The sequence below is a fragment of the Helianthus annuus genome, chromosome 17, assembly GCF_002127325.2.
Source record: "Helianthus annuus cultivar XRQ/B chromosome 17, HanXRQr2.0-SUNRISE, whole genome shotgun sequence".
NCBI lineage: Eukaryota > Viridiplantae > Streptophyta > Magnoliopsida > Asterales > Asteraceae > Helianthus > Helianthus annuus.
Window position 1 is genome coordinate 173,598,736 of NC_035449.2, and position 144,179 is coordinate 173,742,914.

The 144,179-nt window shown below is 37.9% G+C and overlaps 1 protein-coding gene and 1 long non-coding RNA gene across 4 annotated transcripts; one reads left to right on the forward strand and one right to left on the reverse strand.

The window, feature by feature from the left end:
• Window positions 1-20,671: 20,671 nt before the first annotated feature.
• On the reverse strand, window positions 20,672-119,270 carry LOC110925238 (probable LRR receptor-like serine/threonine-protein kinase At1g07650). The gene is made up of 19 exons (XM_022169204.2): window positions 118,960-119,270; window positions 115,326-115,397; window positions 111,223-111,294; window positions 58,972-59,043; window positions 58,817-58,888; window positions 58,653-58,724; window positions 36,878-36,946; window positions 36,738-36,803; window positions 36,443-36,508; window positions 36,299-36,340; window positions 35,658-35,716; window positions 35,189-35,571; window positions 30,785-30,980; window positions 23,821-23,969; window positions 23,299-23,463; window positions 22,991-23,201; window positions 22,187-22,427; window positions 21,701-21,857; window positions 20,672-21,217 (listed from the first exon to the last, which is right to left on the reverse strand). Exons 1-19 carry the CDS (start codon window positions 119,268-119,270, stop codon window positions 20,861-20,863), a joined length of 2,832 nt encoding a protein of 943 aa, XP_022024896.1. The 3' UTR covers window positions 20,672-20,860.
• LOC110922168 lies at window positions 27,885-29,204 on the forward strand. Of its 3 annotated transcripts, none has more exons than XR_002582937.2 (4): window positions 27,885-28,065; window positions 28,338-28,743; window positions 28,853-28,977; window positions 29,108-29,204. It is a non-coding gene; the product is annotated as an uncharacterized LOC110922168 (long non-coding RNA). The 3 variants fall into 3 exon arrangements; XR_002582938.2 differs by having other exon boundaries at window positions 27,888-28,065; window positions 28,408-28,743; XR_002582939.2 differs by having other exon boundaries at window positions 27,888-28,065; window positions 28,428-28,743.
• Window positions 119,271-144,179: the final 24,909 nt, after the last annotated feature.

The following is a 144,179-nucleotide window of genomic DNA, read 5'->3' on the forward strand; positions in this document are numbered from 1 at the left end:
CAACCGAGCCTGAAAAGCAAACTACGGAAGATCCAGCGGTTACCACGGAAGATCCAGCGGTTACCACGGAAGATCCAGCGGTTACCACGGAAGATCCAGCGATTACCACAGAAGAATGAGAAGACAAGCACGCAACGATCTAGGGGGGATATTGTTAGAGCATATGAGATCGTTGGTACTTGTGCTGGATTAGTTTGATAGTAGTTTGTATGCATTTTGAATGTTTAGGGGGTTGTTTTGTAATTATCTAGAAGTTGTAATCCTGACTTAGTGTAGTTAAGATTCCAGCAAATTTATAAATTTGCTGGCTAGTCAGGAAGCTAGTATATATACCCCAAGCATTGTAACACATTTAAGCTTTTGGCTCTTGGTGGAATCAAGTGTTGTTTACATTCATATTGTGCTTTGATCTGATTTCCAAGGTTATTCATTGTTATATCTTTCTGTTTGGATTCAATACAACACTAGTTGTATTCATCAATCCATTAGCTTCACCTTCATCTTCATTCTTGATATTTCTTGACTATTCATAGTTCAAACACTTAATCAATAGGTGTTTTGGACTAAAACAACCAACCACTGTGATCCGGATACGTTTTGGGATCTACACTTTATTTGTAAGTACTGAAGAAAATCTCAATCAACTGGATCTCTAAAGAAGATAACAGTCCTGAAGAACAAAGCAAGAAGAAGAAGATCAGATAGGACAACTGAAATGCAAAGTATCTACTTCAAAGAATCACAAGTTGATCAAGAGTTGATTTGGATTATCATAGAAGGTCATTTCTGATGGATCTGACAATTCTGATCATCAGACTTTCTGATGATTTGTTCACCAGAATTTCTGATGAAGTGGTTTATCAAAAATTCTGATGAAAGCCCCACTTGTCTAAAAATCACAACTCTATCCTGCCACCCATGACTGAAGCATGACATTATTGGTTATCATGATTACAAATGCAACTTGAACGATGGATTCAATGAATATGTCAAATTGCTACTTTACGCAAGACTTATTGCATGAATAAACAATTGTTTATTCATGTACACAGCCGTCTATAAATAGAAGGCTCGAGAGACAGAAGGTACTTGAGTTTGAAGCTTAGCATTCATATACAAACACCCAAACTCCACTGCTCTTCTCACCCACAGAAATCAAGATTCATTTGTATTAGATAATAATCTTACAATCACCTTGTTAAACTAATTTGTTTCAAAGTGATATAAACTTGATAATTCTGTAGGTCTTGTTTCTTGAAAGTCTGATTTACATTTCCGCACATCTTTTTCACATATACTGAAATCACTTGCCATATTACGTAAAAATAAGTTGTTAAGGCCATATTGGGTCCAACATGTGGTAGGCCCTTCTTTTGAAGGTGACGTTACCCTCGGCTAAGTAGTCTAAGTCAGCAGGGATACAGTCCTAAGTAGCCGGGTTAAAGTTTTAATAGTAGCTTACTTATGAGTGGATCAAAGAGTTTGGACCCCCGCCATCCAATACCGGCGGGTATTGAAGGAGGTCCTACGAAATTTGACCCAAGTCCTTTGCAGGATCTATACACTGAACAATAGCAAGACTCTTACCAAACTGTCCCCTTAACACCTGACCAGGTAGCCAACATATCTCCATATAGACCGTGGAGATATGAATGGTGAAAAACTTTTATTTTATATAGACAGTAAAATAATGTCAAGACACCACGGACAAACGATAAGGAAGAATCACCTCCAACATAAGAAACTAGTTATTAAAGTCATTAATACATAACCAAATAAAAAGTGTGAAAAGATTAAAAATAAAAAGTATTACACTAAACACTTGTCTTCACCAAGTGATGTAAGAGACATAGGCAAACAGGGCCTTTGATTATCAAGAACTCTTACGATAAATCTTGGATCCCGAGATGACTCACACACTCTATGATGGATGATGGTGGTGGATGATGGTGTTGTGATGGTGGTGGTGGGTGGGTGAAGTGGGAGAGAGGTGGTGTGCCAAGGGACGGTTTGCAAATGAGCCAAGCACCCCTATTTATAACCTGAATAGCAGCTCGGGCACGGCCCCGTGTCCATCCTCCTTCTCTTTCTTCATTAATTGTAGTTTGTCTGCATTAGTTGACCACGCCCCCGTGTCCGCTGGGCACGACCCCGTGTGCAGAACCGTATCTGTACTATCAAGATTTCCCTAGATTCTGCGAATCTTAGAGTTGACCACGGACCCGTGTCCACTGAGCACGACCCCGTGGTGGGCAATAGAAGCTTCTACAACTTTGTCTTTTCTGCTGAGACTTGGGCACGCCCTCGTGCTCATTGAGCATGGGGCGTGTTCAGCCTTCTGTTCTCTTGTTTTGCTTGGGAAGATGCTGTCGGGGAGGTCGGGCATGCCACGTTTGTTCCTTTTCTTGTATTTATGTTAGATTTAGCTGCCTTTTTGCTTCTTTTGTTCATTTGAGCTCATTTAATCCTGAAAATACAAAAGGAAGACAAAAACACACTTTTTCCAACATTAGTACTAAAAAAGGGTTAGTTTTATGCCATAATTGATGTAATTTATATGTTGCATTTTGTGCACATCAGTAACATCGACAGACATCGTTTGCTTTATATGCGTCCTGATATGTTTCATCTTCAACGCAATGTCTGTACGAATTTGTGGCAGGATGTGTGCAGCGATATCTTTAGATCTAAGGCATCTGTTATTGTTGCGTACCACCGTTGAATAACAATTGTGGGCAGGTGCCCTGTTGGTAATTTTCCACATGTGTTGGTGTTTCTGTTTTGATGCGATTGCACGCCATTGACACAAAGGAGCACCAGGGAAAGGGTTTTTATAATTTTTGTTTCCGGTGTTGCAATTAACTTTGTATAAAGTTGGTTTGCTATCCATCACAAAAATTTCCCTTCCAGGGCGAATGTTCCATTCTCGAGCAGCAAGGTCCACCTCCTGTTTAGATTTGAAATACATACCCAAACGTATGTGTTTTATTTTTGGATTCCATACGTCCGTTGGATTATCTTCGTAATCCAGACACATGTAATCCCTAAGTTACTCACCCTCGTCTGGGTCGTCATGTATACCTGGAATGATAGGCCTAGAAGACGTCGGCTGAGCAAGGGTCAATTCAGTTTATTGGTTGACTGCAGCCTCATCGTCAGAAGTACTGTCGTCGGATGGGGGTGCCTCTTCACTTTCAGAACTTTCTTCGGTGCTGTAAATTTACGAGTCATCAAGCCGTCATTATTGTCGTCACCGACCACAAACTAAGACGACAGACCTACTATATTATCAATAGGAGGCATGAAGTGGTGTTCTTGAGTTGTTTGCCCGTATCCCTCGTCATCATCATCGGATAACTGGGTGTCAACAACATTACGTCGTGTAATGTCATGCAGAAGGTTTGTGAAACTCATATGTTGGATGGGATTGACTGCCTCCCACTAAACATAGATCTTGGCAATGAAGTTGCCTTCCGATACTCCGGCTAAAAAGTGTAGCATTCCAACGCCATCATCGTTGAAAAATTTTGTTGTTTGAGGTATGCCCTGATACGTGTACACTAGTAACAATTAAAGGCACACGGATTCTTTTTGTAGTTGAACATGATTACAGATTGAATCGACCAATTCGTCATACGACAATTTCTGTCGCATAATGAATGAGGTTGTTAGCATGGATTGGTCACACTGAACAACGCCGTTTAGAAAGGAAAACACACCGCCCCAATATAGTCTTACGAGGTATGGCTGAAAAGAATTCATGAACTAAGAAAGGGAAATGTTTAGGATGGGTTGTGTAAGATGAATATGGTTTGTATACTAATCGTTTTAAAGAAAGTTGGTGTGTGTTAACAACCTAATCCTATGAGTATTTATAGTGTTGAGGACCCAAAGATTTGGTGGGGTCCACCATCAAGTGGGTTGAAATAAATATAATTAATAATTTTGAATATTCTAAAAACAATAAATTAAATTTAATATAAATAACACCAAATATAAAACCTGTTTACAACCTGTTTAAGTTAGGTATTAATATAATAGAATATGGTGATATGTATATAAAAACTTGAAACTAAATATATATATATATATATATATATATATATATATATATATATATATAGTCCATCTCATGGCCGCATTCGTTTCAACAAATATATGTTATTCGGTTTTAATTATCATGTTTTCAAGTATCATGTTCACAACCATATAGTTGATTTCTCACCACTCTTTTTTAATTATTCGGTTTTAATTATTAGGTTTATACCGGGTTCTCAACAACACAAGATGTTACAACACCAAATTTAACAAACTTTTTTATTAAGTAATTCAACAATATTACAACATTACAATAGGATCTATCAAACTCGCAACATTACCTACATGCAGTACTATTTTAATTGAATAGAAAATGCATTTAAAATGTTGAGTTGTGTGCAGAATTACACTATTACTAAGCATTTCTAATGGAGATGTGCAAAACAGGAACTAAATGAATTTAAACCTGTCCGGTTTCTTCGTATAGTGAGTTTCCTTCGTATAGCGAGTTTCCTTATAAGGCAAAAGGTTGTCACCGGCTCTTCGACCCGTAAAGTGATATGGAACAGGTTGTTCGCACCTTCGGTGATAATTCTACAGCTCAGTGATATTTGGTGAGTTGCAAAAGCCTGGATACGCGTGATAGGGGGGTGACCAAAAACCAGGCTGATGCAGTAGCAGCGAACAACATTACTATAGGATCAATCAACACATTTTCATCTCCAAGTCACATGCGATAAAATGCGACTTCAAATGTGTTATGATCCTCATCACCTAACGGGGCAGATGATGATTGTTCTACGCCACATACCCTCACCAAAAGCTGTAGAATCCTTTAAAGCTCAGAAAAACGTTAAAAACCGCCCAACCAGTTGGGCAGCTGAATCTTCAAGAAGACTCAATAGCCGCAGTAGAACCATCCACAGTAGCAGTTGAGTAATTATGTCCGTACACCTTACGTGAGAAGGTGGTAGAAGAGAAGGACCGTTCTCCTCCACACAAGGTATTCTCACAAGGTGTACGAAATTTAAAACTAGGAAAAACCTCATGGTGAATGAGGTCCAGAATGATCTTCCAGCATACTTTGATCGGATTTTGATATCGCCTGAAAAATCCAACCCCGAACAGCTTTTGTAACGAACATAACACTTCACCAACACAATTGCAACAACATGATATTATTATTAACAGAATGAATGGTTCATGTACATTAGTTTGTTTATATTTGGTGATATAAGACCAACATGCATGATAGATGACATATAATATACTGAACAACCTATATGCATACTACTTTTAAGTTACCAACATCAAACAGCAAACTTCAATTACATATACTCTTCAAACAGCGACCTATCTTTAAATTTACTCATGAAACAACAACCTTAATAATATTCTGGTTCAATCACTGATCTTCTTTTACATTTCCGGATGAAACAGGGACCTATCTTTACATACAGGTATGAAACAACGACCTTTTTCCACTTTTTCGGATGAAACAGTGAGCTTATATTACATTTTAAACCCAAACAACGATCTTTGTTACATATATAACTGAAAAGGTGATGTTATATTAGTTGTTAACATGAAACAGCGACCTTTTTATAAGACTGTAAACCCAAACAGCGACCTTATAATTTGTTCAGCATTAACAGAATTCTGTCAGAATGTTTGCAGAAGGTCGCTGTTTCATACAGCGACTTACCTATATTTGAAAACAATTTTGCTGAGCACTTATAAGCACTCTTTTACATGTCAAACCACCTATTTATGCAAAAAAATCTTATTTGGACCTTGTTGATACATAAGTGTGGATACGGCTCGCTCGGTTCAAGTACATTACGAAGTGAAGACCGAGACTCGATATCCTCCGTCGTTATCAACTATGTCAGCAAGTTGCTGATCTGCTGTTGCAGACATACTTGTTTGCTGTTGTTCTGCATAACGAAAGACTTGATCCAATACTTGCATGACGAAACTCCTACACTTGGTCAATGACGAAACACCTGTTGAAGAAACACATGTTTCGTCGTGTATAAGGGTGTGATGAAAGACCCCTTCTTTCGTCATCTCTGGTGTTTCGCCAGGTGTCTTTCGTCAGCAATGATGATTCGTCTAGTTGTTTCGTCGAACTCATGATGTTTCGTCGACTACATTCATGTTTCATCGACTACATTCATGTTTCGTCGACCTGTTCCTCTATATAAGCAGCGCTGAAGACAGAAAGAGGACAACACAGAAAGATAAACAGAGAACTTAGAGAGACACGCGAGAGAAAGTTGAGAGATTTATCTTATATAAACAGTGTACTGAAACGTTTATGATCTATAATATACAAGTGAACGTTAAACGTTGAATCTTTGTTCTGTTACGTGTTCTTATCTCGGTTTGCTTTCCCGGTTGGATTCCGCACAACCGGGTTTGTTCATATACAAGGATTAGGCGACTAGATCCTCCGCTAGTTGGACCTACAAGGCGACTAGATCCTCCGCTAGTTGGACCTACAAGGCGACTAGATCCTCCGCCAGTTGGACCTACAGACCTGGATTCCCATTTTACAAATGTTTCATGTATATATTTATTTAGTTATACATTTTTTATCTAATGTATAATAATTAGAAACACGCGTTAAAGTAAGACAAGGCATTTTAAATCCCAAAATAAACCTTATAACATGAAGAATAAACATACATATTTTTTCAATTAATTTTATCAAGCATAATATACAAATGTTAGGACTAATATTCATCCATTTAGTATTGTGTAAGCATTTAAACTACACATTGACAGTAAATACTTTATTTTGTATTTGTTATGTAGAAAGAATATTCCCCCATTTCTAAGGAAAGATTTCCCATGTAGTAAATCAGATGCACGTAGTAAGTAAAGTTCGTGCATCAGTACATACAATTACACATTAACCTCATCCTAAATCTTAATTAAAATGTCATCTTTTGCATTAGAAATCTATTCTCTACAGCAACTGTGGAGGCAATGAAGTAAATATCACCAACACCATATACGAAGCTGATATAGAGAAAAGAGGCTCCTCGTCATATTACAATGATGGAGATTGGGCGTTTAGCAGCACAAGAAATTTCTTAGATGATGACCATGATTCTAATGTTTATATTCTTTCTAACATGTCTAATCTCCACAATATATCCTCACACGAAACCGAGTTAGATATATAAGAGCGGGGATATATAAGAGCACGCACTGTAGGAATCCGTTCGCGTAAAAATACATAAAACTTTATTAACTTGAATAACAGAAAAATTACAGAATGAAAATAGAAGTACAGTACAAATACAACTGAAAATAGAAAAACAAGAACTGAAAACTCGAACAGAAAAAATGTTCTTGGCTGAGGATCGTTTAGACACGGGTCCTTTAAAACAAATTCCGTGTCTCCCATGAGAACACGTTTGTTTCTAGGATACAACAGCCGCAAGCAGTTGCACTGCCGGTCTTAACTCCAACCCGAAGGTGTACCTTGTTGCTTGTAGAAGATGTAGAATTCAGAGGGAGAGATTGAATTTGCTGTGTGAATCGGTGTGTCTAATCTGGTGAAAGAAGCCTCCTATTTATACACCAGGAAGAACTCGAAACTGAAAAATAAATTAAATGGGAGAATTAAACTGCATTAGACGTCTTTAATGCACTTTAATTTGTCACTTAATTCTCAGTCAAACGCATTAACTTTGTCAGTTTCGAATGCTAAAATGTAACTGCACAGCATTAACTGTTGTTGGAAGCTTCTGAGCGCGTGCACGCAGGTCTGCATCCTCATGTGCGGTGCGTCCAGTTGGCTCACTACCATGCGTGCGTGCGTCTCAGTCCCATGTGCACCTGCGCGCGTGCACCACGTCACATGTGAACCTATACTAGCACACCACACAGTCGCGCCGCATTGGCTTACTCTGATGCGCCGCGCATGTCACATCAGTCCCCATGCACCATGCACAACCGCGCGCCTCCATGCCATGTGTACTCGCGCGCGCATGACTACCACATCTCCTACCACTACCACTTGGTCCTTGCAACCGTTGTGCTCCACCACGCGCACGCGGTCAAAAATACAAAGGCGGCTCTCAAGCGGCTCGCGGCGATGCGAGGTGCAAAGTGCGCCATCAAAGCGCCACATTGCGCCTCATCGCCCACGCCACGCGCGCGTGTGTGCTAGTGCGAGTTAGGGTGCTCCGCACCCTTCGCGAGTACACTAGTGAGTGCTTCCATAAAACAATAAGGATGGAGAGTTCCCACTTAAATACCCCTTTAAGTTCCATCTCTCATCCGATGTGGGACAAGGTGCCACTTTCCCACTTTTCCAGCATTCAAGTTTCAAATACCAAACTTTGAGCATCGATATCTCATTCATCTTAACTCCGTTTTGGAAGTGGTTTAGTTCGTTGTGAAGCTCTTTCGTCATAGAACACAAACCCACAAATAAATATATAAAACCCGCTCATTTTATTATATTTATTTCTAATCCAAAATAGGAAAAAATCATTTTCCTATATTTGTGAAAAATTCTATTTTCACAAAATTTCCAACAATCCCCCACATGAATAGAAATCGATCTATCAAGTTTCAACGATACACGTTCAACAGTTGAGCATTGCAAGATAGGTAGGTGTAACCTTTGAACCTTCTTTTGTGAAGCATATTTAGCCTCCTAGGTCTTGTAGAAGCGGGGTCTTTGAACAATCCCCCATTTATGTAAGCGACAATATACATTCACACAATGCTCTCCCTAGTCGAGTCAAGTCCTCATGGTTGTGTCTGTTAATGGTCATGGAACACGTTCCTGGTTCTGCGAGAGCTCTAGGATTTGCGCCTCCCCACAAATCCATTCGAAGCGGCCCCACTTCTCTCTAACATAGGTGATTCTTCTAAATCATTAAAAGCATCATGGTTAATCTGGATTTACTCAAAATCCTTAACCTCAACATGCTTAACCGTTCCTTCATGTCACTGATTGGAATGGACTAGGAAGTACGCAACTCCCTTTATTAGGTTTGGGGCAACCCCCACAGTGACTCCCTTTGGGTTTAAGATTAAGTTTGCCTATTGAACCTAGATCTTGGGATCTCCAGTCAACTAGGTTAGGTTTCCCTCATATTCCCTTCATCTATGGGCTTTAGTCCCATTCCTCTTGACAACCTATACACCTTATCTGTGCTTAAGCCTTTTGTTAACGGGTCCGCAATGTTCTCCTTTGACCTCACATAGTCAACTGAGATAACACCCGTTGAGATAAGTTGTCGTACCGTGTTGTGTCTACGTCGAATGTGCCTTAATCTTCCGTTGTACATCAAGCTTTGTGCTCTAGCAAGAGCAGACTGATTGTCACAATGTATGCAGATCGCCGTCAACGGCTTTGGCCATCTTGGAATATCTTCCACAAATTGAAGTAGCCACTTCGCCTCTTCCCCGCTTTTATCTAAAGCGACGAATTCGGATTCCATCATGGATCTAGCTATAATCGTTTACTTGGAAGACTTCCAAGCTATAGCTGCGCCAGAAAGTGTAAACACGTAACCACTTGTGGATCTGTGATCCTTTATATCCGATATCCAGTTTGCGTCAGTGTATCTTTCGATCACTGCTGGATTACGGGTATAATGCAATCCATAGTCTCTTGTGTATCTTATGTATCTAAGAACCCTCGTGATAGCTTTCCAATGATCCTCGCTCAGATTACTGGTGTATCTACTTAGCCTGCTCACAGCATACGCTAAGTCGGGTCTAGTACATGTCATTAGATACATTAGACTACCAATGATCCTTGAGTACTCTAACTGAGAAACACTCTCCCCTCTATTCTTCCTTACGCGTTGGGTATTATCAATTGGAGTTCGAGCTATACTCGTATCATCCGAATTGAATTTCCCAAGGATCTGGTCCACGTAGTGAGATTGACTCAACACAAGAACATTTTGGGTTCTAGTGATTTTTACTCCAAGAATCACATCCGCGAGACCCATGTCTTTCATGTCAAACCTCGCTTTCAACATGTCTTTCGTTGAGTTGATCAAGTTATCATCACTCCCAATGGCAAGCATATCATCTACATAAAGACATAAAATCACATAATCTCTTGGTGTGTCTTTAAAATAAACACACTTGTCGCACTCATTTATTTTGAAACCATTGTCAATCATGACATGATCAAACTTTTGGTGCCATTGTTTTGGAGCTTGCTTCAAGCCATACAAAGACTTGACCAATTTACATACTTTACCCTTGTTTCCAGGGGCGGAAAAACCCTCAGGTTGTTCCATGTAAATTTCTTCTTCTAAATCGCCATTTAGAAATGCGGTCTTTACATCCATTTTGTGAACTTCCAAATTTCTTAGAGCCGCAATTGCAATAACCAATCGAATAGAGGTTATTCACGTTATAGGCGAGTAAGTATCAAAGTGGTCTAGACCCTCCTTTTGTCTAAATCCTTTGATCACTAACCTTGCCTTGTATTTATCAATACTTCAGTCAGCTTTCATCTTCCTTTTGAATATCCAACGATATCTGAGTGGTTTGCAACCAGGTGGAAGATCTACTAACTCCCAAGTATGATTTTGCAATATAGAATCAATTTCATTCTTAATTGCTTCTTGCCATTGAGGTCCTTCCGCGGAGGTAACTGCTTCGCGGTAGGTATTGGGCTCACCCTCAACCATATAGCTCATGAAGTCTGGACCAAAAGATTTTTTCAAACCATTGCCGTTTACTTCGTCTAAGCTCACCCTCCTCGACCTCGGGTCGTTCATGTCTTTCATCTATCCTCGTAGATGAACTTGGTCCTACTTCATCTAACCATATAGATGAACTTGGACCTTCATCATCAACCGCTCTTGATGAAGTCGCATGTGTTTGTCCTAACATAGGAAACACATTCTCAAAATATGAGACGACGTTAGGATTTGCCTCTATGATAGTGTGTTTATGTACATCAGGATTCTTGGATTCATATACAAGAAAACGATGTGCACTACTTTGATGTGCATATCCAATGAAAATGCAATCAACCATTTTTGGTCCTATCCTAAGAGCCTTAGGAGGTGGTACAATCACCTTAGCTAGGCACCCCCAGACTTTCAAGTATTTGTACGAAGGCTTCCTTTTTCTCCATAACTCATATGGAGTTTCGTCCCTATTTTTCAAAGGTATCTTGTTCAAAAGATAGGTAGCTGAGAGAATGGCGTCCCCCCCACTTTTCTCGGTTCACTCCCGAGCTTATCAACATGGCGTTCATCATTTCTTTCAATGTGCGGTTCTTACGTTCCGCAACACCATTTGATTGTGGAGAATAAGGAGGTGTACACTCATGTACAATGCCACTTTTTGCGCATAAATCCGCAAAAGGTGCAACATATTCACCTCCTCGATCGCTTCTCAAAGCTTTTATCTTCTTTTTAAGTTGATTCTCAACTTCATTTTTGTACAAGATAAACTTTTCTATTGCCTCGTCTTTACTCTTAAGTAAATACACGTAGCAATATTTCGTACAATCATTAATAAATGTGATGAAGTACTTATTTCCTCCACGCGTGGGAACCGCTTTTAAATCACACACATCGGTATGAATTAAATCAAGGGGTTCGGTTATTCGTTCAACCGATTTAAACGATGATCTCATAAGTTTGGATTCAACACATGTCTCGCATTTGTGATTGGACTCGATATGGAATGTTGGTATCAAGTTTAATTTAATTAAACGTCATAATGAATTAAAATTTACATGTCCTAGTCTACCATGCCAAACATTAGAAGACTTAACCATGTAAGTAGAAGTAGAAGTTTCATTCAAATTTTGTTTTGGTTTACAACCATTACATTCATTTTAAACATACCATTAAGGCCATAGCCCTTTCCAACAAACATTCCAAGTCTAGACAAGACAAAATTGTCCGACTCAAACACTAGACTAAATCCAAACTTGTTGAGCATCCATCCCGACACGAGATTCTTCCGTATCTCTGGGACATAAAGCACATTTGTCAAGGTAAGCTCCTTACCCGAAGTCATCTTCAAGACAACCGTGTCCTCCCCCTTGATGCTTGCGGTAGCTTTATTTCCCATATAAAGCTTTTCTTCACCCGAAGCTTCCTTGAATGTAGAGAAAAGAGCCTTGTCTCCACAAACATGGCGGGTTGCACCCGTGTCAACGAACCATCCTTTTGGGTTTTCACCCATTGCGTTGACTTCTTCAATCATAGCCGCTTCCTCGGTTATCATTACGATTAGAGGCATACCATCCTCATCAACCATATGCACACGCTCACGCTTAGGTTTCTTGCATTGGTTAGCACGGTACCCCGTCTCGTTACAATTGTAACAAGTACCTTGGAAAGGCGCAGGCTTCTTTTTCACAGCCCCCTTTTTCGGTCCAAGGTTGTTAACCTTTGCTTTCCCTTTGTTGTCCTTTTTACCCTTGCCTTTCTTGCCCTTTGAGGACTCCCCAACTTCCACCATGTTTGCCTTAGCCGAAGCTTGCAAAATGGTGCCTTTTTGGGCCACCCTGTTGTCCTCTTCTATACGAAGACGGACGACAAGTTCCTCAATCGTCATTTCCCCAAGCAGGAGGTAATTTCTCAATCATGGCTGCCACTTGAAACGTCTCGCTAAGTACCATTCCCTCAGCATGGATGTCATGTAGTATAATTTGCAACTCTTGGACTTGATTCATAACAGTCTTGTTATCAACCATTTTGAAATCCAAGAAACGGGCGACAACAAATTTCTTTGTTCCCGCATCCTCTGTTTTGTACGTTTTATCCAAGGACTCCCATAATTCTTTGGAAGTCTTGATATTATAGCACCCATTATACAGTGCATCCGAGAGACCGTTGAGTACATAGCCTCGACATATGAAATCCGAGTGCTTCCATGCCTCTACCGCGCTCAGAGCGTGAGCCTCGGTCTCCCCTTCCGCAGGTTGGGGAGCGGTTTCAGTCAAGAACCTCGCAAGGTTCATGGTGGTCAAATAGAAGAACATCTTCTCTTGCCACCTCTTGAAGTGGAGACCCGAGAACTTCTCGGGTCATTCAGCTTGATTCGCCACCGTGGACGTACCCACAGTGTTGGCAGGGGTACCGACAACAACGCTGACGTTGGTATTTTCAGTCGACATTCTGAAAAATTCCACAAAACCAAGTTAATAAATCTGTTAGAATAATAAATGTGCTGATTTATTATTTTACTAACAAAATTGATGAGTAACAAAATCAGCCTCATAGCTTCTAAGTCCAACTTTGAAGACTACAAGAGAAGATATTAGAACCCAAAGACGAAGAAGGAGTAGAAGAACAGATTATGTTTTGACAAAGTCGCTACATTGAATCAAAACAGGAAGAAAAATCTGTTTTTTAAAACACAACTGTATGAATTCAAAATAGATTCGAATTCACAGCAGAATATGTTTGTGATTCTACACGAACGGTGTTTTAAAAAATTTGTTTTAAGATTGTAGGAATCCGTTCACGTAAAAACACATAAAACTTTATTAACTTGAATAACAGAAACAATTACAGAATGAAAATAGAAGTACAGTACAAATACAACTGAAAATAGAAAAACAAGAACTGAAAACACAAACAGAAAAAATGTTCTTGGCTGACGATCGTGTTAGACACGAGTCCCTTGAAACAAATTTCGTGTCTCCCAGGAGAACACGTTTGTTTCTAGGATACAACAGCCGCAAGCAGTTGCACTGCCGGTCTTGACTCCAACCCGAAGGCGTACCTTGCTGCTTGTAGAAAATGTAGAATTCAGAGGGAGAGATTGAATTTGCTGTGTGAATCAGTGTGTCTAATCTGGTGAAAGGAGCCTCCCATTTATACACCAGGTTGAACTCGAAACTGAAAAATAAATTAAATGGGAGAATTAAACGGCATTAGACGTCTTTAATGCACTTTAATTCGTCACTTAATTCTCAGTCAAACGCATTAACTTTGTCAGTTTTGAATGCTGAAACGTAACTGCACAGCATTAACTGCTGCTGGAAGCTTCTGCGCGCGCGCGCAAGTCTGCACCCTCATGCGCGGTGTGTCCAGTTGGTTCACTGCCATTCGCGCGTGCGCCACGTCACCTGTGAACCTATACTAGCACGCCACACAGTCGCGCCGTATTGGCTCACTTTGGTGTGCCGCGCACGTCACATCAGGCCCCATGCACCATACGCAACCGCGCGCCTCCATGCCATGTGTACTCGCGCGCATGACTGCCATATCTCCTACCACTACCACTACCACTTGGTCCTTGCAACCCTTGTGCTCCACCACGCGCACGCGGTCAAAAGTACAAAGACGGCTCATGGCGATGCGAGGTGCAAAGTGCGCCATCAAAGCGCCACATTGCGCCTCATCACCCATGCGCGCGCGGGAGCGTGAGCGTGTGCGGGATAGGGTGCTAAGCACCCATCGCGAGTACACTAGTGAGTGCTTCCATGAAACGATAAGGATGAAGAGTTCCGCCTTAAATACCCCTTTAAGTTCCATCTCTCATCCGATGTGGGACAAGGGGCCACTTTCCCACTTTTCCAGCATTCAAGTTTCAAACACCAAACTTTGAGCATCGATATCTCATTCATCTTAGCTTCGTTTTGGACGTGATTTAGTTCGTTGCGAAGCTCTTCCGTCATAGAACACAAACCCACAAATAAATATATAAAACCCGCTCATTTTATTATATTTATTTGTAGTCCAAAATAGGAAAAAATCATTTTCCTATATTTGTGTAAAATGCAATTTTCACAAAATTTCCAACACGCACGACCACTATTTCTCTTACCTATTATGGATTGTGTCTTATTAATGGGAAATACATGGTCAGGCTCCACTTTGCAAAGATGGTATTCACTCAAGATAAGTCGTTTAACAGCCTCGGGAAGCGTGTGTTCGATGTTTACGTGTAGGTGATGCATATTTTTTATATTTGTTATAGGTTAACATAAAAATGCAACCGACTTTGGTCTGGTTTCTGCTTATGATCTGTTAAAGAAGAGATGGTAAACTAAATAGAAATCGAGTCAAAGCTTGTTATTTATTAATTACTTCTGAAATATGAGTTGAATATAACATCTTCTAATAACTCTTACCGTAGGAGGAGTTGAAACTAAAAGATTTTGATATAGTAAAAGAGGCTGAAGGTAGTAGTAGTAGGGCAGTTGTAAAAAGTTATATAGTGGATCTGATAGAATCTGAAATTCAGATTTGATCGAAACAAGAACAAACAAGATAGATAATCCAATTCGAGAAGGATTAGGTCTCCAATTAAAAGGTTTAGAACCCTAATTTTTATAACATAAACATCGACCTCCAGAAAGATGACCTAATCTCCCTATTTAACATAAAAGAAACAGCAGTTAATTAACTGCTAGAAAACCACTTTGAAAACTGTTCCCGCTATTTTGTTTAAATTAATTGCATATGCAGCTGGTCTGGTTCTGGGCTTGGATTTGGGTCGGGTTCTGGGCTGTTTGGTACTGGGTATGTATCAATACTACCCGCCCGGAGACACGACTTGTCCTCAAGTCGAAACACGGGAAACTGTTCTTCCAGGCGATCGTAAATTTTCCAAGTCTTTTCCTCTAAAGGGCGATTTCCCCAGTAACGAAGTAGCTCCAGAATAGGATGGCCTGTGTTTGAGACCGAGCTGTAGGCGCGGACTGAACCGAGGTGGGTATCAAGTTTTGTCAAAATTTTCTGGCGAAACGGGTGAATCCTGATAACGATAACATCACTAGCATCAACGGATACATCACGATCATCCTGTTCTTTTATGCGTTCAATAAACAGATTAACCATAACATCACCATTAATTGTTGACTCTGTGTCCTCCGGTTTCTTCCGTTCGTTAGTTTCCTTGTTGGTGACGAGTGGCTTGTCTTCTCCTTCAGAGGGTTCTAGTAGCTTAATGAACAGATCTTGGTTCTCCGCCTCTGTAATTGAGAGGATTTGGCGATGGGGTGTAGGGTTTGGGGTAGCAGACTGAGCCGCATTTGTATTATCATTTAAAATAGGTTTTGGGCTTGGATTCCATGGAAGACTTCTAGTAGGCTTAAATGAATCGATCTTGGACTCATTATCTAGGGCAATACTAACAGCATTATACGCGATTTGAGATTCCTGGATACACACGTCAGCCTGCCATTCTTCATTGAGACCATTCGTTCCTTCATCCTTCTCCACCGTGTTCTTCAAACTAGGGCTGTCGTCAGGTATTTCCTCTTTAGCCAAATCTGGTCGTGGGTTGTGGGGCTCCTCCCGAGATTCCTTAATGTTCCACCAAGCCTTGATCTCTGCGATATCCTTGCGCATAGAGTCTAATCTGGCTGCAATTGATGCTAATTGAGAAGCAAGCACAGCCTGATCAGTTGATGGTAGAATCGTACTGGTTGGGGTGGCTAATTGAGTAGAAATTCCTTCTTGCAACGACTCCCTCGTATCGAACCTTGCACCCAATTGTGTGGTGATGTGATCGCAGGAACTGTACCGGGCCTGCACCAGCTTCGAATTTCCCGGCAATGGAACCATTTGATAGAATCTGAAATTCAGATTTGATCGAAACAAGAACAAACAAGATAGATAATCCAATTCGAGAAGGATTAGGTCTCCAATTAAAAGGTTTAGAACCCTAATTTTTATAACATAAACATCGACCTCCAGAAAGATGACCTAATCTCCCTATTTAACATAAAAGAAACAGCAGTTAATTAACTGCTAGAAAACCACTTTGAAAACCGTTCCCGCTATTTTGTTTAAATTAATTGCATATGCAGCTGGTCTGGTTCTGGGCTTGGATTTGGGTCGGGTTCTGGGCTGTTTGGTACTGGGTATGTATCAATATCTGAAGAATAGCATACTCAAGATTCAACTTTACTGGGCTGGAAAAGGCACTACTGGAATCCCGGATATGGAAGTTATGATCTGATTATTTCAGCTATATCAGTTGACTCCGTCGTTATGTAGATATACAATCTCGAGGATATTTTAATTGTTAAATCATGAGTAAAATGCACGGATAGTCCCTATGGTTTTACAAAATAACACCTATAGTCCCCAACTTTTGGAAAGTACACAGGTGCTCCCTGTGGTTTGACTATTTGTTACTCGGATAGTCTCTGGAGTGGATGACGGTTAGTTTTCTCCGTTAAGTGGATATGAAATGACAAATTTACCCTTCATCTTTTCCTCTCTATAAAAACAAAACAACCCCACCCCAACCCCAACCCCAAGCCCACTCACCCCCCACCTTTCTCGCGTAAGATGTTAATTCAGATCTAGTTGCAGAACAACAAATAAACCGATTTTGACTCCAAAAAAACCACAATTCAGATTGGGTGCATTAAATGATTCAGTTTTTTCAAAAACATATTTCAGATCTGCACATTCTTTATACAAAAAACTTATCTTCTTCTCAAACCCAGACAACAAAAACACTGCAATTTAGATCTAAATCAGAACTGCAACTCCTCTTCGAAACGAATCATCTCAGACTTTACACAAACAACAAATCACAATACTTTTAGTGATAACCGGCTGCTATCACTTATATCGATCCTAATCACTAGTCTTTTCACTCTTCGACACTTAAATAACCAACAACTCAGATCAGAATTTAAAAAAAATACAGATCTAAAAAAATTTGATCAAACCCAGATTCAGATCGATACGAACAGTGATGCACGCGTATGAAGCTTTGTGATACACTGAAGATTTTCAAGATAAGCTGATGCTTTTTTTATCAAAACTGGTTGACTTGTTCATGAATTTTTTAATGATTTTATCTTGTAGTTTCAACTGATAACAATACATTACCATATTTTGACTTGTGGAGAAGATAAAGGGTAAATTTGTCATTTCACATCCACTTAACGGAGAAAACTAAGCGTCATCCACTCCAGGGACTATCCGAGTAATAAAGTGTCAAACCACAGGGAGCACCGGTGTAATTTCCAAAAGTTGGGGACTATAGGTGTTATTTTGCAAAACCACAGCGACTATTCGTAATGTGTTCGTATGAGTTCGGTTTAATTATTGGGAAAATTAGACTAGAATGTCAAAATAGGAGCTAAAAGTTAAAACTGCAGATCTTTATCTCTCATGCCAAAAGTCTAGATTAGTGGACATGGGTGAATGAAGTTGCTCTTTTGGGAAACTCCAAATGTTAGGAGATATATACTTCGAAGTAATGTTGGTTTCTTCAGTAATGATATATTCCCATTATTCATAATATGTTGATGGGTTCAGTTTAATTATTGTAAAAATTACACTAAAATACCAAGTTCGGAGCTAAATATGTAAATTTTCATTTCTCATACCAAAAGTCTGTCGGATATATTAGTGTAATCGGAATTGACTTGGCGACTAAAGTGAATTGTAAGACACATCAAACAAGTAAGGAGGTGGGAGAGTGCACGCTAGTTTAGATTGTTATACTTCTAAGTGTTCGGGTCGAGCAAACCATTGGTGATCTCTTTTTTTTCCTTATTGCTACATACCAGGGACTTACATATATACAGACACATTTCAAAGGTTTATACATACATACAGACACATTACAAAGGTTTATACAGACACACTTACGCATGAACTCGCTCAACTTTTATTGATTTTTCAAACTACATGTATTTCAGGGAACTAAACGGATCTGGCAGGTGTATGCATGTGTCTACAAGCTGTGTGTTAAATAAAGGATGTCATTCATGGTCATAGAGTTTAAAAGATGTATCCTATTCCTGGACGGGATACATGTTTCTAAGCTCAGGATTATTTAAAGTATTTTGTTGAATCCATGGGAACTCATTTGAACGTATTATGGTTTGTAACTAATTGGCATCTATATTTTCAAGACAATGGTATTGTGGTATTTTCTAAACTTTATTAATGAATGAAAAGCTTTTGGTTTTATCATATAGCATTGTTATGATTATTGCTATGGTATTAAGAAGTCACACCAAATAACCCACGCTTCCGCAAAAGTCAGGGTGTGACAATATCCTCACACGAAACCGAGTTAGATATATAAGAGCACGCACGACCACTATTTCTCTTACCTATTATGGATTGTGTCTTATGAATGGGAAATACATGGTCAGGCTCCACTTTGCAGAGATTGTTTTCACTCAAGATAAGTCGTTTAACAGCCTCGGGAAGCGTGTGTTCGATGTTTACGTGTAGGTGATGCATCTTTTGGATATTTGTGATAGGTTAACATAAAAATGCAACCGACTTTAGTCTGGTTTCTGTTTATGATCGGTTAAAGAAGAGATGGTAAACTAAATAGAAATCGAGTCAAAGCTTTTTATTTATTAATTACTTCTGAAATTATAGGAGTTGAATGTAACAGCTTCTAATAACTCTTACTGTAGGGAGAGTTGAAACTAAAAGCTTTTGATATAGTAAAAGAGGCTGGAGGTAGTAGTAGGGCAAGTGTAAAAAGTTATATAGTGAATGTGAAGAATAGCATACTCAAGATTCAACTTTACTGCGCTGGAAAAGGCACTACTGGAATCCCGGATATGGGAAGTTATGATCTGATTTTTTCAGCTATATCAGTTGACTCCGTCGTTATGTAGATATACAATCTTGAGGATATTTTAATTGTTAAAACAATGATAGGTTATAATTATTCGTAATGTTTTCGTATGAGTTCGGTTTAATTATTGGGAAAATTAGACTAGAATGTCAAAATAGGAGCTAAAAGTCTAAACTGCAGATTTTTATCTCTCATGCCAAAAGTCTAGATTAGTGGACATGGGTGAATGAAGTTGCTCTTTAGGGAAACTCCAAATGTCAGTAGATATATACTTGGCAGTAATGTTGGTTTCTTCAGTAATGATATATTCCCATTATTCATAATATGTTGATGGGTTCAGTTTAATTATTGTAAAAATTACACTAGAATACCAAGTTCGGAGCTAAATATGTAAATTTTCATTTCTCATACCAAAAGTCTGTCGGATATATTAGTGTAATCGGAATTGACATGGTGACTAAAGTGAATTGTAACACACATCAAACAAGTTAGGAGGTGCGAGAGTGCATGTTTGTTGAGATTGTTATACTTCTAAGTGTTCGGGCGGAGCCCTAATGGGGTTCCAAGGGGGCAATGCCCTTCGGAGCAAGGTCCAAGGGGCATTGCCCCTGGCTTAGGTCGAAGTGCAATTTTGGTGGCAAGTTTATTATTTTAAATAATAACTGCCAAGAGGAAGTTACCAGGCTCCCATCCCTAATTTCAAAATACCTCTTTAGTCTCAATCTCTGTTTCATACAAATTACACAACACACGCATACTAGTAGGTTCTTGTTCTCAAATTCTTAGTTGTATCCGATTGGATTTTTCGGATGAGCCACGGATATAATTCGATCTGCAAGTGATTATACTACTCTCAGATCATCTGTTGCAATAATTGTCGCCATCATCAATAAACCTTACATAACATTTTGTTTAACCGAGTTTAGAGGGATAGATCTACAAACAGGCATGTTCACTCTGTGACATAAAAGTTGTGACAAATAACAATTTTGATCCATTAAACAAGCTTGGAGAAGGGTGGTGTTGTGTTAACTTGTCAATTGTTGTTGCAAAATGATGCATTAACCTCAAATACTTGAACCAACCCAGTAACATATGATTCGATCAAAGCTGTAATTCAACATTCTGGATACAAAAAGAAGGCCCAAAACTCACCCTTTGATGAGTTGTTGATGCTTAAATCTATATGTCCCATCTATGACTACAAAAGAGAAAATGCCTAAATATATTAGAACAGTATTTAGTCCGTACACATCGTCATATATGCATTAGGGTGTAGTCATGATGACTCTGTGATGAAGGACTCTGTGACGAAGGACTCCGTGATGAAGGACTCGGTATGTGGTTCCCCACGCGTTGGGCGGATTTCACTATAGTCTGGCCAAAGTTGTTTTATTAAGGGCTTGTTATCAGGGTGGTGCATAGTTGAAGAAAGTAGTTCCTTTTCCAAATCTTGAATGTTGGTTCGACCCTCTAGCACGTTCAAGGTTTGAGACATGGTTGGTCTACGGAAGGATCCTTTTGTGCATAAAAGGGCCACTTGTATAATCGTCAATGCTTCTTCTGATGAATACTCGGATCCTAAGTCTGGATCAACAAGTTCTAATAAAGTTTCTTTCTCATGCAAAAGCCATACCTGCAAAATTCAACATTGTTACAGTTTGGCATTTTCAAAGATATTTGTGATGGATGATTCATGATGTAAAAATTAGTTCATTTGACCTCAAAATCAAACTGTACTATGGTGGTGTTTGGATACCTGGTCCGATTACCCGAAACATACATCTGCCACACGTGATTACTCGAACCATACTATAAACATTTTCTTTTTTTTTTTAGTTTCTTGTGATTAACTTTTGTCCTTGTTAATACAACAATCTTACAATTCACTAATTTTTAGTTTTTGTATTTCTAATTTTCTTGGGTTATAAAGTTATACAAAAATTAAAATAGTAAGAAATGTATCGCGAATCCTAATGGATAATTTATGCAACACGTTTTTGGAATCTGGTGTAAGACTTGATTACCTATACCCATCCCATTGCCATCCATAAATGTTATAGTCAGATCCAAACACCTTCAAACAGTTGATGAATTAAAATATGTAGATTTAGCTCACCCAATCAAAAAGGTAAAGGCATTCTTCGGTCTCATAGCTGAAGCTTTTGTTGCAGCTTATCCCACTAACAATTTCTAGTGCCAAAATTCCAAAACTATAAACATCTGCCTTAGTAGTCAAATGACCACGCATGGCATATTCTGGAGCCATATAACCCCTTAAGAACCAAAAAAAAAGTAAATAAATATGTGTAGGCAGAAAGTTACTTAAGAATGAAGGTATTTGGGTTGTGCTTTATCTCAAATAAGTCAAAACAAAAAATTAGCTAAAAGAGGAACATGTCAATCATGCTAATTCCCCCTAGACTGTTTTTATTTTGAAGATTTAAATATTTATTGTATACGATATTTAGTTATTTATTAACTTTTTAACAAAACGGACAAAGAAGTGTTTATCGGGAAACCAAACTCAACCGAACTAAACAGTTACCCATTTCAACCCTAACCAGTTTTGATTTGTATGAATAAGAGTAATTAGAGAACATACATTGTTCCCACAACCCGAGTGTTGATATGGGTATTTGCATCATCATTAAGCTTTGCTAAACCAAAATCAGATATTTTTGCATTGAAATTTTCATCAAGCAAAACATTGCTAGCCTTGACATCCCTATGTATGATTCTCATATGTGATTCTTCATGAAGGTAAGCCAAACCCCGAGCTATCCCTATACATATGCTTAACCTCACGTTCCATGTCAGCTTTGCTTTTAATACTTTGTCTGTCCCTGTAGAGTTTAACCACAACCTAAATGTCCTACACTAATGTGAACAAGTTGGTTCTTTCAAATAAATTTGATGATTAACAGAGGTAGAAATGTCAACCAAAGGGCTATGATTTATTTCAAACGGGTCAAATAAACTCTTTTTTATAATGTTTTACTCAAATATCTAGCTTAAGAGTAAAATGCCAAAATCATTCATGAGGTTTGGGCTGATTTGGTTGTTACATCCAAAATAACTTTTTTAGTGTATCTGGACACCTAACGTTTTGATTTTCTTGTCATTTCCATCCAAATCATAAGCCTCGTTTAAATGCATCGTTAACTCAACTCAGGGACGATTTTGACAATTAATGGGTAAATTGCCAAAATAGTCCTTGAGTTAACAATACATTTTAACTAGGTTTTGATTTGGATGGATACAAAAGAAAAAGTTATTATGGATATAACAGGCAAATCACACCGAAACGTATGATTTTGACATTTTGCTCTTGTGTTAATAATATTTATGTATCTAAAGAGTGGGCAGAAACAGGTTTATGCGGAATTTTATTTTGACGTAACCGCACCTAAAAGGGCACGAGATAGGCAGTTATTTTCCATGTACTCGTAAATCAAAGACATCTGGTTCTCTTCAACACAACATCCATAAAGTCTGACAAGATTTGGGTGTCGTATTGCAGACATCATGCCAATTTCATTGACAAACTCGCGGGCTCCTTGTTTAGACTTTGATGATAGTTGTTTTACTGCAATTATTGTCCCATCCGACAATAGACCCTACTTAACATTGGTTTGTTAGTAACACAAAATAATAAAACGTTATGTTTCTGGATACGTGTTTTGATCACTTCACAATGTAACACAATAACACCACCTTGTAAACGACACCAAAACCACCTTCTCCAAGCTTGTTTGATGGATCAAAGTTCTTTGTTGCCGCTTTTATTTGTCTTAGAGTGAAAATGCCTGTTTGTAGATCTATGCCTCTAAGTTCTGCTAAACAAAAGATGTTGCGATCGTTAGAATCAAAATTAAAGGTAGCAAGATGGGTGGGCTGGGTTGAAACGAGTTGAAAGGCCGGGTGGCGCTTTTTCTTATTTTATTATTATTATTATTATCATTATCATTATGATTATGATTATCATTATATAAAAGGTAAATGTGTAAATAAAGATTACTGAAAAAGCATTATTAGCATGGTTATTTAAAACACTTAGGAAATTGTATTTTGGTCCATTTTCAACTTGTTTGGCACTTTGGCCTGTTCCTCGTTTAGCTGAAGCTTTTAATGTGACCTATTTGACCGGTTTGAAAAAACACCCCCAACTCAAAAACGACCAAGTAATGGGTTAAAGTTGCCAACTCTAATTTAAAACCATAAGAATATAAAGAAAGATTTACCTCTCTCTTCTGTTTTTTTCCCCATAATGTATCCTTTTCTCCACAAGATAACAATGATTAAAAGTACAAAAAAAAGTCCTCCACCAACCGTTCCAACTATTAAACCAACTTCCATCTTTTTTTCATCTTTTGGTGGCTCAAAATCTGAACAGAACAAGATAATGAAGGGAAAACTAAGTAATGTTAAATCATTATAAATTTGATGACATTAAACAATAATGTTAAATTTTCAACAAATCCATTGTTTGACTTAAAAGTCCAAGGAAACATCGGTTTATCTTTTTGTTGATAGATCAAATGTGAGAAATCAATACTGGTTGGAAAATTATTGTCTTCACTTAACTTTTGACAAAATTTATTTTAAAATTTGACTTCAAAAGTCAAAGCATACTTAGCTCTATCTTTTTGTTGGAAGTACACTATCATCACTCTTTACTCAGTTATCACTCACAATATCCAATCAATTTTCGTCATGTTATCAACCATTATTCTATCACTCACAATCTTTTTTTAGTGGCAGTGGTTACCACTCACAACTTTTTTTAATTTTTTTTAATTAGAAATTAACAATAAACACTAAAATTATAAATTTCATTAAAATTAAAACATATTGGTTCAATTAAACACACTAGAAATATTTTAGACTACAATTTAAAAAAATAGTAATAAAGAAACTTTACTCCTCGTCCGAATTATGAAACTCCAAACCTAAAGAACCAACTAGTTCGATTAAATCGTATCTCAACCGACAGTGAGTTTCTTCATCACGCAAGTCTTGTTGGATATTTTCTGGAACGTGAACTTGTGTAGGATGATCCGGTGCCCAATCCGGAGATATTGCACGTTCGTCTTCTTTGATTAGCATATTGTGTAATATGATACATGCATATACTATGCTATGTATTGATTTCTTGTTCATCGCACGAACCGGTCGGCTTAGTATGCCCCATCTACCCTTTAAAACACCAAAAGCCCTCTCAACATCTTTTTTTGCCGATTCTTGCAACTTTTTGAACACGATTTCTTTAACCTCGACAGGAAATCAAGGAGCTTTCACAAACACAGACCAAGATGGGTAGATACCATCCACAAGAAGAAAGCCTCGTCTGTAATATCGTCCGTTAACATTGAATGGACAGAAGGGTGCGGTACCATCCGTTACGGTTTGGAACAACGACGACGTGTGCAAAACATTGATGTCGTTATTTGAACCTAGAACACCGAAATATGAATGCCAAAACCATAAATCATCCGACGTCACCGCTTCAAGTATGATGGTTGGTCTTTTGATTTCACCCCTAACATACGCCTCTCGCAACTCTCTTGGACAATTTTTCCACTCGATATATGTACAATCGATGCTAAGCATCCCTGGAAAATGCAATCTAGCCTCATGCGCGGCGTAAATACGTGAGATATCATGTCTCGTTGGTTTACGTAAAAACTCTTTACCATACAATTTAATGATCATGTTGCAAAAAAATTGCAGACATTCATGGGAAGTTCTGGACTCCACAGCTAGGTATTCATCAAACTGATCGGGAGGGTTACCTGTCGCTAGTTGGCGAATGGCGGACGTGCATTTTTATATCACCCTGAAACTTGGTTTGCCCCTCGCACCGTAACCTTCTTGAAACCATTCTTCGGTTGCTTTGATGTCTCCAACAATCTTTAAAAATAATTCTTTTGGTAAAGGAAACCGATCTCTAAACGTTTCGGCATTGTAGACCGGATTCTCCACAAAATAATCGTTCGTTAACACTTCGTTGGCATGTATACGTTCACGATCCACCATCTTCTTCTTTGGGCGGGACGAACTTGATTCAAGTTCGTTATATACTGACACAAAATATTTAAGCGTCTCATTGTCAGAAGACGACTTGGTATCGCTATCGCTGTCCATCGGAAACGTCGAATCCGTAGGAAAATCCATTTGAGAAATATGTAGAATGTGTGATTTGTGTTTGTGTTTTGCTGTGGGTGAAATGGTTAAATGTTTTGAAGTATATATAAATGGTTTAAAGGGTTTTTTTTTATTAAACTTAACCGTTAGAAAACGGTCAAATACATGCCAATGGTCGAAATTCCACTAGTACACAAGTAACCATTAGACGAGGTTCAGTTTTGTTTTTAGACGCGGTAATGCACATAACCCCATCTAAATATACACACACAATCTCATCACATCATGATACTAACGAAATATCCTTTAAACACTAATAAAATTCGTGTCTTTTGATATGAACCCCGACTTAAAATATGCTTACATAGCTTTAGACGGTGTTTACAAACCCTAACTTAAAATATAATTGAACACTAATAAAATTCGCATCTTTTGATACGAACCCCGACTTAAAATACGCTTACATAGCTTTAGACAGTGTTTACAAACCCTGACTTAAAATATAATTATAAAACCCCTTTTATGTATGATACAATGGAGATATATATATTATTTGAATTTTCTAAGTATGATATGGATAGAGATAAAAGGCATGCTTCCTACACTACTAGAAAAAATACCTTTAATGACACACATTAAATTTATGACACACAAACGGTTGTGTGTCATTGTTTAAATGTCATTTTCAAAAAAATAAAACACATTAAAATATGTGTGTCATGATTTTGTGTCATCTTTTAACTTTTAATAGTTAAACAAAACGTATGTGTCATCGTTGTGTGTCATCAATATGTATGTCATTGTTGTGTGTCATCGTTTAATTTTTAATTAATTTAATCACCAATCTATCATGGCGCCATCTAAAAACTTATCAAAAAGTTTTATCCCCCAAAATTCCTTCTCAAAAACCCAAACCCTACGCTTCATCATCCCAAATCCCTCTCAAAATTCTACACACCAAATTCCCAATTCCCTTTCAAAAACCCAAATCTTCAGCCGCTTCATCATCCCAAATCCAAACAAGTTTCTTGCTGATCATCTCCTTCCAGGTAAAAAACCTCATCCAATAATCTATTAACAAAGCATCTTAAATTCTAGGGTTTATGTAACCGATAATCTGCTGAACATCTTCTTTCAGGTTTGAAATTTAGTTATACTTCACGAAATATCAATGTTATTTTAGACTGCGGGGTATGGGGCAGGAGTTTGGGCGTGGGTAGGGGGAAAACACCCAATCCACCATCCCGGGTGGGCTTGGGTTTGGGCGTGGCCCTTGGGGATTGGGTTTCAAGCCGGGCGTGGGGCGGTATGGTCATCCTAGTTGGCTGAATCTCATTGGCTCACCCGCCACGTCATAGCGGTCCATCCCAAAAGTTTTGAATTTTTAAATTCAAACTGTTGGCTTGGCCAAGCGGTCACCCCAACCGATCACCCCAACCCCAACATCCCCTATAAATAACCCCAAACCACAACCATGTGGTCCACCCCAAACCCCAACCATGTGGTCCATCCCAAACCCCACCGTGGTCCATCCCAAACATTCGCTATCCCCCTGCTGCCCCAACCGGTCACCCCAACCCCAACATCCCACGAACCCGCTATGACATCCTGGACCCATGAAGAAGAACTTGCCCTAGTCACAAGCGTCGTTGACGCTATGAAGGGGCGGCCACCGGGCCAAACAAAATATTGGCCGGAAGCTTTTGCGGCCTACCGACTAAACGTCGGTAACGACCGCCACAACGTCAACACGTGCCAACATAAATGGCGCGAGCTACGTCCCAAGCTCGAGCGTTTCAAGGCTTACTACAAAGCCGTTCCCAGGGGCGAGTTAAGCCACGAGGACCGGGTGGCGGTGGCGAACATAGAGTTTCGCGGCAAGGAAAAAAAGGCGTTCGACAAGATCGACCTTTTTGAAATTTATTTAACGCTTTAGGTTTCTTATTTTGTAATTTTTAGGTTTATGTAATTTTATAAATATTAATGAAGTTGTATGTTTTTTTATAAATGTTTGTGTGATTTTTTTAATTTTTTTGTATTAATGAACTTGGATCCGTGTGTTTGTGGCTGGGTTAATACTGGCCGTTGATATTGAGTGTGACCAATGGCTAAGGTTTTATCAGAAAAGGCGGGTTTTTTCCCTCTCTCCCCATGGTCACTTTTGCTCAATCTCCCCCAAATTCACATTTACAGCAAACACTACCAACCTCCAAAATCACACTACGAGCTCCAATCTCACCACCGTACGAAACCCCACCGGACAAATCTCCACCGGACGACCACCGTACGACAACCAGACGAAGCTTTTGTTCCCACTATCGAACGAACCCCCTTAAGGTTAGTTTAATTTTTCATCTTGTTTTTTAGCTACTGGAATTAGGTTGAAGTGTTTGATTTGTGTATTTGAAAGAAATATTAAGTTGCAGGTGAATAGGAAGTTGAAAAGACATACTAATTGTTAGTCATGATAATATAAACTAATTGTTCGTCTGGATTTTCATGTGTAGTTAGATTTTTTACTTTTTATTTTTTGCAATTTCATTTCAGATCTTTGATTTTATTAAATGCTCTTCCCCTAGATCCTTTTTAGATTTCAATTTTTGGTTTAGGGCTGTTAATTGGGGCGTCATACAAATCACGAAAATGGAATGTTTAAAAGTTGTATATTTTGGCTTCTAGAGTTGTTGATGATGGTACAGGCTGATGGTCAAGACCCGTGCGTGCAAAGTTGGTATTGTAATGCCTGATGCAAGCTAGAGTTGGAAACCGAGAATCTAATTAGCCATACATGAGTTTCCCCGTCATGAGAAAGCAACAAATTTGTCATTTCGACAAAAACAACTATATTTTCATTGATTTATACCCCATCTTTCTTCTACCAATCCTATCTTTATTCATTCTCCAATATTTCATCTCTTTTCAATCTTTAACATATCAACAGATTAAAGGGTGTTTGTTATATTACACTAACTCAATATGATATTGAAGATGTTCAAGAACACTGCAATAATCTATGTAAGTATATATATTGCTCTTCTTCTTTATAGTTTATACATTAACACACTCACTTCACTTCTTGATTGATCTCATTTTATGTAATTATGTTTGTTTGAATATGTTAAAGTTTCCCAGCAAGAGATAGTTTCTTTGTATAAAAGATTTTGTCAACTCGACCGCAATGCCAAGGGATTCATTTCTGCTGATGAGTTTCTTTCGGTACCCGAATTTGCAATGAATCCTCTGTCTCAGGTATGTTTTTTTTTATTTTTTTTTTATTTTAATAGATATACTGGGATGCCTAGAGAGTATTTCATGATCATAATGATATGCTTGTTTTTGCTATATGTTTTTTTTTAAAAATTTTTTTTACTTATTATAGAGATTGCTTAAGATGGTGGATGGTTTGAACTTTAAGGACTTTGTGATATTCTTGTCAGCTTTTAATCCTAAAGCAAGCATGCCCCAGAAGATTGAACATAAGTGTCACACCTTATTTTGATCAAGGCTAGCTAAAGCATCTTGTTTTTTGATTATATTTTAAGAGAAAATGATCAAAATGACCCATTTCGACCGATGAATTTAACAAAATGGACACCTTTTTTTTCAGAAAAATATAATTTGACTTTTCGTTTAGCTTAAAATTCTTCATGAATATGGTTTACCTTCGATATTAACTAACTTTTGTAAACACATAATCTCAGTTATATTCAAGGTATACGACTCAGATTATAACGGTAAGGTGACTTTCAAAGACATAATGGACCTGGGGAATTTTATTAGATTAAAAACTTGGCTTGTATAAAAATGGACCAGGGGAATTTTATTAGATTAAAAACTTGCGTCATTTTCACATAAATGATTATGATGTTTTGTGTGCAGATTATAAACTTCTCCATACCATTTAACTACTAGTTACATTTTAAGCTTTGGTTATGTATAGATTCATAACTAACTTGCTTTTTTACTACTTCCCAAACAGAAATTTCACTTAGTCGTTTTTCGTTTGTCTTGTTGATAAAGTTGATGCCGTGTTCATTATATATCATGAAATGTGAAAAGAGATTGAAGAGGAACATGCAAGAAAAAAAGAGTTGAGCTTAAAGCTATGTTAAAGATATTGACGACCACCGACGAAACTTGGTGCAGACACGAAGTAGGCTACAAATGAAGAAATAGAAAAGACAAGGAAGGAGATGCCTTTTTTTAAAGGGCAAGGTGTTTCTTGGTTTAATTGTAGTTTTTTTTATGGATAGTAATATAGTTTTGAATAGATAAGTAATGACTGTTATTTTACCCGTGTAAACTTTCGGGTTGAATGTGTATTGGGTCGATTTGAGTATGTTCGGCTTATTATGTTGAATATATATATGAATTGATTGTTTGAAATTTGGACTGCAGTTTTTTTTTTTATTTTTTACTACAAATTATTATTTTTATTTGTTTAAAATTTAATTGCATATTTTTTTTACATAATTGCTTATAAGTCGCGGTTCCTCTAACACCGACTAAAAGCTGATATAAAATTATAAAGTGATTTTAAGTCACGGTTTAAAACACTGACTAAAACCATTTTCCAAAAAGTAGTAACAATTTGAAGTCGCGGTGGTGTATTTTAAGACGGGGTTTATCAAATCGCGTCTGATAAACAATACATTTTTAGCCACGGCATTTTAAGTCGGGGTTCAAAACCGCGACTAAAAACTATTTTAACCGCGTCTAATGGTCACTTTTGTACTAGTGTTCAAACAAGTTCAACGCATGAAAAAGTTCAACGTGGGAATAATTTCCAACGCATGGAAAATGATGGTGGCGGTGGTGTTCGGTATGCCATCACTCGTGTAAAAGCCCCATCACGTGCCCATCCCACTCCCCTTAGTAGATATAACGACAGGAGATCATGTGACAAATTAATTATGTGGTTCACATGCATTGTAATTTTGTCTTTAAATGTCAAAGTAAACCTCCCTGTTAATGTTTTAGATGAGTTTATGCAATCTTTAATATCAGAGATAAGCATTTGATCAAAATCAGATGTCATAAAGTAAGAATTACTTACCGGGGTCAATCGATATAGCTGATATAATCGGACCATAAGTTCCCTTTTTAGGAATATTGGTTGTGCCTTTTCCAGCCCAATAAAGTTGAATTTTGAGTGTGTTATTTTTCACATTAACCGTAAACCTCTTAATAACTGTCATACCAACGCCTCCAGCCTCGTTTTCTATATTAAAATCCTTTAGTTTTAACTCTCCCTGCAATAAAATTTTTCAGAAAATGTTAAATCACCTTTTTCCAATTGCATATGCATTTATCATATTAGGGCAATTTGCATAAAAAAGAGAACCAACTTTCTCAAAAAATGTTGATTCTATTTTAGTTAGCCACCTCTTTTTAGCAAGAAAAACCTTTAATGTCGCAAAAATCTAACTCTAACTACTATAATAAAAGAAACTAATTTTTGAACAATTGTAATCATATTAGGTCATCTCTTATAGATAATTATTATTTTAGTTTAATTCCTTTTAATTAATTATAGATAACTCTCCTACTAAATATTATTTAATTTAATAATATATATTATAGATAATCATCCTACTAAATATTATTAGTTTAATATCTTATGGATAATTATTATTTAGTTTAATCTACTTCTCATTTATAATATTATGTATTTGAATTAATTATAGAGTTAATTACATAGTTAGTCCATGTAGTTTGCCCAAAGTAACATACTTAGGTACTAATAGTTTAAAATCACATTCTAGGGTATTAACTTTTCATTTTGTAACGTTTGGAGGTATTAACGTTATTTGTAGGTTTAAAATCACATTATATTAGTAACTAAGTATGTTATTTTGTGCAAACCACATGGATTAACTATGTTAATACCCTAGAAGTTAATACCTCCAAACGTTACAAAATGAAAAGTTAATACCTTAGAAGATGATTTTAAACTATTAGTACCCAACTATGTTATTTTGTGCAGACCACAAGGACTAACTATGTAATTAACTCTTAATTATATTTGAACGTTTTGTTTTGTTTGGTATCAAATAAATTTGACTAAACTTAAAATAAAATTAACTAATATTATTTATCATTTATACATTTACAGAGTTTTAAATAAAGGGTTAAATTTATTGAGACTTTGTTAACAAATTTTGCAACAACAGAATAATCTATTTTTATCACGAAAACCAAATTTTGTCTTAATATATTAAATACTTTTATTTTCACTATAGAAAATTACATTTACCCGACCCATGTAACACATAAGGTTTTTTAAGATATAACTTTTAATTATTTGATATATAAAATTAGATTTATTCAATTCATAAAATACACGGAGTTTTTTAAGGATATATATTTTTAATTATTTAGTACAGAAAATTACATTTATTCAAACCATGTAACGCGCATATTTTTTAAGATGTAATTTTTTATTGTTTGGTATATAAAATTACATTTATTCAACTCGTGTAATAAATGAGGTTTTTTAAAAGATGTATTATTTTATTATTTGGTAAACAATATTACATTTATTGAACCCGTGTAATACACGTGGTTTTAAAAATATAACTTTTTTATTTGGTATATAAAATTACATTTATTCAATCCATACAATATGATTCTTATAGATATAACTTTTTATTATTTAATATATAAAATTATATGTATTCAACTCATACAATAAAGTAGGTTTTTAAAGATATATTGTTTAATTATTTAGTATATAAAATTTATTTATTCAAACCCGTGTAATACACAGGATTATAACCTAGTATTTGTATAAAATAACCAACTTTAAAATTTCTTGAAGAAGGCAATTTGATCTGGTTACCAATCAAAATGCTACAATGGTAATACTTTTGACCATGTTCTTTTTTCCTGAAAGGAAGCCTAAAATCCGTCTATCTTAGGTGATCAAAAGAGTAAATTACAAGTTTTGTTTTTTTTTGTTTAACCACATTAAATTGTAAACGTCTTCCTTTAGCGTAAAAGTTGACAAGTTTTGTACTTAATGTTTTAAAATCTTGCACGCTATGTTATTTCGGCTAAACCCAGTTAAATTTTTTAGTTAAACTAGAATTACTACCCGCCGCAATGCGGTGGGGATTCTTTAGTTATAATTAATTCGATTTAGGACGCGCACGTTATGTTGAACCTGTCAAACTGGAAAAAATAGACAATGTAAAAACGTTCACCCACACACGCACGTTGCGTCGTGTTAACTCACAAAGTTTAGAACGAACCGTGAAAAATGCTAAACCATAGACGCACGTTGCGATGTTTTAAGTCACAAATTCAGAACGAAGCATATAGCGAAAAATTTGCGGAAAATGAAAACTATAAAGGACCAAAGTTGAAACTAAAAAATTTGTGAGGATAGATTGCAAAAGATAAAAAGTTTTGTGTTAAAAGTAAAAAAAACAAATAGTTTTAGGTTAAAAGTAATTTATGAAATACATTTAGGTGAAAAGTAAAGAAATCAGTTTTTTTTAAAGCCCCAAAGCCAAGGTTGCAACAACCATATGCATAACCATTTTTTTTAACCCCCCCCCCCCCAAAGCTAAAATTATAACATATAAGTAAAAAAATCAAAGTGGTTAACTCGCAAAAGATGGAAACGTTTGAATTAGAAGTAAAAGATCAAATTAATCAAAGGGGTTAAATTACCAAAGATTAAAACTTTAAAATTAAATTGTTAAAGATTAAAACTTTAGGATTAAAAAGGAAAGAAAGATTAAAAATTTTAAACTTAAATTGTAAAAGATTAAAATTTTAGGGTAAATTGTCAAAGATTAAAACTTTTGGGTTAAAAAGGAAACAAAGATTAGAAGTTTAAACTTAAATTGTCAAATATTAAAACTTTAGGGTTAAACAGGGAAATTTTTCATTTTTTTTTGAAAGACTCCCAAAGCCCAACTTACAACACATATATGCACTAACATCGTGCTTATTTATAGTGTTTAATCAGATTACACAAGGGTATTTCAGTCTTTTACCCATTTATTTAATATTATTTAAAAACTAAAACAATAATATTTTAAAAAATTATCACCACCACCATTGATTCTATGTCTCTCTCACCTTCGTCAACACACCACCACCACAACCACCTTCACCCTCCACCGCCACACCTACTTTCTCTCTACCAGACTACCACCACCGTCTCCACCATCACCACCCTCACCGAAACCTTAACCTAACCTGCAACAACCCAAATCAGCAACCAACACCAATAAACCCACCACCCCCACTGGAACCCTAACCTGAAGAACCTGCAAACCACCCAAATCAGCAAGCACCACCATTAAACCCACCACCCCATCCACCATCACAACCCCCCACCATCTCCACCATCACCACCCTCATCAAAACCCTAATCCCAAACAACCTGCAAACAACCTAAATCACCAACCACCACCACATCCACCATCACAACCCGCCACCGTCACCAACCACAACCGCTCAACTTGATAGACAAAGAACATATAGGATCAGAACTTGATAGATCAAAGAGATTAGAGCGATTACCGTCGAATTAAGGAAATCGTTGGTGTCTGACAATGATATCGAAGCCGTCATCATCAAAAAAGGTGAAATCATCGGGTAATGTGAGGTCGCCAGAGAAGACAAAGGAGCAAAGGGGTTGTGATAGTCGATCGATTGTGGTAAGGTGATTGTGGACAGTGGTTTGCCTCCACCAAAACAACCTACTTTTTTCACAGAAGAGGAGAATACCTGTAAAGTTTACTCTGTTTCCTCATTTGATGAGTACATGATTACACTATCGTATCCTCGGTAGCAAGTAGATGTATCCCGCTCTTCCTCCTTTAAAATAGGTGTTAGGTGTAGGTGGGTCTCGGACTGTTCCATCCTTCTGTACCTTAAGCTGCTTCAGCTATATATGTCAACCATGGAGAATAGATCCGACTGTATCTTCTATTTATAAATTTTTTTATTTTTTATAAGCTAGTCCCTAAACATAAGTTATTTAACAGAATAGCCCCTGAAGAGATGAAATAACAAGAATACCCTCATGTGCAAGGCACATGGCCAGATTTAACTAAAAAATCTAACTGGGTTTGGCCTAAAGGACATAACGTGCAAGATTTTAGAACATTAAGTACAAAACTTGTCAACTTTTGCGCTAAAGAACAGTGCCTACAATTTAGTGTAAACATAGCGGACAAAACTTGTAATTTACTCTAAGAGAAATGAAATATCCTCCTAACAGCATGACCATGACACTAGGAAAATCAATAGAACGAATTAGGAGAGAGGCGCAAAATCTCATTATCTTGGTGTTGGAAGGATATGTAAGAAGGATATACCATATTTCTTACCTTCAAAGCTAAAATTTTTGAATCATAGATGGTTTTTTTGTGATCTGAAATTAAATAAGTTAAAGTGAACACAAATCAGGACGAAAGTTGGTTGCATTTCTATACAGTACCTGCACATAAACATCGAATACACGCCTCCCCAGGGTGTTAAATGAGTTATACTGGGTGAAAACAATCTCTGCAAAGTGGAGCATGACAGTATAGTTCCCATTTATAAGACACAATCCATAATAAGTAAGAGAAATAGCGGTGGTGCGTGCTGTTGTATATAAATCGGTATCAAATGTGGATGTATTATGGAGACTAGATGTGTTGGAAAGAATATAGATGTCAGAATCACGGTCATCATCTAAGAAGTTTCCTGTGCTGCTAAATGCCCAATTTCCAGCATTGTAATATGGCGAGGCACCTTTTTTCTCTGTATCAGATTCGTATTTAGTGTTGTTTATATATACTTCTTTTCCCCCACAGTTGATGCGCAATGAATAGATTTCTGATGCAAATGATGACATTCCATTTAAGATATTGGATTTGGTTAATGTGTGTACTTGTATATAGTGATGTAGAAACTTTACTTACTCTTTACATCTGACTTAATACATGGGAAATCTTTCCTTAGACATGGTTGAATATTGTATCTATATAAGAAATGCAAGACAGATAAGTCATTTTCTACTTTGGAGGTGTACACAACACTTTATGTGGTTCATATAATCCCTATGCCTTTCCTAATTCCTAGTCTTGGAACGAAAGTTGATCACAAGTCCCAGGTAGGCCCAGTCCAAACCCATATTAAGACCAGTTAGGCCCAGTACACACAACACACACATGTGTGTGTGTGATTTTCTGATTATCATATTTTTTATGAGTCAATTGTTTTTACATCTACTGTAAATGTAAATTTGTATATTTTTCTGCTCAATAAAACTAATTTGAGGCAACAAAATATGTAATTTTATTCATCATGTCACGAACCGTATTTTATAATTTAAAATACCTTGTTTTATATCAATTCGAGTTAGTAATTATATTTCAAAATATAGAACTTAAAAATAATTAAATATGTAAATGAAAAAGCTAGTAAATTATTATAAGCTGGCCCAAATCTCCCCCATTTTTCAACTCATGCTTTAAGCCTGCCTTTAACATCTACTTTAGGACTAGGCCCGGTACGAATTTTGATGCTTTCACAACATTGAAGTGAGGATCATGTGTCTTACTGTTTATCTGTTGACGACGAAGAATAGCTCTCCACCACATTTCTGAGTAACGAGTGCAAAATTTGTTTACATTAGGCATAAACGACATGTGAAACCTAAATGTAGCATACATATGACTTCTTGCTATGGGGGGAAACAACTTACATCTTCTCTTGTTCACATATTCTTGGACCAGAAGGGTCCCAAGTAAAATGGTTACACGAAATATCCCTATAAAGGCATAAATACATTTAAGCACAACCTACAACTAAAGGTTATAAATTTTTTTAATTATTTAGTTTATTAGTGTTCTAGTATAATTACAGGCGCTTGAAAAACTAATTTTGATTCAGTTGCGTGCAGTTACCATAAATTAATAAGGTTTCATAAGATTCATCTTTTGCTCATTTGATGATGTATATCATACAGTGAAACGATAGTTGTAGGAGGATATCCTTACACGTCCTTGGTGCTTGAGTATACCCATGCAGGCACAGGTCCAGTAAGATTATTTTTAGTTAAATAGCTATAAATAATCCAACAGAGAGAATTATTATTAATTAGAAACAAAAATAATATTGTTGAAGATAATTCACATACACGTGCTCAGCTTCTAGTTTAGAAAAAGATGATGGAATCCCACCTGTCAAATTGTTGAAACTGAGGTCTCTACAAAAAAGAAATAAATAAATAAAAAATAAGTTCCAACAAGACAACGTAAATTTCAAACATATCCAATATGCAATAAGTGGAACTCTTAGAAAACAATAATTTCCAGAAAAATAGTGCAGTTGATATAGAGTTTATATGTTTTTATTGGATGTCTCTTGTAGGGGATGGTGCCCTAGATCATACGAGTTGCTTTGCTATTGCTATGAGTAGGTTATTACTTATTAAAAATAACTTATAATGTGATTTATGGATCATTTAAGTTAACTTTATCAATATGATATACATGACTCCTAACAATTACTTGATGGAAGTAATTGTGAATATGTATTAGTTAAGAGGCTATTATGATTTCCTTAGATGCTTTTAATACAGAGAATTCTAGGAGTTTTAATGTAACTAATAAAATTGAATGATCATCAAGATCATTCATTCATAGTGAAACAACCTTATAACTCCTAAAACAACAATCAAGAATTCTCTCTTGTTATCCATCACTCAAATGTATCATAATGGGAATTATGCCTTCATCATTATCCATTGAGACAACCATTCCCACAAGTCTCTAATTTTATGTTTATATTTATGTATTAACTAGATAAACATGATTAAGGTTTTATGTGTTTGACCCATGTATAAAGATATAGTCAACATGTGTTATCAAAGCATTAAGTTGAATATATCCTAATCAATCATTGAATTCGATTTGCGTTTTCTGAAACTGGAAATTAAGATCATTATATTAGTCATTTCATGAACTAATATCCCACTGGGATTTTTTTTACCCTTGAGGCCTTGAATAGAAATATTTCAAATCGATGAAACATGCATTAGGACGCCATCGTATCAATATTTTTATAGTAATTACTAAATAAATAAATTAAGTCACAACAATCCTTATCTAGGGTAAGATATAATATGAAGTTTTTTTTTTCTAGGAAGATTAGGAAGTAATCTTTATCATCAATTGATATAATTAAGGGTTAAGATTAAATGAGTGAAACTGAAGAAAAAAAGTAGGCACGTGGGTTTGTATAGAGGCATTCTAGTCAATTCAGGGCAATAGTTTCTATCTCTCTAGTTCCCCATCATTTTTTAAAGGTTAATAACTCTTTCATACGACATTATTTTTTTATAAAAATTGCACAAAAAAACGAGCGTTTTTTATCTTTAAAACAAGTATAATATTGCTATATTTTTGAAAAAAAAAAATTCGAAAACCCAGTTGCATAAAACGCAATGGGCAAAAAATGTAAAAAATGACTTTTTTTCTAAAACGCAATAGACCAAAAACACAAAGAAATGTTTTATTTCTAAAACGCAATGGCCTAAAAACATAAAAGAAAGTTTTTTTTTCTAAAACGCAATGGAATGAAAACACATAAAAGTGTGTTTTACCTAAAACGCAGTGGTCTAAAAACAAGTCAAAATGTGTTTTTCTAAAACGCAATAGACCAAAAAACACAAAAAATTTCTTTTTTTTAAAACGCAATGGCCTAAAAACACAAAATAAAGTGTTCTTTCTAAAACGCAATAGACTGAAAACACATAAAAATGTTTTTTACCTAAAACGCAATAGACTAAAAACATTTGAAAATGTGTTTTCTAAAACGCAATATACCAAAAAACACATAAAAATGTCTTTTTTTTTTTCTAAAATGCAATGAACTAAAAACACATAAAAATGTGTTTTACCTAAAATGCAATAGACTAAAAACACTTCAAAATGTGTTTTTTCTAAAACACATTGGACCAGAAAACACATAAAAATTTGTTTTCCTAAAACGTAATTGATAAAAACACAAAAGAAAGTGTTTTTTTTAAACGCAAAGGACTAAAAACACATAAAATGTGTTATACCTAAAACGCAATAAACTAAAAATACAATAAAATGTGTTGCGTCTAAAACCCAATAAACAAAAAATACAAAAAAGGGGTGTTTTTTCATTACTTTGTAAAACGCAATGACTCAATTCAAAACCTAGATTGTAAAAATGCAATTCAAAAATTTCTTACATAGCTCGAAGTCGATTTCTTCAGATTTCTTGAACGTAAGACGAAAATTTAATGTTAGAAACACTTATCAACGATCGAATCGAACGAATTAGTGATTCGCTTCAAATCTCGAGAAAAAATAAGATATTGTATGAAATTAAACTTGGTTTCTTCAAAAAAGTTGAAGAACACGTTGATTGGGTGTTTGAATCATTGATTGGTGACGAAAATCGCACTATAATATAGTGATTATTGAGATAGAAAATGAAGAAAATGTTGAAGATGGTGGGTTTTGAAGTTACAGAGAGAAGAATGTAGAAAATTGGATGAAATTGACTAAAATATTTTTTTTCGTTCTTTTAAATTTTGACACATATCATAATTTTATTGCTTCTTATCCTTTCTAGCTAAAATAAACTTTCTATTTGATCATCTCCCTCCTTATCTATTCAATTATATATTATGAACCTTTTAGTTATGAACCCGTCATTACTTGCAAAAGGATTGCAATGATGGATTTCACTTTAGTGGTCTAATCGTTATCTTTAAATATTTCATTGCCTTGTTTTTTTGTTTCTTTACTCAGTGACTATTAATACCACATGATATAAAATTGTTGGTGTTTAATAATCATATTATGTATTTGTTGAGGCAACAATGGCTAATTTGTATATGGCATGCATAATTTTTATAGCTTGCAAAATTGTTACAAGATGATATAACATTCAAAAACATGATAACGATTTCGATTATAATTATAAGTTATTCATATGATTATTTCTTTTGAGTTTATATGGAAAATAAAAAATAAGTAGAATGTCTTTTCCTTAAATTCTATTAACATCATGATTTAATCATTACTCTTCTGTCTTAAAATAATATTTGAATATAATTATATAATGCTAAATTACCTATATATTACCTATGTATTAAAAATACAGTCAAATGAAGAGTAACATTAACAGTGACATCATCAACATCAATGGTGACATCATCAAGGTATGAGCAAACAGTATCATCAAGTACGGGTGCGGGTATCAAATTTACTAAACCGGGTGTATTTTTGATACCGGTTCGGCACCGGTATTCACTGGCTGTACCCTCAAATACCTCTGCCGTACCATTACCGACTGGTATCGAACCATACCAGGTATATATTCGGTACCGGTACCCACTTTTGGGGATTTCGGTACCGGTTGATACCGAGCTCATCAAATCCTGTAGCAACGTATCAATGCAAGTGAATGCACCGTTTAGATTACTTTTCATACACACAGTAAGTAAACTGTATTTCGTTTGAATGTGGATGAATTGTAGCATGTAAAATTAAATTAGATATTTAGATTATTGATGAGCAAATCATATCAAATCCTGTAATCAAACCGGTATCGTATCGGTACCAAAGTTACTATACCAAATCATTTTCGGTACCAAGTTGGTACCCACCTTTTGGCGTTTTCAGAATCGTTACTTTCGGTTCGACACCGGTCTAGCACCATATCTGTATTTATTGATTTTACCTTCAAATACCATACCGTATTGTACCGAGCATTTTCGATGCAGATACATAATTTCGATGATTTTCTGGATCGGTACTTTCGGTGCCCTTACTGGCACCGAGCTCATCCATATTTTAATGTGTTAGCACCGTAATAATTGAATTGAAAACAACTAAATTTTCAACGTGTAGGACGTGTGGGTCCTATTATTATATATTAGGTTATTTAAAATCGCTTTTTTGGACGGAGTGACTATCCTTATCACGTCATTTTTATTTATGTTTTGATATTCGGTATCTGCTTGCCGTTGCTGACATGCGTTTTGCAGACAGTGGGTCCCTGCCGCAATGCGCGAACGGAAAATCAACTAGTTTTAATAAAAATTAGATGTTTAACCTAATGGTACATCTTTTGTTTTAACACTGAAATTTAAATGATACTATTTTATGTAATTATGTGTATGACAATGAACCCTACACATAGTGAATTATGAGCATCCCAAAGGCTACTTGTTTATTGATACACATAGTGAATTATGAGCATCCCAAATGCTACTTGTTTAATGATACACATAGTGAATTATGAGCATAACTTGCATAGATATATCATTTCTTGCCCAAAGGTGTTATAGTTATGTGCTTTACTTTATTATTTATGAATGTTAGTGATATCACAAGTTTTGGTCAAAGCGAAGCCAAAATTCAAGTGGACCCTCCTGGTTGCTCTGACTGCAGAAAGCACTGCAAATCAGAAAATAGAGCATGAAAACTGAGAGGGTCTAGCAGGATGTCTATTATGGTTATCTTGAATTACATCTCAAGTACTATCAGAGAGCTATACTAATTCAAAGAATGCCAATGAATATCTAAATTCAGTTGAGGAGTAATTTAAGGGATCTTCTAAAGCACATGCAAGCTCTCTAAAATTGAAGATGCTCACCACAAAACATGAATGGACTAATGGTCTGTGTGAGCACATAATGATGATGAGCGGCATGATCCATAAGTTAAAGGGATTAGACATGGAAATAAGTGAGAGTTTTCTAGTGCACTTCATTATGACTGCTCTCGTTTTAATGATTTTAAGATAAACTATAACACTTAGAAAGAGAAATGGTTAATGAGTGAGTTGATAGCAATGTGTGTGAAGGAGGAGGAATGTCTAAAACTGGAATAATCAGAAGTTGCTTACGTTGCTACCACTAAGTTAGTGAAAAGGAAGGGAAATTTTAAAGGGAAAAGTTCTAAAGTCTAGAAAGCTAATTCAAGTTCTACCATAACAAAGGGCACTTACAACGAGAGTGTTCGAAATTCAAGGAGTGGTTGGGTAAGAAAGGCACCAATACAATTATGATAACTGAATCCTTTAATACAATTGAATCCTATATGATACATTATGTGTACCGAAAATTATTGGGAAATTAGTATCAGTACCAAAGTTAGACAATGATGGTTTTGAAGTTTTACATGGGCATGGAAAGGTCACTATTAGTTTAAACTCTCAAGTTCTTGGCTATGGTTATCTGGATGGATGTCTTTATAAGTTAGAACTAGATGATAAGTGTCAAAATCTTTGTTGTCATACAATGTAAATTTCAATATCAACAAATGAAAACGAAAACAAAACATCATCTAAGTTGTGGCATTAACGTTCAGGCCATATCTCACCGAATGTTAAGACTCGTGAAGTATGGTGAATTGCCATATCTCAATTTTAACGATTTTGGAACACATGTTAAATGCATTAAAGGGAAAAGGATGAATAAAAATAAAAAAAGGTGCTACAAGGAGTTCTCGATTATTAGAACTAATACACATTGATATTTGTTGACCTTTTTCACCTGTCATAACTGGTCATACATTTTTCATTACTTTCATAAATGATTATTCTTGGTACATGTACCTGTATTTGATTAAAGAAAAATTCGAATCACTTGATATGTTTGGAACCTTTAAGGTTGAAGTTGAAAACCAACTTAACCATAAGTTAATTGTAAAGAGATCAGATATAGGAGGCGAGTATTATGGTCGACATACAAACATTGGTCAAGATCCCAGTCATTTATTTCCTTTTTTTAAAGAACACGGGATAGTGAACCAATTTACCATGCCGGGTTCTCCTCAACAGATTGGTGTTGCTGAGAGAAAAAATAGAACCCTTGAGTATATGGTAAGAAGATAGTTACCAAACTCAAATTTACCTAAATTTTTATGGACTGAGACCTTAAAGATAGTCGTTCATATACTAAACATGGTTCCTTCTAAATTTATCCCAAAAACACCCTGTGAAAATTTAGACAAGAAAGAGACCAAGCTTAGAGTATATGAAAGTATGGAGTTATCCTACTGAAGCTACACTTTATGATCCTTTGAAAAAGAAACTTGACATGAGGACAGTCAGTTGCTACTTTATAGGATATACGGAATGATCAAATGGAAATAGATTTTGCTCTTCACTCATTACTCATATTGTGGAAGCTCAGATTGCTGATTTTATAGAGAACTATAAGGTCAGTGTATAACAACCCTCGAAAACACCCCTAAACGCTCTAAATATACCATGTATACTCGTAAATGAACCTAAATAACCTTAGTTTTTATAAAAATCAAATAAAACAAAGAAACTAAAGTGCTCGCGGGCCGCGACCCAGTTCCCCCGATGAGTCGTGGGGTGCGACCGAGTAGCATCTTGCGAAATCTCAGCGTGCTACGTGGCACGACACACGGCGGACCTATACTTGTGACTATCCAGGCCTAGCCGTAGCTAATCCTGGCACGCGGGTCGCGAAGGAACAAGGGGAGGCTCTCGCGGGGCGCGAGAGACCCCTTTTTCTGCCTATAAATAAAGGCCGTTGGCCTCATTCTCAAACCGCTCACAATTTCTTTCTCTCTCAAACTTATAGTGCGAATATTAACGGGTATAATAACCCAAAACACGAAACTCTACCTCGTTATAAGTATTTTAACCCCCGATCACTAATTCGTTACCCTACCCGATTGATCCAGGGCTCCGAAACGCATGTTAAGGCTCTGCCTAACTCAGTTCGTTGGAGTTCTGTCTCGTGTTGTAAGGCTAATGTGATTTGGGTTATCTTACTAACACGTGTGCATAGTTTATTTTTAATAGATAATAATCAGGAACACCAACAGGAAGCTATAGTATTACCTAAGTCAACAATGTGAGTCATTCTCTTTTTTATACCAAACTGTTTTATTAAACCTCAAATGTTTTAAGTTATACTTACAGTGATTGAGTCTATGTATTCTACAGTTGCTGTCAGTATGTGGGGTTTTATATACACTACTAGTAATCCGTTACTATTGGACAATGAGTTAGCCAATGAGTAACATGACCACAATCATCGTGTTCATCGACGATGTCTTGATCTATTCCAAGTCGAGGGCCGAACACGCGCAACATCTACGTTTGGTTCTCGAACTACTCCAGGGGAATCGACTCTATGCCAAGTTCTCCAAATGTGAATTCTGGCTAGAGGAGGTTCAGTTTCTGGGTCACATCGTAAATAGTCAAGGTATTCATGTCGATCCCGCGAAGATTGAAGTCGTTAAGAGCTGGATTACACCTAAGAACCCGTCTGATGTCCGTTCTTTTCTCAGATTAGCGGGCTATTATTGACGATTTATCGAAGGATTCCCAAAGATCGCTGTGCCGCTTACCGCTCTCACGCATAAAGACAGGCCTTTTGTTTGGGGAACTGAACAAGAGTCTGCTTTCCAAACCCTCAAGCACGTGCTCTGCAATGCTCCTGTTCTCACATTGCCCGACGGAAACGATGGTTTCATTGTCTACTGTGATGCTTCCAACCATGGTCTTGGTTGTGTTCTTATGAAACGGGACAAGGTTATAGCTTACGCGTCTCGACCGTTCAAAATCCACGAGAAGAACTATACAACCCATGATCTCGAGCTAGGCGCGGTTGTTTTTGCGTTAAATATTTGGCGACACTACCTATATGGTACCAAGTGTACGATCTTCACCGATCATAGGAGCCTACAACATATCTTTGATCAGAAAGAACTAAATATGCGTCAACGCCGATGGATAGAACTTCTCAACAATTACGACTGTGAGATTCGTTATCACCCAGGCAAAGCAAATGTCATAGTCGACGCTCTCAGCAGACGGGGTTATTTGCTCAGCATTCGCGATACCCAAGCCCGATACGATCTCGAAACTCTCATCCGCGAAGCCCAGCATGCATGTTTCAATGAACGCACTCTGAAGAAGGAGAGAATCTATCACGATGGAGCTCAACTGGTGAATAAGTCGAATGGGATATTCCATTTTCTGGACCGAATTTGGATCCCTAAACGGACCAATTTGCAATAGATTTTGATGGACGAAGCCCACAAATCCCGGTATTCTATTCATCCCGTTGTCGATAAAATGTACCAGGACCTTCGCTACAAGTACCGGTGTCCGGGCATGAAAAGGGATATTGCTCTCTACGTTGGGAAGTGCCTGACTTGTGCAAGGGTCAAGGCTGAACACCAAAGGCCCTCTGGCGTACTCGAACTACCACCAATCCCTATGTGGAAGTGGGAGAGTATAGCTATGGATTTCATAACAAAGTTTCCGCACACGTCATCAGGTCACGACAACATCTGGGTTGTTGTCGACCGTTTGAACAAATCTGCTCACTTTTCGCCAATACGAGAAGACTACAATGTAGAACGATTAGCCCGGATCTATATCAACAAGATCATTTGTAATCATGGGTGCCTCGCGACATCATCTTTGACCGTGACGCTCGGTTCACCTCGCGACTGTGGGAAACGTTTCAAGCTGCTCTCGGTACTACGCTTAATCTGAATACCGCATTCCACCCTCAAACTGACGGTCAAACTGAAAGAACGACCCGTACTCTCTAAGACATGCTCTGTTCGTGTGTCATAGATTTCGGTGGTAATTGGGACACTTACCTGCCGTTAGTCGAATTCTCGTATAACAAAATTATCATTCGAGCATTCAAATGGCACCATTCGAGGCTCTATATGGAAGAAGATGCCGATCACCTATTGTATGGCACGAGATGGGTCACTCGCAACTAACCGCTCCTAAGCTATTGCAAGAAACGACTGACAAAGTTCTCCAAATTCGAGACAACTTGTTGAAAGCTCGAAATCGACAGAAAAGTTTCGCCGATAGATGACGTAAGCCCCTTGAATTTGACGTTGGCGACTACGTACTCCTAAAGGTATCACCTTGGAAGGGTGTAGTCAGATTCGGCAAGAAAGGGAAACTAGCGCCTCGATATGTTGGACCTTTTAAGATTCTGGAGAGGATCAGAAAAGTCGCCTACAGACTCGAACTACCGGAGGAACTCAGTAATGTCCACCCGACTTTCCATGTGTCAAACCTCCGAAAGTGCCTGGCTGAGCATGATTTAATTGTACCCCTTGACGACCTCCAAATAAACGAAACACTACACTTCGTGGAGAAACCTGTCGAAATCATGGATCGCCAAACCAAGCAACTCAGACACTCGCGCATTCCTATTGTGATCCGATGGAAAGGCAAACGAGGAGCAGAGTTCACTTGGGAACTCGAAAGTGACATGAGGGCGAAGTACCCGCAGTTGTTTGTTACGGCTTCAGCCTAATTTTGGGATGAAATTCCCTCAACTAGGGGAGGCTGTAACCATGGTTGTCGAGGCACGAGTACTCGCTACAAGTTAGGCTGCCGAGGCACGAGTACTGGTCTCTCAGGCCAATTACTCCCCGAGTAATCCCCGCCTAAGTCGAGTACTTCCCGATTACTCCCAAATCCGACTATGGAGCGCCTAGCGACTTTTGCAACCATGGCTGTAACACCCCGTGTTTCGGAAGACAAAGTCAAAGTCAAGATTGAAGTCAAAGGAAGAAAAGATTGCTAATTGCGGTCTGTCTCTCCTTGCTTAATTCCTGTTTTGACTTCTTTGACTTATAGGTTAGTCTATTTTGTTTTCGCTTTAGTTGTATTATGTGGAGTATCTATAAAGAATCGCAGTAATCGATGTATACTTATCGCTACGAATCGCCTTACGACTGTGAACAATAAGAAGTAATAATGCGATAAAGTCAACTAAACGCTAATCGAACTAATCTAATCAACATCGCACTCGTAACTCGAATTACGCATTTTGGTGATTGTTATACGTGTGTGTGTGCCTTATGTGTTACTTGTGCATGTTTATTTATGCTCTGTGTGATAATCAATCGAAACGCAATCGAATCGCAAGCGCAAAACGAATACGAAATAAGGATGATTGTAGGTTGATATAGTATGATAATTGGTGGAGAAGAGATAGCGCGAGATATGAGTAGTTGGGATTAAAAGTAATTTGACTAGGAAACCCTATCGCATCGCAACGCTCGTAAGCGAAATCAAAACGGCAAAACTCGTAGCACCGAACACTCGAATCAGGCAACCAATCTATCAGACAACCAGCCGATCGACCAGCCGTCCGCTCGGACTGTCGTCCGATCGGACAGGCTGTCCGATCGAGCTGCCTGGCGGATCGACCAGCCCTTTCCTCTTTGGGTAACCCTATAAATACCCCATGTGACTTTCATTCTTTCTACTTTTGGCAAGTGACGTCCGACCAGCGCATTCTCCTCACTTTTCTTCAGATTTCTCTCAATTCCGGTAAGATTTCGTTCTAAATCTTGTACTTCCTTGATCTGCATGCACTCCTACACCTTTCTATCTTTTGAATCTTAACTTTTAACCCTGAAATCATCAAGGTTCAAGGTGTTCTAGGATGACGTCATCATGTGTTCTTGAAGAACTTCATGTTTTGGCCTAAATCCACCAAGAATAACTTGGATCTAACCGATTTCCACATAAACAAGCAAAGAACTTTCATAGATCTAAACATATTCACAAAGAAAAGGATTAAAAGATGGTTTTTCAACTTTCTTTCAACTCTTTTACACTCAATGCCTTCGAAACCGGTAGAAACGGAGCTTGTGTCGACCTACTACTCATTCTAGTGGTTGTGTGGCTCGAGATCCGGGTTCTATCCACGAGGTTACCCGATTTCGGGTTAAACGTGAAACACCGTCCCAAACAGTTTACTAATCGGATTTGGGTGATTCCTGTCCGATCAGGAGAACCAAGTATTGACAAAATTTCTGTTGCTTAACTCATTATCAAAACGCCTCGATAAAACGACAAAACAACCAAGTGTAAGACGAACAGGTCGACCAAGACGGAGTGCCGTCCTATCGGACTGTTGTCCGATCGAACAGCCAATCCGATCGACTGGTCAAACCGAACGATTTGCACCTTGGGTCCCACACTTAAACTATTCACCAACACCTGAAGTCTGATAGTTGAACGAGTTGTTGTCCGATCGAACTACCATCCGATCGGGTTAACCGCTCGAACATGTGACAATTAAACTTCAACACTTGACAATTTTCAACATGTTCAATGCACTAGGAATGCCACCCGATCGAACTGTTGTCCGATCGAGTGACAACCTGCTGTGAACTTGTTCTCTCTGAGGTGCCCAACCGAACGAGTTGCCGGCCGATCGAATGACCGTCCGATCGACCGACCTGAAAGGTAGAGGTACTTCAATGTTTTATAATGCTACAACAAAAACTTCAAAAGTCAAACCATCATACACAAACACATCCTTCCTAAAGAAAGAAACAACCCACTCGAACGGCCATCCGACCGGACAGCCGTTCGAACAGATTGTCACTCGCACGATCAGTTGTCCGATCGGACTACCATCCGATCGACCAACTGTTCGAACCATCAACACTTGTATCGTTTTACGCGTCACTTATCGTTGTGCTATCGAACTATTCAGGCTAACCTTACTCTCAAGCGCTCCCTTCAATCCATCAACCGCTGTGAGTATACTCGATCCCTGTTTGCTTTCGCACTTTTAGGTGTTACATACGTTACTTATACAAAATCACATCGAACACACTACGCAATACTTTTAACGCTAACCGTTACCGCATGTTATACGTGACTTAATGAATGCTTGTTTGTGATTTTTACACATGGAATGCTGTCTACCTGCCTTAGCAACGATAGTACTATAGTTTGGACTCAGCACCCGTTCACTCGGGGGGTTGTTAAGGACAATTATTTGCATGGATTACAGTGGTGATCATGTATTACGAACTGCCTTGGGCAGTCAACCCGCAGTCATTGGTATCGATAGGTTCATGTCGATAACTAACATGCTTTGTTTTACTCAGTGTACGTGCTGGTTATGCGTAAACTATTTCGAACTCTATATGATGTTATCAAGCTTGTATACTCGCCTTTACACTATGTGTATTGACTTTATTTTAACGTATGTGACAAGTGCTTAAGGTGTCTATTTGCTTGGAAATCAAGGCTAGGAAAGAGTCTTAGAGACCAACAAATAGTTGTCTGTACTAATGAAACCTGAGTTGTCGGAACAGAACAATTTGCCTAGATTTGTACTGTAATAATTATATTATCTTATATGACATTGTATGGGACGTGTTACTTAAAATATTTGGTAAATGTAATTGTTATGGAAACTTCTGGACAATCTGTTTCGCTCAGTGCCGCGCCCCGATGTTTCCGTCATCGGTTGAGGTGTGATATGATGGGCAACTCAGTCAATTTAGTTTTGAAATGAAAACTAGTTATAAAAACTTCCGCCGCGTTTGTAGCGAATTTGTTTTGTTATTGAGTCTGTGTTTATATGTGTTTGAAATCACTACGAGCGCATTGCGCACGGAATCGCTGAGAAGAATAAAAAGAAAATGTAGAATAAAACACTAAAAATCACCGAAAGAAAATCAACTAAAAAAGTTGTATGGTAATGATGTTGTTCGGTAGAAACCCGTGGTCAGAAATGAGAAAATAGTAATGGGTACCGTTACCGAATTTCCTGAACCGAAAGATCATAAGTACCAGTTCGGTACTGACGTTTGGCTTCGCAACCGGTGTTTACCTTTATATACCGATACTGTAACCGCTATTTTCGGTACCAATACCGATTCAATATCAGTTGGCACCGAGCTCATCCCTACCCCTGAAACTAAAAAAAAGTTGTACGATATCGTTGTTGTTCGTACGGTACCTGTGATCAGAGATGGGCAAATGGTACTGCAAATGGTACTGGCTAGTAGTACCAGATTTCTCGAACTAAAAGATTATCAAACTCAATCCGGTACCGACTTTTAGCGTTTTATATACCAGGCCGGTGCTGTTTTTTACCTTCATGTACCGATAACGAACTGGTATTTTCGATACAAGTACCGGTTAACACCAAGCTTATCAAACTTAAAAAGTAAAGAAGATAACAATTATTATAATGTTAAAATACTAAAACTATAAAAAAACTGGATATAATATTTTATTATATTATAATATAATTCATTGTTCATTTTATAGGAGAATTGATATATAGGAGAATTAAGTTAGATTATTACAGGTAAACAAATGTTTGTGTTAAAATATCTAAATAAAAAATAGGGTTTTTATTATATTATTTCCCGATTATGAATATAGCTAACTATAAAATTCTAGATAGATTAAAAACCTGACATATTCAATATGATGATTAAGAAAATAGAACTTTAACTTGGGTATAGGTAATTATTTAGTGCATCAAAAAGTAAGTTAAATCTGTAAAATGATAAATTATATTGCAGTGACTTAAACTTAAAAGGTTAAATTGTTAATAGTTTCACAATTATGGACACACAAATAATTTGTGTCCGTTTGAAAAAAAGTTAATACGTAACTCTCTTTAATTTTGCCATTGACATTTTGGTATACATTTATTGAAAACGAAGTTGTATTTAAAAAAGAGTATTTTCTTTGTGTCGTTATATGAGTAAAGCACCATGACAAACCTAACAACATAAGTTGGTATTATGATAACCGGTATCAGTATATAGCAATTTTAAAGTAAAATATGGTTTTCAGTTAATGTGAGACATGTTTTCGGGCATACAAGGACTTTGTGTTATTTTTATTATTTTCTTTTTTCAGTCGCTACAGAAGGTGTTGGTACAGTAATAAACCAAGTTGATATCGACTGAGTTCCGTCGCATAGCGGCGGAAAATACCACTAGTTATAGACATTTTACATTATGTTTTAGTCAAATCTATAACCTATACATGTATCTACATATATATTTATGATAAATATAAGGTAGATATATTATTTTAATTGAGTCATATTCTTACAAACTATATTCATTATCGCCATTTTGTATGTATACGAGTTATTATCATAAGTTGTATTTATATACCTTTTGATACCATTTAACTTTTTGACATTTTTAGAATCCTAAACTAAATCCCTAAACTCATATGATAGAAATCTCTAAGTCATTTAAATCCGTTTTATTCTATCATTCATACTTGTATCAGACATGTTATTGGGGTGAATTTGGGATTATCTAAACCACTGCGACTTGTGCTAGTTGTATTTGATAATCTTCACAAAATGTGAGTATTCATAGTCCATTTTTCACTTTTATATTTTCGGATGTAACATGTATACCTTATTCAAATTCTAAATCTTTTTACATAAACTATACAATTTATTCTATCTATATGTTTAATGCTATGCTATATGTTAAACTATGAACTTGTGAGTCTAATTCTATATTCATACATACATTTTATATTCTAGCACTGATCATTAACTATACAAGCCTAAGCCTAAGGTAACGATCAATTTTGTCAAGACCGAACCGTACGTCGAATCAGTCTCCTTAATGGTCGGACCAGTCGAAACGAATTTAAGAACCGGATGTTTCTATAAATAAGTAAATATATATATACATACAGAGTGGGGATCCCACGGAAAGTGTGTTTTTCCTAAAAAGTGTAAAAAGTCATAAAACACAATAATTTCAGGCATAAAACACACCTAAAACTCACAAATAATAGAATGAATATTACTAAAACACCATATTCAAACTCTAATAGTCCATAAAAACTTCAAACACACCATCGTAGAACTATGAATATAAAACACACAATGCTAAACAACATAAAACACAATAATATTTGTCATTCCATAATCAGAGCCTTAACATCTAAAACACAACACAAAACCCACATACATGACGTTTTAGTAATCTTCATCACATTATTTGTGGGTTTTTGGTGCTTTTTATGGTTGACATTACGTGTTTTATGACTTTTTACACTTTTTAAGAAATTTGGACTTTCTGGCCAACTCATATATATATATATATATATATATATATATATATATATATATATATATATATATATATATATATATATATATATATATATATATATATATATATATATATATATATATATATATATAGGGGAAGGTTCAAATGAAAACCACTAGTTATTGTGAAAACTCGAAAACTAATTAAAAAAAGCCAAAAAAACATACAGAATATTTTTTTTTGCAAACCGAATTTCGCAGTTTTTTTATATAAACAAATAAAAATTCAAAAAAAAAAATGTGTAGTGCACATGTGTAATACTGCACATATGTATGTGTACTACACATGTGTACTACAATTTTTTTTTTGAATTTTTTTATATATAAAAACCAGCGATTTTAATAAAAAAAAATTGAAATTTTTTTTTTGTGTTTTTTAGGCTTTTTTCAGTTAGTTTTCGAATTTTCACAATACAAGTGGTTTTCATTTGAACCATCCCCTATATATATATATAGGGTCGGGATTTAGAGAAAACGCTCAAAAGTGTTAGAACGGAGAGAACGCTTCTGAATCGTCAGATCAAAACAATCTATGGACTAGATGACGCAGTGGCATTTTCGTAAGTTAAAATCACTTTTATTAATCTGGCGCACTTCATTAAGGGTAAAAGGGTCTTTTGACTTAACATAAAACGCCAAACTCATGCTATTAAAATCCGCCTCGACACACATAGCACACTTCGTCATAATATAAGGCCATAGGAAAATGGACCTGCAACTACCTTAGACTTTCTTTAAGGAAGATTGCAAATAAGAGTTGATCCTATAATTGTAATAGTAAGATTAGGATGAACAAACAGTGTATAACATGCTTTTGGAGCAGAGTGAGGTGTCGTTCAGTTGGAATAAAATGCTTATCAGAACGTTCAACAAGTTCATGGTTGTGCTCCTCGACAAACTTATACACCTTCCAAAATCCATTCTCATATTCTACACATAACAGTACACCACAATCAGTCCTCTTTGAAAAGTTAGATCGCACTACTCGCTCTTTTTTATTGGGGTCCAACGTATCAACCTTCTTGTCCTTATATACCACAGCTCTCGTACACAAAAAATACTTAATATGTAACACACCTTTAGAGTTTGTCTTTGTAGTCCCTTTCCTGATTGAAAACCCACATTCCTTGGCATACTTAACATACATTGAATAACAATCATCAAGGCTTGAGAATAACATGTTCTTTCTGGGCTTTAATTCTCCACTGACATCAGGAATGATAAATGGTAATCCAGTTTTTGGGCAATGCCTTTGACTCGAGGAAGAGACTTCGTTTGAGAAAACACAGGGAGGAACAGAAAAACAGAGTGATGTCTCGTAATAACATTATACATTAAAACGCCATTAATTGAATAATAAACAAGACATAATAAACACATAATGAAAACGCCAAATTTTACAAAACTAATGTTTCCACAAATTAACAAAATAGTAATAACTGATATTCACAAATACTACTAAATAAAATTTAAAACTAATCAAATAGACGAAAAACGCCAATGATCGTAAAAACATAACAAATACACAAGAACGTAAACGAAAATTAAAATTAATATCGAAAACTCCAATTGCAGTTATGAATAATAGATTAAATATCAATTAAAACGCGATTAAAGTACATAATTGAATAACGTTATGGAAAATCATACAACACGTTATAAATTAATAATACAAAAAAAAACGCCATAGAACAATGATAAAAGAACAAAACGCCATATCTGTTGCATGATTTGCTGGAACGAAATAAAAAACGTCAACGAATTTTACTTTGTCGAACAGAATCCACGTTAAACGCCATAGATCTGAGAAAGCTTGCAAAGAAGGTAACAGCTAACAATAAATATTTGGAATTTTAATTTAAAAGAGATTTATAAGGCGAATAAGGAGGGAACGTATAAAAGGAAAATCGTACCCCCGCATAACAATTAGGGCCCCCTGCCACATGTTGGGCCAGGATGCGTTCTCACCGTTCTCACACTTTTCACCGTTCTCTCCTGAACCCGTTCTATATATATATATATATATATATATATATATATATATAAATATTAATAAAAGACTACAAATAATGTCACAAGGCATTCTCTCCTTCAACCACATAAATTTTATTTATATTTATTTAATTATTTAATTAATATAATTCTTTTAATCCTAATAACCAATATATACAAATATCACTTATCTTTATCTTTATCCTTATATTTATTTTAATATTAATAAATCCAATTAATAATATTATAAATATCTAAATCTAAAATCTAATAAATTATTAATATCCTTTGTTTTAGACCCTTTGTTTTTACTTATTAATAATATTACCCAAAACTTTTATACTTTTGCAATTTAGACCCTTTGTTTTTTTTACTTATTAATCTAAAGCTTTTCATCTTTTCCAATTTAACCCCAACTCTTTTTAATTTTCAATTTTGTTCCACCATATTTTTCATCATTCCCAAGCTTTTCGTTTCGTTCTAAATTTTGTGAGTTAACGCACCACAACGTGCTGCGTTTGACAAGTTCGTCCAACACGCGGGTCCTGGATGGACTTAGTTATTTTTTTCTATGTTTTACGTTTCGGTTTAATTTCTCAGCAACGAGCATGCGTGATTCAAAGATTTTACGTCTGATTTTCGCTATGCGTTCATTTTTCCCGTTTTTATTTATTTTGTTTTTACGATATTTTCCGGTGTTGGTGGTCAATGGTATACTATTGCTACTACTTAACATAGTTTTTTGACAACCGCAGCAACGCAGGGGCTTAATACTAGTATATATATATATACTTATAAAGATATAATAATACCACTAAATAATTAATGAATAAAAATAAACATATAATTATGTTGCAATTAAATGATTTACATGTTAAATCAAAATCTTCGAATCTTTTTATTTACCCGTATGTTGCCTAATTGCCTTCATAAATCATAATTACCCATATTGTCTTTTTAATTGAATTATTAAAAATATTAAACATCTTGAACCTATCAAAGTTCCTCTACATCTCTTTATTATATTTTAATTTACTTTTCTTCATTTTCACGCCATTCACCCCTTATCAGTTACGTAGTGTTTGATATGCAAGGCGTTTGTCAGTGGTGGTGGGTAGTGGTGGCGGTGGCGGTGGCGGTGTTGGGTGACGTGAAGCTATGATGCTTCCGGCCAAAATCAACGGCGTTCACTCACAAGTTCTATCGTTCTTTTCCTAAAATTCGGTGATGTTGTGATGCTTTCGACCATATCGGTTTTCTTCTTCAAGATCTGGCAAAAACCCTGCAAGGGGGGTGTTTGGGATTCCTTCTAAAAACAACTTATTAACTTATATAAGTCATACGTTATAAGTTACAAATACTAACTTCTTAAAAACAACTTCTCAAACACACAAAAACAACTTAAATAACCTAACCCAAACACTAAAAAAACAACTTATTAACTTTTATAAGGTTATAGGGTGTGGTCATGACTCTCATAATCACCATGACCCTCCACATTAGCGCCATATCACCTACTTCTAATCCATCATCTAAAACCACTACCCTAAGGGTGTGGTCATGACTCAAACCACTATTATCTTACTTTAATTTATTTTTCTGAAAAGGATAGAAAATATTAAATATGGAAAGTAGGCTCATGGTTGCCATGGTTTAATCCATAGAAATCATGGTGGATGAGACAAGGGGGTGGTGTAGGAATCCATTAATGGTCCTACGTGACGATTAATGACCCAAGCATGCCCCTCACACCATATAGCCTAAGTCAATAAGTTAACCCAAACACCCTCAAGATCCGGCGTGACATCTATCAATCACCAATCTAGCCATATAACCTCTCAGCCCTCCGTTCTTATCGCCGACCACCGAACCAACCGGGCGGTTCGATGTAAAACGGTTCCAACACCCTTAGCCGGATCGGCTGCGACACCAATCACCAGTTCGATCGGTCTGGTCCAGTTCGGTCGTGAAAACGCTGGTAACGATACTAGCGCTATTGGTTGACACCAACTATTGACCTTGTTGAAAGTATTTGGGTATTGAAACCGAAATCATTCTAAGCTTAACTTCCGAGTTAAGGACACTAGTCAATAAAGGCTGACCATTGCACTTGTTTATTCATACTTGCTTGAATATTAATATTGACATATGAATCGCAAATTTATTCTAGTATATGTATCCTAAACCTATATTTAGACTGTGGGGTATGGTGGGGCGTGGGTTGGGGGCATGGTGCGACACGTGGAATATGGGGCATCCAAGACCAAAAGCCAATTTCAAATGGGTATGGTGGGGCGTGGAAAAAAAGTCAATTTCAAAGGGCTAGTGCTCTTGGCCAATGAGGTTACGCCATGTCATGTGGGTAGCCCCGCCCAACGACCGGGCTAAAACCCCCACCCAAGGGGCCACGCCAAAACCCAAGTCCACCCGGAGTGGTGACTTAGACGTTTGTACCCAACCCACACCCCAACCCCGCCCCATACCCCATAGTCTTACTTACCAACTTTTAATTGGCTCTTTATTTTTATACGTGCTACAAGAACTGTAGTTTCAGTTTCTTCCAAGTTATGCTACACATAGGATGCTAGGGACCTAATCTAAATAAATCAAACAATATTTTATGTTTGGTTTTCTTTGCAAACTATTAGATGTTTGTATGATTATGAAATTTGGTTTGATTAAATAGAGAAACTTTAATGAGTGTCATGAGTTATCGACAGTCTCTACGCCCTACGTGTTGCACCGTCAGTTGGGGGTGTGATAGTTTAGATTGTAATTGTGCGCACAAGATGTAAATAAACGTTCTGATCTCATTCACGTTTCCAAATGGACATAGTTTCGTCTAGAAATCACAAAGACATTCACTCCGGTTTAGGGGTGCAATAGTAATTCAATAATTGTATTTTAATGAAAATAGTAAATATGTAATATATATGGTTTATAAAAGATAAAGATGTAACTGATTTTATGGGTTAGATAAATCTAATACTAATAAAAAGATCACCTTAATGCCACATGGCATTCTTTTATAATAAAGATTTCATTAAAAGGCAATGTGTCAATTTATCATATTATCTCAACCATAATAAAAAATAAGTAAATTAATATAAAGATTATTAAATGATTGAATTTAATATATATATTAAAATAATCTTATATTCATGATTATATATCTTCAATATTCTTAATTCTTAATTCTTAATATTAGTTATGTATTTACCCATACTTTAATATGATATCCCTACCTTAATAAATAAAACCATACTTATCAAAAGAAGATGAGATAACCAAAAATATATACATCCATCACTATTTGATGTAACCAAAAATTTCAAACCTCATGTTTGTAATTTGTTATTATCATTTTCACAAATGTTAAACATATATATAAAAAATATATATAATCTTTGATAATGAACTAATTCTATTCCATCTTCTATTTGATAACACTTTTTAAAATAACAAAATATTAATTTGAAATAAAATATATGAATCCTATGTATTCAAAAACAAAATTCTTACTTCGTAAACGCGTCATTTGAAATGAGTAATGTTATATTTTTCTTTAGTTTTATAATTCATATTAGGGTTATATGTATTCATATCAAAATCTATATTTATTATGTGTGATGCAAGAAATAATATGAAATATAAAAAAATTCAAAATTTATAATTGCTATGTCTTTTAAACGCAACCAACCTCCACAATAACATATTTATTTTTAAAAACTCATTCAAGTTTATATAAAGTCAAACATGCATTTTTTTCCCAAAAAATTCGATCAACTCCATGATTATTTAAAAGCCTTTCATTTTCTATTTTTCTATCCTTAAACACATGTAACACATGAGTCTATAACCTAGTATGTAATAAAAGATTTTAGTAAGGGGAAATATGTTAAAAAAAACCGCTGTGTGAATATCCATTCACATCATTTTCTTTCAGATAATTTTATTGAACTTGGTAAATTTTTATCTGAGGATTCTCATTATGAACTAATTGTATCATGCTTGCTAGTGGCATCCAACGTTTTGTGATTCCCGAAAGGAAAAAATTCTCAAAACTAAGTTGTATGTAGAAAAGTAACTTAGGGTCTGTTTGGTATGGGGTAATGGAATGAATGAGGGAATGGAATGGATGAGGTAATGGAATGGACAAGGGAATGAAATGGATCATTCCATTCTATTGTGATGTTTGGTTACTCATATATGAATAGAATGAATCATTACTTTGTACAATTTGATAAACAAAAAAAGACGAATTAACAAAACATAATCGTAGTAAAAACGACAAAAATATAATTGCCTCAATAATAATGATATATTAATGGTAAAAAATTAATAATAAATTTTTTATATATATTAATATCACTATGAATATTAATAAGTATAAGTTTAAATATAAATATAATAATAATTATTATTATTATTATTATTATTATTATTATTATTATTATTATTATATATTTATTTCCATTCCTTGAAGGAATGGAAAAAAAACACCTACAAACTAAGGAATGAAAATTGTTATATTTGGAAGGAGTTACATTCCTTTGGAATGCTCCATCCCATTACCACATGGTAACCAAACATGTCTATTTTCATTCCATCAGAATGATCCATTCCATTCCACCTTCTATTCCTTCATACCAAACACTGCCTTAATGATAATCTATATGAGAAGCAAGGAACATGCTAAGTGGGGCTAGCTCACTTGGTAGAGATTCTTGTCTTTTAGTGGGAGGTCCTGAATTCAATCCCATACAAAGGTGATTTATTTGTATATATAAGAGTTTGAGGAAAGTAAAATTGGCCATTAAAAGAAAGTTTAATCCCAGACAAGGGTGATTTATTTGTAAATATAGGAGTTTGAGCAGAGTAACATTAGCCATTAAAAAAACAAGGAACATCTGGTGAATTACTTACGTATAAAAAAGTAACTAAATGATAATCTATATGCGAAGCAAGGAACATCTTATGAATTACTTACAAAGTAGTCAGAAGCATGAAATCCCCAAAGTAGTTAGGAATTGTCCCATAGATCAAACAATTCCTAAGTATCCTGCATAATTCGTAATGGTTGTAATTAACATCTTCACTTGAGTACTAAAATGAGATAACCACCGTACAAAATACAAAGTCGAAATAACTCACAATATATCCAGTCGTATCATTTGCTCCAGTGATGGGATAGTAGAAGCCTCACCTTTCAAATCACTAATTCTGCTGTATCATATAAATGCAATGAAAAAGAAAATTAATCACTTTGTATAGTTGGTCATTATTAAACCTAGTGAAAAAGGGCATACAGATCCTCCAGTTTGGTTAAGAAAGAGATGCTAGAAGGAAGAGGCCCCTCAAAAGAACAACCTTGTATATGCCTGTATCATAAATAATGTCTTGAAATTATGAGTGGCAAATTGGGCAAGTTGGGTGGGTTTGGGTGATGGGTTAAGATGAGTTTGGGTTAGGATATGTATGGGTCATGATGGGTATACAAAAAGAAAGGTCGGTATAAGATTGTGTCAGGATGGATTCAGGTAAGGATGAGTTCGGGTAAGGATGAGATGAAAAAAATAAAAAAATATAAACATTAGTAAAATAAAATAAAAAAGTATAACACATTAAAAATAGAAAAAAATTTAATTAAAAATTTAAAAAAATACAAAAATTTATATAAAAAAAACTTAAAAATATAAAACTTAATAAAATAGTAATTTACCTTTTGTTTAGAGTTAATTACATAGTTACTCCATGTGGTTTGCACAAATTAACATACTTAGTTATTAATAGTTTAAAATCATCTTCTAGGGTATTAACTTTTCATTACGTTTGGAGGTATTAACGTTAATTGTATGTTAAACTATTAGTACCTAAGTATGTTATTTTGTGCAAACCACATGGACTAACTATGTTAATACCCTAAAAGTTAATACCTCCAAACGTTACAAAATGAAAAGTTAATACCCTAGAAGATGATTTTAAACTATTAATACCTAAGTATGTTATTTTGTGCAAACCACATACACTAACCATGTAATTAACTCTTTGTTTTATTCTTTAATTTGAACGTTTCAAACTTGTTTTTTGATTTTCCCAAACAGACATACACTAATGTCATCACAGCCATGGTACCATATATAAGTGGAGATATATTGGAAGTTCATGTGTGTAATAAACGTTTGGGTTTGCTTTCAAATAGTATGACTCAATTTTGACCTGCTCGGATTTATAGACCAAGAAATCGATCTTCTCCTTTTTGTGATTTGCCCCAAGGATGCTTTTACTTGATAACATTTCAGGTTGTAAATATAAAATTTGTTATACAACAAAGGTACTTAGGAATAGAAGTAACATAGGTTAAAAATCTGCTAAAAAAGCACCTCCATTTGAAACAATTTTAACACAGCGATCGAAATAAAAGTAATTTAGGGGCTGTTGAGAGGTGTAGATAATTGATAAAAGCTTACTTCTAGAAGCTTCGTTATTGTTCATGAGATCAAGAGTATGATGATCTTCATTATAAAAAGGTGGATATGAAGAGATCTATAGTGGTTATATGGAGGAATGAGGATGTTATATGAACTATAGTGAATTCTGAACTTTGAGTTTTGGATTTGGATTTGGAAGACCCATTTGTGTTTTAAGTAATTACCTGTCCTGAGCCATTTTGCATTTTTGTGGCCCATCCCGACCCATTAACTTTTTAATTAATTTCTTTATTTACCCATTTCAACCTCCTTAACTATATTAATCAACCCAAAACAACCCACGACTCCTCTTTTTAAAATCCAAAGCAACCTAAATTCATAATTTTGGTTCAAAATTGCCAAGGTCTAGTTGAAATATTTAAGATTAATGCATCCTTCGCAAGTGATTGAAATTTTCAACTACGTAAATAAAACGATTGGAGAAATAACATAAAAAACACTACATTTTCTCTCTTGTCAATTAAATAATATTATTTTATACACTTATCATTACTCTCCTCCACTCACCGTAAATAAAAAGATTGGAGAAATAACATAAAAATCACTAGATTTTCTCTCTTTGTCAATTAAATAATATTATTTTTTACATTTATCATTATTCTCCTCCACTCCCACTTTCAAAAAATATTAAAAAAATAATATGGATGGACAGTGTCCCCCAAAATATACAGATGAACATTAACATTTTCTATTTACTCCACTTACAACCACTCAAAACCACTTTTTATAATATGCAGAACTCACTCACATAAAAATACAAAATGGGAAGTAAATGCTCTAATACCTATACTCGGATTCCCATTTCAAGTAACCCATTTTGTTTTAACATATAAAATATAGAGTAAATTACAGAAAATCGTCCTTTATATTAACACTAGATTGCAAAGTGTGTTCTTTTTCTTTAAAAATTACAAAAATGTACTTGATGCTTGCAAACTCTTGCTCCTTATGTTCTTTAACCCTAACTTAGTTAGTTATCATAGTTAAATCTAACCAAGTGAATCCCACATAAGGGTAATTTAGTTATTTTACTCTAAGTACTAAAATAATAAACATAAAAAGCCCTATCTCCCTCTCATCTTAAAACTCACTTACTATCTTCCTCATATCTCACTCTCTCTCTACAATCTGAATGGATAAACACATCCAATCTTGCATACCAGAAACCAAAAAACACAACATCCACACTTATTCAAGAAACACAACATCTAATCTTATTCAAGGGTTTTGCTCAGATCCATAATTTCATCAAATCTTGCATATGCCAGATCCATAAGCCTGAAAACAATGGGGTTTTTGGTACACACTACCAGATCCGTCGTTGGAGATCCATAAGTAGCTGTCATTCTGCCAGATCCATAAGTCGCCATCGTCGAATGATTGAATCCTAATGTAGGTGTGATTGTGTGTGATATCTGATGTGATTTGGGGTTTTTAGTACACACTCTTCTTTGTATTTTAATATTTTATATTTTATGGTGGTTTTCAGATTAAGTCAATCGTTGAGGTGGTGTTTGTGGAAGATGGAAGGTTATGATAATGATGGGTTGTGGTTGTGGGGGCAGATCTTAGTGGTGGATTTGAGTGGCAGTGAAATGCGGTGTGAGGTTGGGTGGGGTGGGCCGTGTGAAGGTGGTGGTAGGTGGGCGGGTGGTAGCGGGTTTGAGTGGTGGTAAAAGACAGTGTGGGTTGCGTGGCGGTGGTGGCGGTGGTGGGATAGGCGATGTTAGTACCGTAGTTAGAGAGAGATAGTGTGTTATGATAGAGAGAGAGGTTTATCATATATATGTGTGCGTTTGTATAGATAATTATGACTATATCTATGTAATTTTTTTTAAAAAAAAATTATTTACTTATTTATTATGCTTATGATTATTTATTTTAGTATTTAGAGTAAAATGACCAAAATACCCACATATAGTGTCCACTGGCTAAGATTTAACCATGAAAACTAACTAAATTAGGGCTAAAGGACATAACATGTAAGGGTTTTCAAATATCGAGTACGTTTTTTGTACTTTTTGAAGACAAAGGACACATTTTGCAATCTAGTGTCAACATAAAGGACGATTTCTGTAATTTACTCTAAAATTAATGACATACACCATTTAGGCTTTGGCTTAGTGGCAAGAGGAATTAGGGGTATTCAATGGTTCGGTTTATGGTTAAATTGGTTTATTTAATTCGATTTATTCAGTTTTCAAAATTTTGTAGCCTAAACCAAAAACCAAACCAAATTAGGATATGCAAACCGAACCAAACCAAACCAAATTTAATTCGGTTTGGTTTTGGTTGGAAACCAAATAAACCAATTTCAACCAAATTTAACCAAATTGTACATAAGTACTTTTTTCTAATTTATATTTATGTTTGTGTTCCAACTTTCGAACATCAAGTCAGCAACTAATTAAAATCTAACAATATATTGCTATATTAATATAGAGAAAAAAAACGTTTCGATTGGATATTTTAGTCCATGGTGTTTGTGTATGTTGTTTTACTTGTATAGTGATTCAAGGTGTTGTGTTTTATAGTAAAACACCATGAACTTATATAAGACACCATAAAATTTCAAATACCATTGAATTCAGCAAACTACTTACATTAAAACACCATGAACGTATATAAGACACTGATGCATGTGTAGTGTTATATGATTTAGATGTATATTTTAAGCCCTTTTTACACTTTTAGCCAAGTTTTAAATTTATAGAACATGATATTTACTAACACTAAACACACATATGGGCAAGTGCACCCATCGTGGACGTAGTATATTGTTGGTAAGATACCGAGGTCGTCCAAGGACACAAGAGCTTTTAGTACCGGTTTATCCTCAACGTCTAACCAAATCAAAATGTTAGAAAAGATTTTTAAACTAAGAAAATAAAAACTAACTAAATGCTGAAAAATAAAATAAAAATAAAAACAGATAGACAAGATGAATCACTTGGATCCGACTCGTGTATTAGTATAACCTTTGATTATTTTCGCACTTTTCCACTTGTTTAAGAGATTATCTTAGTTATTGTAGTAGGCCCCTCTTTTGAAGGCGACGTTACCCTCAACCCAGTAGTTTGAGTCAGCAAGGATACAATCCTAAAGGGTCGAATTATTGAAAGATAATGAATTAACTTATTAATGCAAATTATGGTAGGCCCCTCTTTTGGGGGTGACGTTACCCTCGACTAAGTAGTCTGAGTCAGCAGTGATACAGTCCTAAATAGCCGGGCTATTGTATTAATAGTAGTTAACTTATGAGGGGGTCAAAGAGTTTGGATCCCCTCCATCCAATACCTATGTACATTGAAGGAGATCCTACTAAATTTGACCCAGGTCCCTTGCAGGACCTCTAAACGCTGAACAAGGGCAAGACCCTTACCAAACCGTTCCCTTAACCCCCGACCAGGTAGCCAACATACCTCCATATAGACCGTGGAGATATGAATGGTGAAAATCTTTTATTTTATATAGACAGTAAAATAACGCCAAGACACCATGGACAAACGATAAGGAAAGATCACCTTCAACATAAGCAACTAGTTATTAAAGTCATTAATACAAAACCAAATAAAAAGTGCAAAAGATTGAAAATAAAAAGTATTATACTAAACACTTGTCTTCACCAAGTGATGTAAGAGACTTAGGCAAACATGGCCTTGATTGTCAAGAACTCTTACGATCAACCTTGGATCCCGAGACGACTCACACACTCTATGATGGACAATGGATGATGGTGGTGGATGATGGTGTTATGGTGGTGGTGGGTGGTGGATGAAGTGTGAGAGAGGTGGTGTGCCAAGGGATGAGTTGCAATGAAACCAAGCACTCCTATTTATAGGCTGAACAGAAGGCTGAGCACGGCCCCGTGCCTGTCTGACACTCTGTCTCTTCATTAATTGTAATTCGCAATTACGATTAATGCGTCTGCTGTACTTTCACCACGCCCCCGTGTTCACTGGGCACGACCCCGTGGTGGGCAATAGAAGCTTCTATAAGTTTGTCTTTTCTGCTACTTCTTAGGCACGGCCCCGTGCTGGCTGAGCACGGGGCGTGTTCAGTCTTCTGCCTTCTCTATTTTGCTTGGGAGGATGCTGTTGAGAGGTCGGGCAATCCACTTATGTTCCTTTTCTTGTATTTTTGTTAGATTTAGCTGTCTTTTTGCTTCTTTTGTTAATTTGAGCTCATTTAATCCTGTAAATACAAAAGGAAGACAAAAACACTCTTTTTCCAACATTAGTACTTAAAAAGGGTTAGTTTTATGCCTCATTTGATGTAATTTATATGTTGCATTTTACACACATCAAATACCCCCACACTTGAACTTTTGCTTGTCCTCAAGCAAAACTCTTTTATGTGTGGCTTACACTTTCAAATGGAATGGGTAGAAGAGAAGGTTTTGGCTTGTCATAGAGTGTCGGGAATCGAAGATCCTTATTTGGGTTTTATTTTTATTTATTTACAATCCTATTCGTTATGATTTATTGAGAACGTTTCATAAGAGAGATTACTTATTTGGGCATAACATGCTTTTTTTTTTAAATTCCATTTATATACAAGTTCACATACCTCACGGGAGAAATCACTCACACTCGGCCGAAGGTGTATTTTTAGTGAATCACTCGAGAGCGGCATAGAACTTATTACTACCATAAGCTTGCCAAGCAATCAATCCTCCTCCTTTTTAAATTGTTACCTTTGTAAATATCAAGAGGACTTTTTGGGTAAAGGCTTGGGCTAAAGGTGGGTAGTTTGGTTAGTGGTTAGTAGAAAAGGGCGAAAAAGCGTCGGTTTTCGCAACACATTTTGTATTAGTGACTTTTTATTCTTAATGAAGTATTTCTTCAAACAAACTTTTGTTTTAAGAGCTTTGTTTGTTTATTTCTAACTTCATCATATTTTTTTTCTTTTTTTTTTCAGTCACACGAAAACGAGCTTGTTACTAAAATAAAAGGGTAAAAATAAAAAGGGTTTTTAGTGGGTAAAAAGGTTTTAGGGTAAAGAAATGAAAGGTTTAGGCTCAAAAGGGGTTAACTAGGGGGAGGGTTTTTTTTTTTTTTTTTTGGGTAGGTGAAAAGAAAAATGAAAATAATAGTTTTGAAAGAAAAAGGGGTTAGTCCTAATGCCTCCATCATTTACTTACTTGGGTTTAAGTTGGTAAGGACCGGGAATGAATTGTCGTGGCAAGTTCTAGAGTCGTAAGAACCAAGCGGCTATTCACATAAGAAACGAAAAATGAGCATTTAGCGCAAATATGTATATTTGTATGCTCAATAAAGGCTCAAAACTCACTTTTTTGTGGAAATGGGTTTTTCTATGTGATCGAGTATATATAATCGAATTTTAACTAAGCTTGGCATGTCGTTTCATAATTTTCTTATGTTGGTTCTTTTTATCACGACACTATTGGTTGTAAATTTGTAAAAATATAACCTCGTTAGTCTTAGAATTCCCAACTTAAACTTTAGACAAGATAAAAAAAATTGAAAATATTTGAAAAAATTTGGGGTGATTAGCGGTTCCAATAGAGTTTTGTGTAAGGCTTGTTATTCGGACTTGCAAAATTCAAGGTTTTAACATCCCCCCCCCCCACACTTAAATTACACATTGTCCTCAATGTGTCCCAAAAATAAATTTTTAGGTTGATTAAATGTGTAACATGGTGTTAAAAGCAAAAATTTATGTTACTAGCAGTCTGGACACGGCCCCGTGGGGACCGGGCACGGCCCCGTGGGGACCGGGCACGACCCCGTGTTCAGGTGCCAGTAACGAAAATTAAAGAAAAAAACAGAAGCCTGGACACGGGGGCGTGTCTGGTGAACACGGCCCGTGTCCAGTTACCTGAACTGGGCAATTTTCTGCAGGGGGTTCAGCACGTGGTCGTGTTGGCTGGGCACGGCCCATGCTGAACCTTCTGTAATGGAGAAATTGATGTCGAGTGGCCGTGTTCTTGTGCATGGGGCCATATTTCTCGTTTCCCTTGTCATCCTTTACCACCATGAGTGTGTTTTATTTATTATGAACCATTCAAACTTTAAAACCATCATTCCATTGAAATCATAGAGAGATACATAATATTTCTAAAATAAAATAAAGACTTAACTAATTAGGTCAGGAGGTGCACGAAGTTGTCATAAGGAGTTTTACTTTTTAAGAAAATTTTGAGAATAGTTTCCCGATATAGTAGGACTTTCGGCCGATGGTTTTCTTCCCTAGATGTCGTTTAAAGCCATTCTTCTATTTCCCTTGGAAGGAAGAAGGCGGCTTGATTTTCCTCAGCAACTTGTGGCGGAGGGGGAACATTTACCGGGACTCCTTGCACCACCCTTTGTGGAGGCTCAGGGTGCATGGCGTACCATTCGGCCGGAATGATGACTTCGGGCACCATGTTCCACGCCCTTTGGGTTATTATAGGCACCAAGGGCGGGGAGGCGAGAAGGTTTAACCTCTGGTGCAAGAGGTTCACCTCTCGGAGACAACCCTCCAGTCCCACCGTTAGATGGTTGATACGGTCGACCAATGCTTCTTCCACCCCCGTCATTTCATCAATAGCCTCTCTTAGAGCGTAAACATAGTTTACAAGAGAGTCTTCCGCCGTTGATGATCTCCTCCCTTGTCGGTTACTTCTTGAAGATGTTCCGCTTGTTTACTTGCAATTTTCTGAGAAATAAACCGAAGAAAGCTAAATTTTCACGAAACAGAACCTCGGACACGGCCCCGTGTCCACTTGTCTTCTGGATTTTAGGCTAAGGAGTCATGGAGTTTTAAATTATTTTTATGATTTTCAGCTGGGTTTTAAGCACAGATAATTTAAAACAAAGTTATACAACTAACTTTAAACAAGAATCCTTAGCAAATAATCTTACAAACTTCACATAAAAGGTTGGAATCATGGAGCTTCCAAGCTTCCATGGAGGAAATGTTTGAAAAATTTGAAAGAAGAGGTAAAGAATAAAAGTGGAAGGGAGAAGATGGTTCTTGGGAACCTTCTTTTAGCACTTACCTAGGATGGTATGAGTGAAGATCCCAGGAATCTCTGTCTTTTGAAGTGGTAAAAATGAGCAGGGATCAGGCTGCATTTAAAGAAAACGACAGCGCACTGGACACGGCCCCGTGTTGGCTGGACACGGCCCCGTGTGCAGATGAAATCCTGACACATTTTGTCCGTATCCTGACAAAATTAGCAGAGAATCTTTTAGGTGAGCACGGGGGCGTGTTGACCTGGACACGGCCCCGTGTCTGGAAGCTGTCTTATGTAGTTTCTTTACTTCTAAGGATCTTATTGATATCGGGTGGTTCCTTACTGGTGGGAACAACCCCAAAGTGCCTAAGTTACCTTAATTCTCCTAGACTAAGGCGAGAACGCAAGAGGTTGTCGGTGAGGGTAATTCCTATTTTTATTCTAGGTGGATAAGTCCAACCCTTTCCCGGGCTCTCGTTAAAGAAGGTGTATGCCGAATCGCTCAGGTCTATGTATGCACCGAACGAAGTCGATGGAGAGTCCTTCACGGCACAATCGGCACAGGGACGACTATCGTCCAAGTCTTCGCTAGGTATGAAGGTATTTTTGGGAGCAACGAGGTTGTTGGAATGCGATCCCAACATTTCTTCATGGTCTTCGTCTTGGGATGATTCAAGGAAATCCTTCCTAAGCTCTTTTGACCAATTTAAAACTAGATCTTCTAGTTGAAATAACTCGTCAAGGAGCATTTCTCCTAGAATATCTGGCTGGGCGCATTCGAGGGAGAGATAGTGATTATTTTTACTTTTGCCCCTCTTAAGGTTATAGGGAGACCGTGGGTCTATATAGTGGGGTTTATAGTTTAGAAAATAACATTCTAATTCTTTATGCTCGCCTCCACATAATTGACACCACGTACCATAAGAGTGCCGAAAGTAAAAAGAATTACCATCACTCATGTTTGTGTCAGAAATTACCAACCGCCGGGATCTAACGGTTCTGTTTTCAGTAAGTGAATCTTGGGCACGGGGGCGTGTTGAGTGAGTACGGCCCCGTGTTCGGCTTACTGTCTGACTTAAAACAGGATTGCCAGTTCCAATGATTGAGCACGGGGGCGTGTTCAGCGGGCACGACCCGTGCTGAGCTCTGCAGAAGCTGAAAAACTAAGAAAATCCTAAAAATTAAAAAGAAAAATAAAAAGATTATTAGGCTGTTGATTCCTAACTTTCTTAAAATCCTTGTGTCCCCGGCAACGGCGCCAAAAACTTGATGCGTGTGTAGTGTTATATAATTTAGATGTATATTTTAAGCTCTTTTTACACTTTTAGCCAAGTTTTAAATTTATAAAACACGGTATTTACTAACACTAAACACACATATGGACAAGTGCACCCATCGTAGACGTAGTATAGTGTTGGTAAGATACCGAGGTCGTCCAAGGACACAAGAGCTTTTAGTACCGGTTTATCCTCAACGTCTAACCAAATCAAAATGTTAGAAAAGATTTTTAAACTAAGAAAATAAAAACTAACTAAATGCTGAAAAATAAAATAAAAATAAAAACAAAAACAGATAGACAAGATGAATCACTTGGATCCGACTCGTGTATTAGTATAACCTTTGATTATTTTCGCACTTTTGCCCTTGTTTAAGAGATTATCTTAGTTATTGTAGTAGGCCCCTCTTTTGAAGGCGACGTTACCCTCAACCCAGTAGTTTGAGTCAGCAAGGATACAATCCTAAAGGGTCGGATTATTGAAAGATAATGAATTAAGTTAGTAATGAAAATTATCGTAGACCCCTCTTTTGGAGGTGAGGTTACCCTCGACTAAGTAGTCTGAGTCAGCAGTGATACAGTCCTAAATAGCCGAGTTATAGTATTAATAGTAGTTAACTTATGAGGGGGTCAAAGAGTTTGGATCCCCGCCATCCAATACCTATGGGCATTGAAGGAGATCCTACTAAATTTGACCCAGGTCCCTTACAGGACCTTTAAACGCTGAAAAAGGGCAAGACCCTTACCAAACCGTTCCCTTAACCCCCGACCAGGTAGCCAACATACCTCCATATAGACCGTGGATATATGAATGGTGAAAATCTTTTATTTTATATAGACAGTAAAATAACGCCAAGACACCACAGACAAACGATAAGGAAAGATCACCTTCAACATAAGCAACTAGTTATTAAAGTCATTAATACAAAACCAAATAAAAAGTGCAAAAGATTGAAAATAAAAAGTATTATACTAAACACTTGTCTTCACCAAGTGATGTAAGAGACTTAGGCAAACATTGCCTTGATTGTCAAGAACTCTTACGATCAATCTTGGATCCCGAGACGACTGACACACTCTATGATGGACAATGGATGATGGTGGTGGATGATGGTGTTATGGTGGTGGTGGGTGGTGGATGAAGTGTGAGAGAGGTGGTGTGCCAAGGGATGAGTTGCAATGAAACCAAGCACTCCTATTTATAGGCTGAACAGAAGGCTGGGCACGGCCCCGTGTCCGCTGGGCACGGCCCCGTGCCTGTTTGACACTCTCTCTCTTCATTAATTGTAATTCGCAATTACAATTAATGCGCCTGCTGTACTTTTGCCACGCCCCCGTGGTCACTGGGCACGGCCCCGTGGTGGGCAATAGAAGCTTCTATAAGTTTGTCTTTTCTGCTGCTTCTTGGGCACGGTCCCGTGCTGGTTGAGCACGGGGCGTGTTCAATCTTCTGCCTTCTCTATTTTGTTTGGGAGGATGTTGTTGAGGGTCCGGGCAATCCACTTATGTTCCTTTTCTTGTATTTATGTTAGATTTAGCTGTCTTTTTGCTTCTTTTGTTAATTTGAGCTCATTTAATCCTGAAAATACAAAAGGAAGACAAAAACACTCTTTTTTCCAACATTAGTACTTAAAAAGGGTTAGTTTTATGCCTCATTTGATGTAATTTATATGTTGCATCTTACACATATCAGACACCATAACATTGAAAATACCATTGAATTCAGCACACTACTTATAGTAAAACACCATGAATATATATAAGACACCATAATATTGCAAATACCATTGAATTCAACAAACTACCAATATCTTATGCGGAAACACCATGAAACTAAAATAAAACACCATAGAAAATAAGACACTATACAAGTATACAAAGACACCATTCCGTTAGCAATTAAAAAATATCATTATATTCAACAAGCTAACTTTTTCCTTCTACAAGACACCATAACCTGTTTTGAATTTCTAAAATAAAATGCCATAGAAACAAGATTGAAAATTGAATATAAATGGTATTTGTAATGTTATGGTGTCTTATATAAGTTCATGGTGTTTTATTGTAAAACATAGCGCATTGAATCACTATACAATTAAAAAAACCTAGACAAAACACCATGGATCAAAACATTAGATCGAAACGTAACTTTTTTCTCTATATAAGTATAGTACTATGGTTAATCATATTAAAGATAAAAACACACTCGTTATTATGGTATAATATGTTTTTTTAAAAAAGTTACGTATAAAAAGTTATTGACGTTTAAAAAGACGGGGGACTTGCATGTGGGTTTTTAATTTTATCTTTAATTAGGTTTTTTTATTAAATTACTTAATTGCCCTTATTCTAATAGATTAACTAATGACATGTGTCCTCTTCATGTTCTTTCTTATCATTCTCACGAATTTTATTTTTTTTACAGGATCCTAAACCTATATATATATATATGTGTAGGTATATATATATATATGGATAGGAGTTGGCCAGAAACTCCAAATTTCCTAAAAAGTGTAAAAAGTCATAAAACACCATAATATCAACCATAAAACACACCAAAAACCCACAAACAAAATGATGAAGATTACTAAAACATCATGTATGTGGGTTTTGTGTTGTGTTTTAAATGTTAAGGCTCTGATTGTAGAATGACAAATATTATTGTGTTTTATGCTGTTTAGCATTGTGTGTTTTATATTCATAGTTCTACGATGGTGTGTTTGAAGTTTTTATGGACTATTAGAGTTTGAATATGGTGTTTTAGTAATATTCATTCTATTATTTGTGAGTTTTAGGTGTGTTTTATGCCTGAAATTATTGTGTTTTATGACTTTTTACACTTTTTAGGAAAAACACACTTTCCGTAGGATCCCCACCCATATATATATATATATATATATATATATATATATATGTATATAAGGCTAGGGTAAATGAAAACTTATATGAGTTGTTAAAACTTTTAGAACTCGGCCTTACGAAAAGTTTTTCAAAATGCACATGTGCATGTTTGTGTATTATGGATGGAATGATAGATGAAAGAAAAAGTAGTGCACCAACACACCTTATTTCATGTTGATACATATAGATGCACATGTGCATTTCTAATATTGTTAATGTAAAAAGTAGTGTATTACACCTGGTAGTGTAAATGAAAGTGCAATTGTCTAATATTTGTAATGAATTACGGAATTTGTCAAAAAATGATACAAATGCACATGTGCATGGATAACTGTGACTCGATTTTTTTTTGAAAATTTTTTAATTTTTTATTATAAACGAAATATAGCGTTTTTTACAAAAAAAAAGGAAAAAAACAATTTTGGGTGTTTTTTTGATTTTTTTAGGTATTACTATTTGTGTTCACACTAGTTCTCGCGGTTCTCGCAATAAAGGGTGGTTCCTAACGGATCCTTTATATATATATATATATATAGGACAAAGATCCGTTAGGAACCACTCTTTATTGCGAGAACCACGAGAACCAGTGTGAACACAAACAGTAATACCTAAAAAAATCTAAAAAACACCGAATTTTTTTTTTATTTTTTTTATAAAAATCGCTACTTTTAGTATCCAAAAAAAAAAATTTTAAAATTTTTTTTTTTAGAAAAAAAAATTTTTTTTGGCTACTAAAAGTAGCGATTTGAACATAAAAAATAGTAAAAAAATTAGATTTTTTTTTTGATTTTTTTTGATTTTTTTTAGATTTTTTTAGGTTTTTGGGGGTTTAGTTTTTAGCATTTTAGCTTGGGGGGTTAGGTTTTTTGAGGGTTTTAGTTTTTAGCATTTAGCTTGGGGGGGGGGGGGGGTTAGGTTTTTTTTTTTTTTTTTGGGGGGGGGGGGGTGGGGGGTTTAGGTTTTTGGGGGGTGGGGGTTAGGTTTTTTAGGGTTTTTTTAGCTATTTTAGGTTGTGTTCACATTGGTTCTCGCGGTTCTCGCAATAAAGGTGGTTCTCGCATGAACCTTACCCTATATATATATATATATATATATATATAGGTAGAGGATACTGTAAAAAGTCCAACTTTTGTGAGAAGTGTGAGAAATAATTTGGGAATGACAAGTGTCCCTTATTTTAATTAATTCAAAATATCAGGCGATATATTAGGGATATGATTCGAATTCGATTTGTTCTATATATTTAATTGTTTACTGTAAGTTCTTGTTGTAGTGTTATATTCCCTAGTCAATAGTGTTATATTATGTACAAATATCTTTAATCTCCTTTTCATAGTGTTTTATCCACATCCATAGTGTTTTGTTTTGTTCTGTATAGTGTCTTACAGTAAACATATAGTGTTATATCTTTCTATAGTGTTTTATCATGTAATATACTGTCCCTTTTACTAGTGTTTTATCCTCATCAATAGTGTTTTATTCTGTATAGTGTCTTACAGTAAACATATAGTTTTATATCTTCCTATAGTGTTTTTATCATGTAATATACTGTTCCTTTTCATAGTGTTTTATCCCCCATCAACAGTGTTTTATTTATGTATAGTGTATTACAATAAATAAATAGTGTTATATCTTCCTATAGTGTTTTATCATGTAATATACTATTCTTTATAGTGTTATAAAAAGTTGTTGTGAAGGAAATCGAAGAATTTATCTCAGTACAATAAATTCGCTGATTTTTTAGGAGATTGATGGGGGTTTTGAAACAGTTACCATAAATTCGCTGATTTATAGGAGATTGATGGGGGTTTTGAAATGGTTACCATATTTGAAACGTTGTAAAAGTCACTATTGCCCTTTAATTTTACATAAGGTCCTTCTAATTAAAACACAATTTACATTTTATACCCTATTGATCTCAACCATTAGATCAAATATCCAATGGTTTAAAACACTTCTTACCCTTCTCACATTTTAGACACTTTTTACCATATCCCTACCCTATATATATATATATATATATATATATATATATGGGGAAGTTCATTTGAGAAGATAATTTAATTGAGAAGAAAAAGAACAAGGGTATAATTGTAAAATTTTAAGTAGTTTTCTTTCATCTCATTTATTACTATCTTTAAGTAATTAATTACTTATAAAGACTATTATTCTCTACACTATTTTTTTTACCTACACACATAAAAAGTTATCTTACACATTTCGATATTTTTCCTACACATATTTAAATTTATCCTACACAACTCGTAGTTTATTCTACACACCTAGTAATTTGTCCTACACTCTAAATTATTATTTTTTTTTTAAAATATATATTTTGAAAATAAGTTACAAATTTAATATAGTTAGCTATTAAAGAGGAAGACTAGAAATTAATTATCTATATAAGTTTACAAATATACCCTTATATTAAAATCAAATGCAAATATTAAATGAAGTAAAATGAAGCATTCTTATTGGTTGGAACCTTTTCTTTTAAAAAATTTCTTCTTATTTGAACTCTTCACTATATATATATGTATATATATACACTTCCTATAAAAGGAGAATCCTCAATGACATAAGAAAAGCTTATGTGGCAGCCATAGAGATTGTCCAACAATGTTTTTCTTATGTCATCAACGATGAGGTGGCAACCATAGAGGGATCATAGTGACAACATAAATTCAAACCACTGCCCCACTTTAAAATTTCAAAGGTCTGGCCCACATTCTTTCTTCAAACATCTGCCCACATTCTTTCTTCAAAGGTCTGTCCACATACAAAAGGCAAAGCTCTGCCCCATATTCAAAATTCAAAGCCTCTCTCACATTCAAAATTCAAAATTCAAAAGAGCAAGAAGTAGACGTGAATGATGACCTGGCACGAGAGCTTGCGTTCTATACTCAAGCACTAGAGGGCACGAGGCAAGCCTTTACTCCCGGTTGTGTTAAAAAGAGTTAACAAGTCGACGTGACACGTCTTACCCCGTTTATGACAATGGTAATTTATAAAAAAATTAGATCTATCATAATTCACTCGCGAGGTGTGACCCAGATTTGAGACTTCTGTAGTTCGGTACCAGCGGAAGAGTACTTGTCTGATTTCAAATTTACCCATTATATGCACAAATGTAATGCCATTTTCTCTTGATTTGTATCAAAGTTATTTTACTTCAATTTCATTAATTGTGTATATGTTTTATTCTAGGTTTGATTATAGGTCTATGATTAAATTAGGTTAGGATTTTAAACAGTGGTATGAGAAACATATGTTTGAAACCTCTGTTTGGTTACAAACAGAGTCTTAAGAAACAGTGATTTGGCGAAACAAAGATTACCCTTTACAAACAGTGGTTGACTTTTGTCAAACAGAGTTTTAGATACCTCAAACAAATGATACACTCTTTTGAAACCTAAAATCTGTTTATTAATCAGAGGTTTGGTTTTTGAAAATAAAGGTTAAATGTATGTTCACTTTTGGCCAATCAGATGTTTGTTTTTCCTTTTGTTATCTCTATTTTTGAAACAAAGGTTAGGATTTCAAACAGCGGTATGAGAAACATATGTTTGACTTTGGTCAAACAGTGGTTTGACTTTGGTCAAATAGTGGTTTGTCTTTGGTCAAGCAGGCTTTTGAACAACTAAGAATCATAGTTTTACAAACAGTGGTTTGACTTTTGTCAAACAGACTTTTTTTAAAAACAGTGGTTTGACTTTGGTCAAACAGTGGTTGCATACTAATGTTGTTTCCTATCATCATGTTCTCTCAGTTACTTACCATCATTCGTTAATTTAATTACATCACATGCAACTTATATAAGTTTTAATTATAATCTTGATTTCTTGGTGGATAACAGTACCTAGCTTTAAACTAGAAATTACAGATGGGTATCACTACTAGCCTTAAACTAAAAATTACAATATCTATATACATATCTATACTTTCTATCAAAATATGTTATGCATGGTTTTCTAAGAAACGACCTGTGTTTGGAAACGGGTCTTACCGCTAGTGTGTGTGTGTATATATATATAGGGTCAGGATTTAGAGAAAACGGTAGAAAGTGTGAGAACGCTTATGGATCGTCCGATCAAAACAATATATGGACTAGATTGACGCGGTGACATTTTAGTAAATAACACCAATTTTATTACATGGACGTGCTTCATTAAAGGTAAAAAAAGTAAAAAAAACCATTTCTCACAGAAAACGCCATTGAAAATAAAACGCCTAATAAATACAAAACGCCAATTTTATCGCTGCGTACTTTTTTCTGTGTTTTTATTTAAGCTCCTGGCTACAAAAACGCCAAAAATTACGAAACGCCATTATATATAACGCCAAAGCTTACATCCGGATAAATGTTAACTACTTTTTTGTTATAAAAATAACATCCCGCCTAAACTACGCGCCAAAAAAATTCTATAAATAGAAACGACTCACCACCCTTCCGTTTATCACACCAAAAAAAAACACAAAAAAACAAACAGTGGTTGCTAAAAAAATTTACAACTCAATGTAAAACGCTAAAAAATACAACGGCGGCAAACATCTTTTCTTTAATCCTCAGTAATGTTCTGCATGAAGCTTCATTGAGTGATTTGTTATGTGAGTGTAGAAAGATTTTGCTGTATGAGATGGACAAAACTGAAAAAAAAGAGGGACTGATGACACCCATATGTCATATTGTCATCTTTGTTCCTGAAGAAGGTTTGGATGATAAGAAGAGACCTATACCAGTGTAAATGCTACTTTGGCCTTTGTGATTATAATGAAGACGACAGACAGATAGCATCCACCCACACGGGGGTCGATCTATGTCTCCAATATCCACAAAGACCCTTCAACACATGATGAAAGAAAATAAACAACGCCAAACCCAAAACACCATTTATTTGTCACATTTCTTGTAGTTTCAAAAGAAAAAAGAGACTGATGGGATGACACTGAAGATTTAAAATCATAAATTGGTTCTACTTTGTTTTTTTTTTATTTTCTTTATCTATTGTTTGTTTTGTAATTTCAGTTAATAAACAACAAAAGAATATTAATGCTATAATGAAAAATATAATAAAACGCCAAAATTAGTAAATGCGTGTAAAACGCCATAATGCCATAAAAACGCCCCCAAAAAACTACCAAACTATAATAAAATTAATTTGGACAACTAATATTATAAAAAAAGCGTGAAACAATCTGCAAAGAATATAAAACAAAAAGAAGTCCAATAGTTATCTAACTGCCATTGGAAAACAAAACGCCATAATTACAACCGTCAAAGATTTGACGTGTTACACCATAAAAACAATTGAGTCTGAAAACAAAACACGGTAAACTGCAAAAAGCTGTAAAATGAAACGACGGAAAACATAATTACTAATATTTATTATAGTTATTTATCTTTTACAAAATGCCATAATTACCTGTCATACGCGGGAAAAAAAGTCAATATAAAAGAAGACCATGAGAACCCAAGCTTAAACATGCCAAAAATTTGACTAAAACGCCACATATTGTCCAAAACGCCAAAAAATTTAAAAATGACTAAGGTTATTGCATGGAGGTTTGAAAGGAAAGAGAAATGATTTATTATAAAGTTCTCTGATAGAAGAAGGGTAAAGGTAAGGACAATCAAAGCCATGCTTGGAATGAATGAAAAGGTTCCGAACGATATCCTGGCCCTTGGGGTTCCAATAGACAACGATTGTGAAAGAACGAGAACTATAATAAAAAGACTGAAGAGAAAATTTCCGGCAGAAGATGATGATGATATTGAAGATACTCCTATACCAAAACTTAGCAGTTGGGTGAAGAATGAGGAAGAAGGAACACTTGAATTGACTTATAAAAACGGGGTGCAATATTTAAGGCCAATGGAAGAAATGTTGAAGACAGGGTTGCTATCTATCATTGAACAACTCTATGATTTAACACCTTCAAACGATACAAACCCAAGGATGCAGTGATATTCAAGAATAGGCTGCAGCAAAGAAGAGACGAACTAATGGCGTTATACGCAAAAATAAAATTTGATAATGAAGAATCTGAAGAAAGTGATAAACAAAACGATGGGTACATCTCTGATGTAATCCCACCTACGGAAGACTATTAGTTTATTTTGATTTTTGTGTTATTGTAGTTTTATAAAATATTAATCTATGGTAATCAATTATTAACAAAAAAGATACAAAACGCCAAAAATGACATGAAAAAAACTATAACGCCAAAAAATTAACTATTTGACACAAAAAGAATTAATTCAGCGAAAAGAAATCTGAGAAAAAAACAGTAAAACGCCAAATAATTAATAATTCTACATAACGCCAAAATTATCTTGCACGCAAAAAATAAAGCAGCATGTCTGTAACACCTCAAAATTTGAATCCAATAATATGTTAACACGTGTCATGAGTTTACACGTGGCATTAAATATTTAATAAAGGACTAAAGTTGACAAACCTTGAAAGTATGTAACTTCGAGGGTTATAAATGTCAACGGAGGGTAAATATACTGTATACTAACCCTAAATGATGCTCGTACCTTCAAACGAATAAATCATGGATCGTACGGAGCGAAACGCGGGATAAAGTGAGAGATTACACGCTACAGGGGTTAATTGTGTCAACATGTTTAATTTATACCTCTGAGTGACCCTTTGACGAACCTGAGGCTTTGTAACAGTAAAATACACTCACTAGAATATACTACGTAAATCTCGCGAAGTTCCGTTTTAAAACGAGAAAGTTATGATCAAATTCGTATGAGAGGGGTTAAAAGCGTCAACAATAAAAGTTAAGGCTTTTCGGATAGTAATTAAACTAACCGGGGACTTAACAATGCGGGTAAAAGGCACGAGGCCCTTAATTGTAATTAACCGAGGGCCAAATCGCAAAGTTACCCCTTCGAACCCGAAAGGTCAGGTTAATGATTATGAAAGATTCGGTTAATCATTACAAAAGATTTAAAAATCTTTGAAAACAGACCTAATGCGGGCCGCGTTAAGGATATAGGTAAGTTAACGCGGGCCGTGAGCCTCCTGCAGATACGTTTCCTGACATACAGATTCATGCGGCCCGCGTACATGTTGCATGAATCTAATGCGGGCCGCGTACAAGTCCCAAATGCAGAATTCTTGGACAGGCTTGCTATTTGAGCTAGTGAACGATCATAGAGGCAATTAATGAAGCATGGGTGCCCTCTACATGCCCCCTAGCACCCAGGGCCACCTGCTGATCATCCATAAACCCTTGTAGGGTGAGTTGTGATGATCTGATGCATGAAACTTTACTATAAAAGGCCTTACATTGTGCATAAGTGAAACACACCTCAAAACATACTCTTCTGATCATTCTTGGAGCTCTCAAGTCTTCTCCTATCTGCATTGGACTTCTGTAAGTCGTTCAATCCTTTGTGGTTTAGTGTTTGCTTAGTTATGTAGCTAAAAATCCAACCGTCGTAATTACGGTTTGACTTCGAGATTAGTCCTCAATGGCTCAGTCATATCTCGAATTGAAAGTAGTTATAAGTTGGTATTTATGTGGGTAATAAACCCTTAAAAGGGTTCCCCCTGATCACCACTCTAACTAGTCCAAAAGTCGAGTCAAACGTGCTTAGAAAAAGTCAACAGAAAAGCTATTTTGCGATTTATGCATAATCTGTAATGTAGATGGTATGCAACCTGTTTAAAAACTCATAAAACATGATAATAAGTATATTAACAAGTCTAAGCTTGTTTGATCCGGCCATTTGCTACATTGACCCGGTTCGGAGCCGAAAGTCGCAAAACTTTGACTTTTGCTTTGACTTCAGTTCTGACCCGTTTTAGTGTAATGTAGATATGCCTTAGGACTCTCTTAGGACCAGGTTACATGATGGTATCACCCTCTGTGACCGGTTCGTCGTTTGTCCGAGTCTTTTACACCTTTCCGTTAAATGCTTAAAAGTTGACCGTAACGCCCTTTTCAAATTAAAACGAGAATTTCGGACATGTGAAAGGACCATAACCTTGGTTACTGAATTCTAAGCATGTCCAAAAATTTCACGTTAATCCGAGGTCTAGAATAGGAGTTATGCTAAATAGCGCAATTAAAGAAAACTTTTGTAATAAACGGCGCAATTAGCATAACGCCTATCTAAACCAAGATTTCGTCACCAAAACTTTTACACACTGATGTAAAATAATATTTTGGGATTTTTAAAGATTTTTAATTATTTTTGACCTGCTCATAACCTGCGGTTATGGCATCGGTTCGGTAAATACCGAATATGCCTTTTTGGCCATAACTTGAGTTCTACAAGGTCTTTTGACCCGATTACAGTTGCTACTGATTTTAAATAATAAATAAAGTATTTTAGACTTTATAAACTGTTCGGGAAACTCAGATTTCCTGTAGAACTCAGAAACCTCTTTAATAATCTTTAAAAAGACCGAAACACCCCTACGGGGCATTAAATGAATTTAAACTCGTTACGGGCATTATGTAAGGTATCCTACTGATACCACAACCTATTTAAAGCGTATGGACTTAGGAAAACAGTGTAGGACTCTTACGGTTACCCATTGCGCCTTTCGCGCGCACGGTTTGGCCTATGTAACTAGTTTACATAAATTAGCCGATACGGGTCAAACCATATTGTTTTGACCCCAAAATGCAGAGTGTGATTATTATACCCATATAAAACAAGTCTTCAAACTTGTTGGGTCAAAATCACATTCCATTCCCGGTTTTCGCCTTTCACGCGATTAAACCGTAACTATCCTTTGAAACTGACCGGTCTAGGCAGCGGCCAATATAAAGACCCATTAGGATTCTAATAGGTTATTTTAAAAACTTCGTTCCAGAATAGGAGACCAGTAAAAGCTATCTGTGATTTATTCAATTAAGGATTTTACTTGCAAAGGTAAATACTTTTAACTTATTTTCCGTTATACGGGCTTGGGTTACGGTATATAGCATACCGCTTGATCGGGAAATTGACCCCAACTCATTTGTAGTTGGGTATTATCAATATGACTCGTTTAAACAGTCTTGTTACTTAAAAGCCTTTGGGGGGGGGGTTAATGACCATGTCCCGGATATCCTTGGCAGCATTTTACGAAATGGCCACGACCTCGACATCCGAGTGTAGGCGTACATTCGGCATTATGTCTATTATTATAAAGGTATAGCCGTTGGTTACCCACCACGGTTTTATGCCATGTGGTGTGTTTATTGATCTTTAACCCGGTTTTGATCCGGGCTACTGAACGCATAAGAAACATGTAATGCGTTCACAAGATTATATATTTAAATAATTCTCCCAAGTTATAAAAGAGTTTGTGCCTTGTGCATTCAAATCAATTTTATTAATCATTTTACAAAAGTGTCGGTTAAATGTATTTACCAATGTAAACTGACGTATTTTCCCAAAAAAAAAGACTAAATGCAGGTACTATGCGTAATTGGCTGGGATTTCTCCTTAGCATCACTAGAAGTCTCGCAAGCTTAAGATGCCTGAAGTCTGTTGAACAATACTTTTGTTATTTACTATTTGATCCCCTGTGGATTTTACTTTCAACAATGGTGATACCTTGATATACACTTAACGTTGAATTATATTTATCTTTATGCTTCCGTTGTGCATTCATATAATTGTGTGGTTTGACTATATTGTTTCCAACTACGTCACGGTAATCCCCCACCGGGCCCACCGGTGAGACACGTGGAAATCAGGGTGTGACAGGTTGGTATCAGAGCCAACATTGAGTGAATTGAACACTAGTCTTCAAGTGTTTAATCTCAATGACACAATTGCACATACTTGAGTCTAGACAAGAACTTAGTACAAATTCGAATTGTTATTCCATTTTGTCTTTTATCATTTTTGTTATTTAAAGGTTTGTTAAGCAGGAATCATGCTGCCAGCCATTAGAAGGGGAGGAAAGGGCAAAGGACAGATCACTCACAACGATCACGAGGCCGGAACATCGAATATGCGAGCTCCTTCTAGCACGAGGAGCGAAGAGCCCCAAAGACATAGACGAAATCTCTTTGAGCATGCTCGACATTCTACCTCGCATAGCTCGACGCCATCGTACCGTCACTCGTTCGGGCCAGATTCCGAAAATGATCCCAATAACCCTCGACCTTCCTACATACCTCTGCAGCGTTCGGTATCGCACCGTGCTTTTGACGATCCCACACCATACTTCAGAGGTCAGTTTAATCCAGCAGATTACATTCAGGAACCTTCAGGCTTTGTCCCGTTAGGACCACAAGATCACTTCTCAGAAGACCATATGGATGAAGACACAGATCCAATAGAACCTGCTCGTGGTACGCCCACACATCCTATCCAGATCTCTGATGGATCTTCTTTTCATGGCACACCTTATCAAGGGCCAGATAGCTTCCAGGCGTTATTCAACCAACATGAGTGGTACTATACGCCATCTCATCAGACATCACAACACCAGCAGCAGCAGCAGCAACAACAGCAAGATCCCTCCGAGGATCCACGTTTCGTGGCAGTTACGCCACCACCTCCGCCACCGGTTCAACCAGAAATGCCTGATCCGCCAAGGCGTAGGAGATCGGGTGCTCGTATGTCCACCCAAAGAGGGGAATTCCACTTCAGCACCCCTCGACACTCTAGTGGTAGTCACTATCCGCCATTACAAGAAGAAGGACCTTCCAGTCCAGTTCAGGAGGCGAACTCCGCACCAGTTGCACCATCTTCGCCACCATTTGGGTATGACCACCCAATACCTGCATACACGGGTCCAACAACATACAACCCGTTCGAGCAGCCGTCGCACACGCATTACAATTACAACTATGAGCGCGACCCATATGTGGTAGCGGCTAGGTATAATGCCCGCTATCCCGACGGTGCTTTTGGAAACCTAAGGATACCAGATTACTCAGCTCATGGGTATCCGGCACCTCCTAGACCTCCAGTTCCGCAACCGGCACCACAACCACGTTTTTCTCCGCCCAAACAAGAAGAAATCCTCCACCGTTTAACTCGTGTGGAACGGGATTTCGAGGAAGAGCGTAAGAACAACCGAGGATTCCTCAAAGGTCTAGCGAACCTGTTGAAGGGCAAGAAGAAGAAACGTGACCATTAGTCCTTATATATGTTCTAATGTAATATCTATTTTAAATCAATTCCCTGCGTGGACATTTATCGTATTTTCAGTCCCTACGTGGACTTATCTCTTAGTCCCTGCGTGGACACCTATCTTGTATTAGTCCCTGCGTGGACTTGTCTTTTTATTAGCCTCTTTGTAGGTATGTACTTGTTTAAAAAGTCCCGTTTAGGGCAGCATGTAATCACTACTATAAAGTAATGAAAATGTTATGTTATGAATTTCATTTTATTACTATGTATGAAATAAATCAAAAGACATTCCTTTTAAAATTGATCTGCCTAATATATATAAAGAATCTTAAAGAGTGAAACCTAGCCAGGTGTCTTTTTAGACCCGGCCAAGATGGTAAGACCTGATTAAAAGATTCAGATTTCCAGTTAACCTCTGTAAACATGTTAACGTTCATGGCAGATGCGATTCGTTAAAGTCGCACGCATTATTCTTATATAAGGATCCTTTTTAGGATTCCAAAGCCCAAATTGATGATTTCTAAATCATGGGTTAAATCATCAATGAAGATGATCCATTGTTAAACATCCCTTAGCGATGTAGTGCCTACGGGCCATAATTCCTGTCATATAAAGACAAAAGGCAGTGGTGGTCTATGACTCCCTGTCAGATGAGGTAAAGGAACTATGGTTCAAACCTCCATGCCATGATTCTCTGTAATCCTGGCTAATCCTATAAAAACGTCCTTGTGACTAGGCTTTTATGCCACTAACAATATTGTTTGTAATTAAGGATAAGTATGCTCAAATCCTAAATCTAAGTGAGTGTTAAATTAACCAGATATGGTCTCTGTTTACCATGGTTAATGAATTGCCATAAAAGACAGTTCTAAAATAAACTCCTAAATAAAACTTTTTCGTTATCTTCTGTAGTAGATTCAAGTTACCATGACTGATTCTAGTGGAGAAAATAGCCACTCGAAAGAAGACGAATATGATAACGCCCAGGTTCATCTGACGGGCGCAGTGTTGAAAGCTCTTGTCGATAATGCTGTCAAGGCAGCTCTGGATCGACAATATGAGGAATATACTGAATCTCGGAGCCGAACCATATCCAAACCACTCTCAAATCCGAAAACCCACTCAAAATCCCACAGCAAACCGCTTCCAAGCCTAAAAAGGACGATGATAATCATTCGTCCAATGAAAACAGTGTCCGTCAAGAAAGAATATATACTGACGCATCTCGCGCCAGAGGCTGCACCTACAAGTACTTTGTATCATGCAAACCCCGGGACTTCACTGGGGAGAAAGGAACGGTCGATTGTATGACGTGGTTTGACGAGATGGACACCGTAGTGGACATCAGCGGCTGTGCAGAAAGGGACGTTGTAAAGTTTGTGTCACAATCATTCAAGGGCGAGGCCCTCGCTTGGTGGAGGTTGTTGGTTCAGGCCTCGGGAAAGGCTGTTCTATACAGCATGACATGGGAGGAATTCGTTTCTCTCATCAAGGAGAATTACTGCCCTCAACATGAGGTGGAAAAGATAGAATCCGATTTTCTATCATTGGTAATGACGAACCTTGACTGCCAAGCTTACCTAACAAGCTTCAACACGATGTCCCGGTTGGTTCCATATCTGGTAACCCCGGAGCCAAAACGAATCGCTCGTTTTATCAGTGGGTTAGCCCCCGAAATAAAGGCAAGTGTGAAGGCCTCTCGGCCAGCGACCTTTCGATCTGTAGCCGATATATCTTTGTCCCTTACTCTGGATGCGGTCCGACAAAGATCGCTAAGGAACAAAGAAGCTGAAAAGAGAAAGTGTGAAGATGAAACTTCACGGAGGTCGAGCAAGAAACACCGTGGAAACGGTGATAACAAGAGGGGGTCGGAGTCAAGGAAGGATGGGCAACAGGCTGGTGAGAGGCCCAAGTGCAAGACTTGCAAGAGATATCACTTTGGAAAGTGTAGGCTCGAATCAAACTCGCAGACTCAGTCAAAGTTGTATGCTTGCGGGTTGTGCAAGTCCAAGGACCACAAGACCGTGGATTGCAAGAAGATAAAAGATGCAACCTGCTATAACTGCAACGAGAAGGGGCACATTAAAAGCAACTGCCCTAAATATGCCAAGAAGCCTGAAGAGGCCAAGAAGAACAATGCTAGAGTCTTCAAGATGGAGGCAAAAGAAATAGTTCTGGATGATAACGTGATCACAGGTACTTTCTCGTAAATGATATCTTTGCAAGAGTACTTTTTGATTCGGGCGCTGCTAAGTCTTTCGTAGATCATAAATTTTGTAAATTGCTGAATATGCCTGTCAAAACCTTAAACGTGAACTACGAAGTAGAGCTAGCAGATGGAACCATAGAAACCGTCTCCACTGTGTTAGATGGATGTGTGATATCCATTAAGAACCACTCTTTTCCTCTATCTCTACTTCCCTTTAATTTGGCCGGTTTTGACCTAGTATTGGGTATGGACTGGTTATCTCACAACCAGACCCAAGTCATCTGCAACAGAAAGCAGGTAGTGATAAAGACTCCGTCTGGTGAATCACTTACCATTCGGGGAGATACCCAGTACGGATTGCCTGAGCAAGTGACTATGCTCAAGGCTTCAAAATGTCTAAAGAAAGGTTGTGTCATCTACATGGCACAGGTGATTATTGAAGAGCCTAAACCGAAGATAGAAGACATTCCCGTCATTTCGGAATATCCAGAAGTTTTCCCTGAAGATCTACCTGGTTTGCCACCAGATAGGAAAGTGGAATTCAGGATCGATATCATCCCTGGAGCAGCACCTATTGCTAGAGCGCCTTACAGGCTAGCACCAACCGAAATGAAGGAGTTAAGGACCCAGATGGATGAACTGCTAGCTAAAGGTTTCATCAAACCTAGTTCGTCTCCCTGGGGAGCACTCTTGTTTGTGAAGAAAAAGGATGCGTCGGTGCGTTTGTGCATCGATTATCGCGAACTTAACAAAGTCACGGTAAAGAATAAATATCCCTTGCCGAGGATCGATGATCTGTTTGATCAGTTACAAGGGGCAAGTTACTTGTCGAAGATTGACCTGAGGTCAGGCTACCATCAACTAAAGGTTAGAGATGAAGACGTACCTAAAACCGCATTTAGGACTTGTTATGGTCACTACGAGTTCCTAGTGATGCCTTTTGGGCTCACTAATGCACCGGCTGCGTTCATGGATCTCATGAATCGCGTTTGCAAGCCGTACTTAGACAAATTCGTCATCGTCTTCATCGACGACATTCTTATCTACTCTAAGAACCAAGCTGACCATGAGAAACACCTTCGCTGTATTCTCAAACTTCTACATCATGAGAAACTCTATGCCAAATTCTCTAAGTGCGAATTTTGGCTACGAGCACTCCAATTTCTAGGACACGTTGTCAGCGAGCGTGGTATCCAGGTGGATCCCGCTAAAGTTGAGGCTGTCATGAATTGGCAAGAGCCAAAGACGCCTACTGAGATTCGTAGTTTCCTGGGGTTAGCAGGATATTACAGGCGTTTCATTGAAAACTTTTCAAGGATTGCTGCGCCCTTAACTTCCTTGACCAAGAAGAAGGAAAAGTTCGTTTGGGGCCCTAAGCAGCAAGAGTCCTTTGATATACTGAAGCAAAAGTTGAGCAATGCTCCTGTGCTAACGCTACCGAAAGGTACCGAAGGGTTCGTAGTTTACTGCGACGCATCACACACTGGCATGGGATGTGTGCTTATGCAGAAAGGCAAAGTTATTGCCTATGCTTCAAGACAGTTAAAGGTGCATGAAAAGAATTACACCACCCATGACTTGGATCTGGGTGCCGTTGTGTTCGCACTGAAACTGTGGAGGCATTATCTGTATGGTATCAAGTTTGTGATCTATTCTGATCATAAGAGCCTTCAACATCTGTTCAATCAGAAGGAATTAAATATGAGGCAACGCCGTTGGATGGAGACCTTAAATGATTATGATTGTGAAATCAGGTATCATCCCGGCAAAGCGAATATAGTCGCTGATGCCTTAAGTCAGAAGGAAAGGGTGAAACCCATCCGAATCAATGCTAAGAGCATTGAAGTGAAGAATAATTTGATTGAAAGGGTGTTAGCTGCACAGAGAGAAGCTGTGTTAGAAGCTAACTATCCTAAAGAGAAGCTGTGTTAGAAGCTAAGTATCCTAAAGAGAAGCTGGGAGTAACTGAGGGGCAGTTAACTCTTAGCAAAGACGGAATATTACGATTGAATGTGCGAATATGGGTTCCGATTTATGGAGGACTACGAGATGTTATCCTCCAGGAGGCCCATAGTTCCAAATATTCTGTGACAACTCGAATTTTCAAGATTTCCTATTTTGCATTTATTGCACGAGCATGTATTGTTTAGTTGTTTAATTGGACAAATAATTGGCTATGGAATTGTATACGTTTTGATACAATGAAGTGTATTGTGTAATTGTGCATGGTTATGTGTTAATTGAGATAAAGTTGTTAAATGCATAAACTTGGCGGTGAAACTGTGAAATTGATGTGAGATGTTGTGCTTGTGTAAGATATAGTAATTCAGGGTGTGTAGAGTAATTAGTGAAACTTATATGATACTTAACCCTAATCCTTCACTAAACCTCACACAAGAAACCAAAGCACGTACTTCACATTCTCTGGCAATCATCACCATCATCATTGGCAAGACATTCATCACTTTTGTTTCCACATTCTCTCTAGAATCATTCAAGGTAATTGCTTATTGATTATTGTATACTTGTAAACCCTAATTGATTGTTTAATTGTATCAATTCTTGATTCTTGATTATGTGTTCATGAAAACCCTAATTCTTCATATGATGCTCTCTGTGATTATTGATTTGATTCTAATTAATATGATAATGTTATTGCTTAGTGTAGAATCGATTGCCTGATGATTTTGATGCAGGATATGTAGAAATATTGATTGTTGTTTTGATCAGTACAATGCAAAGTATGTAATTAGGGTTCACGATCGTATGAGAACTAGAACGTAATTGTTACAATCAGTACAATGGAATCGAATATCTAATGAAATATGTTTGTTAGAGTTTTGTGTGAATCATGCCTTGAATCCGAGCTTTGATTGTACAAGTTTGTCTGAGTTTTTGCATCATAGTCTTGTCCGAATTTTGATGAACATGGCATCTGGTCCGAGTTTTCTAATAACAAGCATGTCCGAACTTTTTGTATGTGCATATGTCCGAGTTTCATGTGAGCCACACTCCCATGTCCGATCTTTAACCTTAGTTAAGGAGGGTCTGAGTTTTAGAAAGGGCAGCCGCTACCCTAGTCCGAGTTTTATATAAAACATCAAAAGGATCCGAGTTTCTTGTCAAGTATGTTGTCCGAGTTTTGTAATAATGCAAGGGGTCCGAGTTTGTGACCCACTACCTTGTCCGACCTTTACACCACCTAAGGGGTCCGAGTTTCTTGGCGACACCACATGGTCCGACTTTTAAATAGGGGAGACCCCCCCCCCCCCCCAACACTTGTCCGAGCTTTTAAGAAGGGCAAGGCCCTGTCTATTTTGTGTATGATTAATATGAGGCCATGTATTGTATGTTAATTTATGATTTGATCTGTTAGATGTATATGCTACTGTGTTTAGCCACAAACTCTGATTAAGCTTGATAACGATGTTAATATGTTAAGTATGTTAACGTTGGCAATTAGGTTAAATATCAACGATAGATTAAACAGTGAAAATCAAAGACGTGACGCATGAATTATGTGAATACGATTAACTGTTTACGTGATATATGATTATATATAATCGCATGATACTGAATGCAACTGTATGATCCTGCATGTATGAACAGTCTATGTGATATCATCCTGCATACAATAAACACACAAAACACAGTTGCTTGAATGTCAATGATTTGCAAACCCTAATTTGATGCAAACACTTACATCGTATCACGTGAAAAATATCCTAGGTCGTGTGTAACGGACTTAGACATTTGATAAACCCTAGAGCATAGCATACCGAGCAAACTAAGGTGAGTTCACACAGCCAAGGCATGGGGTTCCCAGGGTGGGAATGGGATTGATTTATTTATTTGTACTTCTATAGGTAATGGAACGTAGTGATATGATCCTCGGGCGAGGAAGGTGATTGGTTAAGATACTGCTAGACTAGTGATGCTTATAGAACTGATCTTCGCACACACGCCGGGGTTGGCTGCGATAATATGACTGATCTTCGCACACATGCCAGGGTTGGCTGCGATAATATGACTAATCTTCGCACACATGCCTAGGAAGGCTGCGAACTATACACTAAAACTTCGCACAGGTGCCGGGTGGCCGCGATAGAAACATACCTATTCTAGAATACTTGAGAACTTTCCCTAATCTTCGCATACATGCCTAGGTGGGTTGCGATACAAACTATTACGATACATGACTTAATGAAACGAATACGAGGCTTACTATACTGTTACAATTACTGAACTATAAACTGTGAACTCGCTCAACTAGTTGTTGATCCTCTGTTACATGCCTTGCAGGTCGTTAGATACATGGAGCTTGCACAGGGAGGAGCAGGTCGTTGTGGAGCATGGATCGTGGATGCCATGTTAAAACATTTAAACATTTGGACTTATGTTACACATTGGGTTTTCATACTTATGCTTCCGCTACACTTTGAAACTATAATTATGTTTTGAACACCTATCGTATTGAATGACTGGTTTACATTTATTTTACTTGATATTAATTACATATTCAATATGATTGGTGGCTTGATCCTGGTCATGTCACGCTCCCAAGCGGTGGTATTCCGCAGGTGGATTTTGGGGGTGTGACAGATTGGTATCAGAGCCATTGGTTATAGAGAACTTGGTTTTAATATGGGAAAACGTTTTTATTAAAATCAGACTATAACCAGAACAGTGCTCTCAACGATCCACAACGACGCTTCGCTCCACGTGCAAGACTCAACATCCTAGTTAATAAGGTTTATGTTTATTGCCTACTTGCTAGAATTACATAGAACTTTGCTCGTAGTATGCTCAGATTACATTGCTCACTACTTGTTATTGCTTGAAAACACTTGTGTGCTTACACTCTTCTGTCATCGCACTATTCGCGAACCATTCTCACTTACACTACTTTTACTATGAAGAACAATGGCTGGATGCATTAACATGACTCAAGCCCAGTTGACGGCTCTTATCAATGAACAAGTTGCTGCGGCACTTGCAGCTGCAAACGCAGGAGGTATACCCTGCAGTCGTAACTCATTCTAGGATCTTTAGATCCTACGTTCCTAACCAACTCTTATGTTTAACCTCATTCTATTCTTACACATTAGGTCAACACGTTCAGCAACCTGTGTGTACTTTCAAGAGCTTCATGGACTGTCGTCCAAACTCATTCAGTGGCACCGAGGGGGCAGTGGGACTCCTCCATTGGTTTGAGAAGCTAGAATCTGTGTTCGAAATGTGTGAATGCCCCGAGGCTCGCAGGGTCAAGTATGCCACTGGTACTTTGGAAGGGATCGCGTTAACTTGGTGGAACGCGCAAGTACAGATCCTTGGGTTGGCAGCAGCTAACGCCACCCCTTGGAATGATTTCAAGGAAATGATCAAAAGGGAATACTGCACACGTGAAGATATTCACAAGTTGGAAGATGAGTTTTACCATTTGAAAATGACTGGGTCAAAAAATTGAAGCTTATACTAAAAGGTCAAACGAGCTGGCCGTGTTGTGTCCAACTATGGTGGACCCTCCAATCAAGCGCATTGAGTTGTATCTCAAGGGGTTAGTGTGACAACTCGAACTTTAGACTTGCTTTGATGTAACGTTTGTGCACGATATGTGATTTTATAAACCCGAATGATTAATTGATTTCATGATATATGTTATGTTATATGCATTATGTGTGTATGTATGTCGTATGTATGTGAACCGGCCACACAAAGCCCTTTGGGCCACTCCTTGTGCACGCGGACCATTAGACAACCAAGTGGGCTCGGCCCACTCCCCACTCGCAACACACAAAACCGAGTTAGGGGTTTTGTTTTACCACTTTTGCAAATCACACACACACACACAAACCCTAGAAGCTTTGCTCTCTCTCTCTCTCGGCTTGTTGAGGAACCGACGGCACAAGGCCATCCGACCACCCTCTTGTTCGGATCACATCTCGTTACTTGTAATCGGTTAGTATATTATCTATGATTATGTGTTTTATGCTTAGGTGATGCCATGATAAATCGGATTGTATGAATTAGTATTCGGTTGGTATGAGTTATTTGATCGTGCTCTTGTTAATCGGTTTCTGTGAATGATGATCATGTTTTCATACGAAATAGGTTGCATGAGTGATTTGTTAATTGGTCCGAATTGATGTTTGTAATCGGCTGAGATGATTCTGTTTGTACATGCGAATTAGGGTGCATGCTAGGGTGGTGTTATGATTAGGATTCGGTTTAGTGTTGGTTGATAATCCGATTATTGATTTGATACGGTTATGAATTTGCTAAATGATGAAGGTTTGAAGACATTATGAATATGATTGAATGTTGTATAATCCTTGTTTGATCTGATTTCCGAAACTGCCTAAGTGTTTGCTGAAATCACGGAGTTTAATTGACTAGAATTATGGAAACCAGTTACACAGCCGGTTGCGACTCAGATTGCGAGTCGAAACCTCCCCGTCTCGACTCGAAACCACAAACAGCACCAGCCGAAACCACGGTTGCGAGTCCCGTTGCGACTCGTAACCAGACCATGATGAACCGAGATCTCCATTGCGACTCGCAACCAGCTGTTGCGACTCGTAATCTCCGGTTGCGACTCGAGATCTCCGTTGCGACTCGAGACCACCCTTTACACGCACACTGTTGGGCCTTCACTGTCACGGGCCCAATCTGTTGAGCCCAATGATTTGAGTTGTGAACTGTTTGTTAACGGACTTGTATGTGTTTGCTATTTGGGCCGAATGGGGAATCTGAACTGTTTTGTTATTGGGCTGCTTATGTCATTGGGCAGGGTATGGTTGGACTTAGACAATTGGACCCTCACATGCTATGTCTTATCTGCTTACGTGCGTACATGCTTGCCATGACTATACGTGATTACTATATACGTGCTATATACAAACCTGACTCGTATAATAACCATGATAGGACGTGAGTGACCATTTACTTGCTACTTATATTCTTTGTGTATCTGCCGAGCAAACCAAGGTGAGTTCACACAGCCAAGGCATGGGATTCCCGGGTTGGGAATTGGGTTGGATATGTTGAATTTGGAATGATTACTCGTACTTACGCATATACCAGACTATAGACCATCGTCCTCAGGTTAGTCAGGACACGTTACGTAAAGCCTACGTAACCCAGTATATTTGCCATATGTCTCCCGGGTCGGGAGGACACGTTACGTAAAGCCTACGTAACCCAATACCATCCACTGGCTTCCAGGTCGGAAGGCCACGCTGCGTAAAGCCTACGTAGCCCCCACGCGTACCACTGTCCTCGGGGAAGGGCACGTCACGTAAAGCCTACGTGACCCTGTACGTATTCCTGTTCTCGGTAAAGAAGAACACATGGTCGGATGTTAGTCTAGTAAGTACCGTTAATGAGAAGCCCTCATTAACCAGGATGAACATGGGAAGCCCCCACCTTTATTACACACTAGTATGGGAAGCCCCCACTAGCTATACTTATGCATTACACAATGAACTTACTTTCTGTGAACTCGCTCAACTAGTTTGTTGATTATTTGCTGCATGCCTTGCAGGACCTTAGGTATACTTGGAGCTTGCACAGGGAAGAGCAGGTCGTTGTGGGCAGATGGATCATGAACATTATTGAACTTATAACTTTATTTGGGTTTACTTTACATTGCTTCCGCTACTTAAAACAGTATTTGGTTTTGAAACATCAATCATGTCATGGAGACTTACGTTAATTACTTTTATATTAAATGCTATGTTTGATATGATTGATGGCTTGATCCTGGTCAGTCACGCTCCCAAGCGGTGGTATTCCGCGGGTGGATTTTGGGGGTGTGACAGATTGGTATCAGAGCCATTGGTTATAGAGAACTTGGTTTTAATATGGGGAAAACGTTTTTATTAAAACCGGACTATAACCAGAACAGTGCTCTCAACGATCCACAACGACGCTTCGCTCCACGTGCAAGACTCGACATCCTAGGTAATAAGGGTTATGTTATGTTTATTGCCTGTTTGCTAGAACTGCTTAGAACTTTGCTCGCATTACGCTTAGATACACATGCTTTGATTTCATGAGAACACCTATATGCCTACGCTTTTCTGTCATCGCCCTACTCGCGAACCATTCTTATGTATGCTACTTGTTACTATGAAGATCAATGGCCGCACGAATTAACATGACTCAAGCCCAGCTAGAGGCTCTCATTGCTGCGGCAGTTGCAGCCGCCCAAGCAGGTCAACCCGCTCAGCAGCAGCCTGGGTGCACCTTCAAGAACTTCATGGAATGTCGTCCTAGCTCGTTTAGTGGCACAGAGGGAGCAGTTGGACTCCTCCACTGGTTTGAAAAGCTCGAGTCGGTTTTCGAAATGTGCGAATGCCCTGAGGCTCGCAGGGTGAAGTTCGCCACTGGCACACTTGAAGGGATTGCGCTCACTTGGTGGAACGCACAAGTGCAGATTTTAGGGTTGGCAGCTGCTAACGCCACCCCATGGAACGACTTTAAGGAACTCATCAAGCGTGAGTATTGCACGCGGGAAGATATTCACAAGCTGGAAGACGAGCTGTATAACTTGAAGATGGTTGGATCGGAAATCGAAGCATATACCAAACGGTCTAACGAGCTGGCCGTTCTGTGTCCAACTATGGTGGACCCTCCATACAAGCGCATTGAGTTGTATCTCAAGGGATTGGCGCCAGAAATTCAGAGCCACGTGACGTCGGCTAACCTCGAAAACATCCAGGAAATCCAACGCCTAGCTCACCGTATCACCGATCAGGCAGTGGATCAGAATAAACTGCCCAAGCGTGTTAATGCTATTGCTAACGTCACCACCTCAGTTACTCCTGCTACATCTGGTGACAGTAAAAGGAAATGGGATGGGGATTCCAGCAAAGGTTCAGCATCTGTTCAGCCACAAGCTCAGCAGCAGAAGATCGATCACTACCAGAGTCCTAGTCAGCAATCCTCTGGTAGTCACAGACAGAGGAGATATCAGGGTAGTCAACCCAGGTGCCACAACTGCAACAGGCATCACCACGGCCCATGTAACAAGGGTCGCTGTCAAAGGTGTCTCAAGATGGGTCACGAGGCCAAAGATTGTAGGAGCCCTCGTCCTGCGAATCAGAATCAGCAGCCTCAGCAATCAGCTCCACAGAACCAGCAGCAGCAGCAGCAGCCACAGCGTGGAAACCGGGGATGTTTCCAGTGTGGGGCTGAAGGTCACTTCAAACGCGATTGCCCTCAGTTGAACCAGAACCGCAACAACAATAACCACCAGGGCAACGGGAACAACAACGGTGGAAACAACAACAACAACGGCAATGAAGCTCGTGGTCGTGCTTTTGTGCTAGGTCGAGGCGACGCAGTGAACGATCCCAACGTTGTTATGGGTAAGTTTCTCCTCGACAATATTTACGTTACTGTTTTATTTGATTCGGGTGCGGATACAAGCTATATGTCTGTGAAAATGTGTCAACTGCTAAAACGTGCACCAACACTTTTACCCACCAAACATGTAGTAGAGTTAGCTAACGGTAAAAGTCTAGAAGCCACGCACGTAGTTCAGGGTTGTAATCTTATCCTAGCTGGTCAAGCCTTCTCTATTGATCTCATTCCCATAGTTTTGGGTAGCTTCGACGTCGTGATTGGGATGGATTGGCTTTCCCAACACCAGGCCGAAATCTTATGCAGCGAAAAGGTTATTCGCATTCCTCGTTCGGGTCAGGAACCTCTAGAAGTTCAAGGCGACAAGAGTGGTGCTGTGGTTGGCATCATCTCTTTCTTGAAGGCTCAGAAATGCTTACGTAAGGGGCACACTGCCATTCTGGCACTAGTTTCAGATGCATCGACGAAGGAAAAGAAATTGGAGGATATTCCGATTGTACGTGATTACCCTCAGGTGTTTCCTGAAGACTTACCTGGCTTACCGCCTCATCGTCAGGTCGAATTCCAGATCGAGCTCGCTCCAGGAGCAGCACCCATAGCTCGCGCACCATATCGCCTAGCTCCATCGGAATTGGAGGAATTGTCAAAGCAATTACAAGAGCTCTTGGAAAAGGGTTTCATTCGACCAAGCTCTTCGCCTTGGGGAGCTCCAGTACTTTTCGTGAAAAAGAAGGATGGTACGTTCAGGATGTGTATAGACTACAGGGAACTGAACAAGGTGACGGTGAAGAACCGTTATCCTCTTCCACGCATAGACGACTTATTCGACCAGTTGCAAGGGTCGTGCTACTACTCGAAGATAGACTTGAGGTCTGGTTATCATCAGCTGAGAGTCCGGGATGAGGACGTCTCCAAGACTGCATTCAGAACTCGTTACGGTCACTACGAGTTTCTCGTCATGCCATTCGGGTTAACGAACGCGCCTGCGGTATTTATGGATCTTATGAACAGGGTGTGCAAACCCTATCTCGACAAGTTCGTCATTGTGTTCATCGACGACATCCTGATTTACTCCAAGAGTCAGGAGGAGCACGAGCAGCATCTTCGCCTGATTTTGGAACTCCTTCGGAAGGAACAGCTGTACGCTAAGTTTTCTAAATGCGACTTCTGGCTTCGTGAAGTCCACTTTCTAGGCCACGTGGTGAACAAGGATGGGATCCATGTCGATCCATCCAAGGTAGATTCGATCAGGAACTGGCCTGCACCGCGTACACCGACAGAAATACGCCAATTCTTGGGTCTGGCAGGTTACTACAGACGGTTTATCAGGGATTTCTCGAAGATTGCTCAGCCGCTTACGTTACTGACACAGAAGGGTGTTACCTATCGCTGGGGAGAGCCCCAGGAGACTGCTTTTCAGCACCTAAAGGATAGACTTTGCAGTGCACCTATCCTCTCATTGCCAGAGGGCACGGATGACTTCGTGGTTTATTGTGATGCATCCATTCGGGGACTTGGATGTGTGTTAATGCAGCGCGACAAGGTTATCGCTTACGCCTCTCGTCAACTCAAGATTCATGAACGCAACTACACGACGCACGATTTAGAGCTGGGAGCTGTTGTTTTTGCGCTTAAGATATGGCGACACTACCTGTACGGTACCAGGTGCACGATTTACACCGATCACAGGAGTCTCGAGCATATTCTTAAGCAGAAGGATTTGAACATGCGTCAACGACGATGGGTCGAGTTACTTAATGACTACGAATGCGCCATCAAGTACCATCCAGGCAAAGCCAATGTTGTGGCTGATGCCCTTAGTCGAAAAGACACTTTGCCACGGCGCGTGCGAGCGCTACAGCTTACGATTCAGTCTAGCCTTCCTGCTCAGATACGAGCTGTTCAGACAGAAGCACTGAAGCCCGAAAACGTCAAGGCTGAAGCCTTACGCGGCTCACGACAACAAATGGAACAGAAGGAAGACGGCGCCTATTACGTAACGGGCCGGATTTGGGTCCCACTTTATGGCGGTTTACGCGAACTTGTTATGGATGAAGCTCACAAGTCTCGCTACTCGGTACATCCAGGGTCGGATAAAATGTACCACGACATCAGCACTACTTATTGGTGGCCTAGTATGAAGGCCCACATTGCTACGTACGTTGGAAAGTGCTTGACCTGTGCGAGAGTCAAGGTCGAATATCAGAAACCAGCTGGCCTACTTCAGCAGCCTAAGATACCTCAGTGGAAATGGGAAGAAATTTCCATGGATTTCGTTACAGGCCTACCTAGATCCCAGCGTGGGAACGATACAATATGGGTCATAGTTGATCGACTCACCAAGTCTGCACACTTCCTGCCGATTAAGGAAACGGACAAGTTCTCCACACTCGCAGACGTCTATCTCAAAGAAGTTGTCTCGAGGCACGGGGTGCCCACATCTATCATTTCGGATCGCGATGCACGATTCACGTCAGAGCTTTGGCAAGCAATGCATAAATCTTTCGGCTCACGACTAGACATGAGCACAGCATACCACCCTCAGACGGATGGACAGTCTGAGCGTACGATTCAAACGCTTGAAGACATGCTTCGGGCATGCGTTATCGACTTCGGCAACGGCTGGGAAAAGCACCTCCCTTTGGTGGAGTTTTCTTACAATAACAGTTATCACACCAGCATTCAAGCCGCTCCATTCGAGGCATTGTACGGGCGTAAATGCCGGTCACCTCTCTGTTGGGCAGAGGTGGGGGATAGTCAGATTACGGGTCCAGAGATTGTAGTGGACGCCACAGAAAAGATTGCACAGATACGACAACGCATGGCGGCAGCACGCGACCGTCAGAAAGCCTACGCGGACAAGCGTAGAAAGCCATTGGAATTCGAGGTCGGGGACCGGGTTTTATTGAAAGTTTCACCCTGGAAGGGTGTGGTTCGTTTTGGCAAACGGGGCAAACTGAATCCGCGGTACGTCGGACCATTCGAAATCATAGAAAAGATTGGCAAGGTAGCCTACAAGTTGAAACTACCAGCTGAACTCGGGGCAGTTCACAATGTCTTTCATGTATCGAACTTAAAGAAGTGCCTATCAGACGAAACACTCATCATTCCTTTTAAGGAACTCACTATCGACGAGCGGTTGCAGTTCGTCGAGGAACCAGTTGAAATCACGGACCGGGATGTGAAGGTCCTCAAACACAAGAGAATCCCTCTTGTCCGAGTTCGTTGGAACTCCAAACGTGGCCCAGAGTACACCTGGGAACGCGAAGACAGGATGACAGAAAAGTACCCCCAGTTATTCGGGAACAAGGCAACCACTACTGAGGCTGAAGCTACTACTTCGGAATTTCGGGACGAAATTCCAGATCAACGGGGGGAGGATGTGACACCCCAGGAAAATCAGTGAACAGTACAGTTTACATAGCTTCCTCAGTGAGTGCATACCAAATTTCGGGACGAAATTTCCAATTAGTTGGGGATAATGTGACAACTCGAACTTTAGACTTGCTTTGATGTAACGTTTGTGCACGATATGTGATTTTATAAACCCGAATGATTAATTGATTTCATGATATATGTTATGTTATATGCATTATGTGTGTATGTATGTCGTATGTATGTGAACCGGCCACACAAAGCCCTTTGGGCCACTCCTTGTGCACGCGGACCATTAGACAACCAAGTGGGCTCGGCCCACTCCCCACTCGCAACACACAAAACCGAGTTAGGGGTTTTGTTTTACCACTTTTGCAAATCACACACACACACACAAACCCTAGAAGCTTTGCTCTCTCTCTCTCTCGGCTTGTTGAGGAACCGACGGCACAAGGCCATCCGACCACCCTCTTGTTCGGATCACATCTCGTTACTTGTAATCGGTTAGTATATTATCTATGATTATGTGTTTTATGCTTAGGTGATGCCATGATAAATCGGATTGTATGAATTAGTATTCGGTTGGTATGAGTTATTTGATCGTGCTCTTGTTAATCGGTTTCTGTGAATGATGATCATGTTTTCATACGAAATAGGTTGCATGAGTGATTTGTTAATTGGTCCGAATTGATGTTTGTAATCGGCTGAGATGATTCTGTTTGTACATGCGAATTAGGGTGCATGCTAGGGTGGTGTTATGATTAGGATTCGGTTTAGTGTTGGTTGATAATCCGATTATTGATTTGATACGGTTATGAATTTGCTAAATGATGAAGGTTTGAAGACATTATGAATATGATTGAATGTTGTATAATCCTTGTTTGATCTGATTTCCGAAACTGCCTAAGTGTTTGCTGAAATCACGGAGTTTAATTGACTAGAATTATGGAAACCAGTTACACAGCCGGTTGCGACTCAGATTGCGAGTCGAAACCTCCCCGTCTCGACTCGAAACCACAAACAGCACCAGCCGAAACCACGGTTGCGAGTCCCGTTGCGACTCGTAACCAGACCATGATGAACCGAGATCTCCATTGCGACTCGCAACCAGCTGTTGCGACTCGTAATCTCCGGTTGCGACTCGAGATCTCCGTTGCGACTCGAGACCACCCTTTACACGCACACTGTTGGGCCTTCACTGTCACGGGCCCAATCTGTTGAGCCCAATGATTTGAGTTGTGAACTGTTTGTTAACGGACTTGTATGTGTTTGCTATTTGGGCCGAATGGGGAATCTGAACTGTTTTGTTATTGGGCTGCTTATGTCATTGGGCAGGGTATGGTTGGACTTAGACAATTGGACCCTCACATGCTATGTCTTATCTGCTTACGTGCGTACATGCTTGCCATGACTATACGTGATTACTATATACGTGCTATATACAAACCTGACTCGTATAATAACCATGATAGGACGTGAGTGACCATTTACTTGCTACTTATATTCTTTGTGTATCTGCCGAGCAAACCAAGGTGAGTTCACACAGCCAAGGCATGGGATTCCCGGGTTGGGAATTGGGTTGGATATGTTGAATTTGGAATGATTACTCGTACTTACGCATATACCAGACTATAGACCATCGTCCTCAGGTTAGTCAGGACACGTTACGTAAAGCCTACGTAACCCAGTATATTTGCCATATGTCTCCCGGGTCGGGAGGACACGTTACGTAAAGCCTACGTAACCCAATACCATCCACTGGCTTCCAGGTCGGAAGGCCACGCTGCGTAAAGCCTACGTAGCCCCCACGCGTACCACTGTCCTCGGGGAAGGGCACGTCACGTAAAGCCTACGTGACCCTGTACGTATTCCTGTTCTCGGTAAAGAAGAACACATGGTCGGATGTTAGTCTAGTAAGTACCGTTAATGAGAAGCCCTCATTAACCAGGATGAACATGGGAAGCCCCCACCTTTATTACACACTAGTATGGGAAGCCCCCACTAGCTATACTTATGCATTACACAATGAACTTACTTTCTGTGAACTCGCTCAACTAGTTTGTTGATTATTTGCTGCATGCCTTGCAGGACCTTAGGTATACTTGGAGCTTGCACAGGGAAGAGCAGGTCGTTGTGGGCAGATGGATCATGAACATTATTGAACTTATAACTTTATTTGGGTTTACTTTACATTGCTTCCGCTACTTAAAACAGTATTTGGTTTTGAAACATCAATCATGTCATGGAGACTTACGTTAATTACTTTTATATTAAATGCTATGTTTGATATGATTGATGGCTTGATCCTGGTCAGTCACGCTCCCAAGCGGTGGTATTCCGCGGGTGGATTTTGGGGGTGTGACAGTTAGCGCCAGAAATTCAGAGCCACGTGACATCGGCTAATCTTGATAATATCCAGGCTATTCAGCGCCTTGCTCATCGTATTACGGATCAGGCAGTGGATCAGAACAAGCTGCCAAAACGCATCAGTGCTACCACTACTGCTGTCACTACTTCTGCTACTCCCAGTGACAACAAGAGAAAATCGGAGGGGGATTCCAGCAAGGGATCAGTTTCTGTTCAGTCTCAGCAGCGCAAGAGAAATGACTACCAGAATCCGAGTCAGCAATCATCTGGCAGTTAGGGGCAGGGTGGATATCGGGGAATTCACCCACTATGTAACAGGTGCAACAGGCACCACAGTGGACGGTGTCGTAAGGAGCGTTGCCAGAGATGTCTCAAGATAGGGCATGAAGCTAAAGACTGTAGGAGTTCGTGGCCTGCAAATCAGAATCAACAACACCCACCACCAGCTCCACAGAACCAGCATCAGCAGCAGCAACAACGGGGCAACATGGGATGTTTGCAGTGTGGGGCTGAAGGTCATTTCAAGCGTGATTGCCCCCAGTTGAACCAGAACCAGAATCGCCACAATAACAACAATCAGGGAAATGGCAACAACAACAACAACGGTGGGAACAACAACGGCAATGCAGCAAGGGGTCGTTCATTTGTGTTGGGGCAGGGTGATGCCAGAAATGATCCCAACGTAGTCATGGGTAAGTTTCTTTTTGACGATATTTATGTTACTGTTTTGTTTGATTCGGGTGCGGATACGAGTTATATGTCTTTGAAAATGAGTAAATTGTTAAAACGTACACCAACACCCTTAAACACCAAACATGTCGTAGAACAAGCAAATGGTAAAAGTGTAGAAGCCACGCATGTAGTCAAGGGTTGTAATATCATTCTAGCGGGTCAGGCCTTCTCGATTGATCTTATTCCAATAGTTCTCGGTAGTTTCGACATCGTCATCGGCATGGATTGGTTATCCAAACAGCAGGCAGAGATTCTATGTAAAGAGAAGATCATTCGCATTCCTCGTTCGGGTAAGGAACCTCTCGGAGTTCAAGGCGACAAGAGTGGTGCTGTGGTTGGCATCATCTCTTTCTTGAAGGCTCAGAAATGTTTAAGAAAGGGTCATACGGCTATCTTGGCACTAGTTACTGATGCAGCGACGAAAGAGAAAAGAATAGAGGATATTCCAGTTGTACGTGATTTTCCTCAAGTGTTTCCTGAAGATTTACCAGGTCTATCGCCTCATCGCAAGTCGAGTTTCAAGTCGAGCTAGCTCCAGGAGCAGCACCTATAGCTCGCGCACCATATCGTTTAGCTCCAACTGAACTGGAAGAACTGTCAAAGCAACTACAAGAGCTCTTGGATAAGGGCTTTATTCGTCCAAGCTCTTCGCCTTGGGGAGCTCCAGTATTATTCGTGAAAAAGAAGGATGGCACTTTCAGGATGTGCATAGACTACCGCGAACTGAACAAGGTCACAGTGAAGAACCGCTATCCTCTTCCTCGTATTGACGACTTATTCGACCAGTTGCAAGGGTCGAGCTACTATTCCAAGATTGATCTAAGGTCAGGGTATCATTAGCTGAGAGTCCGGAATGAGGACGTCTCCAAGACAGCATTCAGAACTCGCTACGATCATTACGAGTTCCTAGTCATGCCATTTGGGTTAACGAATGCGCCTGGAGTCTTCATGGATCTTATGAACAGGGTGTGCAAACCCTATCTTGACAAGTTTGTCATTGTCTTCATCGACGACATTCTGATCTACTCCAAGAGTCAGGAGGAACACGAGCAGCACTTACGTCTTATCTTGGAACTTCTTCGAAAGGAACAGCTGTACGCCAAGTTTTCAAAATGCGACTTCTAGCTTCGTGAAGTCCACTTCTTAGGCCATGTGGTGAACAGGGATGGGATTCATGTCGATCCATCCAAAGTAGATTCGATCAGGAACTGGCCTGCACCGCGTACACCAACGGAAATACGCCAATTCTTGGGTTTGGCGGGGTATTACAGACGATTCATCAAGGACTTTTCGAAGATCGCACAGCCGCTTACTATGCTGACACATAAAGTTGTCACCTACCGTTGGGGAGATTCCCAGGAAACCGCTTTTCAATACTTAAAGGATAGGCTTTGCTGCGCACCTATTCTCTCATTGCTAGAGGGCACGGATGATTTTGTGGTCTATTGTGACACATCGATACAGGGGCTCGGTTGTGTGTTGATGCAGTGTGATAAAGTTATTGCCTACGCCTCGCGGCAACTCAAAGTTCATGAACGGAATTATACGACGCACGATTTAGACTTGGGAGCTGTTGTTTTCGCGCTCAAGATATGGCGACACTACCTGTACGGTACCAAGTGCACTATTTACACCGATCACAGGAGTCTCGAGCATATCTTCAAGCAGAAGGAATTAAACATGCGTCAACGACGATGGGTCGAGCTACTTAACGATTATGAATGCGCTATCAAGTACCATCCAGGCAAAGCCAATGTGGTGGCAGACGCTCTCAGTCGAAAGGATACTTTACCTAGGCGTGTACGAGCTTTGCAGCTCACTATTCAGTCTGATCTTCCTGCACAGATACGAGATGCTCAGGTGGAAGCACTGAAACCAGAAAACGTGAAGGCTGAAGCTTTACGTGGCTCAAGGCAACGATTAGAACAAAGGGAAGACGGCGCCTACTATGTAACAAGACGTATTTGGGTCCCACTATATGGCGGATTACGAGAACTTCTGATGGATGAAGCTCATAAGGCTCGCTACTCGGTACATCCAGGTTCGGATAAAATGTACCACGACATCAGAACAACGTATTGGTGGCCAAACATGAAAGCCCTCATCGCAACTTACGTCGGCAAGTGTTTGACTTGTGCGAGAGTCAAAGTTGAATACTAGAAACCTTCAGGCCTACTTCAGCAACCCAATATACCGCAATGGAAATGGGAAGAAATTTCCATGGATTTCGTTACAGGCCTACCTAGATCACAGCGTGGGAATGATACCATATGGGTGATCGTTGATCGACTCACAAAGTCTGCTCATTTCTTGGCTATCAAAGAAACAGACAAGTTTTCCACACTAGCAGACCTATACGTAAAGGAAATAGTCTCGAGGCACGGGGTGCCCACATCTATTATTTCGGATCGCGATGCACGATTCACATCAGAACTATGGCAAGCAATGCACAAGGCTTTTGGCTCTCGGTTAGATATGAGCACTGATGTGTGTAAAATACAACATATAAATCACATCAATTAAGGCATAAAACTAACCCTTTTTAAGTACTAATGTTGGAAAAAGAGTTTTTTTGTCTTTCTTTTGTATTTTCAGGATGAAATGAACTCAAATTCACAAAAGAAGCAAAAAGACAACTAATTCTAGCATAAATACAAGAAAAGGAATAAAAGTAGACTGCCCGGACCCTCAACGGCATCCTCCAAAGCAAAGAAGAGAAAGCAGAAGCCTGAACACGCCCCGTGCTCAGCCAGCACGGGGCCGTGCCCAAGAAGCAGCATAAAAGACAAACCTATAGAAGCTTCCATTGCCCACCACGGGGCCGTGTCCAGCGGGCACGGGGGCGTGGTGAAAGTACAGCAGGCACATTAATTGTAATTGCGAATTACAATTAATGAGGAGAGAGAGTGTCAGACGGGCACGGGGGCGTGTCCAGCGGACACGGGGCCGTGCCCAGCCTTCTGTTCAGCCTATAATTAGGGGTGCTTGGTTTCACTCCATCTCATCCCTTGGCACACCACCTCTCTCACACTTCATCCACCACCCACCACCACCATAATACCATCATCCACCACCATCATCCATTGTCCATCACAGAGTGTGTGAGTCGTCTCGGGATCCAAGATTGATCGTAAGAGTTCTTGACAATCAAGGCCATGTTTGCCTAAGTCTCTTACATCACTTGGTGAAGACAAGTGTTTAGTATAATACTTTTTATTTGTTTTTGTATTAATGACTTTAATAACTAGTTACTTATGTTGAAGGTGATCTTTCCTTATCGTTTGTCTGTGGTGTCTTGCCGTTATTTTACTGTCTATATAAAATAAAAGATTTTCACCATTCATATCTCCACGGTCTATATGGAGGTATGTTGGCTACCTGGTCGGGGGTTAAGGGAACGGTTTGGTAAGGGTCTTGCCCTTGTTCAGCGTTTAGAGGTCCTGCTTGGGACCTGGGTCAAATTTAGTAGGATCTCCTTCAATGCCCATAGGTATTGGATGGCGGGGATCCAAACTCTTTGACCCCCTCATAAGTTAACTACTATTAATACTATAACCCGGCTATTTAGGACTGTATCCTTGCTGACTCAGACTACTTAGCCGAGGGTAACGTCACCGCCGAAAGCGGGGCCTACCACAATTTGCATTAATAACTTAATTCATTATCTTTCAATAATCCCGACCCTTTAGGATTGTATCCTTGCTGACTCAAACTACTGGGTTGAGGGTAACGTCGCCTTCAAAAGAGGGGCCTACTACAATAACTAAGATAATCTCTTAAACAAGTGCAAAAGTGCGAAAATAATCAAAGGTTATACTAATACACGTGTCGGATCCAAGTGATTTATCTTGTCTATCTGTTTTTACTTTATTTTATTTTCAGCATTTAGTTAGTTTTTACTTTCTTAGTTTAAAAACATTTTTCTAACATTTTGATTTGATTAGACGTTGAGGATAAACCGGTACTAAAAGCTCTTGTGTCCTTGGACGACCTCGGTATCTTACCAACACTATACTACGTCCACGATGGGTGCACTTGCCCATATGTGTGTTTAGTGTTAGTAAATATCGTGTTTTATAAATTTAAAACTTGGCTAAAAGTGTAAAAAGGGGCTTAAATATACATCTAAAATATATCGCACTACACACGCATCAAGCACGGCTTATCACCCTCAGACGGATGGGCAGTCTGAGCGCACGATCCAAACCCTAGAAGACATGCTTCGGGCATGTGTTATTGATTTCGGCAACGGCTGGGAAAAGCATCTCCCGTTGGTGGTGTTTTCATACAACAACAGTTATCACACCAGCATACAAGCCGCTCCATTCGAGGCATTGTACGGGCGTAAATGCCGGTCACCTCTCTGTTGGGCAGAGGTGGGGGATAGTCAACTCACGGGTCCAGAACTTATAGTGGATACCACGGAAAAGATTGCACAAATACGACAACGCATGGCGGCAGCACGCGATCGTCAGAAAGCCAACGCGGATAAGCGTAGGAAGCCATTGGAATTTCAGGTCGGGGACCGGGTTTTACTTAAAGTCTCACTCTGGAAGGGTGTGGTTAGATTTGGTAAGCGAGGCAAGCTCAATCCACGGTATGTTGGACCATTCGAAATCACTGAAAGAATAGGCAAAGTAGCCTACAGACTAAACCTACCAGCTGAACTCGGTGCAGTTCACAACGTATTTCACGTGTCGAATCTGAAGAAGTGTCTGTCAGATGAGACTCTCATAATTCCATTGAAAGAACTCACTATCGACGAGCAGTTGCAGTTCGTCGAGGAACCAGTTGAAATCACGGACCGGGATGTTAAGGTCCTCAAACACAAGAGAATCCCTCTTGTCCGAGTTCGTTGGAACTCCAAACGTGGCCCAGAGTACACCTGGGAACGCGAAGATCAAATGACAGAAAAGTACCCCCAGTTATTCGAAACTAATGCAACCACTACTGAGACTGAAGCTACTACTGCGGAATTTCGGGACGAAATTCCAAATCAACGGGGGGATGATGTGACACCCCAGGAAAACCAGTGAACAATACAGCTTACCTAGCTTCCTCAGTGAGTGCGTACCAAATTTCGGGACGAAATCTCTTTTAAGTTGGGGATAATGTGACAACTCGAATTTTCAAGATTTCCTATTTTGCATTTATTGCACGAGCATGTATTGTTTAGTTGTTTAATTGCACAAATAATTGGCTATGGAATTGTATACGTTTTGATACAATGAAGTGTATTGTGTAATTGTGCATGGTTATGTGTTAATTGTGATAAAGTTGTTAAATGCATAAACTTGGTGGTGAAACTGTGAAATTGATGTGAGATGGTGTGCTTGTGTAAGATATAGTAATTCAGGGTGTGTAGAGTAATTAGTGAAACTTATATGATACTTAACCCTAATCCTTCACTAAACCTCACACAAGAAACCAAAGCACGTACTTCACATTCTCTGGCAATCATCACCATCATCATTGGCAAGACATTCATCACTTTTGTTTCCACATTCTCTCAAGAATCATTCAAGGTAATTGCTTATTGATTATTGTATACTAGTAAACCCTAATTGATTGTTTAATTGTATCAATTCTTGATTCTTGATTATGTGTTCATGAAAACCCTAATTCTTCATATGATGCTCTCTGTGATTATTGATTTGATTCTGATTAATATGATAATGTTATTGCTTAGTGTAGAATCGATTGCCTGATGATTTTGATGCAGGATATGTAGAAATATCGATTGTTGTTTTGATCAGTACAATGCAAAGTATGTAATTAGGGTTCACGATCGTATGAGAACTAGAACGTAACTGTTACAATCAGTACAATGGAATCGAATATCTAATGAAATATGTTTGTCAGAGTTTTATGTGAATCATGCCTTGAATCCGAGCTTTGATTGTACAAGTTTGTCTGAGTTTTTGCATCATAGTCTTGTCCGAATTTTGATGAACATGGCATCTGGTCCGAGTTTTCTAATAACAAGCATGTCCGACCTTTTTGTATGTGCATATGTCCGAGTTTCATGTGAGCCACACTCCCATGTCCGATCTTTAACCTTAGTTAAGGAGGGTCCGAGTTTTAGAAAGGGCAGCCCCTACCCTAGTCCGAGTTTTATATAAAACATCAAAAGGATCCGAGTTTCTTGTCAAGTATGCTGTCCGAGTTTTGTAATAATGCGAGGGGTCCGAGTTTGTGACCCACTACCTTGTCCGACTTTTACACCACCTAAGGGGTCCAAGTTTCTTGGCCACACCACATGGTCCGACTTTTAAACAGGGGAGACCCCCCCAACACTTGTCCGAGCTTTTAAGAAGGGCAAGGCCCTGTCTATTTTGTGTATGATTAATATGAGGCCATGTATTGTATGTTAATTTATGATTTGATCTGTTAGATGTGTATGCTACTGTGTTTAGCCACAAACTCTGATTAAGCTTGATAACGATGTTAATATGTTAAGTATGTTAACGTTGGCAATTAGGTTAAATATCCACGATAGATTAAACAGTGAAAATCAAAGACGTGACGCATGAATTATGTGAATACGATTAACTGTTTACGTGATGTATGATTCTATATAATCGCATGATACTGAATGCAACTGTATGATCCCGCATGTATGAACAGTTTATGTGATATCATCCTGCATACAATAAACACACAAAACACAGTTGCTTGAATGTCAATGATTTGCAGACCCTAATTTGATGCAAACACTTACATCGTATCACGTGCAACATATCCTAGGTCGTGTGTAACGGACTTAGACATTTGATAAACCCTAGAGCATAGCATACCGAGCAAACCAAGGTGAGTTCACACAGCCAAGGCATGGGGTTCCCAGGGTGGGAATGGGATTGATTTATTTATTTGTACTTCTCTAGGTAATGGAACGTAGTGATATGATCCTCGGGCGAGGAAGGTGATTGGTTAAGATACTGCTAGACTAGTGATGCTTATAGAACTGATCTTCGCACACACGCCGGGGTTGGCTGCGATAATATGACTGATCTTCGCACACATGCCAGGGTTGGCTGCGATAATATGACTAATCTTCGCACACATGCCTAGGAAGGCTGCGAACTATACACTAAAACTTCGCACAGGTGCCGGGTGGCCGCGATAGAAACATACCTATTCTAGAATACTTGAGAACTTTCCCTAATCTTCGCATACATGCCTAGGTGGGTTGCGATACAAACTATTACGATACATGACTTAATGAAACGAATACAAGGCTTACTATACTGTTACAATTACTGAACTATAAACTGTGAACTCGCTCAACTAGTTGTTGATCCTCTGTTACATGCCTTGCAGGTCGTTAGATACATGGAGCTTACACAGGGAGGAGCAGGTCGTTGTCGAGCATGGATCGTGGATGCCATGTTAAAACATTTAAACATTTGGACTTATGTTACACATTGGGTTTTCATACTTATGCTTCCGCTACACTTTGAAACTATAATTATGTTTTGAACACCTATCGTATTGAATGACTGGTTTACATTTATTTTACTTGATATTAATTACATGTTCAATATGATTGGTGGCTTGATCCTGGTCATGTCACGCTCCCAAGCGGTGGTATTCCGCAGGTGGATTTTGGGGTTGTGACATATTCTGTCCATCCTGGAGCAGATAAAATGTATCAGGATCTAAAGGCAAATTATTGGTGGATAGGCTTGAAAAAGTCTGTAGCCGCTTATTAAAGCCAAATGCTTAACTTGTGCGCAAGTCAAGGCTGAGCATCAGAAGCCGTCTGGCTTGCTACAACAGCCTGAACTTCCGGAATGGAATTGGGAATGTGTAACTATGGAATTTATTACCAAGTTACCCAAGATGGGGAAAGGAAATGACACAATATGGGTTATAGTCGATAGACTGACTAAATCAGCACATTTCTTACCCATCAAGGAGACTTATAGCTCCGACATGTTAGCCCAGTTATACGTTGATAAGATTGTAGCCTTTCATGGCATACCTGTGTCTATTATCTCCGACAGAGATACTAGATACACGTCTCATTTTTGGAAAAGTTTCCAGCAATCTTTGGGCACACGTTTGAATTTTAGTACGGCTTACCATCCTCAGACAGACGGTCAGAGTGAGCGTACTATTCAGACGTTGGAAGACATGCTTCGTGCATGTGCTATCGATTTAGGTGGTAATTGGGATAAGAATCTACCACTAATCGAGTTCTCCTACAACAATAGCTACCATACCAGCATAAAGGCTGCGCCCTTCGAGGCATTATACGGTAGAAAGTGTAGATCGCCTGTTTGTTGGGCGAAAGTTGGAGATGTCCAGTTATCAGGACCAGAGATAGTCTTCGAAACGACAGACAAGATTTTCCAGATTCGAGACCGTCTTAAAGCTGCCCGAGATAGGCAGAAGAGTTACGCAGATCTGAAGCGTAAAGATTTTCACTTCGAGGTAGGTGATAAAGTGTTACTAAAAGTATCACCCTGGAAGGGGGTGATGCGCTTCGGTAAGAAAGGCAAACTAAGCCCGAGATACATAGGACCTTTCGAGGTTATCGAACGTGTCGGATCGGTTGCCTATAAGTTAAACTTACCGGGAGAGCTCAATGGAATTCACAATGTGTTCCACATCTGCAATCTAAAGAAATGCTTCACCGATGAATCATAAATAAAATAATCAATTTATGTACTAATCTTTGAAAAGTATCAGAGCTAGCAACCAAACCATGGCAATAATTAAAGACTAAATGCAGGTACTATGCGTAATTGGCTGGGATTTCTCCTTAGCATCACTAGAAGTCTCGCAAGCTTAAGATGCCTGAAGTCTGTTGAACAATACTTTTGTTATTTACTATTTGATCCCCTGTGGATTTTACTTTCAACAATGGTGATACCTTGATATACACTTAACGTTGAACTATATTTATATTTATGCTTCCGCTGTGCCTTCATATAATTGTGTGGTTTGACTATATTGTTGCCAACTACGTCACGGTAATCCCCCACCGGGCCCACCGGTGAGACACGTGGAAATCGGGGTGTGACAATGTCAAACACGAAAATCGTGAAAGGAGAAGAATACTAAAAAGACAAAAAAACCCTCGGACCCTGATCATGCCCCGTGCCACGTGTTTGGCAAGAACGCGTTCTCACCGTTCTCACACTTTTTACCGTTTTCTTCTGATCCCGTTTCTATATATATATATATATATATGAATTTAAGGAATCTGGTGTGTTATCCGCTTTCTGGATGCCACAAAAAAGTCAACACTGTTAAGACGAATCATTTGTCATGTCAATATGTCATCATATCAAAACTTTGGAAACTCTCGCGAAGTTCTTTGGTTAAAACATAAATTCACCAAAAAAACACATTTATCTCTCAGAGAGAAATGTCTGGATAGTCTATTGTGGTTTAGCAAAATTTTATATTTTATTTTTAATTTTATAAAATTACACTCTTGTTTCATATATTATTATTACTCAGATGATCCCAGTAATGATTGAAGATCAATTTTCTCAGTTAAGTGAGCGTTACATCACCGAAATGCCCACATATTATAAAAAATCAAATAAACTCAAAATAGATGGACCCACTTCTATGTTTAATTGTTAGAGTTAATTGCTTGGATGGTCCCTTTGATTTGCCATTTTTTCATCTTAATCTCTCAACTTTCTAAAATTACATATTTGTTCCCTGTAGTTTTTGTTGTTAATGGATTTTTAACTTATATTACAAATTCAGGTTTTTGTTGTGTTCACAAATTGGGGATGTAAAAAGTTGTCCATGGCTCTTTTTGACAAAACCAGTTTCAATATAAATCGATTGTAGGTTGACCTTCATAGGGCGTCGGAGTTGTTGCTGGAAAACTGAACGACAGCGAAGTTGAAGTTGCAGTTGAAGGTGGTGAAGAAGAAGTATTTTCTTTCTATATTTAAGTTATTGTTTTCAAAATAATATTTAAGTTATTTTTTATAGTAAGGGTATTTTAGTCAATTTAGGTCCCCTTAACACTAAAAACTAACCTTTATTTACGCTAGGATTATCCGAGTAACAAACAACCAAACTACAAGAAACATACATGTAACTTTAGAAAATTAGAGACTAAAGGTGAAAAAATGGCAAAACACAGGAACCATCCAAGCAATTAAAATCTTAATTGTTATATACATGTACCTATAAACTATTTAAACCACACATCTGTTTCCATCACCACTGCCAGCCACCATACCACCCCCTGCCACCTACCGTCGCCACCATACATCGGTCTTCTTCTCTAGATTTAGCCACCATACCACCGCCCAGCCACCTACCGCCACAACCACACATTGGTCTTCTTCTCTAGATTCAGCCACTTACCTCCGCTACCATACACCTGTCTTCTTCTCTAGATTCATTCCCTTGCGAGCTAGCTGAAATTGAAATCTGTCATAATAACCTTCAGTGATTCATGTTTTACACATGATTTTTAATTCGTGGGTTGTAGGATTTGTTGTTAAATATTAGATAATTAAATGGATTCAACGTATATTTTTTAAATTTATTTTAATGTTTTATTTATTAGTTTATAATATAAAAGGATAGTTTTGTCATTCACACCCACTTAACTGAGAAAATTAACCTCCATCCACTCTAGGGATAATTCGAGTAACAATTAGACAAACCACATGGAACAAGAATATAATTTTAGAAAGTTGGAGACTGAAGGTGAAATTTCGCCATACCATAGGGACTATCCCAACATTTTTCTCTTATCTCTGTGTAATTTCCCCGACAAGGTTCTTAGTTCTTACAATTTCCGAATTTGTTTCCACTGACTAATGAAGTTCGGTATCTTTCCAGTGAAATTGTTGTCACGTATTCTTCTAAAAATATAACAAACTCACACACGTTAAGAAAAACTACAAACCTTTACGGATATTATGTACACCACAAAAAATATTGATTTTGAGTGACTTCTGACTGCTTTGCCCTTACAAAATAAGACTTAAACTAAAAAAAAAGAAATAGATGTAGTAATTTAGGTCTATTGGTGTAATAAGCAAACATTCATATTTAAAATTTGTAAAAGTTAAAAAATAGATGTAGTAATTTAGTATTATTAATGTAATAATAAAGTAGAAGTAAACGTTATACATATTATTTTGAAGTCTTCATGAACAGTATTTTACTTTGAATTTAATAATAAACAATTATAGGATGGTTTTTAAATGATCCTTCTCATATATATATATATATATATATATATATATATATATATATATATATATATATATATATATATATATATATATATATGGGAATGATGTATAGAAAACCCACTTTAATTTAGAAAACTCGGAAAACTCAAAGCTCCCGATACTTTTTTTTCTTGAAAAAATTTACACATGTTATATACATGTTTTTAAGGGTTTTGGGCAAAAAAAAAAAAAAAAAAAAATCAAAAAAGCGCAGAGTAAATATTTTTAAAAGAAATAAACAAGTTTTGGTGTAACACATGTTACATTCAACTGACATATTTGTAACATGTGTTACACCAAAACTTGTTTATTTTTTTTAAATATCTACTCGGCGCTTTTTTTGATTTTTTTTGCCCAAAAACCCTTAAAAACATGTATATAACATGTGTAAATTTTTTCAAGAAAAAAAAACATCGGGAGCTTTGAGTTTCCCGGGTTTTCTAAATAAAAGTGGGTTTTCTATAGATACTTACATTATATATATATATATATATATATATATATATATATATATATATATATATATATATATATATGGGAATGTTCATTGGGGAACACTAAAAAAGTGGGGACAACGGGGAACCGGCTCAAACGAACTCCGATTGGACTCATTCCAGCGGCGTTGGGACCGGCTCGTCGAACTCTAACTAAGATCTCTTAACCCTAAACCCTAAATCCTAAACTCTAAACGTTAAAGCTAAAAAATAAGGCTAAAAGCTAAGCTAAACCGTAAAATCTAAACTATAAACCCTAAAAGCTAAACCCTAAAGGCTAACCCTAAAGCTAAACCCTAAAAGCCAAACCTTAATATATTTAAGGTTTAGGGGTTATGATTTAGGGTTAAGAGATCCTAGTTAGGGTTCGACGAGACGGTTTCAACACTGCTGGAATGAATCCAATCGGAGTTCGTTTGAGTCGGTTCCACAATGTTCTCCACTTTTTTAGTGTTCCCCAATGAACCTCACTATATATATATATATATATATATATATATATATATATATATATATATATATATATATATATATATATATTTATAGGGGACCGCTAAAATGAGAACCATCTCGAGTTGTAAGAACCGTGAGAACTACACCGTACGGGGTGAGATGGACCAAATTTTTTTCATAAACGTAGATGCGTGTATTATAAACACATTTGTAAAAAAAAATTCAAAAAAAAAAATGTCTTGTGTGTAGTTTTGAGCACCACAAGTTTGTGTTCACGGGTACCGTAAATCCTACCGGAAAATTTACGGTACCCGTAAACATACACTTGTGGTGCTCAAAAGCTTTTTTTTTTTGAATTTTTTTTCACAAATGTGTTTATAATACACGCATCTACGTTTGTGAAAAAAATTTGGTCCACATCGCCCCGTACGGTGTGGTTCTCACGGTTCTTACAACTCGAGGTGGTTCTCATTTTAGCAGACCCCTATATATATATATATATATATATATATATATATATATATATATATATATATATATATATATATATATATATATATATGGGGAGCTGCTAAAATGAAAACCACACCCAGTTGTAAGAATCGCGAGAACCGCTCTCAACCAATCAGAATATGACAACCAAAAGGCTATATTGGTCATTTAACTCAAATGTCAAATCCCTCTCTCTTTCTCCAATTAATGCACCAGACAACTTTCTCTCTCTTTAAAATATCTCACAACTTTCTCTCTCTTTATATTATCACCCACGTTTCTCTCTCTTCATCCTAAAACCTAAAGAAGAAACCCCCAATTTCCATCTCTATGCACTCTCACCTCACATCTTGATATTGAAATCCTAGCATGATTTCTCTCAAAACATGGCAACCACACAAAGATCACACTCTCTGTTTTTCTCGTCTACTCGCCGGCTGGAACCCATACATCCCCCCCATCTTCTCCGGTGAGCCGCAACCCTTCATCTCCCTCGCTTCATCATACAGATTCAACCACGGATCGGATGTTTCAGCACCGATTCCGAGCGGCCAAGTGGTGGTCGTTTGTGCGACTTGGGGTTTCGAGTGAAGGGAGATGGGGGTTTGCAGGTTTTTTCAGTCGTGGAGAAAATGGGTTTTGGCGGCGACTGTGTTGGTGGTTTTTGATGGAAATGGAGATGGTGGTGGTGGTGGTGGTGAGGACTGTCGGAGACGGTGGTGGCAGTGGTGGGGTTTTCACGGCGATGGTAGTGGTGTTTGGTAAGATATTTTTGGTATGCTTTATTAAGGTTTTTTGCTGGTGATTTTTTGATTATTTAAATGTATGAATCTGTGAACTTTTGGAATGGTTTTGAATGTTTCAAACAGTGATTTTTGCTGGGTTTTTGGTGGTGACTTTGAATGTTTTGAATAGTGGGTTTTGCTGGTGATTTTTTGATTGTTTGAATGTTTGAATCTGGGATATTTTTGAATGGTTGAATCTGTGGGTTCTGGTGGTACTTTTTGGTAGATTTTCGAACAGTGAGCTATGTGGGGTTTGATTCGTTTTTGGATTTGGGCGGTGATGACGAAAAAAAAACGCATATTTTGATGACGATGGCGCGGCACGGATGGTGGAGGGTAGGTTTTTGAACCCGCAACCCCACTTTGCAGCCTCTGATTTATCGGAAAATCTGAGCGAAAACCCCGTTTTTTTTCAAGAATCCACTCGTTCTTATGATTTTTGTTTGTTGGGTTTTTATTTTTTTTTAGGCGTCGATGCTGATAGCAATCTATCTGAGACACCTACCGAGTTTGCGATTTTCTAGGTGCGTTCATTTTTGCGTAAAAAAATTTTGTAAAAAAAAATTTAAACCGTAGACTTTTTAACGTAAATCGTAAACTTTTTAACGTAAAACGTAAATAGTTTACGTAAAACGTAAAAAGTTTAAAGTAAAACGTGAAAAACGTAAAACGTAAAAAGTAAAAACGTAAAACGTAAAAAAACGTAAATTTTTTTACTAAAACGTAAAAAGTAAAACGAAAAAACGTAAAACGTAAAAAACGTAAAAAGTAAAACGTAAAAACGTAAAACGTAAAAAAACGTAAATTTTTTTACTAAAATGTAAAATGTAAAAAGTAAAACGTAAAAACGTAAAATGTAAAAAGTAAAACGTAAAACGTAAAAAGGTTAACGTAAAAACGTAAAACCCCAAAATGTAAAACCTAAAAACGTAAAACGTAAAAAGTAAAAAATTTAATGTAAAACGAAAAACGTAAAAAGTCTAAAAAATCTATAAAAAATCAGAATTTTAAAATGCTTTTAATAAAAATATTATGTTTAAAAAATAAAACTAATTTAATAATACATAAAAGTAATAAAAAAACAATAAAGACAAAAAGACAAAATAGAGTAAGTTTACTAAACTACCCTTTTGGATTATAATATTAAAGACATAATAATAAAACAAAAAATATTTAATATTAATTTTAGTTAATTTTAATCCCATCCATACATCTTGTTGATCTAATGGCTAGAAACTGGTTCTCGCGGTTCTTACAACTGTAGCTGGTTTTTCATTTTAGCGGTCTCATATATATATATATATATATATATATATATATATATATATATATATATATATATATATGTTGGTGGTGTATACAAAGATGATCGCATAGAAATCACCTCTCAGTATGGAATATCACCTAAATATAGAAGATTTATTATACTCACACATTAGCCAAGTTGGTAAGTTTTGCAAGTGCAGCCGGTAGTTGTCCAGTGAAATCATTTGAAGATAGATCACTACGATTACAATGTTTTACATGAATGCGTTAGGTACAGTTATACTATGTATAGGTGTTAGGTCTAATCATGCATACTTCTAATAATGGAATTTGTGTCGTATACATAGAAATGATTACACACCAAGTTGGTCAGTGAAATCATTTGAAGATAGATCACTACGATTATAACCTTTTACATGAATGCGTTAGGTCAGTGATGGATCTAGGATTCCGACCTAGGGGTAACGTGTTATAAATAAGTCGTAACGAAATCGAAAAAATGTCAAATTTTTCCAATTTTTTTCCGACCAAGGGGTAGCGGGATTTACCCCTACCAAAGAGATAGGTCCGCCGTCCAATTATACTATGTATAGGTGTTGGGTCTAATCATGCATACTTCTAAGGGGTGACGGGGCGCCCCGTGATACCCCATCCACCACGCGTGGAAGAATCACACACACCGTCCTCACCCCTTAGTTTAACGAGTGGAAGATAAAATACACCGTATATTTGATGCGTTGAAAACTTTATATTTGAACGTTGATGACTGTTGGATGGAGTCGTTTGATTTAAAAAAAAATTAACACACTATATATATATATATATGTATATATATAGAATTGCGCTAAAATAAGAACCACCTCGAGTTGTAAGAACCGCGAGAACTTTTTGATCCAGGCCTTGGTGGACCAAATTTTTTTTTTCAGAAACGTAGATGCATGTATAAAAACAACATTTGTAAATAAAAAATTCAAAAAAAAATGTCGTGGGTGTAGTTTTGAGCAACACAAGTTTGTGTTTACGAGACCCGTAAATTTTCCGACCAGATTTACGGGTCCCGTAAACACAAACTTGTGGCGCTTAAAACTACACACACGACATTTTTTTTTGAATTTTTTTTTTACAAATGGTGTTTATATACATGCATCTAAGTCTATGAAAAAAAATTTTGTCCACCGCGCCCCCTACGGTGTAGTTCTCACGGTTCTTACAACTCGAGGTGGTTCTCATTTTAGCATTCCCCTATATATACATACATATATATATATACATACATATATATATATATATAGTGTGAGGTTCATTGGAGAACACTAAAAAAGTGAGGAACAGTGAACCGACTCAAACGAACTCCGATTGGACTCATTCCAGTGGCGTTGGAACCGGCTCGTCGAACCCTAACTTGGATCTCTTAACCGTAAACCCTAAATCATAATCCCTAAACCCTAAATATATTAGGGTTTGACTTTTAGGGTTTAGCTTTAGGGTTTAGTCTTATGGTCTAGCTTTAGGGTTTAGGGTTTAGATTTAGGGGTTAGTTTTAGGGTTTAGCTTTAGGTTTAGCCTTTAGGGTTTAGCTTTTAGGGTTTATAGTTTAGATTTTACGGTTTAGCTTAGGTTATAGCCTTATTATTTAGCTTTAGGGTTCAAACTTTAGGAGTTAGGATTTAGGGTTTAGGGTTAAGAGATCTTAGTTAGGGTTCGACAAGCCAGTTCCAATGCCGCTGGAATGAGTCCAATCGGAGTTCGTTTGAACCGGTTCCCCGCTGTTCCCCACTTTCTTAGTGTTCCTCAATGAACCTTCCCCTATATATATATATATATATATATATATATATATATATATATATATATATATATATATATATATATATATATATATATATATATATAGTGTGAGGTTTATTGGGGAACACTAAAAAAGTGGGGAACAGTGGGGAACTGACTTAAAGCCGAGCTCGGTTTTAAATCCGAGCCGAGCCGAGCCAGCTCGGTTTATAATCGAGCCGAGCCCGAGCTTGCCCTAGCTCGGCTCGGCTCATGAACAACCCTAATTCCATCCATAATAGACAAACATGCACATGTGCATTTTTGTCATTTCTTTGACAAATTCCATAATTCGTTACAAATATTAGACAATTGCACTTTCATTTACACTACCATATGTAATATACTAATTTTTACATTACCAATATTAGAAATGCACATGTGCATCTATATGTATCAACATGAAATAAGGTGTTTTGGTATACTAGTTTGAATACACTTTCCCTTTCATCTATCATACTATCCATAATACAATACCATTACCTTTTACCATCCATAATACAATACCATTACCTTTTACCATCCATAATACAATACCATTACCAATATTTACACTTTATTACATGTATATAAACACCATTTATACCATCCAATAAACATATTACATCATAAATTGACAATTATAACTAAACCATCAACCACTAGATATAACTAACCAAAAAACATGTACATGAGCCTACTTCTCCATTCAAAATCACAAACTTTTTGTATCAAAACACGTTATATCATGGTTATACTTAATGATGCACATGTGCATTTTGAATATTGGTAATGTAAAAAGTAGTATATTACGGATGATATTGTTAATTAAAGTGCAATTGTCTATTACTGATAATGTATTACGGAATTTGTCGAAGTAATGATACATATGCACATGTGCATGGATGACTTTTTTTTGGTAACTAAATATAGCGATTTAAAAAAAATTGAGTGCTTTTCTGATTTTTTTTAGATTTTATTTTGTGTTTACATTGGTTCTCACGGTTCTCAAATGAACCTCACCCTATATATATATATATACAGGACAAAGATCCGCTAGTAACCACCCTTTATTGCGAGAACCGCGAGAACCAGTATGAACACAAACAGTAATACCTAAAAAAACCTAAAAAACACCCAAATAATGTTTTTTTGGCTTCGAAAAGTAGCGATTTTTTTATAAAAAATATTAAAAAATTCAAAAAAAAAAAATTTGTGTGAATTTTAGCTATTTTTAGGCATTTTTGGTGCGTTCACATTGGTTCTCACAATAAGAGGTGGTTCTCGCATGATCTTCTCCCTATCACACATTCTACATACTTTATACCATTTCACCCACATTCTACATATTTCACAAAGACATTTTGTTTCACACATTCTACGTATTTCACAAATGGAATTTCCTATGGATTCGTTTACGATGACAGCGATAGCGATAGCCAAATGTCTTCTGCAATGAGACGCTTGAATTTTTCGAGAAGGTGTATGTATAACGAACTTGAAGCAACTTCGAGCCGCCCAAAACTTCATTAAACTTTAAAGGTAAACAAGTCAAATTCAGAAAACATGTACATATAATCCCAAAGATATTAGTACTATTAGTTTTATATTCTTAAGGGCCATTTTGTTAATATTACATTATATTTTGTCAGGCGGCGTCAACGGATTGAGATGTGGTTTGAAGAGGTTGGTTCGCGTTGCAAGGTGTATGAAGCAGCCGGTTTAATATGTTTTAGTTGTAAAATTTTTTAAGCTTCATTTGTGAAGACACACATCCGAGTCCGGATATGTTCCCAGAGGACGAACCGAACCATACCTGGACGGACATACTGAAGATGTCCGTTCCCATATCACCGAGGACGAACGTCCGTTCAAGTGCGTCCGGACGATGACATCATGCAAGTTGACCATTATAAATACCCCATCAAGTACAAAGCCAAGTACGCTTTTCTGAACCTTCGTCCCAACTTTCTCTCTCTATTTTCTCTCTATACCCATACTTATCCTCACGCCAGAGGGTGGTCGCAGAGGAGCCCTCCCATCTCTGCGGCGAGCCTAACGGTTTACTGTTTTGCATGTAGAATTTCCAGCTGCTATACAAGATCCAAACCCTCCATTTACAGGCTCCGGTCTTAAACCCTCCACTTTGGTGAATTTCTTGAGCAACAATCTGATCTATGGCGGCCTCGGGTTCTATGAATTCGGGATTCACAGCTGTTAGTACGCAAACTACAGCGCCGACAAGCATTGTTTCCACAGTTTCAGCTCCTTTCAGCTCGGGACCAGGAACAACTTTGCCATTCATACTGATGCCCACTTCACAAATATCAGAGTTTGATGCGGAATTTCTTTCCAAAAATGCAAGTCTTCTATGAAGATTAAAAGCCCAACAGGCTAGAGATGAAGAGATCCTCGGTTTACGAACCAGGCTCTTCCATGATGAAACGTCGGTAAGGACTATGGGTCCTACAATTTTCACCTCTCCTACTTTCACCACAGTTGTTACTTCGGAAACTTATAATGGATATGTGCAGGGTTCCTCCGGGCCATCTCCAGCAATGACAGCGCGAAATGAAACGCAAACGGAAGTAGTCAATGATCCGGAGCTCACCAAACCTTATCATCCGGTTTCCATGACTGCTAAGTCCAAATTCAGTGCCCGCATCACACATGCCAAGCTCCTTCCGAAGCTCAAAATGCCAACCACGGTAAAGAAATATAATGGTACCACTGATCCGGATGATCACATGTATGACTTCAATGGGGCCGCACGAGTTGAGCAATGGCCAATGCCCGCCTGGTGTTTTATGTTTTCACAAACATTAACCGGGGCTGCACGAGTATGGTTTGATGCTCTAAATGAAGGCGGAATCAATGATTTTGAGGAACTCTGAAGGTTGTTCCTTCAGAACTTCAGCCAACAAAGGCACTACTCCAAAGAAATTACCGAAGTACACAACATCCGAAGGAAAGATGGCGAATCTTTAGATAGCTTCATTGATCGATTCAATCGAGAAAGCATGCAGATCAGCGGGGTCGTGGATCAACTAAGAATCTCCGGATTCTGTCATGGTGTCCGGAATAACCAGTTGGTCGAAAAGTTACATGAAAATCTACCGAAGACGATGGAAGTGCTCTTGGAGCGAGCCAGAGCCTTTGCTCGAGGAAAAAACGCATGTAATCCAGCATCGGAATCAGATCATAAATTGTCCTCCTGGAAGAAAAATGGGTGGTCCGTATTTGATAAAACTCCGTCCGGAAGTAGGGGACGACCTCACCCTTACAACATAAATTATCGACCTCAACGAGGAAGAAGTTCCGGATCAAGGTTTTACAACCTATCGGATCTTTCTAAAACTCCTAGTGAAATCCTCAGTGCCGAAGGAGCAAACTTTCCCACACCACCAAAACTCCAGAATCTGGGTGATAAGAACTCCAAAAAGTATTGCGATTACCATCATGCACGAGGCCACAATACAGATGATTGTTGGTCCCTAAAGCAGGAAATTGAAAAAGTAATCCGGTCTGGCAAATTGTCACATCTGGTGAAGGAGGTAAAAGAAGGAAAATCTTCTGGTAGTTTGGTGGATAATCCGAATAACCAATCAGCAATCTGCATGATAAGAAAAATGAATAACCAATGCATCAAACGAACCAGTCATCATATGGCCGCTTGGATGCACCAGCCAATCGCTTTCCCTCCAATCACTCCGGGAGAAATTAAAGATGGTCCGATTATTGTGTCAGCGATAATAGCAGGGCACAAAGTGCAAAGAATTTATGTTGACAGCGGAAGTGCTTCCGAAATCATGTATCAACAATGTTTCCAGCAGCTAGCACCGCAAAGCAAGGAAAAAATTGATACAAGTATCAGTGTCGTTGGTAAGTTTCTCCGGAGAGGTGGTTCAGCCGATTAGGCAGATCACGTTGCCAACCATGTCAGGTACCGACAGGTTGGTCAGGACTGTCAACCTAACATATCTGGTGGTTGGAGCTAGATCCGTACATAATGTCCTCCTGGGAAGACCAGGGATGTGTGCCTTTGGAATTATTAGTTCCACTATTTATGGATCTTTGAAATTTCCCACCGAAGCAGGGGTGTCAACCTTGCTTTCTGAATCCACCATGTGCGTAGCGGAGATTCGGCAAAGCGAAGGGAGTTGCACACAACCTCCGTCTCTCCTTACGGAGGAATGGGCCGTCCATCCCCACTTTCCGGAACAGAAGATTGTTTTGGCGCCCAACTCCCCGAACGTACCAAGAAACGCCTATGGAAATTGTTATCCAGTTCCCTTGACGTGTTTGCTTGGCAAACTTCTGACATGGTTGGATTTCCTCACTCATTGGCCGAACACAAATTGAAAGTTTCCCATTTGGTAAAACCGATCGCTCAGAGAAAGAGAAATATGGCTCCAGCTCGTCACAAAGCCATCGCCGAAGACGTTCGCAAATTACTAGGCGCGGGAATTATAAGGGAGGTGCGGTACCAAACCTGGGTCTCTAACCCGGTATTGGTCACCAAGAAGGACGGAACCTGGAGGATGTGCGTTAACTTTTCCGATCTTAATAATGCCTGTCCGAAGGATTCCTACCCCCTTCCGGAGATTGATTTAAAAATCGATTCTTTAGCAAGTTTTCGTCTTCAATGCTTCTTTAATGCATACAAGGGCTACCACCAGATACAAATGCCTTTGGGTGATGAAGACAAAACGAAATTCGTGACAAACGAGGGACCTTTTTGTTATACCAAAATGCCATTCGGATTAAAGAATGCCGGAGCAACCTATCGGAGATTGATGGATAAAGCATTCAAAGGTCAAATCGGAAGAAACTTGGAAATTTATGTGGATGATTTGGTCATCAAAAGCGAGGCCGAATATAATATGATTGATGACATACTTGAAACCTTCACCAGGCTTCGGAGTATCAATCTCAAGTTAAACCCTAAAAATGTTCTTTAGGTCTAGAGGAGGGAAAGTTTTTGGGAGTATGGATAACTCAATCCGGAATCCAGGCACATCCAGATAAGATTAAAAGCCGTAATCTCCATGTAACCTCCAAAGATGGTGAAAGAAATCCAGTCTCAGAAAGGTAAACTTGTGGCTCTTCACCGATTTATCTCCAAAGCAGCTGACCGTACCATTCCTTTTATGAATGTGCTAAAAAACGAACCGGTGAAGGTCAGATAGAATGGACAGAAGAGGCTGATTCGACATTTCAGGAATTAAAAGTTTTCCTTGGGTCCTTACCCACACTAACCTCGCCAATCACTGGAGAAACCGTCACCGTATATCTATCTGCTTCCCATTTTGCCATCAGCGCAGTACTACATCGAAACCAAGTACAAATACCGGTTTACTATGTGAGCCGCATCCTAAAAGATTATGAAACTCGGTACCCGATGATAGAAAATTGGTACTCGCTTTGGTACACGCATCGTGACGACCCCAAAGGTATTTTCAGGCCTTCAACATAGAGGTGCAAACTAATCTTCAAATTCAGCAAATCCTGAGGAAGCCAGAAGTCTCCGGACGGCTCACCAAGTGGGAATTGAGCTCAATGCTTTCGACATAACCTACCGGACCAGAGGACCGGTAGAAGGTCAAGAAGTAGCAGATTTTCTTACGGAAGTTCCTACCGGAGAAAGTACAAAGGAGAAGTCCGGCTTGCCAAAAGTTTGGAATCTATACATAGATGGAGCTTCTAGCAAAGAAGGATCTGGAGCGGGTCTAATCCTAATAGATCCGGAGGGGATAGAATACACATACGCTCCGCGTTGAGTTCAAAACTTGAAACAACAAAGCAGAGTACGAAGCTCTCTTAGCCGGACTCCAAACAGTGGCAAAAGTAGGTGCAAGTTCCGTCTTGGCTCATGTTGATTCGTTACTGGTCGCCAATCAAGTCAACGGAGAATACGAGGCGCGTGAAGAAAACATGATTCGATATCTAAGTCAAGTCAACAGTTTGATATCTACGTTTGATTCATGCAAGGTGGTTCATATCCCAAGAAGTAAGAATAAGAAAGCTGATGCTCTAAGTAAGCTTGCATCCGTCACATTCTGTCACCTGTCCAAAGAGGTGTTGGTCGAGATTCTGCAAGCTCCGGCCATTGATCAAGCGGAAACCGTAATGTCAATCTCTATTCAAGAAAAGTCATGGATGATTCCGATCCTGGACTATCTGAAAGACGGCACACTCCCGGAGGATAAAGCTCAACCACGAAAGATGAAAGTGAAAGCACTACAGTATCAAATTCATGACGAAAAGCTTTATCAGAAGACATTCTTGGGACCGCCCATGAGATGTTTAACTCCGGAAGAGGCCAGCTATGTTATAAGAGAAATCCATCAGGGAATCTGCGGCATCCACTCAGGACCAAGGATGGTCATAGCAAAAGCAATGAACGCTGGGTATTTTTGGTTGGGCATGCATCAAAGTGTTGTTAATGAGTTGCAAGCATGTGAGGATTGTCAGCGGCATGCCCCCATTAGTCATCGAGCTAAAAACAACCTCGACCCTGTAACTTCGGCCTGGACATTTCAAAAGTGGGGAATTGATATCGTTGGTCCTTTCCCTGTCTCCACGGGAGGAGTAAGGTTCTTACTAGTAGCAATTGAATACTTTACAAAGTGGATTGAATCCAAACCCCTCCGAACTATCACCGGAGATCAGATACCGAGGTTCGTCTGGGAGAACATAGTATGCAGATACGGAATGCCTCTATGCATCGTGAGCGACAATGGCAAAAGTTCGCTGAAAAACCATTCAAAACATGGTGCGAAAGGATGCACATTGAGCAGAACTTCACTTCGATCGCCCATCCCCTGGCCAATGGATAGGTGGAAAGGGCTAACCGCAGTATTATAGAAGGCATCAAAAAGCGGCTGGGGAAGGAAGGAGTCTCTTGGGCAGACGAACTTCTGCACGTCCTGTGGGCACACAGGACGATACCAAGGCTGGCACAAAGGAAATTCCTTTCAGTCTGACATATGGCACGGAGGCAGTCATTCCCGCCGAAGTCGGTGTCCCAACCCCTTGCATGCTCCAAAACCAAGATGAGAATGAACAACAACTCCGTCTGAACCTCGACTTGGTTGAGGAAAGAAAAGAACTCACGGCCATCCGAGAAGCAAAATACAAAAAAGAGTTGGAAAAACATTACAACTCAAAAGTCAAAGAGTTCCAATTCAAAGAAGGAGAATATGTTATGCGGAGAAATGATGCAAGTTTGGCCGAAGGTACAGGGAAGATGTCTCCGAAGTGGGAGGGGCCCTACCAAATCAAAACCACCGGAAAGAATGGTGCCTACACACTCACTAAGATGGATGGAACTCCCGTTCCTCGTACTTGGAACTGGATGCACCTCAAGCGATGTTTCCTTTAAAGAACCTTAGAATATTTCAAATAAATTTGTAATGTAGAGGCCACGACCCGCACAATTTTTTACTTTCCTTGTACCGCGGAGGGTATTACCCGCACCTTTTTTATTCCTTATTATTAATTGCGGAGGGTATTACCCGCATTTAGTAAAAGTTTTTACCGATATGTACTGTCCGGAGAATATGCTCCGGAATAATCAAATAGAAGGCATGAATTCTCTGTCAATTAACAAGTTGCAACATGAAAAATTATCGTCGGCCGAATTAGGGACGCTAACCCTAAAAAGTAAGAGCGGACTGGCATCGTCCGTATCTTTACTTTCATTTGAAAATTATCCTAAGTATACAAGACGGATCCGCACACTCAAAAGAACGTTCTAGAGAAAGCAGAAAAAATGTAAACATCAAAAGCATGGACGCATGTAAAACAAAGTGATTACATCAAAAAACTGGATTAATAAAGCCGGAAGTCATACAAGTCATTTACAAAGAAAAGGATAATTGGCAAAGGTACAAAACGGTAAAAACAGGACCATTACAATAAGTTCCGAATCAAAACAAGGTGCATATCCCGAATTACCGGATATGCCCACCTTCCTAACAATTGATCAACTAAAATTCGCACAGGTGCATACCCCAAGAAACCGGGCATGTCCACCTCATTTTTCGGAGATTCTCCACCCACAAAGAAGAGAGCATCCTTGATTTTAGAAAGCGGTTCATTAACAAGCTTTGTAAGATCCTCTATCACAAGAAAAGTAAGGGAATCAATGCAAGCAACAATTGTGTTCAATTTGTCTTCAGCATTCCGGTTCAACAGCGGAACCTCAGCATATGGAGTCTTTTTCTTGAGAGCATGGATATACCCGTTTTCAAGCCCAGAGTTGATACCCATGGTGCTCATCGCGTTATTTACAGCGCCAACAGCCGCATTCATTTCTGGACCTTTATGTATATTCTTGGCAAGCAATTTTGCTCCTTCCAAAAGCAGCCAGGTTTTTGTTGCTTGAAGATCCTCCGCATTCGCTTCCAAATCAGCATTCTCTATATTGATTTCCTCAATTTCGGTTTTATGATGCCCTTTCATTTCTTCATTCTGAGCCTTCAGGTCGGCCACCCCTGTTTATGTGCATCCCGCTCTGACCAATGTGTTAGAAAGAAATAATAACATTTAAGAAATCAAATCAAGTAAGGTACGAACCTGCCATCATATTCGCATAAGCCAAACGAGCGTTCGTGAAGGACTCCTCCATCTTCGACAGAACCATCTTGTGCTCTTAATCTTTCTTCTTTAAAGATTCAGCAAAGTCTTTCAACTCCGCCGAAATTCTGTCCCGCTCTTCCGCGGTAGAAGCAGCGGCCGCCTGGGACGATTGATTCTGGGTAGTTAAGGACTTAACCTTCTCCTTCTGGGCCTGAAGATCTTGAGTAAGCTGGGCAATTTTCTTTTCAACATCCGGAGTTCTCTGAATCTTACGTTTCAAAGAAAGAGTCTCTTTCTCTAGGTTCTCCCTCACAGATTCCGCTTCAACCCATCTACGATATAGCTCTGTCACAAAAAGGGTAGATTGGGCTTGATTAGACAGGACCGCAGCACCTAAATCTTGATTCTTCATCTTCCGGCTCCGAGCATGGTCCAACGGAGTACTGATATTAAAAAGGAACGTCCGGGCAACAAGGTCGTCCATCACTGAATCCCAGTTCCGGATATCCCACTCCGGTACAAACTTCTCATCAGCCATTGCCGGATCTATCTCCATATCCTCCGAAAACACATCTGCATATCGAAAAAAGGACATCAACTCAGGTCCGAACCAAGAGGGAGGAAGAGAAGACACTTGATCTTCCTCGTCATCAATAAAGCAACCCGGGCCCAGAGAAGAGCCCAGAATCGTACCTAAAAACGTTACCACCTTTGCTCTGCCCTGAACATCTCCATCCCCCTTACCAGAGGTAGTAGGGTTTTCCACCTCCATATATTCAGTCTCATTAATAGGAAGGAAGCCTCCCGAATAGGCCGGAGTCGGAGCTGAGCGAGCCAAAGCGGCTTCCTCTCTAGATGACTTTCCGCCGGAAAGATGCTCATCCAGTTCGGTCATGATATTATCACTTGAATGAGAGCGAGAGGAACCCTTGGCTCTCTTTACCAATTTCGGTATGGGCAATGATGGCGAAGAACGAATCAGGACACCCTTTGCCTTCCTTTTCCTGTGAACCAAACCCTTTTGCTCAGTATCCGAAAGAACACCTTTGCTTTTCAAAGAAACATTGGAAGATTTATACTTTAAAGCTTCATCCAAACTACGAACCTCCGGATCACTTTCCACATCATCCAAAATAGTCGTCTTCATTTGAGACCTAGGTGATCCTGCGACACCTTTCGTAGGTTTTGGTATGGATGATGTAGCATCAGCGGCAGAAGGATCTGAAGCAACCTGGTTCCGTGGAGGACGGATCTCATGAGCAGCTAAAGAAACTTGTTTCATAAGAGGGATTTCTCCTTCTGCTTGCTCGTCAAAGTCGAAGTCCAGAACATCGAAGCTTGGAACCTTTAGTGTGTCTCGGAGCGACATCTCGTTTCCTGCATATCAAAAGGAAGTTAAAGTTAGAAAATATAAAAGAAGAAAGCGCCAAAGGGAAGGTAAAAGGTCGGGGACTTACTCTCACGCTTCGTGCGGATCACCGGCCGGTCCCTATCCCCTCGGCCCTAGGAAAAGCATACCTGTCCCCACAAAAGAAGGTGTTCAGGAAGGGGACGAATGGGGGACCGATTCTCAATAAGGGCTTTGGCCAACGTTTTGTTGAAAACAAAGTCATCATCTAAATCAAAGAACATGGTCTGGTCTTTAAATCTCCACACCATCTCCACCGGAAGACATCGGTCGTCCAACCAGAAAAAGTTATCTTTCCAGTTCTTCAGACTCGACCTTTCGTCTCCGGATGGACAAGGGACTCCTTTCCGGTGAGCAAAGGCATACCAGTCACCGGCCGTAATAAACTCATAGAAATATCTAAAGACATCCAAGTCCGGCCTCTGGTCTAAAGCCCTACAGGAGATCTCAAAATGGATTATGCGGCTTATTCTGAAAGGGTTCACTTAGCAAAGATGAACCCGGAAGTACCGAAGCACACTAATTAAAAATTTCAAAAAGGGCACCCTATAATTCGCAAAATTGCACACACGGGTGTATAATGGGAACTTCCCTTGATGAAACAGATATATCGCTTCGTTTTTAGAAGGGAGGACCGGGTTGAGATCTAAAGGAATGTTATATTCTCGGACAAACTTGTCCAATTGCGTTGGGAAAGGACGCCAAAGCTTTCAACAAGGTTGTCCTTGCCAGGAGCCATGACGACGGTGAAGAAATAAACGCACCTTGTTAAGAAGAATAAGAAGTCGGACGAATACAAAGGGCAACAGATTGAGAAGAAGAATGCAAAGAGTAAAAAGATAAAAAGTAAAACATGAAAAGGGATTTTATAGGAAGATTTTAAGTCGGTTTGGGGGTCTGTCCCATCAAACCGTCATTTCAACAGACGATCATGATTCCCAATCCAAGGGTTTTATAACCTTCACGCGTGGGTGATTGACGATCAAACCACTTATCTCACCTACGCCACGTCAGCATCATTTAAAAAGGGACACGTAGTTCGATCAGACGCACCACCTCAGCAACATTTTATTAAGTCCTAAACAAGACTTAATAAACTGGGGGACTTGAAGACACACATCCAAGTCCGGATATGTTCCCAGAGGACGAACTGAACCATACCTGGACGGACTTCCTTAAGATGTCCGTTCCCATATCACCGAGGACGAACGTCCATTCAAGTGCGTCCGAACGAATGACATCATGGCAGTTGACCATTATAAATACCCCATCAAGTACAAAGCCAAGTACGCTTTTCTGAACCTTCGTCCCAACTTTCTCTCTCTATTTTCTGTCTCTACCCATACTTATCCTTACGCCGGAGGGTGGTCGCAGAGGGGCCTTCCCATCTCTGCGGCGAGCCTAATGGTTTACTGTTTTACAGGTAGAATTTCCAGCTGCTATACAAGATCCAAACGCTCCATTTACAGGCTCCGGTCTTAAATCAATTCTTTGGATCTTCAATTTGGATAACATGCATATTTTCTCAAATTATATTCGTTTTGTGTTTGGTTTCGGAACATGTACTTTTCAGAAACGTGTTTTTTATTTGATAGAAATTTTTGTTTGTTATATTTTATCAGCCATATATATTTATGTAATTTGTTGGGATATTTGCTCAGAAATATAAATAAAAACTCCCCGAAATAAAAAAATTAAGAAAAATATATTTTATTTTTTGATAAACAGTGATGCGGTCTAAATAATATATGACGCGATAGAAGTTGACACGTGTTGAATTGATATGTGGAAGAAATTAAATTAGGTGGTGCGGTTGTTTATTAAATATTAAGTGATGTGGGTTTCTTGACCGCATGATCAAAGAACGGGATTTAATGGTGTCTAATCTGTTGGTGCGGCCTCAACATCGTTGTTATGCATCTTTTATGAGTATTTTCACAATTCTTTTCTCTCTATTTGATATCAAGTTGCGTAAATTATGTTTTGTTCTTGGCATTTTTGTTTTACCTAATGTTTGTTGGTTTTTAATATTTTTTATTATATGTGGTGTTTTATGATACTTATGAGCGTTTTAATTAATATAAGATAATTGGAATTATTAGTTTTATTTTATCTTTTGATGTTTTTGTTGTTTTATTAATAGGTTTTTTGAGGTTGGGAAAATTGCAAATCAACAGCTTGGTCAACGAGATAATATCTTTTACAGTGCTTTCTTTTATTATAATAAGTTTACAATAGTCGAGGGGTTAATTGTGACAAGTTTGGAAAGTTTGAGCTAATCTTGTAATTAGGTTGTTAATGTTTGTTAACAGTTAGAAGTTCTTAAATAGAGATTAGGTCATTAGCTATGGTTCATTCTTTTCTTCTCATTTTCAATACACTCTTGTAATCGTTGGTAATAGTTGAATAAACAAGTAATCGGTGGTATTTTGGTGTGTGTTTTGTTCTTGATTTCTCTGGTGTTTTACAACATTGGTATCAGAGCCACCGTTTGGCTCCGTTTCAAAGAAATTAGGGTTCAATTCAAGTAAATTGTGAATTGAAAGAAGTCGCCATGGTGTCCACTACGTTCGAATTGGAGAAATTTGACGGGAAGAACGATTTTGGGTTGTGGAGAGTGAAGATGTGGGCATTATTGGTTCATCAGGGAATCGTAGATGCTTTGGCTGGTGAAGAAAAATTACCAGAGGATTTAACCAATAAGGAAAAGAAGGATATCCTTGAGAAGGCTCATAGTGCCATCATTTTGAGTCTAGGAGATCGGGTGTTGCGAGAAGTTTCTTAAGAAACTTCTGTTGCGGGAATTTGGGCTAAGCTAGAAAGCTTGTATATGACAAAGTCTCTTGCAAATCGTCTCTATCTCAAGAATAGGTTGTCCACCTTCCAGTTGACTTTAATCAACATTTTAGAGGATCATACCAATGAATTTAATAAGGTGATCTTGGATTTAGAAAATATTGATGTATGAATTAATGATGAAGATAAGGCTATAATCTTTTTAGCCTTACTCCCTCAATCATTTGAGCACTTTGTTGATACTCTTATGTATGGGAGGGATTCATTATCAATGGAAGAAGTCTTGGCTGCTTTAAATTCTAAAGAACTTAAGAAAAGAAGTGATGCTAAGGAAGAAATAGGTGAAGGTTTGGTTGTAAGGGGAAGACCAGAACAGAAGTCTTTCAGAGGAAAGAGTATACCTAGGTCTAAGTCCAAGTTTAAAAGAAAATGCTATGTTTGTAATTCTGAAAAGCATTTTAAAAGAGATTGTTCGGATAGATTCAAGAAGAAGAAGTAGGATTTAGGGTCTAAGGGTCAACATAAGGGGTCTCCGGATAGTTCTAATGATGGGTTTGAAAGTGTTGATGCACTAGTTGTGTCTAAGGGAACTCAAGATGATAACTGGATACTAGACTCAGGAGGTTCTTATTATATGACTCCTCATAGGGAGTATTTTCAAGATATTGAAATGCAAGATATGGGAGTAGTGAAACTTGGAGATGATAGGCCATGTAAAGTACAAGGGCAGGGTAGTATCATTATAAAACTTGATAATGGCACTAAGTTGAAACTTGTTATTGTTAGGTTCATCCCTGAACTAACAATGTGGAAAGTGAAGAAGCTAAGAACTGATAATGGCTTGGAATTTTGTAATGATCATTTTGACCAGTTTTACAGATAGTATCGCATTGCTAAGCACAGAAGAGTCCTAGGAACCCCTCACGGAATGGGTTGGTGGAGATGATGAATAGGACATTCCTTAATAAAGTGAGATGCATGTTACTAAGTGCAGGGATGCCTAAGAAGTTCTGGGTTGAGGCAGTTACTACTACTACTTATCTTGTGAATAGATCACCATCAACTACCATAGGTTTTAAAACACCTATGGAGATGTGGTCTGGTAGAAAAGAAGAGTATGATAACCTGGGGATTTTTGGTACATTAGCATATGCTCATCTGAAACAATGTAAGCTGGAACCAAGGGCAGTAAGATGTATTATTCTTGGATATCCAGAAGGTGTAAAGGGCCATAAATTGTGGAGAGTAGATGATGGTTCTCCAAAGGTGTTCAATAGCAGGGATGTAGTGGCTTTTAGAGAAGATTTATACTACAAAGATGTTATGTGAGGCAATGTTGAAGATGATTCGGGTTTAGCAATAAGGAGGATGTTTAGATAGAGGTGGAGTCTAAATATATGAAGAAGTCAGCTGAAGAAGAAATGCCTGAAAGTTCAAGTCAGGGTAACTCTCCTGGTTATAGTATTGCTAAAGAAAGACCAAGAAGGCAGATAAAGCCTCCTTTATGGTTTAGAGATGTAACACCTCATAAAATCGTGTCCAATAATGTATTGACACGTATCCCTAATCCTAATTATGTCAAAAGTTGGTTAAGAGGGACTATTTTTGTTGAAAACGAAAACTATGTTTATGGAAGGACTAAAAGTGTCAATATGCTGAAACTAAGACTTTGAGTGACTGTGGTGTCCGTATTCTCATATGAGCCACTTGTTGGACGTGAGAAGCGTTTACATAATTGTCTGAAAGTTGCGTAATCGTTTCAAAGTTTGCGCGACGAAGGGTTAACAGCGTCAACATGTTAATTCTTACCTATGAGTGATATTTTAACGAACCGAGAGTTTTATGATGCTTGTTCATACTCTTGGGTATGCCTAATATTGCCCAATGAGGGCTTTTGTGATAATCATAACAAAATATGCATTATTCAAGCTCAAGAAGTATTTACGACAAACTACGAAAGTCTGCCGATTCTCGTAGCGACGTACACTCCGGAACAAGGTCATAAGCTAGACATGCCCTAAATACGCTTAACATAGCTTAGAAATAAGTGTTGGAGGGTTCGGTGTGTGAAAATATACTTATTTGATCACAGGGACTAAAAGCATCAAAACTGCGAAAGTATGCAAATTCGCGCATATTCTGCGTTATGACCATATCCGTACATCCAAAAAATTTTGTAATCATTAAAATATTATATTTTAGTGATGGGAATGCAAAAATACTATTCGTTGCGTAATTTGGATTGTTTTCGCGTCTGTTCGAACGTTCGTCATAATTAAGCGAAAAACGCGACTGTACGACCGACCGAACGAACTGACATCCATGACATTTTTCAGCATAATTCAAGTTAAATATACTTTAAGTTCCCTATGAAGCTTAAAATGGGGTTAACGGGTGTTAGAAGTGCCAAAACTCAACAAATTTTGTGTAGGGACTAAAGTTGTCAAACTTCAAAAATTGGCTTGCAGCCCAAGTATACAGCTATAAAACCTCCTAAACAAATCTATGGGCTGGTTAATTGTTTTATACACCTATAGGGACACTTTTTAACATCCTAAGAAGTCCCAAAACACTTGGCATCATCCTACAACTTCATGAAAACTATAAGTAGGGGTGTTCTTCTACCACTTTCATTGGCACCTTTCCATATTTCTTTCTTTGTTTCTCTTGTGGGAGTTCCTGAGCAATTGGGAGCATACCTCTGGGTTCTAATCAGTCCCCAGGACCACTTACTATAGTACCCCCTAGATAATCGGACTTGGGTCAATAATACTTAGACTTTCTGTTTTTGCCAAATATAGTCTTATTGATTGGAAGCTAGCAAAAAGATTGAACAACAGGTACCGAACCTTGTAATAGGCTGGGAATACGGGTCGGCTAAAATGAAGGATAAGGAATTTGCACTCCTGATGCTTAAGGCCTGTGACGTCTAAAGCTCTGTTTATTAGATCCTGCCAGTGGGCTTTTATCGAACACTTGTAATACTTTTATACGTTCAAGCTTTATTTTATTAATTTCAATCCAATACTTCAGCTGCATATTTTTATATTGTGATAATTGTTATCCAACCACCACGAATGTACCCATCCGAGCCCACAGGAGATCGGGGTGTGATAAGCGATGAAGAAGATATCTCAGGCTACGTCTTTATGGCTGCAGAACTTGAAGAAGGTACTGAACCTTTGACATACACTGAAGCTATTGCATCTGAAGACAATGAGAGATGGCAATTAACAATGAAAGAAGAGATGGACTCACTCAAAAAATCAGACTTGGGTGCTTGTTGATAAACCTAAGGGTTAGAAAGTTGTTACTTGCAAGTGGATCTTCAAACTGAAAGAAGGTATACAAGGGGTTGAAGGACCTAGATACAAAGCCAGGTTAGTGGCTAAGGGGTTCACACAAAGGGCAGGGATAGACTACAATGAGGTATTTTCTCCTGTAGTTAAACATTCTTGAATAAGGGTAATTCTGTCATTAATGCTGTTATGGGAATGGAACTAGAACAACTTGATGTGAAAACAACCTTTTTGCATGGTTATCTTGATGAAGAGATTTTAATGAGTCAACCTCAGGGTTTCGTGAAGAAGGGAGAAGAAGACAAAGTATTTTATTGAAAAAAATCACAGTATGGACTGAAACAGTCTCCTACAGAGTGGTATAAAAGGTTTGATGAATATATGGTCTCTCATTCTTTCAAAAGAAGTAGTTATGACGCTTGTGTATATTTCGAAGAGTATTGCCCTGGAAAATATGTATACATGCTGTTATATGTTGATGATATGTTAGTAGCTTATCAAGATTCTGTTGAAATAAGGAACACAAAGGATCAGTTGATGGTAGAATTTGATATGAAAGAGCTTGGTGCAGCTAAGAAAATCTTAGGGATGGAGATTACCAAATATAAAGAAAGGGGTATTCTAAGGTTGAGACAGAGTTCATATATCAGAAAAGTGTTGAACGACTTTGGTACGATGAACTGCAAACCAATTAGTATTCCTTTTGCAAGTCATTTTATATTTTCTTTTCAAGATTGTCCTATGGATAATGAAGAGTGCAAAGAGATGGAGAGGTGTCCTAATGCAAATGCAGTTGGTAGTTTAATGTATCTTATGGTTTGTACCTGACCAGATATTGGTTATGGGGTTAGTGTTGTTTCCAGGTATCTTGCTAATCTTGGAAAGTTACATTGGGAAGCTGTGAAGTGGCTTATGAGATATTTGAAAGGATCTCAAGAAGTGGGATTAACATTTGAAAGAAAATCAGAGGGTGATAATTTGATTTTGGGTATGTTGATTCAGATTTGCAAAGGATAAAGACAGGGGTAGATCAATTACTGGATATGGTTTTAAAGTAAAGGGTAATCTGGTTAGTTGGAAGGTTTCACATCAACATGTGGTAGCCCTGTCTAGCACAGAAGCTGAATATATAGCTTTGACTGAGGCTGTTAAAGAAGCTATATGGTTGAAAGGTTTTATAACTGAATTGGGAGTTGTTTTTGATGATGCTGTTGTTGTTTGTGACAATTAAGGAGTTGTGCAATTATCTAAGAACAGTGTCTATCATGAACGTACTAAGCACATTAATGTCAGATTGCATTTAATTAGAGACATTGTGAATTCTAAGGAAGTGAGGATTGAGCAGATTGGAACTGATGATAATGCTGCAGATATGTTTAGAAATCCTATGCCGAGTGTGAAGCTTTGAAAGTGTTTGGAGATGTTTGGAAAGTCTTGCTGGGTAAATTGCAATTCAACAGCTGGGGCAACGAGATAATATCTTTTACAATGCTTTCTTTCATTACAAAAAGTTTACAATAGTCGAGGGGCTAATTGTGGCAAGTTTGGAAAGTTTGAGCTAATCTTGTAATTAGGTTGTTAATGTTTGTTAACAGTTAGAAGTTGTTAAATAAGGGATTAGGTCATTAGCTCTGGTTCATTCTTTTCTTCTCATTTTCATTACACTCTTCTAATCGTTGGTAATAGTTGAATAAACGAGTAATCGGTGGTATTTTGGTGTGTGTTTTGTTCTTGATTTCTCTGGTGTTTTACAACATTTGACCATGTAATGTACACGCCATTGGTGTTTTACTTAACCATGTTATGGTGTTTAAGGCGTTTTCAATTAATATAGTATAATTGTTTTTTAATCGGTTTTAGGGTTTCTTAATAACTCTTTTATATGTGTGGTGTTTGTTTATACATGATTTATATTCTTTAGAAGTAGAGTCCATGCATGCTATTTAATAACCTAATTAATGAATGTGCATTTGGCGCTTTTCAACTAATTGCATTCCAGGCATGATGCGTATTACTTGTATTAAGGAATGTTATCTTATTTTCATGGTGTTTTTTTGTTTGTAAAGGTGGAACCGTCATGTCAAATGAAAGAATATATCAAAAAATTGGGTTTACTTTGCATATACCAGATAGAAATGATATTTGAAAGCCTTGATGAAGCTTATGCTTCGGATCTTAAGTATGATACGCCTGGTTGTTTTGTTGTTCGGAAGGGTATGAAAAACACCTTAAGTATTATATTTGTACGAAAGAGGGGTTACATAGGAAGAAGAAGGTTCATACATTGGTCGCGAAACAGAAAGAAAGGAATGTTAGAACAAACTTTTCTAAGAGGACTATCTGTGAAGGTCAAATTCGTCTTGAGTTTGAGGATAGATTTTGGAAGCTTTATAAGTTTGTTGAAGAGTATTATCACCAGTTTGTTGATCAAACTGACAAGCATTTCTTACCGTCTGAAAGGTTGCTCACTCAGCTTCAGAAGCCTGTCATACATAGTATGTCAAAGATGAATTTAGGTCCTGTTACGGCGTTTAAAGTCATGAAGATTGTTTTTTGTGACAAATGTCAAAAATTCCAGGTATCCGTACAAACATTAAACTATGATTAGCGCTTAATGACTGTGTTGAATTACAATTAATGACTTTAACTGATTTCTAATCATTGCATTATACATACATGAGCATCACATATTGCAAATGACATATCATTATTGCATGAGAGCTTTATTGACTCAAATGATGCATGAAACACAGTTAGCACAAGTTATAAGACAAATCAGAAAAGTGCTGACGGAGTTCAGTACATAGACAGACAATGTGTTGAGACACAGAATGAACCAGAAACCAAGTATTACACTAGTATAGTGTGTAGGAAAGCGAGGATCATAAAACTGCCTTCCTAGAGATGGTGCAAGTGCCGGAAAGTGCCTAAAACTCACAAAAAGTGTTGAATTCAGCAGAAATCAGCAATTTTCAGCATTTAAACACATTTATATCATGCAGAAATATGGTTAGATGGTCCTGAATGCTTTCCTAAGTGTCGGGAATCAAAACTGTCACAAAAGATAGCATAAAGCATACTAAACTGCATAGTTTAGCACCTTAACGAACCAGTAACCAACCGAACAACCGACATTACCTAAAACATCAAATTTTCACTAGAAGAACTGTTTTAACATTACCAAACTAGTTGTGGTCCCCGAACATCATAACACACTATATAACATCATATTAACTAAAACACCTAAACATACACTTGAAATCTAACTAGTTTCCCTAACTTACCAATACCACCCAACTAAACACCCCCCCCCCCATGCTTACGGTTCATGTGTCCCCCACCTCTTTGATTTTCTTGGTATATTTTATTAGATATTGTCTTCATCTTTTGTAAACATAAGAACCACTGGATTAAGTTGTGTAGGAAAATTATAAAGTTAACCTTAAGATCATAACATATCATTCCACAAACTCCCCAACACCTTCATCTTTCTCTTCTTCTCCTTCTTGGTCTCGACTGAGAACCACAACAACAATACCATCATCATCACTTCATTTCCATTCAATCCACACACTTACAAGGGTGTTAGAAGGTGCACAAATGAGCTAGGAGCTTGTAGAAGTTCAACAACCTTCATCATTTGCTATTATCCATCTCTTTTCTCCTCTTGATCATCCCTAGCCTTGAGCTAGTGGTAAGAACATCATACACTCCATTTTTCATCTTATCTTAGTGGTTAAAAGATGATACATGTTGATTAACTTGAAGAACATGAAGAATCAAAAGAATGAAACATGAACATAAGCATAAATCAAGAAGAAATCTTGATGTATATGAGTTGTTATGCTTGATGATTGTTGTTTATTCATGTATTTGATGTTGATCATCATATGATCTTGCTAGATCATGATTAAAAACATAATCTACCAAGATGAGAGGATGAACATGTTAGAGTTTAATGAATCATCCTCACATAAACCATGAACTTGAATGAATATGTGGTTTTCTTGTAAAATAATGATCAAAGTAAGTTGTAATACTTGTAGATCTAAAATTTCATGGATGGTTTTTCAAGAAACCAAGTTAAAAATACAAGTTTTACTTAATCTTGGTTCTTACATAAATAAACCTCATTTTTAAAGGTTAAACAAGTGTAGAAACACTTATGTAACAAGAAAAATCCATGAATAAACATTTTTAGAAAATAAGATCATAAGTTGTAAAGATCTAAATTCTTTAAAAATGATGTTTTTAAAGAATCAACCACACCTTAAAGGGTAACAAGACTTACTAAATAAACTAGTAAGTTACTACAAATTTTTATAAATTTTCGAGTTCATGAAGTGGTAGTTTATGCTTGTTTTTGGCAAAATTGGTAAGTGTAGATAGTTTATTGTTGATTGTGGATTGATTATGTTGATTTACAAAAGAAAATGATATACCTTGAATGTATGGAAACCTCCATTTTTAGGGGAAACAACGGCAAAATTTTTCTAAAAATTAAACAACTAGAAAAATATTTCTAAACAAATATTTAGAAGTGTATTTTCAAACCATGGATTTTTTACATAAGGTTTGCCATAATTTTTGTTACAAAATTATAAATATTGGAGGTTATTTTTAATAAATAAAAATTACTAAATATGTATTTAGGAAATATATATTTAGAAGGCACCAGGTGTGTGATTACTTGTATATTATGTGTATAAGTTATATTATGTTAGGACTTGAAATAGTATAACTCATCAAAATACCAAAAATTACAATACCAAAAAATTAACAAAATTCCAAAGAATAAATATACAAAGAATACACAAAATATTGCTGAAACTGAACAAAGGGATATAACTCACAAAAATATTCCGGAAAATTTATTCGCAAATATATTTTTGGTAAATAATATTTTGGACGCTAAGGAAACAAAAATATGATTTTTACAATTATTACAAATTATATCATATTTTTGACAATAAGAAAATATATTATTTTTGGTGAATAAAAATAAATATGTTTTCTTGGAATTATTAGAAGGTATATTACCTTTGTAAGAAATATATATATATTTTTCTCAAATAAATATTAAATATATTATTTTGGAGAAAAATGGATTTATATATATTTTCTAAGTTAGACTTGAAAATATATTATTTGTGGAACTTATATGAAAATACACATATTTTTGCCGAAGGAAAATCATAAATAATTTTTCTATGTAATATTTCTTAAAAATATATTTTGGAAATATATATTAATGTACTTTTACTAGAAGTATTATTCCGGAAGAATGAATACAAAATTAAGTATAAAGAATACTTAACAATTACAAGAAGATATGTATTCTCGTTCGTATAAATACACTCCGGAATACGACACTGATTCATGGCAAAAATATGCAAGTATAAATATACAAATACAAATACACCATTCCTAGGGAAGGAAATACATGTATAAATACTTGAAAAGTATCAAGTTAATACATATTGTTTTAACAATTATTCCAAAATTTAATAAATATGATTTAAGTTAAAATATTTAATATTTTAAACAAATAATTATAACTTGGAATAATAATGAAGACACTAAATTATACTAAGTCAAGGCACAACCCGCTCGTCTAATAGACATTAGTACGTTCTAGGTAGTTGTGTACGCCAGGCGAAGCTTTGAGATACGGTGTTTACGAAGAACACAAGATTGTGAGTTCATGCCCCCCTTTCTTTTAACTGTTTTGTTTTATAACTTCGGGGGTGAAGTACATGTTACAAAATGTTTAAAACAATTACAATTGGTATGGTTAGCTATGGAATGCATAGTTGTTAGTGCAGTCATCTGTCGTCTTCGTCTAATGTCGAGTCCAGGTTGCGTGGTGAATCGTTCAAGCATGATGTCATCATATATGATGATGACATCATATAGATGACATCATACATTACTTTATCTCATGCTTTTTACATATTGAAACAACAAGTAAACGACAAAGTTATTTTAGTCTTTAAAAGTGAATGGTGGTCGTTCGATGTTATTGGACCATATGAGGGTCCAATGAGGTATCATTATTTGAAGGTCCTATGATATTCTACCATGTGAAGACCCAATCAAATGAAGCATAGTTCATTCAAAGCTCACAAGAAGACAAAAATGTATATGGTTCAATGAGAAGGTTCGCTTGAAAGACTAAGGAATTGAGATGGATCGCTTATACATCAGTCTTGTCAGATCGCTTATATGGCAACATGTGGGATCGCTCATTCGGTTTTTGTCTGGATCGCTTTTATGAACTGTCATTGGAGCGATCCTAGATTACTATAAATAGGTGGTTTGTTCATTTCATTTGTAAGATGGTTCAGATCTGATACCGAGGTATTGCCGGTTTTTCCTTGTAATCGAAACGTTGTAAAATCAATATACAAGAGGATTAAAGTGTGATACAAGCTGTGTACGCATCCGTTTCCTTGTTTCCGCCTCTGAAACGGAGTTGAGCTCTTCCGAACGACTCGTTTAGGTCGAAATTCGATCCTACAATTGGTATCAGAGCTGAGGAGGAGGAGATCTCGCATATACAGCTCGTTTTCATCATTTTTTCTGCTTCTACACCTTTCTTTTTCGAAAAACGTAACTTTTTACGGTCAGAATCGCTTCAAATTTTCACAGTGTGTGCGTAATCATGAATTAACAAAACCTGGAAGTTTTCAGAACTTAAATCGGCCTAAAATTGGTTCAAATTGCGTTTTCGCTTACATTCAGTTCGTTCGTTGCTGACATCATCAAGGTTCGCTCAAAAACATTTTAGGATCGCTCATAAAAAAATATTCTGAACCGCTCATATGGTTTCATAAATTCTTGGTTCGCTTTTTGAGACAAGTCGTGGGTTCGCTTTTTGTGACCGTTTAGCCTCGCTTATGAGACGTCATATGGACCGCTTATAAGTCAATCATCTGAATCGCCTTTATGACAATAGTGTAAATAGTGCTGCCCATTATACAGCCCCCTTGAAGATCATTGGCCCAAATGGAGGCCCAATCGTTTTTTTTTTAAAAAAAACATATGCAGCCCTCATGTCATCGCTCAATTAAAAAAAACATATATAGTTGCCGCCCACTAGTATTAAAAGGCGGTTATCAAATTTGTAAACAGATGTTGCCGCCCAATTAATGACAATTAATTCTCGAACATATTAATTGTAAACAAACACCGCCCCACTATATGTTGAGGTCCAATGATCTTGTAGTTGAGTGTGATATATAAAAAATTCATTTTAAAATTCATACACATTAATAAGAATAGTTTGGTCAAATCACAGTGAAGAAATTGTCGAACAGTTAAAGTTTGGAGGCCCTATCGGTATTATCAATCATTTCATGTGACATTCAGTCTTGTAGGCCTAATCCTCATACACTATTGTGCAGCCCAATCACCTTTATAATAGTTGTAAAAGCACCGCCCCATTATAATGTAAAGGCCCAATCATTGTGTTGTCGATTAATCGTTGTGTAACGGCCCAAGATATTAAATAGTATTGTTTGTTACTTTTAAAGCTCATGTGATGTTTTGTGTTTTAATAAAAAATCGGCCCATGTATAAAAATTGATATCAAGCTCATTTGAGTTCAAATGTGTTAAGTTGATCAAGTCATGTGTGATTTTAGTTCAAAGTGTCAACAGAATCTACAGGTTGTGTACTCAGGTCTCGTGATTTGAGTTGTGGTTTCTGTCAGTTCGCACAATCTGAAGTTCAAAAGTTTCAAAGGGTCAAGTTTTCTGTAAATGATTTGGGTCATTCAGTCCGCAAAGTTGGTCAACGTTCAGTTCGCTCAGTTTGAAAACCTTCAAATCTGCACAAAATTTTCACCAATTCAAGTAACAGTTTGTTTCCATTGAATTGATAAGTCTTTAAAACTGATTGTGTTTTGTTTGTGCGTTGTCAGGTATTTTCCGAAGCATCATATGTGTTTTGAAACATGGCTGAAGAGTTCTACAATGCATTCACGACACCCGTTGCCCCTGTAACTCCTGCTGAAGGGTTGTATAATGAGAATGAGACGGGCACTCATAAAAAACCGCCGAAACTCATGTATATTGAAGATTTTCAGGGTTGGAAGAACCGATTCGAGAATTGGGTTCAAGCTTACAGATTCGAAGCATGGTGTTCATTGCTGAAAGACTATGAGAAACCAAAGAATGAACGCGGTTTGGAGAAAGGTTTCAATGATTTTACAGAAGCTGACAAATTGAAATACACAAGTGAGAAGATGATGATCAGCATCCTTCAGCAAGCAGTTAAAGAAGACATCTTTGTCTTACTTCAACATAACGGAACTGCTAGATCCATCTGGGAAGCGTTGATTCAGAAATTCAGAGGGAGTGCTGACATGATCAAGAACAAGAAGGCATTATTAAAGAAATCATTCGACATGTTTACCGCTTTCGATCATGAAACTACAAAACAAACTATAGATAGATACTGTCATTTAGTATTGGAAATGGGTAGGTTGGATATCAAGAAAGAGGATGATGAGTGGGTTGATAAACTAGCTGAGGCGTTACCACAGAACAAGTGGGGAACATATTTGATGGTTGTAAAATTTATGAGAAAATCCGAGAGTATGAATTTGGCTCAATTTATTCAGAAAATCGAAGAGCAAGAGCTGGATATTCAAAAGACAGCTATCATGACAAATCCAAATGCAAAGCAAGATGTCAGTCTGTATTATCGTGGGAACAAGTTTGAGACCACTTCCAGTCAAACGCATCAAAGTCCAAAGATTAGTACTGCGTTTAGTGCTGATGGATCTGCAAGTCCAAATGCAAGTACTACAACTCAAAGTGGTGGATCTACTTCATCATTTTCAAGCTTTGATCCAAACAGCAACACACCTAGCCCTCAAAAGCAAAATACTTCAAATCTGCAGTGCAATGTGACACTGAACATCCAGAATGGTCAACCTCTTTCTCCTGAGGTGGCAAAGCAACACATGGCATCTCTTGTCGCCATGCTAGAGTCGTATGAAAGCTTGATAGCAGGAAGGATTGGTAATCCGATGCTCACAAAAGAAGATTACGACCAAATCGATGCAGAAGAGCTAGATCTGATGGATGTGAAGTGGTGCTTAGCTAGTGCCTGCAGGAGAGCTGAAAAATTTCAACAGATTACTGGCAGAGACGAGTTTCGAGGAATGGCTGCTTCTCCACTTGGTTTTGACAAGTCAAAAGTTACCTGTTTCCGATGTAAAGGAAAAGGTCACTTTAAACAGGAATGTAAGAACCAAGAGTCAACTGGTAGCCAAGAAAAGAGCAATTATTATCAGAAATCGATCTTTCATCAAATCGTTCAAAAACCTCAACAAAAGGAACCGCAAACTGCTCATGGGAGAATAATTGAAGAAGCCAATAGGAAAGCTTATTATGGGATTATTGATCAGAATGATGAGGTTGTTGCACAGGGATTTAGCTGGGACAAGTACATACCTAGTGAAACTAAATCTAATGTGGCACTTGTTACCAGGATTCTGGATCAAAATGAGGATTGTCAGAAAAGGATTCCTATATTTCCAGATCTTGGAAGTGATGTTGATACGGATGATGAGGAAGAGTATCTTAACAAATGTAGAAAAAGCATTGATCCTGACAGTTTTAATTTTTTCTATGCAGATAAAGTTGAGATGCTGAATCAAAAGAAAATTGCTCGATTGCAGAGAGAGCTAGAAGCTGCAAAGCTACTTGCTAATGAAAAGGCGAAGACTGAAGCTGTAGTAGCAAAAGATGAAGCAACTGCTGAGAATGCACCAGAAAAGATTGTTGAAATAGAGAAAATGGTCAAGAAAATTGTTGAAGTCGAGAAACTCGTGGAAGTTGAGAAAATTGTTGAAAAAATAGTCGAAGTAGAAAAGATTGTCGAAGTCGAGAAACTTGTTGAAGTTGAAAAGACGGTCGAAGTTGAAAAGATAGTTGAAAAGGTGGTTGAAGTCACAAAGCCTTGTGAGAAGTATTTAGAAGCTTGCAAAGTTTGTGAAGAAAAAGACAAAAAGTTTGCTGAGTTGGAGAAATTGAAGGAAGATTTACTGTCAGATGTGAAGTACGTGAAAGAGTCATACGACGTATTGAACAGGACAGTTGATAGTCTGAAAAGAGCAAATGCAGAATTTGGAAAGGCAAATGACAAAATGAGTGCAACTTTAATGACAAAACAAAGCGTCATCAATGATTACATTGAAGATTGTGCTAACTTGAAGAAGGAGTTGGAACTTGAGAGAATTGAGAGTGAAAGGATTAACCGATTACTTTTGAGTTATACTACGTGTGATTATCTGATTGATCGTGTTTATCCTACTGTCGCAGGTCTTGAAGCTTTCAAGAAGAAAGGGAAAGAAGAGGATACTGGTAAGAAACCAAGTGTCAAGTATAACAGATGTCCGCCTCCTATCTTTGAGAGTTATTCCCCCAGTAAACCAAACGAGGAACAAGTAGACAAGGCTCTAAACATCAAATTAAAGTCTGAAATCACTGATGAATTACCAGACAATATTGATGTTACATTCACAGCGTCTGACATTGATCATGAGTCCGAGTTAGTTAAAAGAGTTGTCGATCAGGTGTTGGATACGGATGAAGAGTCAAAACCGAGTCTAAGTCTGAAAGTTCGAGTTCGTCAGAAAAGAGTCCGAGTTCGCCGGTTAAGAGGGATTACAATAAAGAATTCCTGTTATCACAATCTAATTTGAATGATGAATCAATCAAAGTAGCATATACATTGAATGATTCAGACAAATTATATTCTGATGAGGAATTCCCAATAAGAAGTGTTAAAACTGAAATGATCAAACAGGTTTTCAAATTAACAGAAATTAATATTTCTGAAATAAAAGATGTAAATCTTACTGAAAAACCTAAAAAGTACACTTCAAGAGTTCAACAGAGATTGAACAAGAAAAAGGGTTACGGTTATGGTTCAGGTTATCAAACGAAACCAAACCATAATGGTAATCTCAAAAAGAAAGGTCTTGGTTTCAATTCTTCAGAAAATCATAAAAATCAGAAAACTTATAAACCAAAAACAAACTTTGTTTCAGGAGGAAGTTCAGAGGATGAGCAGAAGAAACCGTTCTGGAAGCAGTCGAATAAAGAGTTTCTTG

Coding starts and splice junctions, on each gene's coding strand:
- LOC110925238 (XM_022169204.2), bottom strand. CDS start 119,270: ATGAATGGCAAAGTTGTTCCTGGTCCCGAGCTGAAAGGAGCTGAAACT. Junction 59,044..111,222: donor TGGAAACAAATTCGGAAATT/GTAAGAACTAAG, acceptor TTTATGATACAG/GCATATACAAGGTTGTTCTT. Junction 23,464..23,820: donor AAACAGAAGAGAGAGGTAAA/TCTTTCTTTATA, acceptor ACCCATCTTGCT/ACCTTTAATTTTGATTCTAA.